The 127,605-nt window shown below is 37.6% G+C and overlaps 17 protein-coding genes and 2 pseudogenes across 19 annotated transcripts; 5 read left to right on the top strand and 14 right to left on the bottom strand.

Moving 5' to 3' along the window:
* Positions 9,106-13,586, top strand: LOC18783613 (TBC1 domain family member 2B). 2 transcript variants are annotated; one of them, XM_020559759.1, is made up of 8 exons: positions 9,106-9,773; positions 10,076-10,754; positions 11,156-11,272; positions 12,074-12,252; positions 12,335-12,428; positions 12,556-12,633; positions 12,781-12,882; positions 13,122-13,586. In XM_020559759.1, exons 2-8 carry the CDS (start codon positions 10,272-10,274, stop codon positions 13,254-13,256), a joined length of 1,188 nt encoding a protein of 395 aa, XP_020415348.1. In that variant the 5' UTR covers positions 9,106-9,773; positions 10,076-10,271; the 3' UTR covers positions 13,257-13,586. The 2 variants fall into 2 exon arrangements, with proteins under 2 accessions (XP_020415348.1, XP_007215493.1); XM_007215431.2 differs by having other exon boundaries at positions 9,106-10,754.
* LOC18783804 (BTB/POZ domain-containing protein At2g04740) lies at positions 13,758-17,073 on the top strand. The gene is made up of 5 exons (XM_007216907.2): positions 13,758-14,469; positions 15,136-15,895; positions 16,163-16,199; positions 16,347-16,480; positions 16,607-17,073. The coding sequence occupies exons 1-5, from the start codon at positions 13,995-13,997 to the stop codon at positions 17,016-17,018; spliced, it is 1,818 nt and encodes a 605-aa protein (XP_007216969.1). The 5' UTR covers positions 13,758-13,994; the 3' UTR covers positions 17,019-17,073.
* LOC18783896 (fimbrin-5) lies at positions 17,357-23,317 on the bottom strand. The gene is given in 17 exon segments (XM_020559758.1): positions 17,357-17,938; positions 18,432-18,523; positions 18,812-18,908; positions 19,019-19,185; positions 19,567-19,766; positions 19,864-19,883; positions 19,885-19,923; positions 19,925-20,021; positions 20,321-20,532; positions 20,847-20,963; positions 21,090-21,158; positions 21,292-21,330; positions 21,419-21,590; positions 21,682-21,914; positions 22,154-22,324; positions 22,457-22,584; positions 22,906-23,317. Coding segments are annotated over 16 exon segments (2,097 nt in total). The 5' UTR covers positions 22,544-22,584; positions 22,906-23,317; the 3' UTR covers positions 17,357-17,653.
* LOC18782576 (fasciclin-like arabinogalactan protein 7) lies at positions 24,172-26,375 on the bottom strand. Of its 2 annotated transcripts, none has more exons than XM_007217201.2 (2): positions 26,063-26,375; positions 24,172-25,212 (listed from the first exon to the last, which is right to left on the bottom strand). In XM_007217201.2, exon 2 carries the CDS (start codon positions 25,157-25,159, stop codon positions 24,395-24,397), a length of 765 nt encoding a protein of 254 aa, XP_007217263.1. In that variant the 5' UTR covers positions 25,160-25,212; positions 26,063-26,375; the 3' UTR covers positions 24,172-24,394. The 2 variants fall into 2 exon arrangements, with proteins under 2 accessions (XP_007217263.1, XP_020415349.1); XM_020559760.1 differs by lacking the exon at positions 26,063-26,375 and adding an exon at positions 25,524-26,016.
* Positions 28,947-32,038, bottom strand: LOC18784204 (rho GDP-dissociation inhibitor 1). The gene is made up of 5 exons (XM_007215860.2): positions 31,161-32,038; positions 30,975-31,041; positions 29,658-29,876; positions 29,445-29,569; positions 28,947-29,291 (listed from the first exon to the last, which is right to left on the bottom strand). The coding sequence occupies exons 1-5, from the start codon at positions 31,359-31,361 to the stop codon at positions 29,217-29,219; spliced, it is 687 nt and encodes a 228-aa protein (XP_007215922.1). The 5' UTR covers positions 31,362-32,038; the 3' UTR covers positions 28,947-29,216.
* LOC18783530 (cytochrome c1) lies at positions 42,862-44,089 on the top strand. Its single transcript, XM_007214987.2, has 2 exons — positions 42,862-43,001; positions 43,160-44,089. Exons 1-2 carry the CDS (start codon positions 42,987-42,989, stop codon positions 43,694-43,696), a joined length of 552 nt encoding a protein of 183 aa, XP_007215049.1. The 5' UTR covers positions 42,862-42,986; the 3' UTR covers positions 43,697-44,089.
* Positions 44,905-46,872, top strand: LOC18782298. Its single transcript, XM_007216824.2, has 4 exons — positions 44,905-45,271; positions 46,032-46,113; positions 46,197-46,355; positions 46,489-46,872. Exons 1-4 carry the CDS (start codon positions 45,083-45,085, stop codon positions 46,554-46,556), a joined length of 498 nt encoding a protein of 165 aa, XP_007216886.1. The 5' UTR covers positions 44,905-45,082; the 3' UTR covers positions 46,557-46,872.
* On the bottom strand, positions 47,138-48,755 carry LOC18781852 (F-box protein At3g07870). The gene has a single exon (XM_020559495.1). It carries the CDS (start codon positions 48,539-48,541, stop codon positions 47,285-47,287), a length of 1,257 nt encoding a protein of 418 aa, XP_020415084.1. The 5' UTR covers positions 48,542-48,755; the 3' UTR covers positions 47,138-47,284.
* LOC18783321 lies at positions 49,816-51,125 on the bottom strand. The gene has a single exon (XM_020559496.1). It carries the CDS (start codon positions 50,751-50,753, stop codon positions 50,343-50,345), a length of 411 nt encoding a protein of 136 aa, XP_020415085.1. The 5' UTR covers positions 50,754-51,125; the 3' UTR covers positions 49,816-50,342.
* On the top strand, positions 56,407-57,183 carry LOC18782729. Its single transcript, XM_007216613.2, has one exon. The coding sequence runs from the start codon at positions 56,593-56,595 to the stop codon at positions 56,947-56,949; it is 357 nt and encodes a 118-aa protein (XP_007216675.1). The 5' UTR covers positions 56,407-56,592; the 3' UTR covers positions 56,950-57,183.
* LOC18784090 (protein GAMETE EXPRESSED 1) lies at positions 60,901-64,182 on the bottom strand. The gene is made up of 6 exons (XM_007216020.2): positions 64,000-64,182; positions 62,712-63,252; positions 62,022-62,609; positions 61,804-61,930; positions 61,377-61,711; positions 60,901-61,270 (listed from the first exon to the last, which is right to left on the bottom strand). Exons 2-6 carry the CDS (start codon positions 63,185-63,187, stop codon positions 61,003-61,005), a joined length of 1,794 nt encoding a protein of 597 aa, XP_007216082.1. The 5' UTR covers positions 63,188-63,252; positions 64,000-64,182; the 3' UTR covers positions 60,901-61,002.
* Positions 65,205-66,750, bottom strand: LOC109948130 (exopolygalacturonase-like). The gene is made up of 3 exons (XM_020560066.1): positions 66,734-66,750; positions 66,113-66,581; positions 65,205-66,005 (listed from the first exon to the last, which is right to left on the bottom strand). The coding sequence occupies exons 1-3, from the start codon at positions 66,748-66,750 to the stop codon at positions 65,205-65,207; spliced, it is 1,287 nt and encodes a 428-aa protein (XP_020415655.1).
* On the bottom strand, positions 68,195-70,162 carry LOC109948128 (exopolygalacturonase-like). The gene is made up of 3 exons (XM_020560065.1): positions 70,159-70,162; positions 69,469-69,878; positions 68,195-69,358 (listed from the first exon to the last, which is right to left on the bottom strand). Exons 1-3 carry the CDS (start codon positions 70,160-70,162, stop codon positions 68,594-68,596), a joined length of 1,179 nt encoding a protein of 392 aa, XP_020415654.1. The 3' UTR covers positions 68,195-68,593.
* Positions 71,031-74,204, bottom strand: LOC109948188 (exopolygalacturonase-like). Its single transcript, XM_020560406.1, has 4 exons — positions 73,804-74,204; positions 73,381-73,692; positions 72,686-73,204; positions 71,031-72,588 (listed from the first exon to the last, which is right to left on the bottom strand). The coding sequence occupies exons 1-4, from the start codon at positions 73,933-73,935 to the stop codon at positions 72,352-72,354; spliced, it is 1,200 nt and encodes a 399-aa protein (XP_020415995.1). The 5' UTR covers positions 73,936-74,204; the 3' UTR covers positions 71,031-72,351.
* Positions 99,043-100,856, bottom strand: LOC109947835 (exopolygalacturonase-like). The gene is made up of 4 exons (XM_020559035.1): positions 100,703-100,856; positions 100,284-100,595; positions 99,586-100,104; positions 99,043-99,469 (listed from the first exon to the last, which is right to left on the bottom strand). Exons 1-4 carry the CDS (start codon positions 100,835-100,837, stop codon positions 99,224-99,226), a joined length of 1,212 nt encoding a protein of 403 aa, XP_020414624.1. The 5' UTR covers positions 100,838-100,856; the 3' UTR covers positions 99,043-99,223.
* On the bottom strand, positions 108,724-109,642 carry LOC109948127 (annotated as a pseudogene).
* Positions 111,198-113,025, bottom strand: LOC18782872 (exopolygalacturonase). The gene is made up of 4 exons (XM_007217405.2): positions 112,872-113,025; positions 112,453-112,764; positions 111,761-112,279; positions 111,198-111,640 (listed from the first exon to the last, which is right to left on the bottom strand). Exons 1-4 carry the CDS (start codon positions 113,004-113,006, stop codon positions 111,386-111,388), a joined length of 1,221 nt encoding a protein of 406 aa, XP_007217467.2. The 5' UTR covers positions 113,007-113,025; the 3' UTR covers positions 111,198-111,385.
* LOC18783308 (polygalacturonase) lies at positions 115,479-122,819 on the bottom strand. Its single transcript, XM_020560064.1, has 2 exons — positions 122,613-122,819; positions 115,479-115,742 (listed from the first exon to the last, which is right to left on the bottom strand). Exons 1-2 carry the CDS (start codon positions 122,817-122,819, stop codon positions 115,479-115,481), a joined length of 471 nt encoding a protein of 156 aa, XP_020415653.1.
* Positions 127,413-127,605, bottom strand: part of LOC18783274 — a 22,196-nt pseudogene continuing 22,003 nt past the window's right edge.

Genomic DNA, 127,605 nt, shown 5'->3' with positions numbered 1-127,605 from the left:
AAGGCGGTGGAGGTGGATACGGTGGAGGTGGCGGATATGGTGGAGGTGGCGGAGGATACGGTGGTGGCGGCGGATACGGTGGAGGTGGAAGTGGCGAGGGTGGCAGTAATTAATGCTAGCAATAGAAAGGAAACCGATGTAATGGGCCAAATAAGGCTAGCTTAATGAACCAAGAATAAAAACCATGTACCTACTTAAACGAGGCCAAGTGCACGTATGGTGAAGTGTAGAGAGGAAAACATGAGTGAGGGTTTGTGAGTTATAACAAAAAATATCCTTAGTCGACGCAATGTATGTAACCCCTTTTATAATATATTATATATATGAAGTATATTTTATCGATGGATTGCGATGCATGTTAATTAAGATTAAAACTTGTGAACCTTTATCCCATGTGTTTGGTAAAAATTATGATGAGTCAGAGTTTGGTGCGCAACCATGTAACATGTAACACTTGAGAGCAACACCATGAGATTGTGCCAAAGACGCAAGATTCATGGGCTAGCTAGGCAGAAATAAAGGACAAAGAACTAACAGTTCATTTTCTATTTTTGTTTTTCAACGGTGCAGTTAGAGCCACTGTGTGCCATGTGATGAGACTAATACGGATGCCTTTCCCATCTTTTTCTTTAGTTCAAGTTTGAATTGCAGTCACCAACTCTCTTATCCATCTCCAATTTTTAAAGGGGTGGGTGCCAATTTGACCCTGTAGTCTTTTCCCACTTTAAAGGGGTTGATAGACAAACATAATTAAAGGGGTTTGTCTACTATTCATGATGTGTTATTATGTCAACGGGTATTAATGCAGTGAAGAAAAAATACTGATTTACAGATTAATAATCTCAAATTCGAATTCTCACGATACGAAACCTTAATCATCTTTCATTATTCACCAAGCATGATGGTGCATATATACCAACAATAGATAGGTTAATTGTTACCAAATTTTGACCAAATATATGGATATTGAAAGGGGGGAAGATTAGACCAAGACAATGAAAACGGTGGACAGATGTCACCCTTTGTCCAATCCTCCAAACTTCTAATATCCAAAGAATTATACATATATAATATAGCACATAGGGTACGTACCTGTTCCCTCAAAGCTTTTATTTATTGCTTGAAAATCTTGTATTTACATTGTTCCCTAAATCAAGCTGGTTTCGTTGACAAGATGGAAACCAAAGAGGAAGAACAAAAGCAAACGAAGATCATTTAAAAGCCCTTAAATCTTCAACTGTTGCAGCAGCAGAAGCAGCAGCAGCTGGAAGACAAAAAGAAGAGCCCCAACGTGTGAAACAAAAAGGGCCTTCCTATCCAACCACCTGGTCCTGGCCCACCTTTGAGAAAAAAAATTGAAAAGTTAAAACCCACGAGCTCCTTTGAAAACAACATCAACGGGAAACGCTCGTCATCTTCTTGGGAACAACTTCTCCATGCCCTCTCTTTCCCATTTGGCCTTTTTATATCTGTCTTTCACTCTCTGTTTCCTCCATGTTTTTGGGTTTTCTCTGAGCAGCAATTGAGGACCAGAAGTTATGAAGATCAAGAAGAAGAAATTGTCATGGTCTCTGACAAATGAGCACTCTCAATTGCAAGAAGAAATTACTTAGTTTCTTTTGGGGTGACATTTATGTATGTCTAGCTTTTTGGTGTGAGTGTTTCCGGTGGAGAATTCACCGGGCAAAAGATTTAGGGGCGTACATGGGAAAGCCAGGCATTTGTTCTTCTTCTTCTTTCATCTTGTTATATTTATATATGCATGCACCTTTTCTTTTTCTTTTTCTGTGTGTTACAAGTGCACCAATGGTGATAATTGATAGAAATGAAATAAGATTTGGCTGGTTTAATTTCCCAGGTCTCTCTCTCTCTCTCTCTCTCTCTCTCTCTCTCTCTCTCTCTCTCTCTCTCAAGTGTCTTCAATTATGAATTAATATATTCTTTTAGCTTATTTTAATTTTGATATATTTAGGTATAGATACATTGCCCTTGAGTCTTATGATTAAAAGTCTAATTTTCCTCGGAGATCTGATTAATATTATGATCATGAACAAACAAAACTGAACCTTGGTGGAATTTTCTTTAGTTTTGTTCAATTAGTTTTCTTAGATAATTAGCTGGTTTTGTGGTTAAGGCATATTGTTGTTGAGCAATATTATAATCATATTAAAATGGTTTTGTTTCTTTTCATAAAATTATTGAGGCTTGGGTAATTACGTGACATAATTATTATTTGAAGGCCAACAACAACCGTTTAAAACAAGTAATTATTTCGTCCTGTTCAACCTAATTTACTCCATATTTTTCTTAAACCAATGGTTGGTAGAGGGGCAAATCAATGGCCAAATTAATTATAAAAAGGCACTTCCGGCAGCAGCATACGTGTATAATGTAATTTTGTTGTTGATGTATTGGTACGTCGTAAAAGTATTTTGTAAATATTTTATCGTTTGTTAGAAAAAGAGCATGTTATACTAATAAATAACGTGATTTTGTCAAATACATAGATATATATATATTCGAATTATGAGTCAGAACTAGATATTCATTTAAGAATCGCACAATTAATAGTTTATATTCACAGTCCGAAAAGATAAAACAATTATATATTTATCTTCTAAATAATAACATGTTATATGCATCATGCATGCATGTCAAATCACTTGGTGTTTTGGTTTATGGTTTTTTTTTCATATTACTTGCAAAAGCTGAAAATGAAACCTTAAGAGTGGCTCCAGCGAAGGAGCCCAGCCCGAGGCAAGGGCAGAAAAAAAAAAAAATTTCGCTCCAGCGTGCAGCCCAGGCCCGGGTTTGGTGTGGGACCCACCAACTCGGGCCAGCCCGAAGGCCAAACCAGCCCCAGGTCCAAAACGCGGGTGCTGACGTCAGCGCTGGCGTCACGCTGACGTCAGCTAGGGCTGTCAAAAATTTTTTACCGTTGGCGCGTGCAATGCACGCACCAACGGTAAAAAAATTTTGAATCAGCGCGCGCTGACGTCAGCGCTGACGCCAGCGCCAACGGTAGGCTGCCACGTGTCGCGCTCAGTGCCTTCCGATCTGCTTCTCCTTTCTAATCCAACGGCTGAGGCTTTTTTGGGTGAAAAAAATATGAAAAAAAATTCTAAAAAATTCTAAAAAATTCTGGTATTTTTTTCTATAAATACCTATCAATACCCTTCACTTTCAACACCAATACTCTTACATTTCATTATACTTCTACTAATATTCACTCTTTTTACACAACATTTTCCTCTTTTTCATCTAGCATTTTGATTTCATATTTTTATGGCTTCTTCTATCGAAACCGGAGGGGCTTGGAGCACAATGGAAGATGTTTCTTTGTGTGAGGCTTGGCTCCAAATTTGTCATTGTCCCGTGTCCGGCAATGAAATGAAATTTTTTCATATGTGGAAAAAAATTCATGCCGAATTTTGTGAAAAAATTCCGGGGTCTACTCGTACGGAGATGGCATTATCCAGTAGGTGGAAAATTCTCAATAAAGAGTTGGGAAAATGGAGAAATGCCCTAGCAAAAGCGATGGACAACTATAGAAGTGGGCAAAATCGTACTAACGAGGTAAGTATTTTATAATTTTTGTGTTATTAAGTTTAATCTCCTAATATATATATTTTGTTAATATTGCTTACATTTTATAATTTTTGTGTTATTAAGTTTAATCTCCTAATATATATATTTTGTTAATATTGCTTACATTTTCAATATGTTGTATATATTTTGTTAATATTGCTTGCATTTTCAATATTTTGTTAATATTGCTTGCATTTTCAATATGTTGTATATATTTTGTTAATATTGCTTGCATTTTCAATATTTTGTTAATATTGCTTGCATTTTCAATATGTTGTTAATATTTCTTGCATTTTCAATATTTTGTCAATATTTTGTTAATATTGCTTGCATTTTCAATATGTTGTTAATATTTCTTGCATTTTCAATATTTTGTTAATATTGCTTGTATTTTTAATATGTTGTTAATATTTCTTGCATATCCAATATATTTTAAATATTTATTGCATTTCCATTTTTTTGTTCAATAGATTATTCAAGCACAAATGTGGTTCGGTGCAACCGGGGGTGGCAAAAAAAGTTTCACCCATCATGAATGTTGGGAGGTGGTGAAATTTTGCAAACGCTTCGTAATTATTCCAACGGGTCCGGAGGTTGTGTTAAACGAGACGCCACTCCGTGATTCAATGACATCGGATTCACCTCTTTATTCATTCGAAATTTGAACCCAAAAATTTATCTGAAATTTGAACTTTGAAATTAATCCGAAATTTGAATCCAAATATCTTATCCGAAAATTTTATCTGATTATGAATAGTCTTGACACGTAGGAATCCGAAAATCTTATCTGAAAATATTACCCAAATTAATTATTTTCATTAAAAAATAGGAGGAAAAAACAAAAAAGTGAATAGTAATTGCCATGGCTAAGGGCAACGGGTGGAGAAACGATTTACTATTTGCAAGGGCAACCACTATTCACGTGAATAGTGCTTGCCCTAGCTCCACCCTTGCCATGGCTAAGGGCAAATGGGTGGAGTTGCTCTAATATCATTGCAAATTTGGACAGGCCTCGGGGAGTGAAAAGCTATTTTGACTTGAAAATTTTGAGGCGTTTCAGATGCATCAATGCTTCTTCTTGTAGGTTGATAAATGGACATCTTTTTTTTGAATGGGATATAGAAAATAAATAAATAATCATACTAAAATAAAACTTGGTAATTGTTTTGATAAACCGTGTCGGAAGGAAAAGCGCTTTCAATATTACACGGCTTGCATTGCGCCCAAGGCCCTTCATTTCTTGGTTAATTATGTATTCTATTTATGCATAATTTAGCTGTGAACAAAACGTTGTGATTTAATTAGACTCAATTATTTCTGTGGTTTAGGACAGTGATTAATCATTATATTATACTATAAGTTTTTTATTTTATTTTAATATTTATAAATATAAGCGATAGTTTAAACTATAATAATTGATATGTATTCTTTTTCTTTTAATATAAAAAGATGAAAGTTTATCACACACATACTACCAAGGTGTTATGATAAGGGTTCGAACTTAAGATCATTAATTTGTAAGTCAATGTCTTTTTTACTGGCTTGTTTATTACTATATATTTCTTTTAGTGTGCGTAATTAAGGTTCCATCTGTGAAATATTTTAATGGCTGTGAGATGGTTTCAATGGAGTCGCTTAATTTGATTGTGGTTTTATGGGGAAGTGAGTGAGTGGAATTAGGAGACTTTGAATCGTCAACGACAAGAATGCCTTGGAAGTTTGTACTTGATTAAGATTGGTTAAACAAACTCCCACTTTTTTCATCTTTGACATTACTAAAAATTTATATGCACGTGATTTGCTCTACAAGGAGATATATATGCACGAGGCTTTCTAAATTAAAACTCAAAGAAAGAGATGACATGAGAGAGCTAGGAATTCAATAAAGAAAATTTTCATTTTGATTTTCATGGGTAAACACAATATAGTGCTTTAAATTTACGAATGTATTTGAGTTTATATATTTGAATATAATAAGTTAACAGATCGAATTGTAGTTTAAGATTATCTCATATAACATAACACGAATACCCTAAAATACGACATATTACCAAGCCCAAATAATGAAAGGCACATGCTCAAATTGGTGGTTATAAATGCCAATTCCATTCCTACAACCTCAAACATTAGCTCGATACCTCACCCACTCTAAACTCTGGTTAAGTTCCGAATGAATTCCTAAGTTCAACCTTATTTGGACTCTAAGAAAGGAAGTTTTTCTTTTGTTTTTTCTTTATTAAAAAAAAATAACATATAATATATTGCTTATAATTGTGTGCCTTATTTCTCTCGTCATGTGACAAGTTATGCGATCAAGGATACGGATGATATATAAAAAAATAAAAATGATCCTCATTACAAATGGCCTAATTCATGTCCCATAACCCCTGTGCCTACAGTTGCATGGGCTTCTTCCGTAACCCATGCTCAAGAGCAGTTGCATTGGCTCGTTCCCAAGTGGAGCAGAGAAGACAGATTGGTGGTTGAAGAAGATGGCAGTGATAATAATAATAATAATAATATATTCAGTATTTATTTGTAATGGTCAAGAGATCTAGTAGCCATAGTCAATCACTAGTTCAGCTTTTATGCCATGAATTACTGACCCTCTTACAGTGAGTGTCGTGAGACCAAATTTTGGAAGTAAACGAAGGGTTCTATTCGTATCTCGTGAAAAGCATAAGCTAGCTTACAAGTGAAATCATGAGCGGTTCAACAACTTCAATTTTTTTGAATTGGCTTGAACACAACCCCCACAAAGTTCTGCTAAGTGCTAACTGATACATAGATATAGGGAATTTTGGAAAAATAATCTTTTTCTCATGTTTTTTTATTCACAATTTAGAAATATAGTCACTAGAAGACCCTCCGAATAATACTCAAACTCCTTAATAGGTTAAAAATCTAAAAGTTGATAAAAAGGAAAACTTCACTAGTTATCAAAATTTCCCCTATATATAATTAAGGTTCATAAAACATTACCGATATATTGAATATATATATATATATATATATGTATATTCAAATGAGGGATTCATCAAATAAACTTATTTGAGGGACACTTTTGTAGGGCTTACTCCGTATTGTATTTCGCTAATTTAAACCGTTTATTTTGTAGATATTCATTTAAAGATCATCTCTACAAAAAAACAAAAAAAAATTGAATCCGATATCATTTTACTACTCAATTGAATTACTGAAATTTTAGTACGTTCTTGAAGTACCGTGTTCATTAATTTTGTAGGATACAATTGGATGTCGAAACGGTTTTTAATTTGTCTAATTTTTTGCAAAAATGATCTATAGATATAGACTTAAAAAATATATTATTTAAATTGTTGAAAAAAAATTATAGTGAATTCTAAAGGATGTTTCTCAAATAAAATTATTTGAAAAATTTCTTAATAGAAGAAGACTTAATATATATATTTGGTAGGGTCGTGGGCTCACGTCGGCTCTGAAAATGGATCAGCTTGATATTTTGTTGTGGGGCTGTCATACACTTGGTCACGAACTGATGTTCCTAATTAAAATTACTATAATAATACCTGGTCAAGGACTCAAGAGGATTGGATCAGTGCTACTTGGCCTTGGATTATTTGAAGAAGAAAAAAAAGGTTATGCGGAGTTGGACAATTTAGCATCTTGCTTTGAAAATTTCACAATTTCCTTTACAGAAAAAGTGGTGGATGGATTGCAAAGTCCAAATCATGTCATTTGTAAAATAAATAAACAAATAAGAACAATTTTAGAGCTGTAACAATGAATGACAGGAGGTTGATTGCTTGCAATCTTTGTCCAAAAGAAAGCAAACCAAAAATGTCAAAAAGTATACAGAAGAATTATTGACATATTTACTTATCATCAAGAATAGGCATTGGAATTATTTTAAACAGAGGGAAAACTTTTCTACAATTTTCTTTACATGAAATTACAACGATACGATACGATGCGGGAATGGTAGAGTTTACATGAATGAATCATTAAAAGTAGAAACTTGTATGCAATCTTTGTTCACAATAAAAGCAAAAGCAGTAGATTTGTTGAGCAAATAAATACATTGGGGCACCGGTGTACAAATGTGGTAGCAATAATCATGGCTTGGTTTGTATGCCCTACATCATTATTGAAATCTGTATATGCAATCGAGTAAGAGTTATATGTAAAATTGCACTAGTTTGGCATTTGAGATGGTGACTTTGCTTAGGCCATACAAGTTCTCATGTTGTGCATACGGTCTTGTCTTTGTTGTAAAGGAAGGAAGTAGGTGATGCCACGTGTAATACATGCAATAATCCAATATCATTGATTGGTTGAACACATAGGGACCACCCCCCTCCCATCTCATTGATTGCTCTTTTTCAGTGGAAATTATTTTGGAATTTTTTTAGATGCTAATCTTGTAGTTAGGTTTTGTATTATATCAGCTTGAAAAGAGGTGGATACATTGTCTTAGTCAACTAACATAACCGACGTATACGTTTCACTCAAAATTCACCAAATAACTCCTCATACAACATTATGATATTCTCCAAATTTTGGACACAATCCGATATCGAACCATTAATGAAGGCTTTGAGTAGACAGTTGAAACCTAATTACAATAACTAATGTAGGAGGATTAATGCAGGTGCCTTGAAGCCTTATTTAAAATATCATTAGAGTAGAGATATTATGTTTGGCAATTTCTACATGGTTTCTTCTAGTTGGTCCTTAGAATGCTAATGTGCTTTATTATTTCAAAAATTTTAAAAGAAAAAAAAAAAAACAAGAGACGACCATCGGTTTTTTCCCTTGTAGGACCCACAAAAAAACCGGCCCAACTTCTTGTATTCGTAACAATGGAGGCCGGCCCAGCACCCAGAGGTCCCAAAACACGTACACATGTCCTGCTACGAATATGCTGAAACTAGTTGCGCTCCAAAGAACAAACATCTAGTGCTTCCGTCGTATTTCATATCCCGTGCAGCCGCATTAGCACACGTGTAAGCCTTCGTACCACGACCACAACGTAAGACTGCCATTTAGCTTACGTGGTGTTGTCTATCTTTGGACATGCTCAGACGATCAGGATCAGATGTGAGACTCTCACACTTGATATCACCCTTCATTTTTGGCGCGCTTAAAGGGAGTGGCTCCAAAAGGTAGGCCCCGCGACTTCCCAGCTCACTATCACTTCGGGTAATTATTTTGCGAGCCATACACAGTTGAATGCCGCTGCAGAAATGCCCTGTCTCTGTCAATTAATTACGGATATGCCCCTTCTTCCCAACTATGTCAAACTAAAAATGCGCTTTTCTTGTCGACTCCTCAACTTTGAAATTTTTTAGCTCTTATTTATCTTAATATTGTTTTTTTTTTTTATAAACTTTTTGTCAAAAGTTAATATATTGATGGCAACGGGGATCTAACGCAATGGACAAGGATCTTGACTTGCAGATTGGCGGTTTGAAGTTCGAACTCTCATGACACCTTGGTAGTATGCGTGTGAGAAATTCTCATCTCTTTGTAATTTATACCACAAAGTAATTATAGAACCAAGTGTCAATTTCAAATTAATGAAGGTGCCTTGGATTAAAAACAAAGTTTAATGAAAGTAACAAATTAAATGGGCAAAGAAAAAAAAGAAGACTTCACGTGTCAATGGCATAGAAAGCAAATTCATCTCCAACCAAAAATAAAAATCACCAATTTCCCCTCAGCTGTAATTCCCTCTCTATGTTTCTCCTTTTATTTTGATTTCCATTTTAACTAAAACTCCCTAAAAACAAAAAAGAAAAAGGGTAACAAAATAACAAAAGAAGAAGAAAAACAGAAAAAAGAAAGACAAAACTCAGTAACACAGTGTGAATGTCTGTCTCTTCTCCGCGTCAGCTGGCGCCTCATCAACGTTCCAAAAATATATTTATAGAAAGAAATTTGAAAGCAAAAGACCCACAAGACAAAACTAATTTCTTTTACAAATTGGACCCCTTCCTACTTCACTATTTTCTCTTCCATACCAGGAAGCACGACTTAAGACCGTCCAATTTTTGTCTGTTGTGTCCTTCAACTCCAAGCTTAAATTACCCCCAAAAAATCCGGACTTTAATGATAAGCCACTTCTTAATCATCCATCCACTAATATTTTTATTCCTAAATTAGAACATTCTTGTGCTCTTGATTTGAATCAAACCCAATCTCAGGTACCCACTTTCTTTCCCCATTTTCTCTTTTGTATTGACATTGCAGGACAAATCTCTTCTGGGTTTTCTTTTTCATTTCCCACTTTCCTTTTTTCTGGGTTTTTTTTGTTTGAAAATATATTTTTTCGACAAAAAAAGCCCACCTGAGAGGGAAAGAGATTATTATTTTTCTTTCTTTTTGGGGTTGTTATTTAGGGTAGAGTATATTAATGGCACAAAAGAGACTTTCATGGCCATCACAACAAATGCTAGATTTTGGTGATATGTTTTTGTGCCTGACTCGTCTTTCATCAAATCTTTAGGGACACAGCTGAAGAAAATAAACACTTTGCAGCCTCTCAGTCCTTGTTCAAAATCCCAAAGCTTTTTCTCAGGCTACAATATAAGACCACTTCATGGTTTTGTAGCAGGTGGGCTTTTCTTGTTTGACAAGGGCCTCTCATCAAAATATCTTATCTTTCTCTTTCTTTTCTTGATCTACCACAATAACCCCAAGAAATGTTTGGAACTCAAAGCCAGAGAGACCTCTCCTTAGAATTCCAATCCCAAATACCAATTTTGAGGCCTAGCATCCATACCAGGAGGGCTAATCTTACAGTAAAGTTCCAAGACCTTTATGGGTTCACAGTAGAAGGGAATGTAGATGATGTTAATGTGTTGAATGAGGTGAGAGAGAAGGTGAGGCAACAAGGACGGGTGTGGTGGTCATTGGAGGCTAACAAAGGTGCAAATTGGTACTTGCAGCCTTCCATATCTGAAGGAATTGCCCTTAAATCTTCGCTAAAATTTTCAGCTTTGGCCAATGCCATTACTTTGAAGAGGCTGATTAGGAAGGGAATTCCACCTGTTCTTCGGCCCAAGGTGTGGTTTTCGTTGTCTGGGGCGGCCAAGAAGAAGTCCACGGTACCTGAGAGCTATTACAACGATTTGATAAAGGCCACTGAGGGCAAGGTCACCCCTGCCACTAGGCAGATTGATCATGTGAGTTCCTTTGCCTCTCTTTTTAGATTGCAATGGTGGTTGTAGCAAATGTTGGATCTTGCCTTTTTCAATCAAGGAATTTGACTTTGTATATGCATGATCTTTCTTAGTATCAACTTCCTTTTGAGAGATTTAGTAATTTGCAGGATGGATGTAGGAAAACATTAGCTATTCTTGAAGATTAGGTATCTATGTGGCTGATCTTGTGATTCATGATGATAATTTGGGAATTTCTAGTTTGCATAATTTGGCTGTCTGCTTATAGAATTCCATTGGGAAAATCTTCCATTACTTTTTGCTCTAATGTTCAGCATTTCCAAGTGCTATAGCTTATAAGTTGTATCTGTATTGCCATTAAATTCCCTCCACTTCTGCAATTCACTCCTTGATTGTATGTGCAGGACCTGCCGCGTACCTTCCCAGGTCACCCATGGTTAGACACCCCAGAGGGTCATGCTGCTCTTCGACGTGTCCTTGTTGGGTATTCTTTCCGTGATTCTGATGTTGGCTACTGTCAGGTAGCTCTCCTGCACCTTCCATAATGCACATGAGCCATTCTTAAAGTTATCTGACTATCATGAGCATAAAAGTGCAAACCATTCTATATGTTACAAGCTGATATTATTAAAAATACTTCTGTTGTTTGTTTCATGGTCCTTACATGAATCTTGTTTGAAATAGCAGCATGTTCAAAATTCTACTTTTTGTAATCATAGTTTGATCCAAGAGAAATGTCTTGTTCAAGCATTTTTATTATAGTAGAATTGTGAGTTTTACAAATGATTTTATTCAGGTTAAGTTCAATCCTCCAGTTTTCTTCCTCCTTATGGCACCCTTTTCGTGTTTACTTTTCCTTTTCACATCCAAATGTTAATTAGTAATATTTTATGTTGTTTTCATTTAATCTATTTAGTAGCCGCACCTCTCTTCTAAAGAGAATTTTCTAAGCATGGTGAATAACAAAAATTGAATCTATTCAAATGGTTTCCCAAATACTACTGTTGCAAATTACAACAGTGCATTTCTGTTGTTTACTCAGCCACCAAAACAGCTTATCTCACCAACTCTTATTCTGTGACCCACTCAAATATGAGTTTTGCTGCTGTCCTGTAAAAAAATTCAGTAGGATTGACTGGAAAAATTTATCGATCACAAAATGCTTGAGGGTTGATCTCCACCTATCTTTGTTGCTTGAGAGAGAATATCTTATTTCATGTACTTTTCTGAAATAGATGTTTTGAAGATCCCACGTTGGTTTCCTTCGTCTTTATGCTGATGTTTACTTACTTATCTGGAATGGTTGGATCTTCTTGTTGCAGGGCTTAAATTATGTTGCAGCATTGTTACTGCTTGTGATGAAAACAGAGGAAGATGCATTTTGGATGCTAGCAGTCCTGTTGGAAAATGTGTTGGTTAATGACTGCTATACAAATAATTTATCAGGATGCCATGTTGAACAAAGAGTTTTCAAGGATTTCCTTGCTAAAAAGTGCCCAAGGTACCTTCTTTATACTTGGCCTGAAGTGTCTTATGTTTTACTTTCCTCTTGTGTATCTTCTGACATTGGAAGAAAAATGCAGGATAGCAATGCATTTGGAAGCAATGGAGTTTGATGTCTCCCTTGTTGCCACTGAGTGGTTTCTCTGCCTCTTTTCCAAAAGCTTGCCTTCAGAGGTTAAAGCAATACCCTCTCTCTCAAAAATAGAAACATGCTGAAATAAGTTGAGGTTGTATCTGTGACTAACACTTTCATGGGGCTCTCCCTTTTTTCCTTTGCCCCATTTTTTTTTTTTCTTAAAAGACTACTCTAAGGGTATGGGATATCCTTTTCTACGAGGGGGCTAAAGTTATTCTTCATGTGGCTTTGGCAATCTTTAAGGTACAACTTTAAATTTTTGGCCGTTTGCATTGTTTGTATTGGACATGCAGATTTACTTGCTCTAGACTGTCGATCATCCAAGTTCAGCTGAAATATTATATAGTAATATCAGAGAAGTTTGTTTGATCTTGTGGTTTGCAATTGCAGATGAAGGAAGAGCAGTTGCTCATAACCCACCATGTTGGTGATGTAATTAGTATTCTGCAGAGAACTACTCATCACCTGTTTGATCCAGAAGAGCTATTGACGGTAACACATTTCTCTGCAGTTGCTTTTTTTTTTTTGGAGAAAAAAGAAAGTTATTATCTTCTTGTCTCAACCTTGTCCTCCATCAATTATGCATTAAAGGGAAACTTGATTAACATGTATGTAAAATTAGCAAAGAAGTCATTAGGCATAGATGAATCGGAAATTTATAATTGATGTAAAAAAGGATTGATGAGGTGTTGAAATGATTTTGCTTCTAATATGGTGTAACACTCGTGCAGGTGGCATTTGATAAGATAGGTTCAATGACAACCAACAATATATCAAAGCAAAGGAAAAAGCAAGAACCAGCAGTGATGAAGGAACTTGATCAGAGATTTAGACGGCTAAATTCCCTAAAGTTGGATGACAAATAACATTTGCAGCATCGCAAGCAGATGAAACTGCAAAAATGCCGGACGATCTAGTGGGGGAGCTTTTCGTTCCTCCCCTAGGGAAGAAACTGAATTTGTTGTGTCTCTTCTCTCCTCTGTGTTTCTGTAAAAGAAACAACCAAGCAAAGGGAGTGTCTGTTGTCCATTAGGATGTTGTAGTAGGTGATCATTGTAAATTTCTAACTGTTATCATATACGTGTGGTTAGATACACTGCAAATTCGGGCATTGTTGCGTTTTAGTGCCCTGTAATTTTTGCTTCAAATGTTGTGTCTACAACTTTCACTCAATGAAATTCAATTTGTTCTAGAAATCTGTTCTACTCGCTAAAGGAAAGTGAAAATCTGTTTTTTAGGCCCTTGGTGCCTCCAAAGAGAAACTATGCCTTCTTCTAAAAGGAAATGCAGAAATGGTAATTTGTGATAGAGAATGAAGTTTATTACATTTTGGATAATTAAAAGTTCACTAGCAAGGACATTTTATTTATTTATTTTTCAATTAAAAAACATGGATATTATTGATATTCCATATCCACTATGCTGTACTGTACTATAAATTAAGCACAACCCAAATCTCCCTCCTTCCCTTCACTTTCAATCCAAACCGTTACACTGAGAAAAATGCTCACTTTCTCGAAACCCATTCATCGCCATAATTCTCACTATGCACCCAAAACCCCAACCCACTAAACCCACAAGACGCAGACACGAAACCCGACCAGATGACCCAAAAGCGGCAACCTTGGACCATCGATCCGGAGCTGGACGGGATCGACCTCGATGCGTCCGACTTCGCCGCCTCCTTGCCCCTCAAAAAGGTTCCAAACGGCGACGTATTCGAGGCCTCACGTGCCGGCGACGTTGACCGCCTCAGCTACCTGTTAGAGTCCGGAGTCAACGTGAACGCACGTGACCAGTGGGACTCGGTGGCTCTCTACTACGCGTGCCTCGCCGGACACCTCGAGGCGGCTCGCATGCTGCTCGAGAATGGCGCGATATGCTCGGAGCACACCTTCGACGGCGATCGCTGCCACTACGCCGCGCTTAATTTGAAGGTGAGGAAGCTCTTGAAGGCGTTCGAGGCCAGGCCGCCGCCTTTGAGCCCCTTGCAGGCCGCCATGAGAGAGACCTTCTTGGGATGTGGGGCTAATAGTGCCTATTTGGAGCAGGCTGATAATACCCAGTTCCAAATTTCAGGTATTTACTTGTTTCTGTTGTTCTGGGTTTTGGAATTGCATGGTTTGAAGTGGTGGTTGTGTGTTGGTGTTTTTGGGGTGTGAGGCTAAATGGGTCGGTTTCAAATTTTGCAATAACCGATTGGTGTTAGTTTTCAAGATAAAAGTTTTTACAGCTGAGGGAGTTGTTGATTTTGGAATGTTAATGGGTATGAGAATTCTAGTGTAGGGATAAAGAAGAAGAATATTTCTTAGTTCATTTCTTGAACAATGTAGTGCGAGGATTGGCTTATGTAAAACATAGTTAGCATATAGCTTGATATGGTCGAACTAGTTGAACAAGAGATACTGAGTGATGACGTCCTATGTGTTCTGATTTGGTAGTGAAGTCACAAGAATACAATTTCCGTTTGTGTCTGTTTTTGGAAATATAGGGATGAAGATGACGTTGGGTGTAACTTTTCTGAAATGTGTTGATTAATGCTATCAAGTTTCATACTTATGTTTAGCTGTCCTCACACCAAGGTAGTGAAGCCACTAGGAAATTCAAGTCAGTCCTGTGCTAGTAGTAGATTTAGCTAAAATTTGTGCCTATTGTGGGCCGTTGTCGTTCAGAACATCTGGATAGTTTTCTTTCAAGAACAATATGTATGTTAAGTGACACTCAACATTTGATATTCCTGAGTAGGTCTTCAATCCAACGATGGAACCAATTCCAACTACTTCACTCCAGATGTGGTATTTTTTGTTCAAGGTAGACCCATCGAAGCTCACAGAGTCATCCTAAGTGCTCGGTCACCATTTTTCAGAACAAAGTTTGTGACTGATTGGAAACAACGCAAAGAAGTAAGATTTGCAAGGGAAAAGTTGTCATATCCTGCCCTATACAGTCTCATCCACTTCTTTTATTCTGACAGACTAGAGGTTGCTGTAGATGATATGGAGGATATTGTGAGGATCTGCAAAGTATGTAAATGTGAATCTTTACAAAGGATTCTTGAGAAAGAACTGATTCACCAAAAATATGCCGAGTACAAAGCATTGAGAGACATAGACAGCTCTAAAAAGCGGTTCATCTTACAAGGCCTGTCTCTTCCTGAAGAAGATCAGCTTCCTGCTGGCTTGCACAATATCCTTCAGATTTCCCTTGCCAATTCCACCCTGGAACCCAACCTAGACAATGGGGTGAACAATTTAACATCTTGTGTTGGTATGATGCAAATCAGTGATTTTGAAAATGATCTTGCGGATGTTTGCGTAAGAGTTGATAAAAAGAATTTCCGATGCCATCAAGTGGTTTTAGCATCAAGGTCGGAATATTTTAAAGCAAGATTATCCCGTATGAAGGACTTTCATGAAGGAAAAAATGATCTACCCGTTGATACTCTTCCAGTTCTTGAGGAACATGATTTGAGCTCTGAAGCATTTGAGAAAATGATAGAGTATATGTAAGTGTTCCTGTTTTTTTAATAAAAAAGAGAAAAAAAATTAGAATGGGAAAGATGAAATAGACTGTTATGAAGAAGATATGTTTTCACTTCCTAAATTTGGTATTTTGGTTGTTTCTAAACATTTATGGTATTCATTTGGTCAGTACAATAACCAGAGATTTTGTGCCTAGTCTGCATTTTTCTTGCAGTTTTGTGTGATCAACTATGTTTTAGGTCTTCTGATTATGTGTTATTAAACTTTTTTCAACTCTTTGGTTGGTTCAGGTACACTGACAGATTGAAGGATATAGAACCTGATCAGGTAGCTTATATATTTATTAGTAGCTTCTAGCATTTCCGACAAAGAAAATCAAATAGCTTGTAATGTTATTTCTATTTCTGGAAAAAGAAGATTCTGTTTTTTTTTTTTTTTTTTTTTGGGGTCTAATACTTGTCATTAACTGAACAGGCTGGGGAAATATTTGATGTCGCATCTAGATATCTATTATTTCCTCTTAAGCGTGCTGTAGCTGATGTACTACTGCCACACCTGGAAAGTGCCTCACCTGCAGAAATGTGCCATTGGTTGATATTGTCAGACATGTATAGTGCTCCTTTAAACCCTACCCCCAATTTCTCTTTCTCTGAAATTCTGGTCAATAGCTATAGTTATTGATATCCTTGAACTCTGGAATTTTACAATGTTTTGATGATGACGTGTGTGTGTAGGTATGGAGTTCTGAAGATAAGGGAATTCTGTCTAGATGCAATAGCTTATAATTTTGAGACATTTGCTGAAACTTGTGAATTCCGAGCAATGCTGTTGACATTGCCTCCACCATCTGGGGATTCATCATTTCGCACCACCATTCCAAGTGCACCGGGAGCTGAGGTTAATACGGACCAGCGCAATCTTCTGGATGACTTACGAGAAAAATGGCTTGAAGCTGAAGCTGCTGAGCTTGACAAGAGAGATGAGAGTGCATTAATTTTTGACAAGCGCCTTGAGATGCTCATGGTTGTTGCAGAACGAGAAAAATCTGATGGTCTTACTAATGATACTCCCAATGGTCCTAGAACATCTTTATTCCCTTGTACTACCGCCCCCATAGCAAGTGAACAAGAAGAGAATGTAGGTTAGCCAATTTTGTTTCTTTTCCACATTATAAAATAAAAATTTATAGATTTGTGCCGAAGTGAATGCTTCAGAATGCCTTTGTTGGGTGTTTTTCTTTTTTGTAACATTTGTCCTCATAGCATATAATTCCATACATTTTTTCTTCAACTTCCATACACTTGCCCGCTGGTGCTATTGATAGTGTAGAAAATAATGAAACAGCAATGTGCCTTATACCCCAGCTACAATGCGCATGTCTCAAGGCCGAAAAAGGAAAATGCATTGTCTTGTAACGTGAAGACCAACTCAGTCCCCAAAAAGAAAAAGCAAGAATAAAACAGGACCAAGATCCAAGCTTTAAGTTGAAAATAGACAAAACTAGTATAAAAAGATGAACAAACAATGCTTTTTCTCCCTTCGCATTATTCAGCAAAAATAATGCAATACCCATTAAAAGAATATACCTAGGTACAATAATCTCTAACAAAAATTTACAAGATCCTTTCCCTTTTTTTTTTTTTTTTATTTACTTCCTGTGGTTTACAAGCCCATTAAAATTGAGCACTTTCCCTTTGCATGAGCAAGAGAACTGATAACAGAAATCAAGTTCCTCTTATTCCAGTTCTCTAGAACAAGAATAAATAAATAAGTATATCCTGTCATTTTCCATCAGAAGGGTCATTTCTTTCATTTTCTAGGGAAGATTGCTCATTTTCGACCTTTGAGGGATTCTCATTCTCTATATGTGGGGAGGTAGCATTATTTGAAGCAGCACCATCCATAGACAACTTGGACACTGTACTAGCCAAACCGGTTTCACCATCAGCGGAAGCTGTAGGGGAGCCATCAGGACTGTTAAGGCTTGATTCTGATTCACTTTCTGGTTGCTGCAGACTCCAGTACATGATGCTTGCAGTCAAAGTAAGCATCATCTTCTGGTTTACCTGCCATACCAAAGCACATGGCAGTACAATTTGGATGTTATATACCTACTAGTCTAATAATACATTGAAGAAGGTAGACTGCAGCTTTGGTTCAATCCAGTTCAACTGAATAATCTGCTCCACTCATAACATTAGTTAGCATTCTTCTTTGCGTTAAAATAGTTTGACCATAAACAGACAAACAAATGAGAAAGATATCAAGCATTTGAACAACACGAAAAAAATTACGGATTTCTGAGAGTACAAATATAGTGAAGGCTTCAATCCCACTCTTTGAAAATGTTAATTTAGAAACAGAAGGCTGCAATACTCCATATCCATAATTTTGGAGTTAGACTATTCCTCAGAACCAGATACTTCTTTTAGTGACAAATAATTAGTGACCTCATTAGATGCCAAAAGGGACAGAGAGTACTTGATGATTTCATATATTTCAGTCAAGATGACAGATGAGTAAGCTATAAATATTTTGGTCCACTACAATATCCCATACCTCTATAATGTCCTCTGGTAACAAGAAAATGGAGCAACCAAGCTTTCGGGCGACACTGATTATATATGTAGCATTCAATTTCTTATCTTCCTCTGCAATATTGAAGATGATGAAGTTAGAAATAATAATAATAATAATAATAATAATAATAATAATAATAATAATAAATGGTAACAAGAAGGCAATGATGAAAAAAGTGAGAAATGTTTCCCACTTTCTGTACAGGATACGTGTCCTTCTCAAATAGTTGATCCCTAAGAAAGCCAAAAACCTACGAGCTTGATATATTGATGTTTTTAGCATGTACAATACTTTCCAAGTCGCCAAGTAATTACATAAGAGAAAACAGCCTTGTTCATGAACAACAAAAAGTGCCATACCAGTTTCCCCCTTTGTGGCAAGACTCCAATTAACCACCCTTGGCTCCACAGCACTAAGAAGCTCGAGGAAGAAAACTCCACTTGAAAGGTTTCTATCCTAAAATTTGAAAGTTCAATAAATAAATAAATAAATAAAACCTTAAAAACTAAAATGCCAATCATCGGATTGAAGCTGTCAGTAAGAAAGGCCATTGTTTATTGAATTACCTTGAAACTGTCCATTTGGGAGGTTCTACCTGCCTTCTTAACTTTTTTGTTTGCCCAATTTAGAATGTCAGCATCAGTAATCTCTTTTCCTGCTTTACCTTGGGAGTGTAATCTCAAGTTTTTCAAGAGTTGAAGCATACTAAACCTCATCAACTGCCATAAATATGCTGGGGATACAGGGGAAGTTAAAGAGTTATCACTAACGTTAAAATGGAGACATATAAACAAAGAGCTTTAAATTCACTTGTCCACCCTAGATATATATCTGAGGTTGTGTATTTAAATTATAGAAGTTTGAATTGAGGAAACGGGTTGGAGACCTCAATTTGTCTTAGCACAACAAAAACAAAAACAAACAAAAAAACTCCAACTCGTAAAACTTAAGAGTCAGAAATCCAATACTATTTGTCTTATATTTTTTCCAAGTCAATTAGAAATCATATAGTTCTAAGAAGGTACCATAACTTTCAAGGTTTTCTTGGATGAAAAAAAATTAATATTGCAGTACTACCAACACAAGATTTTAAAGGAAAACTCTTCAAACTTACCCAGTATGAGCTTCTTATTTCCTTGCACAATATCATTCCCTGCTACATTCACAAGGGAGAAATTTAATTCCTTCCCAATCTCAATAACTTGGTTGCAATTCTCAACTTTTCTAAATGGCATTTTTATCGGTGGCTTTGTTGCCTTTTTCCAGTTGACTGCTCCTGAAGAAATTTTGTCAAGAACTTCTAAAAGAACCCATCTGCATCCACAAGGGATATATATCAATCATGGCTCAACCAGTCACAACATGTATGTGCTTCTAAGGGGTTAGAGGAAAGAGAAATTAAAAATCTCACCCATTTCTGACATCTTCAAAAAAGATTATTGACATAGGTAGCAGTTCCAAGACTGTTAATCCCACAGTCGGAAGCATCTCTCTTCCCGAGAAGTCTCGGCATCATCTGTCATCATCTCAGCAAAGGACATTGTTTTACTGTCAGTAGTCAAGCCATTTCTGCAAGAAAAATTCACACACCATTAACACAGTATATTAATCAGAACCAAAAGGCACTACACACTGTTTAGAACTACTGCAGCATTGCAAACTGAAACATCAGAACCACCAACTGATAGTGAAGGAGAATCAAGAAGCAAAAACAATAGAACACAATATAATTGATCTGCCCTAGAAAGCAACAGGCACTGTTATTCAAAACAAATATAAACACGCAATGTGGTAAATTGGTGATGCGAAAATATGAATGAATATCAAAATCTGCAAGCCTAAAGCACTTGAGAAGTCCTGTTTCTTGCCTGTGGTGGAAAATTTGTGCAACAAACGCAAGATTAAGATTTGGTGAGCCCTCAACAATGTCTTTAGGAGTGAGGTATCTTTTGCAATCCAATTTCTCTGCTTGCTCAAGAATAAGGTTTGCTCTTTCTGTAGGATCCTTCTTATCCAAGGCGGCAGGGCCTGAGTGCTCTGGTGCAAGAGCATTAAGCAGGTAAGCATAAGCCTCTCCATCCTGAAAATGTGTTAATCTTATTACATAATCACGAGGATAAAAAAAAAATCAACAGCATACTTTAAAACAAAAATAAAAAAAGCACGTTGGATACAAGTTTTATGCAGAATATAACTTATTTGTAAGCCAGCAACAAATTCTAGCTGCACAGTGACTCAAATAAGTATGATGTATAATACATATAAAAGCTTTTCCTTCCTAATTGATAATTTAGTGGTCAGTTTAGAGGAGACTGGAAATACAATTTTGACACCATTGCTATTAGGTTTATGCATAAATGCTTATCAGTACTAAACTGGTTAGCTCGCTCTTACCTTTACATCAGAAGAGAAGTTTGTAACTTGTTTTTCATAGCCAGCTTTCTTCAAATGAAAATTCATCCATTTCAGTAGAACCTTCTCAGGTGGTAGACCCAAGAGCTCCTCCACATCCTGTCCACTAACATAATAGCTGAAGTTAGCTTATATGTTCTCATCTAGCAACATAACGAAGTGTACATACAGATTATCCGCCCTTGTTTAATCAAGGATAAATGAATATAAACAAAACTTTGTGACCTTGCTGTCATCCACCAACTCTACAAGTTGTGGAGTTTTCTTCAGATTGAGATCAGCTAACAGTTGAATCTGATAATGCCACCACATGAAAAGACAAGTTATAAGTTTAAGCCTTTATAACCCAAATATCGAATTATTGTGGACTCTGTGATAAAAAATATACCAAAAACAAAAATGATAAAAAAAAATTCATACTGCATACCTTGATTATTTGAGAAATCAAGCCAAGTACTAGGTAGGGCTGCAAATTAAGCAAATGGTGAAAATGTTAAGAAAAAGTTTAGGAAACTGGAAAATTTCCAATGGGTAGCTGGCAGTGCTCAACTTACTCTAGCTTCTACCAAATCCTGTGTGCCAATGTTAACTACAGTGCAGCCAATAGCCTTTGCAGAATTAAGACAAAGGGTATGGTTCTCATTCCTCTCCCATGGATTAAGGGAAGTTTTAGTATTGATAGCTCGCTCATCTATAGTCCCGGGAACAGCTACATTGATAAGCTTACTACATGAAGCAACTAAAATAATTAACAAACTTGAAAATGTCTGTGGACACTATTGAGTAGAAAATTGTTGAGCGGGTCCAGTGCCCCTACCAAAGTAGTACTCCACCTTTTGCCAGATCAAATAAAGAATTTGTACATGGATCTAATGGAAGAAACTTCTTCAAGAATGAATCTTCTGCCAGGTAGCTGTTAATGTGGGCAACATAAGAAGACTTCTCAGATTCATTAATCGCGTGGTGAACAGTTGTTGTGGTTGCCTTGAGAAATGAAGATTTCGAACCACCAGATTTTGCTGTTGCACGGGCTTGCAAATTCAAATATGCCTGCCATTTAGCAAATCCCATTAATTTCTTGTACCAGTCCACCATGACCAACAAATATGAGAACATGATCTATAGTTAAAAGGAAACTGAACTGCCAGTCAGGTCTGCTCATTCACAAGATCTCACTGATTGATTTCTGTTTCAATTTTAACTAAAGCATATTCCATCCACCGACTATGAACAATATAATTGAAATACAGGAGAAATGGAAGACATAACCTCATGCTTCAAAGACTCACCCGAAGATAGGACTCAAAATCAATTTCTTCTCCACTGTCCTTGTTCGACTCCAATAAGATACCTTTAACCTCATCTTCGGTGAACATTTCGGTAAAAGCCTTCAGTTTTGCAAAAACAGGCGGCAAATCTCCCACAATGACGCGACCAGACTGATTCCTTATTGAAAGATACTAAAACCAATGCAACCAATTCCACATGTCACCACAAAATTGCCACTTGATCACATAATTTCTCCAAAGAACATACATAGCCTAGTAATCTAGAATACAAATTGCCACTTGATAGGAAATCAGAAAGCTTACTCTTGATTTCAGGGTCCGAAGCTCGACTTGAGTGAATTGGCTCTGCAGCCATGTATCAGAAACAATAACTCCCTCAAAGCCAGACATCTTCCCTTTTTTTGTTTGTGCCGAAGTCCCAGTGCAAAAAACTTAACACCGATTTCCCAGAAACAAAATCACATATCTCAATTTTCAAATAGCCATAACTTTCGACAAGTTAGCATGGAATTAACAATCTTGCAACAACAGAAGCACAAATTAGATCCATATATGTCAAAATAAAAAGAAACCCAATTGAGGAACCATATCATAGATGCAAACCAACGTGCATGTTAATCAAAAAACGCGTTTTTTTCTTCTTTCAGGATTGACCCAGTTATCGAATCAAATGGTAATGTTGATAAACACATAAAATAATCAAAACCCACGTCGAGAAATGAGTATTCAGGTAGAGAAATGTACGAGAGTACCTTACGGAATCTCAGAAAACAAAGCTGAAATTGAAGGACTTTCTCATTCTTTTTGCGCAAGCTTGGATTTTCTTCAGCGAGAGAGAGAGAGAGAGAGAGAGAGAGAGAGAGAATTATGTTTGTGTTTGATGAAAGAAAGAAGAAAAGAGTGAGAGAAGGAGAGAAAAACGTGCAGGCGATAGGACGCGCGAAGAGCCAGGGAAGGCAATCAGGCAAATGCAAAAGCAGAGGAGGAGAGTCCAAGGTGGCCTATGGCTTGTCCATAATATATGTCCATGAATGTGAATGTCTAATAATATTGAACACAGACACACCCTCCTCCATTCAATTCCCGTGGGAACGTCTGTTTGGCATCAACTCCAAAATGGGGAAACTACAAAAAGGAAAATGTCAATCTTAAACAGGAGATGGAGAAAAAGGTAGCCCACTTTTTCCTTCCTAATATATATATATATATATATATATATATTTTTTTTTGTGTTTCTACTTTTTATAAATAAAAAATAACCACGTTAAGGAAACTATCTTTTTTCTTCTCTATTTTGTTTGCATATATAGTGTATCCAAATCCTTACCCCTGAGCATGATCCCCCCTCTTGTGAAGTAGAGTACCTCAGAATAGTTTAGACCTAGTTTTTGGTATACATGATAATTTATACCATCACCTGTAAGAAAGATGTGATAATTATAAACTTAATGGAGGTCACATGTGAGATTGAGATCTCGGATCTCCATCTTAACTCACCTTCAGGCTCGATCTCAATGATGATACGGTTTTGATATAGTCGAAAACAACTAGTTTTATATGATCTTGACATATTCCAATAGATATCTAGCTAAGGCAATATGATTGAGAGGATGACTGAACACTATTGGCCCAACCAATTGTCATGAAAAAAAATATGAGCTTGTTGATTTTCAGTCTGACTTGAGCTTAACAATTGTTTACGATAATTATTTAACATTTCTAAACAAGAGGAGATATGAAAGTTGGACCTATAAATAGAAAAGGTAGGAACTATGTGCAAGTTCCCTATCAAAAAAGAAAAAAAATATTACAAAATATGCAATTGTTAAAGCAGTTAGAAGTGAGTTGCTTATTAGAATTCACAATCTTCAAATATGCAGTTTCAGCAAGGTTTTAAATTTCCAGGAGCTCCTCACCATATGGGATCCAACTGGAAAGCAAAAGACTTGGAGGCAATTTCTTAGCATGAGTAGAGTTTATTTTCACATATATTTGTATAAGGGAAGGCAACACAAGAATTAAGTTAACATTACAGTACAAACATTTTGCTGTATTAAAAATAGATCAAACAAATTGCCATTTACTCATTTAGACAACAGAACTCAAATTCTCATACACATAAAGATTCAGTAACCACATATGTCCACAAAAAATGGTTTCAAAATCAAAGCAATTGAACAAAATAAGTGAATATAAGCCCTTTTAACATAACTTAAAAGGATTTCAATGGTGAAGTCTGTCTCACAAGAACAAGACCAACCCAGCTGAGACTGCCAAAACAAAGTGACCCCAAATACCCCAGCTGATAATCCTGTAAGAAGAGGATTTTCCTGGTGAAGATCCTGGAGATGATGAGCCATTAGTTCCATCAGCTGTTGGAGCATCTGCAGCTGGTGCAGTTTCGGGAGCCGGTGCAGGAGCTGGGGTTGGAGGTATGTCAGTGCCAAAGATTGCCTCAGGAAGAAGAACCTTGTTAACTTGGTAAATTGCAACCGGATCAGTGGAAAGCACACTGCTGCTCACTTTTGTGTCTGTCCATCCTGAGCTAAGGTGCACGGTGCCTGAAACATCAGTGAAGTTCAAAGTGTACTGTCCACCAGCAAATGTAGGTATGGGGCTTGATTGGCTGAGGTTTTTGAAGTCAGATAAAGAATAGTAATGCGGCAAGGCATGGAATAGGATGAGTGACTTGAGCTGGTCAGCTGTGAGATTGGAAAGAGAAGGCTTCTTAAGAGATGAGAAGGCACTATCTGTTGGTACAAAGATAGTTATGCCTTCCTCAGTCTTGTTGGCTTGGTCTTGAAAGGTCTCAAGCACTTTGGTAGACTCAAGGTAGTTAAGGAAGGTGTGGAATGGGCCAGCCACAGTGAGTAAATCTGTGAGGTTCACGTGTTCCGGTGCAGGTGCTGGGGCTGGAGTAGGGCTTAAGATGGGAGATTTAGAAGTTTGAGCATAAGCTGCTGAAGAACACAGAAGCAGTAGCATGAAAACCACAGGAAGTTCCATTTTGTCCAAAAACTTAATAGTACTTTTTGTATGGTGACAGACTCTCCAAATTCCTGCAAGCAAAAAATTTCCGAGTATGAACTAAATCTCAGTTTGACAAGACATGCACAAAGGTAAAATGCCAATTAAACACTAATACCAAAAGAAATTTCCAGTTAATCACACAGTCAGTGAGTACTGAGTATAAGTTTTTCCAATTAATTCCAAGATCCCAACTTTTCACCTTTCCCAGTGCACCAGAACTATGTTCCCACAAAACCCAGTTAGCAAAATCTTTGTAAGATCAAGAAAATCTCAAAAACACAATAAGCCTCTCCAAGAAAACCCAGATCTTGATCAACAAATTTAAAAAAAGGAAAAATACCCATTATAGTGGTAGAGGCTGTTTAATAAAAGATCTAACGGACTGCACTAAAAGAACAGGGGCGAAAGTACAAGGCACTGCAATACAGGAAACACGAAAAGTAAGAAATGCACATTGATATATAACTTAGAATTTGACCCAATTCCCTGTTTCTGAACTCAGAAGATAAAATTACAAACGGCAAAAAACTATATCAAATTTGCAGTTTCTGTGAGCAATTCATCCTTTCCACTATAACATGTTTGTGTACCTTGAGCTTCTCACCCTCACTAGAGGTTTCTGAGTAAGCCCAAGTCAACAAATCTCTAGATGAACAAGAGAGAGAGTCCACAGTCAAACAATGTACATCAACAAATCAGATCTAGATCAGCTCACTAATGTCTCACATAGCATATAATTACACTTAATATCATGGAATATGAAGTAAAGCAATAAACTTTCACAAGCTCAAAGAAGCAGTCAAAAGTTGTACACAAAATCCTTATGAAAATAAGGTGCAGGCTGAGCAGAGAGAGACTACTAAAACTAAAAACACTGACCTCTCACCAAAAGAGGAACTCAGAGAGAGAATTGGTGGTTGAGGTTGAGATTGAGAATGCAATAGAGACTGAAATGTGGTGAGATTTTATAAAGTAAAGGTGGGTTCTTGTTGGTAAGATAAAAACAAAAGAATGGCAGTGGGGATGGAACCAGCTGGTGCCTGGTGTTGAAGAGATATAAAGAAGGAAGTGGGTGTACTAGAAGGCTGTTTGCAAACTGAGGATGCTTCTTGAAATAAACAAATCCTTTTATTGGAATGACTTTTCAGTTACAAAAGAAAAGAGTGTATGCATCATTATGCAGGGTGGTGGGCTTTCGAAATCACTTCCATCTATTCAGTTTTTTAATGCTTTGGGTTGGAGACTCTAACTTTCACTCTACCTCATCATTAAGATTTTGTCCCTCATTTTCTCATCAAATTATCTTCTCATGCTAGTTTGAAACTGTTGCTATATATTCTGTAATTGTCTCTCAAAAAAATTATTCTGTAATTTTTTTGCTTTTTTTTTCCTCTTTTGCTTGCTGGGAGTTGAAGTTCACTTCTTGTGGCTAACTTTACTGTATCAACCAACTTTTACTGTATCAACTAACTCCAAGGAAAGTAAACAGTAAAACATCTAGAAGGACTGCCTATACTTCCATTGACATCCAAGTATTTGGTAATGCATCCATTTGCCCTCTCTTCTCTTGAGAAGATCGGTTATGCCTTTTTCATTCCTTTTGGCCATCTTCTTAGATTAATGGTTATGATATGCCTCTTTTTGTGCATTGAATGAACTTGATTCAAACTTTTGGTTTGTTGATAGGATACTTGGTCAAAGTGAAAAAGAGATTGTAACTTCTTCACCTTTTCATGGGAAGTTGGGCTAGGTGTTTTTTGTTTTTGTTTTTTTTAGAAACTAATGGGCTATGTTTGATGGGTGAGAAAATAATTCTCAGAAACTTCCAACCGTAGTTATTATTATTATTATTATTTATATATAAATGATAGTTTATATTATAAAGGGAAAATGAGTTTTCTCACACACACTATCAATGTATCATAAAAGTTTAAATTTGAAATTATTGATCTGCAAGTTAATGTCATTTATCACTTTATTAGGATCCATTAGCTCCACCAGTAATTATTTGATGACAAAAAAAAATGAAGATAAGTTTTTTTCATTACACAAAAGGAAAGAAAAGTGAAATAAAATATATGGAAAATTGGAAATCAAAATATCGTGGGGAGAATTGAACAATTGAGAATGGCATAGTGGGGCCCACCATGACATTTGGGCCAACGGGCATTGGCTGTCTGGTTGTCCCCGTGCCAACTGTACCCAATGATTCGGCAAACATGCGTACTCGCTCACGAGAAACTACGCCCGCCGTTAATGCTAGCGACCCGTCGATCGAGACATACGACACCGTTTCTTCGTGTTTTACTCACGCCGACACAGACAGACACCCCACCACACTAAGAATTTTATATGCCCATTTATTTTGGGGATCACATGCCAACTAGAACCATTCAAAAAATAATTGTTATTTATTTTAATTATCCATAATTATAATTATTATGAATAATTATTCAAAATTATTACTAATTATGCTGTAAATTAAGGACAGCATCATTGAACAAGAGAAACTAAACGTTACTCTATTCTTATAATAATTTTTCCAACATTGGGGTGGAGCATTAATCAACTCTTAACTAAATAATTATTTTTTATATATTTTATTTTATTTTATTCACAGCTAGACGGATATTTTTTATTTTCTAAACGTAGACCTCTATAAACTTTGGTAAATTAATTCTGAAGACTTTGAAAAAAATGGCATGTGAAAGTCATTGGTATTTGCGGTCAAATCAAGTTTAGTGTTTTGATTAATTATATAATCAAGAGAGGTGGGATTTGTCTTCTATGTGGGGAAGGTGTGATGCCAATTTTTCTGATTAATCTAACCGATTGGTTGGCTAGGAGTAGTGTTTTGGCACATGATCCTCGTTTGATTAATTAACCAAAGTTATATAAATTAAACTTTATAAAGGATACAAGTGGATCCATCCATTAGCATAAGTCTATGTCATGCAGTTTTGTATGAATGATTTTGTTGTTGGATCCTAATCCCACATTAGTGTTGGGTTAAGTAGCTAATCAAGCATTATATACCCATCGGGTCTCTCTCCCTAAATTTCTTACTACTAAATAGGCCCGTAATGAAATTACGCCACCATAATAAGCTAACTATATCAAATTCACTATAAATATGTATCGTCTTGCGTTAATAGACTGCCCACATATCATGCTAAATATTGGCCAAATTGAATGAAGTAACCTTGATCCATTTGCATATTTCAACTAAATTAAGCATCAAGCTCTCTTTGCCTTTGTTCTTAACAAAAGTTAACCCATGTCCATTTTAGTGGGCATATAAAGGCCAAGTCCAAAAACATGAATGCGGACAAGCATTCATAACCAGAGATGAGTGGAGAAGAGGTGGGAGGATGATGGGTTGTTGTCAGGTGCAGAAAGCAGCTAGGATGGCCAAATCAAGCTGATTTAATGATTCTATTTGTTCTTTTCAATTGTGGGTATATCTTTGAAATCTCATGCACCTTCAATTTGAAAGGGGCACGTTTTGTACCCTTCTGTGTTCATACTAGAAAAATCAACGCTCAGCTCTATCTGAAACTTGAAAGTGGGGCATCTTGCATCAGGGTTCCTTGAATTCAACAACTCATGTTTGAGTGTGAATTTGAAGCACTTGTCACCAACCCAATATTGCAAACTGTGCTGTCTTTAAGCTGTCAATTATGATTAGCATAATTGACTAAACTGTTTAATAATTTTCAAATAGCCTATCATATTTCTTTGGCTTTAGCAGCTAAAGATATCAAAGAAATGAGGACTCCTTCAGACAAATGCAGTGAATCAAGAACAAAATCTAAGCTCACCTTTTATTACAGGCAGTAAACAAAAAATCCCCTCAACAGACTCTCTTTCTTTGCAATCCAATGTTATGAAAATTAACTAACAAACTTGGCATAACCAGGGAAGTAAGTAATGTTTGGATACTCATTAACTGGAAAAATCTTAAGCTAATCGTGGTGCAAGAACATAAGCCGAATGAAAAAGATATGCTGGCGCTCATTGGGAAATTCTCTGTTTATTTAGCCCATTCCTTTCGAATGTCGAAGGTGTAATTGATTTCCAAGTAGCACTTGTTATCATCGTCCAGAAACTGCAGACACAGAGATGGAGATAGAACAGAATGAGATTCTATAGTGGTAACTATATTACTTCATTCAGTTAATTATAGAAAGATTATGTAAATTCGGAAATCTTAAACACTGCAATCCTGGTAAGATTATGTATTTACTTCAACTGGGCTTACCTTTGATCTTGCAGAATATGATCCTCTGGCAAATATGCCAGAAGGCGTGGTCTCTTCTGGCATCAAATGTGTGTAAGGCTCTGGCTGAGGACTGAAAGTTCCAATCATCTCTTTTGTGCTGTCAACTGAAATTAAAATCCTTGTGAACGGAACAATTTGAGTGCATCATGATTCATTTTTCAAGGACAATTAGGATGGATATAGCTTACTTACCCTTGACACCAGTTTTCCACACAGTGTTGGTGTACTTGAGGCCGGATACAATGTTATTGGTAACTTGGAAGGAGAATTTCAGGTTGTGTGGACTGCCTTCTTTCAGCGTAAACCATAAGCCCTTGGGTTTCCCATCTTCCGGAATATCAAGAACAATGTCAGGTCTATCAGGAGAGAGGATTGACAGTTGAATGAACTTCACTTCAGGTTCAAGAGTTTCTGTTGTAAAAGAAGGGAACTCAAGAATTACTATGTGCAAGAAATAAAGAGAAACGATTTAAAACAAAAAAGGAAAGAGATGGATAAGGCATACTTTTAAGAAATTTATACTCTCCATGGAGTGTAAAACATTAGAAACAGAGAGTTGGAATGCAGAAAGCCAAATTCTTATTTCTAAACATACACCCTTACCATCAAACTAGTAAAGAATGCTGCTTTTGTAGGATTCTCTGATCAAAATAACCTCATTAAAATGGCCAACTATACCCGTGAGGTTGGTTGCGAAATGAGAGGGAAGAAAAAAAAGATAAAAAGAAAACAAATAATCGACAAATTCATCTCTAAATTGCACAAGTCTACAAGATTGTAGGCAACAAGTTCTGAAAATGTTGTAGTAAAATGACAGATAGGTGAAGAATCACTAGTTGTCGAAGTTGAACAAGTATGGTTGTTTTACTATGAAGTCATAGATACAGGTCTTATGCTGCAAGCAAGCCCTATGCAGAAGAGAAAGTGGAAGAGATCATCTCTAAGTTCTCACAGACAGCAATACGAATGACAGGTTTTTGAGAAAGTTGGATTCTTTGAATAGTAATGTGATCTGATATTCATGTTATGATCATGGTTCACGACAGCAGTTTTCATTAAAGGGAAAATAATACAAATTTATGGACCCTACATCAAAGAGATTCATAGAACTAAGAGATAAGCACATATAGGCTTATAGCCCAAAAAAAGAACGTCTCCAAGCTGAAAATAAATAAAACATGTGCCAATTCTCACGTGAAAACAAGCATAACACAAGCAAAATTGTACTCAACTAATGATAAATATTAAGATGCAAAGATTCTTAAGATAAGGGTCAAAGGAATCATTATTAAGCAAGAAAAGGACAGGGCATCAAATAAAAGTGCGAGGGAATGGAGTTAGAGGGAAGTTGCACACTTTAATTATTTTCAATTATTTAACCCCTTTGATCATTGGCAATCATCAACAGTGAAAGATTTAAGTCAAAGAGAGTTGCTGATATAAATGAAGATTCTGAAATGCAATTCCAGTAAAATTGCAAAGCTGAGATGATGAAATGAAATCTGATACCTCCAACACTCTCAAAATCCACAGCCCCAAGAAGCTGTTCCTTCCACCTCCTCAAACTCTCATCATCCTGATGCAACAAAAGTCAACCACCAGAGTGGCAACAACAAAAAAGTCAACCGCCAAAAAGAAATTAAATAAGAGAAAAAGATACAATCTTTTACACCCTGAGTTTGAGCAGAAACACACCTTATCCTTCTCAATCTGTTCTTTAAGAGTGCATTGAGGACCCAACTGAATCTTGTTGCTTCCTTCTTCATCTTCCTCCTCCTCAGCTGCAGAGACAGAAGCCTCACTCATCTGTCTGCCAATTCCCTCTACTGCCTCGTTATCAGTATCATCTTGATTTTCTTTCTCTGTTTCTTGATCACTCTTCTTTCCTCCCCCCATGTCCTTGGAACTTGAGATAGCTCCAGCAGCCAAAAGAACATCAACTCATCCACAGTCACAAAGAAACCCAACTAGCTACGACCAATTGCACAAGAACTGGACAAACCCATTATAGCCAAAACAGAATGAAAGCGTCTTCCTTTATGAATTTGGAGAGAAAATAAAAGAAACCCAGTGAAAGAATTGACACAAAATGATAGAAAGTGAAAGAATTTGTGGAATGAAACAAACCCAAGAAAGGCAATAATCGTCCGTGTTTCAGATAACACAAGAAAATAAGAGGCAGAAACAAACAAGACCTTGAAAGCAAAAAAGAGCAGAGAGAAAAAGGCAAAAGGGAAAAACTGGAATTTTTTGTCTCCTAGCTTTCTGTGGTGGGTTGTTGTTGAATGTTGAATTTCTCAAAAGGGAGAGAGGGATGAGGTGGATTTGAGAATGATTTGTCAAACTGAGTGAGAAAAGGTCCTGTGGTGATCCGAAATATAAGTGGGAGAGAAATGGTAAAGAAAGAGAGAGAGACGTCTGAGAGAGAACGTGTAGGCCACTAAGGCGCTCACACATTCTCGCATTACACGATTCAAGGACGGGGGAAGAAGGGGACTTTGAGGTTTTTATGAGTCATCGAGAGACTGTCAGAAGTTGAGAGAGATTTTTAGGGAATGTTAATAAGTGAGAATAGCCTATGTATATTCCTGCACATTATCCCCTTCCTTGCATTGCATGAGAGGTTAGAATGATTGTGGTCCCACATACCACTCAAAGATATGTAGGCCCCACGCATGAATCTGTCTCCTCTTTTAATTTTCTCTTTTAGGTCAAAGGTTGTTAATCCATGTGTTAATAAAATAATATTGCTAAAAGGGTTTGCAAGGTGTTGGGTATAGTTGAACCTAACTTATTTGTACAAAAATAAGTTATGGATGAAGAGGGATTAACCTGATTACATGTAATTGCTTAGGGATTAACTTTATTTGTACTAAAAAGGTTCTTTTAACTTCTTTTTCCAATTTATGTGATGGAAATCTCACATTGGATTTTGTAAAGGTGTCACTTCTTTGATGCAATGATGTAGAGAGTATCTTGATTGCCACTTATGTTGGAAAGCAAAAGTTAGGACAAGTTGTTAAGGCATTGAGCAATGTAGATAAGAATAAGGGAGCTCGTTTGGCAAGCACATTCTTGACAATGTAACCACTTGGGTACTGTGGTAGATTCATGAATTTTTTTAAGGGAGAGGCAATATTTAAAAGGTTAACAGCTCAACAAAAAAAAGAAAAAAAAGACAACCAAATACCCTTAGGGCCCGTTTGATAATCATTTTAGTTTTATTTTTTAGTTTTCATTTTTGTACTAGAGTATAGAGGAAATGAGGATGAGGATGAGATTGAGAGAGAGGATGAGAGGGGAAAATGGGAGAGAGGAGTAACAAAAGTGAAAACAATTTCAAATAGATTTCTGTTTTTAGTTTTAGTTTTCAAACTTACTTTGGAAGCTTTATCAATACAATATTTTCTTGGCACAAAATTTAATCGATATAATTAATACAATTTAGTTTTTATAAAGACTTCGGAATTACATTATATGCAGTGATGATCTTTTATTGCAACATGTTAGGTTTCCTTGTTTTTTTTGTTTTTTTGCCTCGTCCAAGCACAGCAAAAGAAGAAGTTTGCTGAGGCTTTTTGTCAAACTGTTGGAGAGCAGACATCACCAAGGCTTTCTTCGACAAGGAGAGGTGCAGCTGCAAATTTTCGACACCTCCAAAGCATTTTCCAGAAGAAACAAAAACAATGAAGCAAAAAAAGGCTCCCTACAAGGGGTCCACTGGGCCAAGACTCCTTAGAAAGTTGGAAGCAGACCCACCTGACTTCCTCCAAGTAAATGTGGCTGACAAGGAGCTCCTGCTAGTAGTAAACCCAATCTTTAGGTTTATGGGCCTCGTAGTCTCTTTCCTGGAGCTATAGCCCCAAAAGGGAGGCCCTTGCTCTGCCGTGAAAAATGCACAATGGTATTTGAATTTTTTCTTTCTTCTTTTTTTTTTTAAAAACAAAAAAAGAATTTAGCAAAGTTTCGTAATAACCATAATGATCAAAATTAAGCAATCTGACTTCATACTTCTTAGTTGGCACACACACTGACCTACAAATAGAACAAATTTTTGTAACTTTTGTTTTTATGTGATATAAGAAAAAAGTTATATATATATTCACTACTACAAATTCATGAAACACAAAATAGACGATGGTATAACTTAAAACCGTCGTTGTGTTTTAAAAGAAGACAAGTTTACAAAACCGTCGTGATATGTCACCTTTTACACCACTAAAATCAAGTTTGGTTGTCTCAATTTTTAAAACACGACGGTTGTGAATTACAAATGTCGTCTTTTAAAACACGCTAGGCTGCTTAAGAGTGAACAAACATCGTCTTTTAAAACACGCTGGGCTTAGTGAGTTCAGCCTTAACCTCAAAAATTTCAAATTTCCCCCCAAGATCGAAAACATTCCCTCCCTCTACTCTCGCCCTCTCTAAACTCTTTGAAGCACTTGTCTCTCTAAATCTTCTTCATCTCGCTCCCTCCCTCAACTCTCGCCCTTGACCTAGAGTGGCCGCTTAAATTCTGTTGTCGTTGTCACAGAGTTGGCCATCGTCATGCATCGGACGGTGACTTTGAGGACCACGCGACCCGCTAAGAAGACCTCCTAAAGAGACTCCTCCGTCGAAATCAACAACCCAACTTCGTCGTCACATAGCTCTTTCTCTTCATTTGTCTATCGTCTGCTCCACTGCGACTTTACTCAAGGGTTCTTATACGAAAACCCAAGTTTATAATTTCAATCTTTACATTGGGTTATCTCACATTAGCTTCAGAACCTCAACTTCACCACCATGACTGAGGTATCTGCCAGACTCGAGCTAAGCTCAGGTATAATTTTATTTTAGATGCTTGTGTTTGGGTTTTTTTTTCCTTATGTGTTTTTGGTGATTTTTTGTCCAGATTTTACTTATTTGGGTATTGGAAAAAGTAAGATAATATAAATTGGGTGAATTCTGGTAGTAATCTGTTGTTGTCCTATGTTATTTTGGTTTGTCTGGATGCTGGGAAAATGAAGGAAAAGTATGAAATTTGTATATGGCTTTGTTGTTTAATTGGATTTAGATCTGATGGATATTTTTGGGGATTCTTCATATATCTTTTCCTCTATTTCTTCCACTCTCTCTAACTTTCTTTTCCTATTTTTATGTCTTCAAATTTATTTCTGGTGAATGATTTGTAAGTTTTGATGCAAGGGAATTATATGTCAATTTCTTGGATGATATCATTAGCTTCTTTGCGAAATGAAGCAAATTGCTGCGATTTTTGGCTTTGATTTTTGTTTCTTAATATGTCTTTTGGTTTCTGCTTCAGTCTTTCATGTGTTTGATGTTTCTTCAATGAGGAGTTTCAAAGGTAACATCAATTACTGATTTTGCTCGATTTACTTTGCTCCATTTAAATAAACTGAGATTATAAATGTAGTATATAGAGATTATAAATTGAAGTAATTAGAAGGTAGTTGCTCTTGTTTACGTCTAATGTTGAAACAAGAGAGTAAACAATATGTGAGAGGAGGATTAGTAAGAGGTTATCTGCTGGGGCTTGCTACTTGCCAATGAGAAGAAAAATCTATATCATATTCTTGTGTTACTCCAGTTTGTTTTTGTCCTATGGTTGGTATGCCTCGAGTGTGGAATGATGGATTTGCTCTGTATTCCTTGCAACACAGGGAGTCTAAGATTAGTTCAAGGACCCATGTTTCTTTTGAGTGGTAAGGTACGACCCTTTGGTTTTATATGGAAAATATATAAATGGCCAGCATCCATCTTTTGGTTGTTTGCTCAAAATCCTCTTTCTTTTTATTTATTTTTAAACTTCTACAGATCTTCCTGGCAATTGATTTGGCTTTGGACTGCAAAGATACAGATACAGATCTTCGGAATATAATATGTAGGGATGAGTACACGGCATATGATGTATCTTTTTGGTTGTTTGTATATGATTGTTTTTAAGTATAGTGGCAATTCACTCTCGTTTTCACATGAATCACTAATCTGAGTGACAATATCACTAGCAGCTGCTGTTATTTATATCATAACCCAACTATTGGATGACAAAAGACTCTAAAAGGTTAGAAAACTATGGTCCCTATTTATTCTACAGTAACTTTATTTAGGTTATGGTTATAAATTGTTACATATCAAATTCGCACATACACTTTTGAAATTATAACTTGCCTTCAAGATTTCTGTTTTAATAAGATCCTTGATTTCGTTGGTATTGGTTGACATGTGTGTATAAATTTCAATCTAATTTTGGTTTTGCAGTGCAAGAAGGCAAAGCAAACTCATACACACAAGAACAAATTGATCAAATTTGGATCAAATGGGTAGCAATTATTAGCAATCACATGTAGCTCTATTTATAATTATAGTTTAATGCTACAAATATGGTATTTTGTATGGATATAGTAGGAATCAAGATTGGAGCACTCCATTATTTCTAATTATAGGTAGGAAGTATGTATGTAATAGAATAAAATTGGTTGACTATGTAATAACTATTGAATCTTCAAGTTTTATGAAAGAAATAATTTTTGCGTGTATATATTCGTTAATAAAGCATTATAATTGGTTTTGTAGTTAAAATAGTTGTATAGCTTGGGAAACAGAAAACTAAAATGTAATAGGTTGGGAACTTATTAGACGACAGATTTAAAGATAATAAAACGATGGTTTTATTGGAAAAATCGTCGTTTGTACATATAATCAATGACCATTTTTAACATAATACTGTCATATTTATTTTAAGGACCCGCCCCGAATTTTCTCAAAACCCGAGACGAACCCTTTGGAATTCCTGACATCACTCCGATGTCAGACCCAATCACTAAAGACCGAGACTTCCTGCCGAAATTTCGACAGAGTCTCCCCTATAAATTGGACATTTTCCAAAATTTCAACCTGCATAAAAACGCATTTAATATCCACAACTGGCAGCTAGAGCATGAAAAATAGGTGAGAAACCATACCTTGCTCGTCGAATTTGGTGGCCGGAGGAGGGAGATCGACGGCGGCGAAGATCGGACGACGCCGGCCGCTTCTCCTCTATTTTCCGGCGAAACCGCGGCGGCTGGAGGCGGGAGACGGCTGGGGCTGGAAGAGGACGACGCCCCGGTCATTTTGGTACCGGCCCCGTCCACAGCCGTGGCCGGTGGCCGGAGTTGCGAGGAGAGAGAGAGGGAGAGCTGACGGGAGAGAGGGAGAGGTCGCGGGAGAGAGAGAGAGAGAGAGAGAGAGAGAGAAAACCCGATTTTTATAAAAAATCTCATTTTGAAATATTTACGATTGTGCCACTGGGCTTCTTTTGACCATATCTCTCTCGTTACAACTCCGATTCGAGCCCACTACGTGTCTATGAACTCGTCTCAGTACGACCTATCCAAAAATACTAGTCACTGCCCCAAACTCTCTCCGGTTAAAAATATGACCAAAATGCCCTTAAATAATTAAATAATTAAATAAGGGTTAAATTCGGGGTCGGGGTGTTACAATCTACCCCCCTTATAAAAATTTCGTCCTCGAAATTTCCTACCTGTCACTCGAAGGGTTGTGAGCATGGGGCCCGCATCTACAACTCGGGTTCCCAAGTTCTTTCTCCATAACCGTGTTGGCAACCAAGCCAAAAGCTCTAGCTAAGCAAGCAGAGAAAGAGAAGTCTCATTCTCTAACTATGGCGAGCTCACGTGAGAGAGCAAGGAGGAAGAACCCTAATGTTCCACTCCTGTCAATCGCGGCATTCAAGCCTACGCGAATGAAGTACGGTTCCACCCAACTCCACTACTTTTCCCTTTAATTTGCCAACATGATTCTTTGAGAGAAATGTCAGAAAGGATCATTTTTACCGAATTGTAATCATCGTCGATCTCTCTCGACCATGATCCATTTCTGATTCCAATGAAAGATCTCTACTCAAACGTGCTCACGTGAGATGAGACCCCAAAGTACTCTCTCCATCTCCATAGGTAGGATTTCTTAATCCATCTGGGTCTCGTCCTTAGACTTGACCACAGTATTCCTACCACACACGAGCCTCTTTCTGTAAGAGACACTTGTGATTTCGATTATTCTAACGCCACCTTTCAGATCTTGGATCCCTTGATCCAATGTCAAGGAGTTGCTCCTCCTAGAGAAAGGTTGTGCTCTTAGTAGCTTCGACTCGGTGCTCTAGGCACACAGTTGAAAATTAGCAACATGTTCAGGCAATGGAGGATCCCTAGAAGCAGGTTGATCAACTCCATATCCCCCCGCTTATGCGGACACATGAACAACTTTGTCATAGGAACATCCAACTGTACCCTAAGTACAGGTGTTACCCTATGCAAAACCTTCGGCTTCTATTCGCAATCTTCCGGAACTTCTGAAACAACCACTGTCTGTGGTAAAGCTCCAGCCCTTCCTATGCTCCGGCGGCCTATGTATCTTTCCTCTGTGAAATAATTTGACTTTTGTGACGTCCTCAACGTCGCAAATGTACCATTCCGAGATGGAACCCATTTTGATCCCCACAATTTAAGGATGCACATAAAGTGCAGGGTCCACAGGGAATTGAACCTAGAGCTCTGATACCAACTTTAAGGACCCGCCCCGAATTTTCTCAAAACCCGAGACGAACCCTTTGGAATTCCTGACATCACTCCGATGTCAGACCCAATCACTAAAGACCGAGACTTCCTACCGAAATTTTGGCAGAGTCTCCCCTATAAATTGGACATTTCCTAAAATTTCAACCTGCATAAAAACGCATTTAATATCCACAACTGGCAGCTAGAGCATGAAAAATAGGTGAGAAATCATACCTTGCTCGTCGGATTTGGTGGCCGGAGGAGGGAGATCGACGGCGGCGAAGATCGGACGACGCCGGCCTCTTCTCCTTCATTTTCTGGCGAAACCGCGGCGGCTGGAGGCGGGAGACGGCTGGGGCTGGAAGAGGACGACGCCCCGGTCATTTTGGTACCGGCTCCGTCCACAGCCGTGGCCGGTGGCCGGAGTTACGAGGAGAGAGAGAGGGAGAGCTGACGGGAGAGAGGGAGAGGTCGCGGGAGAGAGAGAGAGAGAGAGAGAGAGAGAAAACCAGATTTTTATAAAAAATCCCATTTCGAAATATTTACGATTGTGCCACTGGGCTTCTTTTGACCATATCTCTCTCGTTACAACTCCGATTCGAGCCCACTACGTGTCTATGAACTCGTCTCAGTACGACCTATCCAAAAATACTAATCACTGTCCCAAACTGTCTCTGGTTAAAAATATGACCAAAATGCCCTTAAATAATTAAATAATTAAATAAGGGTTAAATTCGGGGTCGGGGTGTTACATTTATATACAATGAATGGCGTTTTTAACAAAATATCGACGTCTTTACTCATAAATGATGACGGTTTTAAGAAAATACTGTCGTCTTTGCCCATAAATGACGACGATTTTAAGAAAATACTGTCGTCTTTACCCATAAATAACGACGGTTTTTTATAAACTGTCGGCTTTACCCGTAAACAATGACGGTTTTTAATAAAAGACCATCGTCTTTATATCAAAACAACGACGGTAAAAAGCCGTCATAGTTTGATACTCCAAAAGATGGCGGTCAATTTAACGACGGTTTTCAAAGCATCACAACGAAGGTAGATTACCGTAGTCTATTTTGTTTTTTGTAGTAGTGATTTTTTGGTGAAATAGGGGGGAAACCCCCAAAAAAATAACTAAACACCGCGCATGAGTCGAGGCCTAGCAAAACCAAGCAAGTCATCCACCAACAGAGAGCTAACCCAAACAAGAGCCTCATCAAAGAAGCAAATTTCCAGGTCCATATTATAACTCCAATTTGCCAAACAATCCACAACACAATTCTTTTTCCTTTCTCAACAACAAGCTTTAGACCAAAATATAGACTCTAAACATCAGCCTCCAAGATATGACCTTGGCTCAAATTCACTGCAAAACCGGCAATCCAGTCACCTGAGGAGTCCCGAATAACACCTCATGCTCCAATAATATTAGTTGCAGCTCTTCTAGAACCATCCACATTCAGCTTAAGTTGGCCAATTGTAGGAGGTTCCCAAGCCAAAAAAATATGTATTCTGTTAAGTTTCTCGCCAAAGCCATTAGCTGCTTTAACCCAGTCAACAACCGCAGTAAAAATGGTTTTCCTGAGATTAAAAGGCATATCCACTTCAAGATTAAAAATCTTCTTGTTACGACAATTCCATATATACCAACATGTAATGGCAAAAATAACATTCCATTCAATACCATCACGGCCTTTAACCTTAGAGAGAAGATTGCCTAAGAACCAAGGTTTTAGCTCAGAGAGGAAGAAATGAGGAGAAGAGTGTAAATTTAAAACAGAATTATATACCATCATAGCCTTGGGACAGTCCCTAAGAATATGAATAACAGATTCAGTTTTATATTTTAAGTATGTCCTTATTGTAAAAAAAAGTTATATGTGATCCGAAGTTATATAAACTGTGAAAAAGAACACAGTTCATTAAACAAAACTGAAACAAAATTGTGGATAATTAAATGACTAAATAATTTATTTATTTTTTGTATGAATAATGATTTCAATCATTGGTGTATTGCGTAGAAATAAGATGATCTTATATAAACTCTTACTATATAAAATATTATACATAAAAAATAGACTATGCATCAATCCAAAAGTGATGGTAATATTCCTCGTCTCCTTTACAGTAAAAATTAGGGGTAGCTCCATCTCCATGGTAACTCCATGAACATATCCTAGTTGAGAATGAACCAAACAAACCTAACTTTCTTGTGGGATTAATTATATTGACTTGTTGATTTTCCTGTTCCTTTTCTACATTTCATATTTCAATACATGAGAATTGGCTTAAATTCTTAACACCAAGTGCACAAGACCAACTCTATTTTTTTCTTCTTTTGATGATGAGAACATAATATATATAAATACCAAGTGACAGAAACATGTAGAACAACCCCAATTTTCTCCTTTTACCTTGAACTCTTCGGGACTGCGTGCCCCATGAGTCTATGTCCGTGTAATTTCTTTTTCCTCATAAAAAAAACACCCCCATTTTTCTCTAGATTTGTCCACAAGTTGCAGAGGCTGGTGGATCCAAAGCAATTTGGATTGCAGTGCAAAGAATAAAATTGCGTATTCAAAATCACTGCTGCTATTTATATATGAACAAAATTAAGCATTCAGATCCAAATCGAAAGCTTTTCATGACCCCCAACCTGTCACATATTCATTATTCATGATTTATCACATGGACCCCCCGAATTGGGGTTGAACCCTAAAGTAGTACCAAATCATGTCCAATGCTGACAGAGAGCCACATCCCACCACGTAGTCGGCAAAGTGTTTGCCACGTGTCGTGACCTCATTGGCACTAGGATACAGTAGAGGTACTGGGAATTTTTTGCGGGCTCCGCTTTGGTGGGCCACCCCACCGCCCAAACTGAAAAACCTACCTAAAGGCTAAAAAGTCATCCGTCCATACATGACAGCTTGGAAAAGTTGGAGGAGGGAGGAGGGAGGAGGGAGGAGGGAGGAGGGTACCCTTTTTTGTGTAGGGCTCTTTGCCCTAACAAGGATCTCAAACTCATGAAAGTCTGAATGAAACGGCACGTAGGACTTTGTTAACGGTAGGATATTCAATCATGGTTGCAAATGTTTACAAAGCAAATCCCAAAGCCATGATCGCCTGCCAGCGTACGGAGTTTCAATTGCATGGATCACGGGGTAGATTTGTTCTTGGATTTTTAACTCGAAAGAATATTTTTACTGTCCCACTTGGTTTTTGAGTCAAATGACACAAAGAATGTCATGAATATTAGTGAAAACTTTAGCATGGATGAATAGAGATCACATTTATAACCTCCATATACAATGAATAAAAATTTTACTTGTACACGTGAATGTTCATGTTAGTCATTCACGTGTGTGTAAAACTTTTGATATATCGTATTAAGAATTTTAGTATGTTAAAATTGGGGTTTTATACTAAATTGAATGTTAGTTCGTTAAATAGTGGAGGCACCTAAATGTTGTAAGACAAATTGAGCTGATTACGTATAGGAGCATCATGTATGACTGTGTTCCAATTCAGCCAAGGAGGCTAGGGAAAGTTAGGTCACAATTGGTCTTGAGAGTTCAAAATTTGTCGCCTAATAATTGGGGTCCACCAGCTAGCTTCGGGTCACACTTGGTGTAGAGGAGGGACAAGGTGATGGAACATATCAGGATGTGATCCACGTCAGAATTTTATTCAATTCTGAGAAGCAAATTGTGGCCATTGGTTGTTAGGGTCCCATAATCTAACGCCGGCCTAACGTTTTGTATCTTTTAGTGACTTGGACGTTGATGTTACGCAATAAGCATGATTCTTCACAATTTGTCTACTTGTTAAATTCTAGGTTTTGGGAGGGAGGGAGGGAGGCATTCAATTGGGAGCTAGGTTCCCTCTAATTGCTTTGTGGGAAGAGATGGTAGGTTGCTTTGGTAATTCGATGATTGATCCCTGATGTATATAGTTATGCTTGTTTAATCTTTTATTACTCTCGATATTGTTATGTTATAAAAAGAAAGTTGAGGTTGCTTTGGTAGTTTGATGACTGATTCTTGGTGTATAGTTATGCTCGTCTAATCTTTTATTATCTACGATACTGTTATTTTTAAATTTTAGAGAAGAGACTTAAGACTGATGCATAAAATAGTTATAAAAAAAGAGGTAAATATGCCTAATAATAACTACAATGTCTTGGCATGCAATGCAAGGGTGTATATAGTCAATAATTCAAGGGAAAAAAGGGTTCATTTTCTTGCAAGAATTTAATTGAAATAGGAAGCAAAATGCCAAATAATATTTACCCTACCCCTATACGCTGAAGTAGATCGAATAGTAACATGCATGGTAGAAATTGACATAGGAACAGAAAAAGGGCAATGATGATGAGAGGCAAAACCAGTTGTAATTAAGTAATTAGTAATTACTTAATTAAGATTTGAAGATGCATATGAGTGGACAGGATGGTAATGTAACCCTGCAAGCCCGACTGCACAAAGCACAGGAGCACACATAACCAAAAGAAGAATGATGGCTTGCATGGAAAAATAATATGGCCTCCTCCATTATTTGATACCCCTCCAATCCAAAGATTACAAATTTTCAACTAGCCATTAATTAATTTAGACATTTTCTTTAAACCTAAGATCGATCCAAAAACTTTTTGTGTAACATTATTACCCAATCCCTTGAATGTAGAGAGAGAGAGAGAGAGAGAGAGAGAGAGAGAGATGAGGTGTCAAATCCCAAGATTCCCCAAGTTCCACCACCCCATGGGCCCTCTGTCTCATGCATCGACCTAAGGCAGTGAGAGAAGGCCTCTAGGCCTCTATATAAACCAATCCCAATTGATCATATTTTTTCATTGCAACCATTGACTTCTGTTCTTTTCATTTCTTACTCTTAAGTTTGCCTATCTTTGATCAGTCTTCTTGTTTTTTACTTCAATTTCTTCCTCACCTTTTCAATTCCCATGGCCACTGCTCAGGTATTAACTCACCTTTCATTTCTAGAGTTTACATAGATTTGTGCTTATGATCAATTCAAGCTCTCTCTTGCAAATGTAATAACTAATTGAGATTTTGATCCTTTAATTAAGTGTTAATTAACATTAGAGAGTACTATAAATATATAATAATCTTGCAGGTTGTATCAGCAAAGACAGCCCTCCCTGTGGAGGACACAACTCATGAGGAACCAATTAAGGCACAAGAAGTAGTGACAGAAGTAGCAGCATGCGCAGCTGAGGCAGAGGCTGTTGCAGAAGAGCCAAAGGAGGCAGAGACTGTTGTGGCTTCTGGTGAAGTTCCTAAGGCTGAGGCTGCAGAAGCTGATGAAACCACCCCAGTTGAGGTTGAGACAAAGGAGGTGAAGGTGGTGGAGGAGGCGAAGGAAGATGTTGTGGCCAAAGAAGAAGCAGAAGAACCAACAGTAGAGAAGACTGCTGAGCCAGAACTTGTAGAGGAGACTAAGGAGAAATTGAATATTGACGACTCTGCTGAGGCTCCTTCTGCCGAACCAATTGCCCCGGAGCCGGTATCGGAACCAGCGGCTGAAGATCCTAAAGAAGAGGTAGTGGTTAAGGAAGAAGAGAAGCCTGAAGCTGTTGAGGAAGAGAAGCCAGCTGCTGATGCTGCCGAGGAGAAAGTTGTCAAGGAAGAGCCGGTGGAGAAGGCTGAGTAAATTTAAGTTGTATTAATTAGTGGGTATGTGGGGTTTGCTTGCATGTGAAGTGATCGATGTCTTTAGAATTTAGTGGTCTAAGAACTTAAATAAGGAGTAATTAGGGAAAACGAGGTGTATGGAACGAGAAATTATTGATTGGTACGGATACACCATGTCAGCGATGTATTTTCCACTCACATGTAACCATGCTAGCTTGCCATATATATGGTAGACATGCATGTTAGATCTTAGATTTTCATATATGCATTGGGGTTTGGTTGAGTTTCCAAGTTAAAAGCTAAGACCCTTTTGAATTCTATTGTGGTGCATGTATGTATGTTTGATAGAAGATCATCATGGGGATGAATGTGTTGCATTTGAGTAATAAGATCTTTACTTGGTTGATGATAATTGTGTCACGTCCAATTTCTACTCAAACAATTTTTTTTGTATATTCTTCCTAATATTTTTTCTCATCTCCTTTTCCTTTCCAGCAAATTTAAAGGTGCATCATGTGGTAGCACATCACGCCGAGAAGTGATTAAACTTTTTGAATTATTATTTATTATTTATTGTGAATTCTGGTACATGGAGAATGAGATAGTGTACATGTAAACATTAGTTATTAAAAAATATATAACTTCTGATAGCCCATGAAGTACCCTCCAAAAAAAAAAAAAAAAAAAAAAAAACCATATCCATCATTCATGTGAGCTTCATTAAGTCTTAAATCAGTCTCATTTTGTATCGAGAGAAAAAAATTAGTCTCGCTGCGCATACAAATTCATCTCACACAGAACCTTAAAATAATGATATTAGCACTTATCTTTTAACTATATAGACTCTAAATTGAATATTTTATAATATTTTCGTACTCGCATAACGACTGCAAGATTTTGAAAAAACAAGTGTTAAAATTACTGGCCTATAATTATGCCCAAAACCAAGAAGACTAATGTGACATGTAGTTCAAATGTGAAAGCGATCATGCAAAGCATATGGAAATGGAGTAGTCAGTGTAAATAATACATACGACACATTTTATCTACCATTATACACACACATCAAGTTCAACAGTTCAATTTCAATATCATTAACTATAGAAAAGCTTCCAATATAAATTATAAAGCTAGATGGTCCAGAAAAGGAAAAGCAAATCTAAACAACGTGAAGGACTCTCCCAACTTTTTTTTTTCTTGGGCATGGCCTTCACAACATTTGTCTTTTATATAAAATTCTTGGACATAATTGATCAGAAAATAGACTTCCACCAAGACCAAGGCCCAGTGGACAGATTTTATTTATATTTTTAATTTTTCCATATTTGTGTTGTCCACTTGTAGCTTCGTCTTCCAACCGCTCTAAGCCACTAACGGTTGGCTCAGGTGCTTTTTCAAAGCATCCATGGCTTCACTGCTCATGAAACCTACAGTAACCAAAGGAAGAGATGAGGTGTATGTTGCAGCAGTGCCTCTAAGAGCCACAAAAGGGCCTGCTCAGCTTCTTGCCTCTTCTGCTCACTCTCTCAATCTCTGGGATTTGCAGCATTTCATGGTTATTGTTAAACCCTCCTCACCTCCATCTCATTCTCAGGTTCTTCTTATCCCTCCAATTCTCTAGATAAGGTAGCTAGCTAGCTAGTTCGCTAATTCTTTTGGATTTTCTTGCCCGATTTTCCTTGGTTGGCTTTAATTTACTATATTTATTTGTGTTTTGCTTTGTTGGCGGCTGGGATTGGATTGGATTATATGGTAGAATTGGATTACATTGGATTGGAAATGATAACACTAATCCAATGATGTGATTGATACTACGCATGATTATGTGGTTAGATTAATTGAAATGTTCTATTACATGGCTTAGTAGGATTAGTCATACTCCAATCCAACTTAATCCCAACATTTTGGCAGGATTCATAATCCTACTACATTTGGCTTTAGTAAGATTAGACATAATCCAATCCGTGTTGCTTTTAGGCAACCAAACATTTGAATAAAATTATGAATCCTATCCAACTACATAATTCAACTTACCAAAAAGGGCCTAAGGTTTTCTATCGGGAGCATTTTTGCTCACCACTTTAACCCAAGGTGTACTCTCATCACCCTTTGCAACATTTGACACGTGTCCATGAGCATAACCATAGTTCCATAAATACAAAGTAAAAAGTTAATTATGGTTAGGCCCATAGACACGTGTCAAGTGTTAAAAAAAAATCCAACCATGATCGTTGTTTTCTTGCAAATTGAACAATTATATCAGATGTATGTTTCCTTCAATTTGCCATATGTGCCATTCTGTTTCCTTCAATACGAAAGTTTGAACTCCAATTCCATTGAGTCTCTTTTTGCAGGCCTTGGTTTTTGATTTTCAACCAAAAGATCCTGAAAACATATTTGCAGCCCTTGCAGTTCTCTCTGGAAAAGCAATACCAGGTGACCCTACAAATGTTTGAATATATACAGTTGTTATTTTGTTTCTTGGTGTTCATATGGTATTTGTTCTTTCTAAATGTTAGGAGTTGTTCTTATGAGGAAGTTGTCAAAACTCCCCAGAAGCAAATGCTGGTTTGTTGGGTCTCCCAAAGCAGGTGCCATAGATATGGCACTTGAATTCAACAAAGTCTGGGACACTAATTTGAGGGTTGGCCATCACGATTGTCGAGATTATACCAATGGTAACAATTTATCTGCCTACTGAAACATACAGTTTCTTTTGCAAAATCAGCTACAGAGCCACACTACAATTCGTTGAACAATAAGTGTTTGCTCTGTTTCAGCATGTTTGATAATATTTGTTTGTTTTTGAAGGCTTGGTCCAGTACCTAACAGGTGAAGGGTACATCCTGGAGCGTTTGAGAAGTAGTGTGCGAGATTAGCTCCTCAGTGTAGGTCACACAATGCAAGCATCCGCCCTCGATTTCGAAAGAGATAGGACCTAAGCAAGCATGCTAGCCAATTTGACCAAAAGCAATGTTCTCCGGTCTGCATGTATAATTTGTACTCAAAGTTTTGGTTTTTTTTCATTAAAAAAAGAAACAAAGGAAATACTTAATTCTGTTGAACAGTGGACGAATGTGCATTTTCTCGCCACAATTGGGTCAACAAACCTTTCCTCATTACTGTATCAAACTACCAATTCGAAAGGTTTGCTATTTGGGATCCCTCTGTAATCTCATGACACTTGGAGTGGTATGATAAAAGTGTTAAGGACTCTAGACGTATTTAACTTCTTGAAAGAGACGTATGGGCCCAATGATCTTAAAAAAGGACAGAAAGAAAATGCAAATTGAACTTTTTCACCAAAGAAAAAAAATGCAAAAGTAATTCAAAGATGGTACAATTATTAATGTATGGCAGGGCAGTAGCTGTAAGCAATATGAATCTGATGTTGATTTCATTTCATTGTTTAGAAAGGCTGTTTGATAAGTGTGGATTGATCAAAGATGGTTTTGAAGAATTTTAAGAAATCAACTTGAGGAAACATTTCAATTTCCTGAATCAAATCGATATGCAAACACTGCAACAATAACAAAGATGATCTGTTTCAATCAGCAGACTTACAGGGAAAGAGAAGCATAAACTAAAAGTCATGGATTTGAACCCTTCACATATTAACAAGGGTATGAATTTGGTTAAGTCTGCCCAGATGAACAACAGTTTGAAACCATTTTGGCATCCCCTGAAACACAAGATCTTGAAAATTTCCACCATTTGGGTCATAGAGAACTAGAGCTCTGCTTTTGTACTCCAACAAGATCTGGCCACTCCCCAAAACACACAAAACCCTCACATATCTTCCTCTGATAGCAATCTTTGAAATCTTCCATGATCTATCGACATCTTGTTTCAATGCCTTTGGCACATGGCTTGCTATGCTCAGCTCTTTGACCCAAGCTTCCTTCACACCATACTCCTTCATAACCCACATCTCCAATTTCCCAAAGCTGCAATAGAAAACTGCAGCAAGGCAGCCTCTTACAACCAGCAGATGATAATCCCACCTATTTAAGCCATCAGCCTCAGGTTTTGGGACCTCCCTGAATTGCTCATCTCCCAAGTCAAAAGAGATGAGCTTTCGTCCCGGGTGGTATCTTCTTCTCCAAGTAACCCAGTGAAGCCTTCCATTGACCAAGACCTGTGCAGGCCAGTGATGAAGGTAGTGAGATGTTTTGCCTATACTTCTCCAATTGGAGCTTCCCAGAGTGAGAACTTGAACTTCTGATTGTGGACGATAGACTCGAAATCGATGCCATGAGCCCCTATTTGCATTCCTATAATAAACTATCTTAACCACCTTATATTCCTTAGTAATTGGATGGAACCCAAATCCATAAATCACTTCTTGATTAGGAAATTGAATTGACTTGGGCAGCTCTCTATAATCCCTAGTGAATGGATTGTATATGTAAAGTGCATCATTGTATAAAGAATCAGACAAGCATAGCAAACCATTACATGAGCCTACCACATCAAACTCAGGCATTAAACCACAGAAAGGTGTGTGGATTTTTTTCACTATTTGTGCCTCTTTGCCACAATGATCAAAAGGGTAGGCTACAAAACAAAGATGGTTTCTGATGGGATAATCACAGTGAAAGATTAGGCATAGATAACTGTTCTCATCAGCTGTGTTGGAGTTATGAAAATGATCAAGAGATTCAAGATTATGTTGGTCTTGAGCTAAATTGCGCCACGCTCGGCATACATACCTGAATTGCACAAGAGATGAAAAGGGCAGCCTTGAAATTATGTCGGCGACAATTTCATATGGTAAATTCTCCATGCCAAGTACTGGTTGATCTTCTCTTTGGCTGCTCCTCCTCCTCCTCTTGCTCATCTGCAGTACAGAATCTGAGTCCATGGTTTAAGATGAGCTGTATTCTAAGGGAAGAGATAGGGTCATATAAGAGTAGAGAAAGTAGAAGATTATTATACTTTGTTTTTAGATGTATTTGATGGGATGGATTAAGTATTCAAAGGGACGGCAACTACAAGGGAATAGTGGTATATAAGATCCAAAATTGAATAATGCACTTGGAGAAAAGTTGGGTTTATCTTTGGGAAGAAAAAGTGATGGTCCTGGCAATCCCCACCATTCAATTTCAAGTGCAAAGTCATGATTTACTGCAAAAAAAATGCAAATTTATTGAATATAGCGCCATGCCAATGGATCCATGGCCCTACTGATGCTGACTCAGGAACAAGAAAGTCTTCTATGACAACCAAACAGAGCCTCTTTACCACTACTTTGGCTATTGGTGTAGTAGAATTAAAAACAAGCAAATACCTTTCCTCTCTCTCTCTCTCTCTCTCTCTCTCTCTCTCTCTCTCTCTCTATATATATATATATATTAAAACATACAGTTATAAAGTTAACAACGTATCTGGCAGGAGTTGGTTTAATCTGGTGGAGTTTCGGCCTTTAGGCCTATTTTAAAGAGTACTTAGGGTGCTCGCAATTCAAACTCATTACATCTAAAGTCTCTCTCTGTTAACAAAAAGGGAGAAAAAAAAAAGAGAAGAAAAGAAAGGAACCATACTTACTTTGTGGTCCACTTCCACAACTTTTAATAGAGAGAGGCCCAATACATCAGCCCTCCAACCAAAACAGCCCAGGAAACAAAGAAACAAACCCGAAAAGTAACAGAGCAGACCAATCAAGCAATCTTAAGAATCTTAAGACACCAATGCATGGTTAAAAGAAGGATCCTTGGTTAAGCTCTTTTGTTTTACTTGATGTCCAACCAGCTTAAAATTGAATCAACTCCATAACCAGCTTAAAATATACGTATTTATATTCACTTGTATGTGAAGATGAAGCTGGCGAGCATAAATTTTATGATCACTAATCATTGAAATTTTGAAAGGCTACAACACAACTACTCCAATTCCTTGGTGGGGTGGGTGCAACAGCACCAGCTACAACATTGCCACCGCATATTGGGTTTAATTCGTTCATTTTTATCAACTGAAAAATAAAAAGGGAAAACAGAGAACATGCTTCCCCTCTGTCCTCCAAAGCTTCTTAGCTCAAATCTTTCTGGAAAAATCATTGGAAATGCTTGAAGTTATAATGAATGTAAATCCTACCGTATGCGATGTCTTACAATATTTAGGGGTTCAAATCCAATCCACTGGACAAAACAAAATGTATTGAAATTAATACCTGATATCAGAATGCTGTTTATGTTTTTCATGTTTACAGAAAAAATTCTACAGAGAACAACAAATATGAATACAATCTCTAGGATACATGTTGACACCTACAAAAACTCCAAAAGCAAAAAAGAAAAATCAACGACAATTAACAAACCTACAATCAATCCTATACCAATTTGTAACAAAGCCCAACAACCCAAATGTATCTTCTAGCTAAAAAAGAAAGAAAAAAAAAGAATTCATCCTCCTCAAATCAAGCACCACAATTTGCCAAAATGCTGTGACAAAAAAATTGTGCGCATCCGATGAATTTTATGAGAACTGTGCAGCAAGCAATGAATTTGATATATCTTCCACAATGTACCCAGTAGCAGCCAAAACCCCTCTGCATATTAGCTGAAAATCCAACATAAAAAGGCTCTTCTAAAGCTGCAATCTTTGGAAGCTCGCCTCCAAGAACCAACCAAACAATGAACCGAATGGGAACCAGAAATTGAAAACTCTCAGAAAAGGCCGAACAATACCGAAAAGCCGAGGACGATCAGCCAAACTATGTGAACCAAAAGCAGCGCTTGGGCAGAATGGGGGGCAGAGCCCCCACTACCCACCTCACAAAACCCTAATTTCGCCACCTTGACCCCAGCGCATTGGGCATCTTGGCAGCCACACCAGTATGTCACGCCGTCGACGCCGCAGACCGGGTCGGGTCGGAAGCAATTGACGGGGCATAAAGATGGTGACCGGATTGACCCGGCACAGGCATCGGCAGGTTCGGACTCGGAGGGCAATCGGATGATGGTGGATTCGGTTTGGAGTTCAGATCGGACGGTGGGGAAGGAGCAGAGGACGATGAAGAACGCGAAGAGGATTAGGGTAAAGAAGGAAATTAGGGATTTGGGGAATTGGGTATCCATGATCGAATGAAAGATGAGATCTTTGAGAAAAGAAAAAGCAGCCCAAGTAGCCAACCCTCTCCTGAAGCTCTGAACCTTCCCCCAAATTCAAGAAAGCCTGGAGCTTTTTCCCCAAATTCGAAGTTGCGCTTTGGGGGTTTTCTCAAATTTGAGTTCACGACTGGAATCGAATATGAAATTGCTTTGATTCGGGGAGAGTATAATTGGAGAAAAAATAGGGCAAAATTGAGGAAGCCCTAATTTTGAGGTTGAAGAGGAAAGAAGGGGAAGGAAATTAGACACCTGGTTGACGCGTGCTTTTCATTCTCTAGAAGGATGTGGAAGCGTCAAAAGGTAGTTTGGATTTTGGGCAGTGAACGTTGGAATAGGGCCAAGCTGCCAGCCTTTTGCCTTCTTCTTGTTCATCTGCTTTGGTCTTTGTGTTATTTTTAGTCTATTTTTTATAAAAAAATTTAAATAGTTAAAAACAAGTTAATTTAAGTTATTTTTAGTTGAAAACAAGAAAATTTAATTTAAACTTTGTTTTCATGGTTGCCGACCTTGGACTTTACAGAATACTATTCAATATTTTTGCTTTTCTATGTTATTTTCATACCTTTTTAATGCGGATTTGCTTCTACTCTTCCTAATCCATATTGGATTTTCTAAGTTGTTTCAGATTTTATTTCCAATTTTTTTGTTTTTGAGTCTTTTCTTACCTTTTTCAACGAATTTACTTCTACTTTTATCATCTTCCTAATTAATATTGGATTTCCAAAGTTGTTCTAGATTCTATTTGCAAGTTTGTTATTTTCTATGAGAATAATGTTAGAGTGACTAGGTTTAGGTTAAGGAGACCACCATATAGTATAAAATTTTTATTATTTATATTTGTTGAAATTTTCGTAATTTATTGTTTTAATTCCTACACAAAAGCATTTTTAATAGATCTTTTAAAAAAAGAAAAAAAAAACTTGATGACCATGTATATTGTGTCCTTCATACAGTACACCTTGATTAAATTGGTGAACGAAAATATGTCCCATATTATTTTATAAGAGTCCGGTTTTGGACACCCTCTTAGTTTTGATGTGGCTTCACCTTCCCCTAAAATTATGTCATGCTTAATCATTAATTATTTCTTACTCACTCGGTCGAGTTAGCTAGTGAAATGAAAAAGTATTTCCCTTCAATAAATAACATTTTAATTAGAAAAGTACTAGTTGTCTGTATATTTTTTTTATAAAAAAAAAAAAGAAAAAAAAAGTAGGCTTGTTATCAAACATGGTGTAATGTAAAGTGCTCAAAAAAGAAAGAAATTAATTACTTTTTTTACCCAAAAATAAATAAATAAATAAATAAATATATCAAATTAGCTAATTATCTTTCTTTTTTTCCTTTGCAATTACTCCTTGTTTTAAGAGTCCCATTTTGGTTTTGACCCCAAACCCATATCACACACAAGAAGGAAACATGAAAAGAAAAAAAAAGGAAAAAAATTTATTGTTCCCACAGTAATAAGGAAAGTAAAATAATTTTCCTGGTCAAAGGCAATTTCCTACTTGGTTTTTGTATCAGAAACAGAAACAAATCACCACCAAATTGGTGTATATATAGAAGCATATCAAATTAAAACCATGAACATAATTTTATTTGTGAAGCAGGGCTTTGTCTAATTAAATTAATTCAAGAAAGCATTATGAAGCTGGGCAGGCCAATCATCCCTTACAATATTAAAAATAATAATAAATCTCCTCTGCTTCTTCTTGGCAATGGCAGCAATGGGCTTCATCACTTCAGCCCTGCTGAGATTGAGGTGTCTCAAATTCTGCTTGAGATGGCTACACTCATCTATGAATGTTCCAATCAGAATATGAAGCATGGGAAGAGTCAAGACCAAGCTGAACTGTCGATGGTTCATGATCATGGCCGCCGTCACCATCGGACGGCTGATGTTGATGTAATCAATACTAATCGAGTTGTATTTGATATCATTCCTGATCTCAACGTGCCTCTTTCTCTAGAGGAGGAAGAATCGGCTGCGGTGGAACAAGGGAAGACTCTAAATTAGATTTTTTTTGAGTAAATTTAGGTTTTACTCATAAAAAAACTTTCACTTTTGGAAAAAGCCAAAGCTTTTTCAAAAAAGACAGAAAAACCTCTCAACTTTCAAATCAAAGACATGCAAATGTAAAGGATTCCTTAGGAAATCAAAAAATAAATAAGGGCAATTTTGTCTATTTTGGCTTCTTTTAAAAAATTTCTCTCTCCTTTGGGCTTTTCCAAAGTCTCCCATTTTTTTTTTTGAAATTAGAGTAGATTGATGGGCTACTAATGTCCTTTTATGTTGTTGTTTGGATTATGTGTTCATGAATTAATAGAGTAAATGTTGTTTCATATCTACTATCTCCACTTTTTAATCTTCCTCAGATATATATGATTTTTGAAATAAAAACGATAGATTCCATTTATAATTTAGACATATGTGATTTTGAACGTTCAACATAAGTATACAATTAAGAGAAGCAAAAAATCGGTGTATGCATCAATTACTAAAAATTTGGCTAGCAAGAAAAGAGATTGTAACAACAAATTTGTAATATTTGACCCTAGTTTTGAGAGTACGTCTATAGATAGTTTCATGGTTTGAATTGTTTAATGATCCTTTCCTATTAGGGACATAAAACTGTCTTTTAATGTTGTCTAAATAGATGGTGATTTGTGAAGTATCGTGTTATAATATAAGTGGATAAGAAGATCGATATATATGTCATGAATTTAAGGAATAGAAATAATGAATAGATACATATGATATACCATAAATAGCATGATAACATCATGTAACGGTGTAACTAACACACATAAAAACCACTCATCCCGAACATCATTCGGACCTTCTCACGTTCCTTATCATCCTTGTCCCTCCAAACATTTGCTCCCTAAATCTTGTTTCCGAAACTTTCGTGAAGTCCTCTCTTGTTGGTTCTTCACTTTTAGTGATTTAACAACATTGACTTGAAGACTAATAAAAAAAACACACCAAGAGCTGTTGAAAGAGACATGTTCTAAATACTCTACATGGTTTTGATATTTTTATTTCTGAATGGTATGCCCAAAGCATGTGTTAAAAACAAACAAGAAGTGACCACCATTATAATTGCTTTTTGAACACAAACAAACAAGGAGTGGCCTTTATTTACTTAAAAGCAGAAAGTGACTAGATATTTCAAAGGGTTTTAATTTTTAGTTTTTCTGGCTTGATTTTCTTTTTAAAATAAGGGATTCTCTTCAATTCATGGCTTTGAATTTGTATATACTGGATGTGCTTGGGACCTTACCATCATTAATTAAAAGACGGCATAGCTTGACCCATTAGCCATTAGATGGGTTGCCCACTAATGTAATTTATGTATTTCTAAGGGTCCTCTATGAATTGTTTTTCAACGATTTAAATAATCTATTTTTTAAGGTCTATATTTATATATCATTTTTGTAAAAAACTAGACAAATCGGAAACTATTTTAACATCTAATTGTGTCCTACAAAATCAATAAACATGGTGCTTCAAGAAAGTACTAAAATTTCAATAATTCAATTGAGTGGTCAAATGATATCAGATTGAGTGATTTTTTGTGGGGATAATCTTTGAATGAATATCTACAAAATAGACGATTTGGATGAGTGAAATACAATACGAAAATGGACCTTATAAGGATGTCCCTTAACTAAGTTTATTTGAAGAATTCTTCGATAGAAGCTCTATATATATACATATATATAACTTAGATATATAGATAAATTAAGAAGGCAAAAGGGGTGGGGATATGTTAAAATTTTGATTTAACTCTATAAATCCCATAAACATAGTTTGTTGAATGTGCATGCAAAGTGCGTTGTTTGAGTACTTGCCGACCACCAAGAATAATTAATTGGATTAATCCACATTATATTTAAATGCAAAAACAAAAATAAAAAAATATTGTACAATGTTGGAAAGATTTTTTCTCCAGAGTTTTGACAAAACGTAGGTCAAAAGTGGAACTATGAGTAAGGACTTGTTCTAGACCTACTTTGCGCGTTTAACCCAACACCAAAACTTGAAAAAGATTTGATGAAAGATCGATAGCCATCAATTAGGAGACCAACTTCTTAGATATGTACGTAGGAATTAGTAGGCAATATTCCATACCTTTTCTTTAATGGCACTTGACTTTGACCTTCATATACTCATCCCTGATCAGCTCCAAACTCCATTACGACTAGGTATTTTTAATTATATACTTTAGAATAATTGGAGATAATAATGTGGTATGCTTCCGCACTAGTGATTCTAGTGTGTTCCTACAAGTTAAATAGAGATTGAAGATAATATATACAATGGGAAATTCATTTGAGAAAAAACATAGAGTATTACAAGTAGGGAAATGTTCTATTATTACGATAGTAAATTCTTAAATATTCTCAATGTGACATAAATAAAGTATCGTTATTATTATATCTATATGATCGAAATTTACCAACCAATCAGTTAATTATTTCCCGGTCATTTTATCATTTTTCATGACTAAATTTACCAAACAACAAATTTATTTACTTTTTCATTTGTTGGTTGTGAAACTAATTTGAGTATATGGAGGTTCATGAACTTCCTCATGTTATATATTTTAATTAGTAATATGGACCTAATTAATCACTTTTTCAGTCAACCACTAGTGGATTAATAATTTTGTTCTTTTCCTAGAGGATGCTAGCTCCAAAGATAAAAAGAATATGTGGGAAAACACCGTCTGGTTTTGATTCTTTCACGAAGGTGTATAAATCGAACTGTGGGCAGTAGCTTAGCTAAAAGACAAAATGGCATGTGTGACACTAATGGTCATGCCCACGATCTAAAGGGCGAGATATGATTAATTCTTGTCTAAACGTGTCGTTGTGATTTATAATCTATTATAATTAACGTAAGTATTTGTTTTTAATTAACAACGGATAACGTATAAATTAGTATCGATATTCAATGAATCTTTTATGTACATTGATCGAACGATTGAGATCACAACATATTGAATGATTGACATGATATTAGGGTCTTTGTAACACCAAAAATATGCTATAGTATTTGATTCTCTCCCTACATAGTCCAAGTCCGGGGACCCAACTGATAGCTAGGAGACTTCCTTAATTATGCATCATTCATCGTGATAAATATGTGTTTTGCATCCAAAGGAATATAGGGTTGAAGTTGAGTTGTTATCAAATGGTTGAAATTCTCTCATCATGAAATGATTGGTACCCGTGATCTGATTTGATACGATCTGTAACTCACTTTTGTGTCTCGAGCCTGTTACACATTTATGGGACCCCCCCCTCATTTTGTACCAAATGAACTGTAAAGCTAGGTTAAAATTAAAAATAAAAAAGAAAAAAAGAAAAAAGAAATCCTCCTTCTGTGTGTGCTAAAAATATATGTGTGCTAAATCAGCCCAAACATGATGGCTTTAAATTAAAATTTTATTGTGTACATAATTAGGCAGGTTTGCTGGAATGTTGGCCTTGATATTACATTACGGTACCCCACAAATATATATTATAAATATAGGTAAAATAAATGAATAAATAAATAAATATATGTGAATGTGAATGAAGAACCTTATAAAAAGCACTCACTCACTACATAAACCTTTGTGATAAACACTAGCACTAGCAACTCCACCACCAGCATGCCATTATAAAAAGCCACATAGAAAAGGTTTGGCCTCCAAGAACCCTTTCCTTCACTTCACACCCAAATTCACAACCAAATTCATTCATTCATTCATTCTCAGATTCGAGCAGAGCAAGAACTCCGGTGGTGACTCGAAAGATGTGGCGTGGGCTGGCAACAATGAGGCAAAATCTCCAGAACATAAGGAAGAGCCCCAGAGTAGCAGATGAGAGCATGGTGATTGGAGGTGGGAACCTAGCAGAACTGCCAATTTTTGCAGGACATGGTCATCAACATCAAATGGATAGGAGATCTTCATCGCGCGTACGTTGGATTAAGGGGTTTTCGGTGTTGTACAGTGTTGTGCTTGTGCCATTTTCTGCGCTCTCTTGCTTTTCTCAACCTGATCATGTTCTTGGTGCTGATGGGGTCTGGGCATCTGGTGAATTTGCCCAGATAACAGAGATGAATCACCTCATGGTAAGTGACAGCATGCGCTATGCCATCTTGATGTAAAAAAATAAAAAAGAAGAAGAAGAAAATCAATTTAAGTTAATTATAACAATTGTAGCAGATCTTGTTTTTGCAGCAGTGTACTAATTTGCATGGATGGCAGTAGAGATAGCCAACTTTTAGATGGTGATCCATGTAAAAATGTTTCCCATAATTTTATCAATGATATGTTGGTGAAGTAATACTACATGTATTATATATATCATGTATGAATTGAGATTTAATTTCTTTTCATTATTTTATCTTTTTTTTATTGTCTAAAAATTGTGGAATTGCATTCATAATTTAGTAAAAAAAAAAGCCACTAACCACAAAGGGCCGTTACAATAACGAAGCGATCTAACATCAAAATTAAGACAATTTATTGCCTCCACTAACGATCACTTACGATTGAATAAACTCGGACATACGCATTCCAACTAAGATTGTTTGAATATTTTATTTAATAAATTAAAGAAAGTGATGATAAAGGCACTTTGTTGTCTGCAGTACTCTTGTACTGGTAATTGCTTAGTGTGGAGGAGGAAAGGACAACTTTTGGCATATAAACAAACATTCTGTTCACTCATTTTTGTAAAAGTCCAAGGTTTTTTTTTTTTTTTTTCTTTCTACTTCTGTTAAGTGGTTGGCTAACATCACATGGTATTAGAACTCTGGTTATGGAGGTGGAGTTTGAGATCAAATTCTCAACACTGCTTCTTTGGTAAATTTGCAAGGTGTATATTATTGTGTAGCATCTTCTCAAAATAAATTGAAATAGGAAACGGAAAACTGCAAAGAAAAAGAAAGAGCAAAATGAGTTATGGAAAATTTTGTATACATGAAAATAAAAGAAAAAGGAAGAATACTTATTATAAAAAAAGAACAAAAGGGATCAATGCTTTACATACAAAACAAACCAAACAACTAGGCGGAAAAGCAACATGATCCTTCGGCCAACCCATCAATTTTTGGTCCAACTTATGGGAATAAATTCCATCGTTTACCTTCATGAACCCATACCTACCTACTGCTATCCACAAAACCTTGTTTTTTTTGTCCCCTTCTACTGGGAGATTTATCAAATAAAATTATTTGAGGGACACCCTTTAGGGTCCCTTATAAATTTTCTTTCAATGATTCAAATAATCCATTTTTTAAGTCTACATTCATAGATCATCCTTGCAAAAAATTAGAAAAATCAGAAACCGTTTCGACATCCAATTGTGTCATACAAAATCAATGAACACGGTGCTTCAAGAAAGTACTAAAATTTCAATAATTCAATTGAGTGGTTAAATGATAATGGATTCAAGTGATTTTTTTTTATGGAGATGATTTTTAAATGAATTTTGGATTAGTGAAATACAATACAGAGTGAGCCCTACATAGGTCTCCCTCAATTGAAACTTACTATATATATAATATTTATTTTATTTATATTTATATATTTTAAAGAGTTGAATGAAATAAATACAAGGTTATGAGGATTTAGTAATGATGAGGGGAGCATATAAAATTGGGTTGAAGTTACCAAATTAGAGAGGAAAAGAGAGGAAAAGAGAGTAAGAATGTGGCTTGGTTTTTGTCCATAAAATTAAGTGGGAAACAAGGATAAAGTCAACTGCTCCCAACTTCTGCACGTAATTTGCTAGTCTTTATGGGAAGTGGGAACTTATGTGTACTAGTAGTGCATTGGCGGTCACCGCCATCCCTACAATTTAGTATAACTTAAATCATTTGTTTTAAGATTTTTTTATTTTCCTTTCTCTGATCATTCCATTTTATTCACAGCCACACAAAAAACATGCAGCCACTCTCATTTTATTTTAATGTGTATGTGTATTTATCTATATATATAAAGCATAAGGCAGAGAATGGTGAAACATTCAAAACACCAGAAAATACCTTTGGATAATGCAAACATTAAGAATTGAAATTATTAATTAAATGAGGATAATATGATAAATTCACACTTTTTATATTAAAAAAATAAACATAAAAAGAATAATCAGATAATGGATCCTATTTTTATGGACCACAACTACCCATTATCTTTTTTAATTCTAAAATAAATTTAAAGTTTTAAAAAAAAAGCCTCTCGCAGGTGCGGAAGCGCGTGCAGATAGGCTAGTATATGTGATGGCCGGATGATGTCTTCTTGTCAGATATATTTGTTGTGGAAATTTTAATATGAGCAATTCATTTTACTAATGTTTCAGATTTGAGTTTTTCTATTTAAATCCCGCACTTTTCTTTGTTTATCATATATTCTAAGTTTATCTCAATTTTTAATTTAAATTTTCACAATTTTTAAGAAAACCCCACTATCTTCCCAAACTACCCCTACATATACATCCAGCAGAAAAATAAATAAATAAAAAACTCCTCAACCTCATATTACTTAAAGAGATAAAAACAATGTTGTCAAATGTGTAGCAATATTTTATTATTTAAGGTTTGTTTGTGAAGAGAAGATGATAGTGTAGTAAGTTTCTTGGATTGAAAGAGAAGAGTAATTTGGCAATAGGGTGTAGAGGAGTTTGTTTGTTTTTCTAAAACTTAATATGAAGAGTGGTGAGGTGTGTGTATAGATGTACATGTTAAGTATTAAGTTGGACGACCTTTTTTGTCTTTTTACATATTGGGGTGAACAAAGAAAAGTACGTATGATAGTTATACTGCGTATGATAGTCATACTGCGTTATTAATTCATGTATTATTACATAAGTGAATTGATATATCACATTACAACACAACCATCATCACGAAAATCTTGTAGTGTTGATGGTGAAATCTGGTTGAAGTATATATGCTTGGTATAGGTCTAGCTAGGTGATCACTAACTAGAAAATCTTGTCGAACACAACAATGTCTAGTTGGAGTGATACTTTTGGTATCGGCGAATGACCCTTCGATGCTTAAAACAATACAACGATTACATAGGCATGACATTTTTGTTTTGTCAATCGATCTACATGTTTAAAAAGAGAGAGCATGTAGAGGAACCAAAGTTAATGCTGAAGGTAACTATCAAAGAAAGATACGATTGTTAATAATCACCAAATAGAAAAGAAAAAGAAAAATTAACATGCAATGCAACAAAAGTACTTTCCAATGCTCTTTAAAGTTATCTTATCTTTTGCTTAATGAACACGATTTTGAGGTGCTAAGAGCTCCAATCATCTCACAACTTGTTCACACTTTTTATGCACACTGAAAACGACACGAGAATAAAGTAGATTATCAAGGAATGATGGAAATAATTGAGTCTCGACAGTGACTAATTTAGCTACTTGCGCTTGATGGAAAATACAATAAGGCAAGCCAGTTTTTTCTTTTTGCTTGTAATCAAATTTTTTACTTTTCCCGGTGGCATCAAAGATTGTGATGTTGTTGCCTTGTTGACATTTTGTTCACAAAAGGTTTCTGAATTGTACAAGCACCTGCCGACACTTAGATTAGTTGGTTTTGGCTCTGATTTAATCATTGTTACTGTATCTCAGTATCAGTATGTGATATGATTCGACTTCAAATCCTCCATATGAGCAGCCAAATCTAATTTAAAAACCAATACTTTAATTACTAAAAGTGGTGGAAGATTCTGGTGTTAATTGTTGAAGAACATAAAGTACCACATTGGAAACTTGACTAAATGAAATACAATATATAATGAATGATACCACTACTAATATCACGCATTTTATGATCAAAGCCCACATTTATTAGACTTAGTTCGGTGGTTGAGTTAGGGACAATATCGGTGTCGATTTGTTTGGTCCAAGCAACAAGTGCTTTGCCCAACATTCCACTATACATGTAGTTGTGTGTGAACTCAGATTTCTGCTTATGTTTTGCGTACTGAGCTAAAAGATTGTTGGCTGGCTATACTGTGCTTCCATGATTTTCAGATCCTTGGCAACTTTCTCAATAGATTAGTTGGATCACATAATTTTTGTAACCACTTTAAAAATCTTGCTGTAACTTCAGATATTATTGATGATGGATGATGATTTACATACACAATTACAAAGGATTAGGACAAATGTATCAGTCCTGAATGATAGAGCAATTACATCAAAAACAGACAGTTGATCGAGGAGAGCGACTGCGGAGATTATATCTTCCAGTACACGAAGTGATTGCATATAAATTATCTCCAACTTCTTCTTGCAGATGGTTGGGATCCTTCAAGTTCTCAATGCCATCTGGTACATCTTTGTCAACAAATGTAGACCAATCGGATTCATCATCTGATTCCCATTCCAACTCTGCGTTTTTTCGTAAGCTCATAACCTCCTCTGTTAGAACTTGTAGCATATCGTGGTTCAGCCTTCCATAGTCCCTGAAAATTTCAAACACATACATGTTAAATGCAAATCATAAAAGCAAAAACAGAAAGAAAAAAAAAAAAACTAATTTAAATCTTTACTGAGTTCTTTTTCACTTACTTGTATCTGATATAAGCAACTATTATCCGAACTGCGGCATACAGCGCAAAGAAGTTCCTCAATATATTGACCCACCGAGTCTGTTGCTCTATTCCATTTGTTGTAAATCTCAGGACTGCAAGTTCAAGCAGGAATATAATCGATAGACCAATGTAGAGCTCACATCTCACAGTGGAAGTTTGCTTTGTGCTGGTGGACATGTAGAGGACAAACATTGACATAGCATAAACAAAGAAAGCTTTCATTGACCGCGATTCGAGCAACAAGGCATTGTGCAAGGCGAATAGCCTGTCCAAAGCAACAAACATGGTTGCCTGCTTCTGCTCAAAAGCTTCCTGTACATACATAAAAGGGAGTGTTTTTATGAGGATCATAAAGTTATTACAAAGACTGAATTAGCTAGAATGCAGCATAAAGAAATAGTTACCTGAGCTGACAATATGGATTTTGAATTTTCGACTAGGTGGTCATGTGCTTTTTGAATCTGGTCCTGTCGTTGAAGAAGCTCTTCTTGTTGTTCACGGCCAAATGTAGCAAACTGTTGCAAAATAACCCTGCATTTTTAAAACAGAGAGTTAATAACATACAGCTTGATAGATGTTTTGAAATTATTTTTACTAACATGGCAATTGCAATGTGTCTTACCTGCTCTCTTCTAGAGCTTGGGATTGAAACTTAGTTAGTGACTCAAGGCCATCAAGAGCTTCAGATTGCCCATGTAGAAGTTCCTTTTGCTTTTCCAAGGAAATCTCTGCTACATTCCCAATATCATCAGCCTTGCTTTGCAGCTTGCTCATCTTTGTAGACATGGCTTCTCCAACTATGCCTATCTTCTTCTCTATTTCAACAGTCTCATCCTGTAAGCTGTGTATTCCTTTACCTAGAACATGATAAGACTCATGAACCATTGCCATCCCCTCTTCCAATTTTTCCTTCATTTTGTCCTGCCCCATCTGCAATTCTAACTGAGAGGCTGCAATTTTCTCAGATTGCTCAAACATCACCTCTGACTGCTTCATTATGCCACCAATTTGATCACTCACAGTCTTGGAAGTCTGAGCCACTTCTTGTGTTTGTTCGTCGATTGAATTCAAAGACTCGTGGATATATTTTGAGCCCTCCAGCAATTTCTCTGATTTCTCTGCTATGGTTTCTAATTTCTCCTCTGCATAATCAGATGACTTTACCAATTCATTCACCAACTTCTCTGTTTGACGCCGGAATATATCAGACCTGCAAAAAGAAAAGAAAACACACAACCGCAATTCAAGTTAAGATTAATATTCTTCATGTTTTGACACTTACTGGGTTAAAGAGAAAAAAATTATACTCAACTGTAACTGATGGCAAATGGAGTTGGTTTCCAGATAGAATTCGCGATACGCATGAATTGCATTGTTGTCCAATTTTTCAAGGCAAGCTTTCATGGGAGAGCCTGCAGGGCATCTAGGAAAAGGGGGTCTGCCAGAGTCCTTTTGAAAGCAATTGCTAAGATCCCAAGCAAATCTCTTCCTCTTGTCATTGTCGTCGGCGGCAATCTCAGAACATGCTGCAAATATTCCTTGGTAAGCATCATGCCAACAAGATTTAGAGCCAACCAGTTTTCTTCTAGCGTTGTTGAGGCGCTCAATCCCCCTTTCATCATTGAGAGCATCCATGGAGAATTCAGCAGCAACATCACCAGATATTTGCAGATTTTGTCCAGGGTTATGGCCGGCCTGGCCAGAAGAAGAAGACCAAAACCATGACATACAAGACCTTGACAGAGTTAAGAAGATCAACAGGAAAAGAAGAGACTTAGGTTGGCCCATTTGAATTTCTTTCCTAGCAAAAGATGTTCTTCAACTTTCTCAGTCAATCACCAATGTTCAGTAACCTGCATTACAATTCCAAATAAGACATTCAGTACCAGAGAATAACATAACCTCTATGGCGCTTGCTAGAAATAGAAACCAATCGAGAGATTTCAATAAAATTGGCAGAGTTGGGAAAAAAGAAAAATCAATGAATTCCTTATTTAGAGTGCATTAAAAGAAAGCAAGAAAAGAATAAAACCAATGCAGATAAACAAAGGTACCCATAAATTTATTTCTCATAATTGCGTCAAGAATTTTGTTTATATGATCAGAACAGTACAGGGTATGATGATTTTCAAGTAATTAATCTGCACCCATCAGAATGCAATTAGACCACATATTCAGTCCAATAAAAATTACATCCACCACATAGCCCAGAAAAAAAAAAATCATCTTGGCTTTCAATGCACCAGATATTTACTTATGTATACTAATTAATCCAGGCCTCCTTGATTAACTTTTTTTTCTTCCTTCAATTGACATCCTATTTGTATATTCCTCTGCCTTTTCAGGTTTTTACAAGAACAATGCACATGCCCTCCCAAGTAGATAAATAATTATAAGAAAAAAGAAAAGAATAAAGATTAAAACTTTTCACCTTCTCACACAGCTATAATTAAAAAGGAAAAATTAAAAGTCTCTGGTAAAAGTTCACATAGCTTTCAATATAATCATATGAACACAAACAAGAACATTAACAGAGAAAATGAAATTAAGAAGAAACACAAAGACAGAACCTTAAAGAGAGAGAGAGAGAGAGGCCTTACTTGGAGAATGCTAAGAGGAGTCGCTGTGGTTTTGCGATGAAGTGCTCTGTTTGTGTGTTTGTTTTGGACTGTTGGGTTGTTCATGCAATAAGGTGGTGACTTTGAGAGAAAGAAACGGCCTCCACGCGTATTTATAAGAGGGAGACGATGCTGTCGTTTTGGAAACGAAACATGAACAAAACAAAAGGAAAAAGGCCAAAAGAACAACCAAAACATCCAATAGGCAATTGCCACGTAGTTCTAGATAGGCACTTCATATTCCCTTGGGAAAACATTGTACCGTTGGCCCATTTGAACTAGGAAGTCCACCGACCCAAGACAAAAGATTTGCCTTCCAATTAATTAAGAATTTTTCCTATGCGTACAAGGGCTTCTCAATAGGCCCTAAAATTTGATCCACATATCCAAAGTCCGCACAATACTATTTATAAAAAATAAAAATAAAGAAAAACCATTACAAATAATCTGACATAATTTTTGTTTTAATTTATTTAAAACTTAAAAATGTATTTTCTTTTTAAAACTTCAAACATAATCCTTTAGGCATTTCATGACCAAAAATGGGGGAGAATGATGTGTGTATGTTAAACTAGTTTTGTTTTTAATGGTAATTTTTTTTTTTTTTTTTTCCCAAAGTTAAGAAGAGAGAGGAAGGATTTCTCACACACACACACACACACAAAAACAGGGTATCATGGAGGTTCGAAACTAAGACTACTAGTCTGCAAGGCAAGATCCTTTTCAACTCGGCTACAACCCGTTGACTTTTTCATGGTACTTTGACCGTATGTTTTTATCTTATACTTTGCACTTCATACCACACGTGGTTCATTGGTATATTAGTGTTTATGAGCTTTCCGTTTGAAGTTTTTCATCGAAGCTTCATTGGATATTGAGTCTGATTTATCAGTTGACTTGACTAGTTTTTCTTTCCAATGAGGTTTTTGTACTAAAGGGGGAGATTGTTAATGTAATATTTTTAATTGGGATTTGGTTGGTTTAGATTGAGGCATGAATCTGGGTTAATAACGAGGGTCATGAAGAAGATGGAACTTATTGCAATGCATAAAATAAAGATCGATCAATCTCAATTTGAACTTAGAACACTTTCCATTATGTACCTAAAAGGGCAAAACCTAATAATAATTCAGAGCAAAACTTTTTGAACTATACTATTCCCAAAACAAAACATAAACACAGGCAATCTATCTAGAGAGAACATTAGCACGATTTCTTCTACTTCTCAGACTAAAAGGATTGGTAGCACAAGCAAGAGGATTTGCCACTCTAGTAAACTGAGGCTTCACATAAGCACATAGAGAGGTAAGAGGCCCTTTGTCTCCACTGTAAGTGATATCAATATCTTCCAACCCTACATTCTGGCATGGTAATTTTCTACTGCACATAAGCTGTACAGCAACTGGTGTGGCAGAAGTGCCCTTAATGTTGACGAAGGTGATGCGGCTGATCTGGACTGTAGATGGAGCCTTCTGTGCACACTGGCTATATGGGCAATACTGTTGGTCAATGAAGATAGGGTTTCCTACATTGACCATGGCAATATCTTGAAAGTGAATATGTGTGGCAGTGCCAAATGCAGGGGAGCCAGGCCACGTTTTGATTCTCAGACCATTTTGTGTGTTAGTCAGGGTGCAGTTCTTGACTATGACTCCGGCCACGGGGTCTTCGCTTTGGTATTTTCCTAGACTTCCGATGCTTATACCGTGGCCTGGTCCACAAATAACGTTGGTCACGATGATTCGCTGGCTTCCGTCACCAAGAGAGATGCAATCATCCCCAGTGCCGATGGTTGTGTGGTCGATGGTGATACCATATGAGTGCCCGATATGAATTCCATCCGTGTTTGCGCTGTCTTCAGGCGCTGTGATGGTGACATGTTGGAATGTGACATTGCGACATCCAAAAACATTGATGTGGAAGTGTTTGCTGTCAAGAGAAGTTATGTCATGAATCATGGCATTTGTGACGAAATCCAACCTCAGATTCTGCATTAGGCAAACAGAACAAGCATTAGAATTTAGCAACATATATTTATAAACTGCAATGGTATCGAAGATATAAATAACAGCAAGGATTGATCGAAAGAACTTACAATAGCATCAGTAGCTTTGCAGTATTTGTTTTTGTGGCAATTGTTTTGGCCATCAAAACTTCCACCGCCATATAAGGTGAGCCTGTCCACGTATTGAAAACCAACCCAAGTATCCTGCTTTGTGAGATATTTACTGTCCAATGGAGCCTTGAGGTTGCCTTGAACTTGAACCTCAATAGGAGCCTTGCAAGGACCTTGCAAAATTGCTCCTCTCAAATTATATGTCCCCTTTGGAATAACAACTTTAGTTGGCCAAGTTGATGCACAAGCATCTCTCCAAGCATTGGCCAAAGCCTGGGTAATGTCAGAGTTTGGCTTTCCTCCATATGCTGCACTTGTCACATCGAAGACACTGGATTGTACTTTAGCTACAGAAGCTAACAATAAGAACACAAATATCCAATCGCCAGCTGCATAAACCAGACCAAAAAATAAAAAAATAAAAAAATTATACCACCTTTCAGAAAATCTGTGTCATGTGTGTGCTGTGCCTACTCATTCATCTTATTGAAAACTTTGACATAAAACTTTGATTTCTTTGTCAAACGAAGTGTATGGGAATTCTCAGATATATTCAGATATGCTCATATGTATATTCTTCTCCAATAAGAACTCACCAACATTCTTTGCATTGACATATTGGTGAAAAAGAAAAAAGAATATAAGGCTAGGCAGACATACCCATTAGCTTAGAGCGAGACGAGATGTGCTTCCTTGAGAATGCCAAGTAGATGCCTATCTGAATTGCTCTGTAACTGTGGACTGTTGGGTTCGTGTGAGGTGGTAATTTGAGAGAAACAAACTGCTGCTACTTATAAGAGATTCTTTTTTGTTTGTTTCTCTTATCTTAACTTTTTCGAATCAGGAATGCTATGGCATTATGAAAAGGGTAAGATAAGAGCAACAACGAAACAAAAAACCCCCTTAATTTGAATATTTCTTTTTCAGAAAAACAAAAAAAGGGTAAGCATTATATCTTTTCTCGCAAGAAATCTATTTAATGGGAAGCTAGAATTTAGGGTTCCGCGACTAAATAGATTTCTTGCGAGAAGGCTTGTAGTTTCAAGCCGGTCCACTTTTTAATGCCTTACCATTTTAATAACAAAATTATTCCATTATTTGGATAACAAGATCATTGTCGTGTTTTAACTTTTATTTTAAAGGTATGCAAGCTCTACTCCATCATCCTTGTGATTTGGGCATCCATTAACAATCATTGGAACAACGAAAAAACCTACTATGAATAAAAAAAAAAGAAAGTTTGATGAATTAGCAAATCAACCACAGTGCTAACAAAACAACAAAAATAATGTAGAATTGTAATCATATTACTCGAACTAATTGAAACTTTGTGTGCTTTTAAATTGGAAATAGAAAAAGAAAGAGAGATTATACATGTTATTGGCTGACAATGACACAAGTTTCGGATGTCACTTCTAGAGAGTGACATGTGAATTACATATTTTAGTTTTCAAGAAAAAAATTATTTCAATTTAAATCCTTAATGGGGCACAAATCTATAGTTAGAGAGAACAAATGAACTAGTAATAAGAAAGAAAGATACTTTTTAATTGTGCAAGCCAATAATAACTATCATGAAATCAAACACAACATAGACCGTAGACACAAGGAAATATGAAAAAATAAATAAATATAATTAGAATTGTTAACACATGTTTTGGGTTCTACCAAGCAAGCAAAGCATCATTAGTGAATAAAAGATAGTGTAATTTCTCTTTTCAAGATCTTGTTCGCTCTTGTAAACTTGAAAATCAAACACCGGGTTTATAACTTGGGGAGCAGTTTTGCTCATCACTTTAACTCAAGGTGTATGCTCACCACTTGACATGTGTCCATAAGCATAACCATTGTTATATAAATCAAAGTAAAAAGTTAATCATGATTATGTCTATAGACACATGTCAAGTATTAAGAATAGTGGTGAGCATACACCTTGAGTTAAAGTGGTGAGCAAAAATATTTCCTATAACTTGTACTATGACCAAACACCAGTAAACCAAGCAGCTATTTCAAACCGTGAAATATGGAATTCAGACTTAAGTTTGGCTAGTAATGTTTCTCTTCTTATCAAGCAAAACAATAAATTTGGAGAAGCTAATCAAAGAAATCAGACTTAAATTGAAGTGGAGATAACTTTTTAGACCAAAAAGAAAAAAGCAGAAGAACCAATTTTATAGATTGGAGAGATGAGCGGTGATGGTGAATGAATCGTCAAACAGTTCTTAGTAGGGCATGCATTTTTATCACATACATACATAAAATAAATCAGCCTCAATCTGAACTTGAACAAAAAAAATATGCATAAAAATAAAATTTTAAATTTGAACAACAATTTATACACCTAAAATGGCAAACCTAATAATAAGAGCCAAACTTTTTGAACTATACAATTCCCAAAAAAAAAAGAAACAAAAAGAAACAAAATCAATCTATCTAGAGAGAAGATGACTTGTTCTACTTCTAAGACTTAAAAGGATTGGTAGCACAAGCAAGAGGATTTGCCACTCGAGTAAACTGGGGCTTCACATAAGCACATTGAGAGGTAAGAGACCCTTTGTCTCCACTGTAAGTGATATCAATATCTTCCAACCCTACATTCTGGCATGGTAATTTTCTACTGCACATAAGCTGTACAGCAATTGGTGTGGCAGAAGTGCCCTTAATGTTGGCGAAGGTGACGCTACTGATCTGGACTGTAGATGGAGCTATCTGTGCACACTGGCTATATGGGCAATACTGTTGGTCAATGAAGATAGGGTTTCCAACATTGACCATGGCAATATCTTGAAAGTGAATATGTGTGGCAATGCCAAATGCAGGGGAGCCAGGCCATGTTTTGATTCTCAGACCATTTTGTGTGTTAGTCAGGGTGCAGTTCTTGACTAGTACTCCGGCCACGGGGTCTTCGCTTTGGTATTTTCCTAGACTTCCGATGCTTATGCCGTGGCCCGGTCCACAAGTAACGTTAGTCATGATGATTCGCTGGCTTCCGTCACCTAGAGAAATGCAATCATCCCCTGTGCCGATGGTTGTGTGATCGATGGTGATCCCGAATGAGCGCCCAATATGAATTCCATCCGTGTTGATGCTGTCTTCAGGCGCTGTGATGGTGACATATTGGAATGTGACATTGCGACATCCCAAAACATTGATGTGGAAGTTTTTGCTGTCAAGTGAAGTTATGTCCCGGATCATGGAATTGGTGACAAAATCGAGCCTCAGGTTCTGCATTAGCCAAACAGACGGCAACATTAGAATTTAGCAACATGTATTCATAGATTATAACTTAATATCCAAGAAATAAATAACAGCAAGGATTGATCTAATGAACTTACAACAGCTTGAGTAGTTTTGCAGTATTTGTTTTTGTAGCAATTGTTTTGGCCGTCAAAAGTTCCACCGCCATATAAGGTGAGCCTGTCAACGTATTGAAAACCAACCCAACTATCCTGCTTTGTGAGATATTTGCTGTCCAATGGAGCCTTGAAGTTGCCTTGGACTTGAACATCAATAGGAGCCTTGCAAGGACCTTGCAAAATTGCTCCTCTCGTATAGTATGTTCCCTGTGGAATAACAACTTTAGCTGGCCATGTCGATGCACAAGCATCTCTCCAAGCATTGGCCAAGGCCTGGGTAATGTCAGAGTTTGGCTTTCCTCCGTATGCTGCACTTGTCACATCGAATACACTGGATTGGACTTTAGCTGTAGAAACTAACAAGAAGAACACAAATATCCAATGGCCAGCTGCATAACCAGAAAAAAGAAACCTGATAATAGTTAGTAACAGAGAGTAAAATTAACCTGTGCAAACAGAAAGGTGCAGGGGATTTCATTGAAAATTGGCAGAGTTGGAAAAGAATTTTTTTTAAAAAGAAATCATCGATTCAAACCAAACTATGACAGTAACTTTAACCCAAAAAAACATCTAGAACAATTTCATGTCAAATTTCACATAAGACTTTGATTTCTTTGCATTGACATATCGGTGAAAACGAAAAAAGAATACAAGTTTAGGCACACATACCCATTAGCTTAGAGCGAGACGAGATTGTGCTTCCTTGAGAATGCGAAGTAGATGCCTATCTGAATTGCTGTGAGCAATTCTCTGTAACTGTGGATTATTTTGGGTTCGTGTGAGGTGGTGATTCGAGAGAAACAAACTCCTGATACTTATAAGGGAGAGGCCCTTCTTTTCCTTTTTGGAATCAGGAGTGCTATGACATTATGAAAGGGTAAGAGCAACAAGGGATAAAAAACACCCTTCTGAATAAGGGAACATGCAAAAGGGTAAGGGCCCATTTCGGTAAAGACATCAACGATGTGAGTCTTGGCGATGAAAAACATCTTTGCACTTTTTATCTTTCTAATATCACTTGAGGGAATGAAATTTCTAGAAGACTTTTGGGAGCTAACAAAACAACCAGTGATTTCAGATAGAAATAACCAGTGGTTTGGTTATACTAACTATAACTACAGAAATTCTTTTTCCGTTTTCATTTTCTGAAAACGAAAACAAAAAAAGGGTAAGTATTATTTCTTCTCTCGCAAGAAAAGGGTGTTCTCTTTTCTTCTACTTTCTATTTTTCTTAGGAACTTGCTACTTATTCCTCTTTTGAAAATGTTTGAAAAAGAGGGTAAAAAGTGCGCATGCTTGCCTATTTCAAAATCTAGAAACTAGTAATCCCACTGGACGAACATGAAAGTGCAATCAGATTATGAACTTCGATTTGATAGATATCAAATTTCTCTTTATTCCCCTAGTTTTAAACAACCATAGTTTCCTGGAGAAAAAAATGAAGAAGAAGATGACATGCCATATAGTACATGAATTTTCAACTGTTTTAACTTACTATGAAAAAAAATAAGGCAAAAAGTCACTTTTGGTCCTGTGGTTTCAATTTGAATATTTTTGTCCTTGTGGTTTCAATTTCAAGTAATTCAAGGACAACTCTCAATTTTTGTTAAATTTTTTAAACTTCCATTACTTGCGAGGGGGGCAATTCGGTCAAATTATTAAAAAAATCATTCCTTTTTAAAATAACAAATACAAAATGGAAAAAATAATAATAAATAACACAAATTCATTCCTTTTTAAATTTGGTGCCTCCCCCTCTCTCTCCCATGCCCTCCCCCTCCCACCATAACCACCATCTAACAAGCCACTACCCAACATCACCCACCCAGCAACCAACCCTTACCACCCTCCCAACACAAAACTTCTCAAGACACCCCACCTATCTCTTTGTCTCTCTGTCTCGAGTCCAGCCCAAAAAATTGAATGCAAGCAAAAGACCACATTGCTCATAATTTATTACAATATGGCCAATAGATCTGCCAAAAAAAAAAAATCATAGCTCCAGCCCAGCCCACCCACCAAGAACTACTCCTATTTCAATTTTATTCTCACTTATTATGGCTTATTTGATGGTATTTTTGAGGAGCAGAACTTGAAGTTGGGAAGGGTAAAATCTATGGCTATCGCCAATTTATTAAAAATCGATTGATGAACAAAGCTGTATATTGGAGAATATCTAGTTTTAGGTTGTGGTGGTGGTGGAGAGATGATTAGTGGGCTATGGTGGGGAGAGGTGGAGGGCCCAATCGGAGAGAGATAGAGGGCTGAAGGGGGTTGGTGCGTTGGTGTTGGGTTGTCGGTAGGGATGGGGTTGGGGGTGTGTCACGGCTAGGGGTAGGGGTGGGGCTGGGTATAGGATGCTATCAGGTGGTGGAGAAATGAAGAGGGAGAGATACAGCAGAGAGGGACGAAGGCTTCTAGGGAGGGGAGAAGAAGATATTTATTTATTTATTAATTTTTCCATTTTGTATTGTTTATTTTTAAAAGAATTAATTTTTTAATAACTTGTTTACTAGATTACCCCTGCACCAATAACAGAAGTTAAAAGAATTTGATAGAAATTGAGGATTGTCTTTAAATTGCTTCAAATTGAAATAACATTTAATAAAATGTTCAAATTGAAACCACATGGACCTTAGTGATAAAAACGACAAACTATAGGGACCAAAAAATGACGTTTTGTCAAAAAATAAAATAGAACAAAAAATAATTACAAGGAGGTTAGAACATAAAAGCTCTACCCCCTCACCCCACCCGTATCACGTCACTTGAGCAAGACTCATGGGTAATTTATTCAACAACAAAAGTGTACTGATATTTTCCACCTCTGGAGAAACATCAGCATGGTTTGTACTTGTTAGATCAAGCAGAGGTTGCACAAGCAAGAGGCTTTGTCACGCGAGTAATCGTGGGCTTGACATTAGTACATTTAGAGGTAAGAGGGCCTTGGTTTCCAGTGTACTTTAAATCAATGTCACTTAGTTCCACTTTCTCACATGGTAGGCCTTTGCTGCATACAAGCTTGACAGCAAGTGGAGTGGTAGATGTGCCCTTGATGTTTTTGAAGCTAACATTGCTGATCTTAACTTTGGATGGAACCTGCATAGAACAATTAATATTACCATTATTAATTAAAGATTAAGTAGATGACTTAACTAACAAGGAACATATGATGTTAACAAATTGTTATATATACCTTTAGTGTGCACTGGTTCCATGGGCAGTACTCTTGGTCTATGAGGATAGGGTTACCAACATTAACCATGATAATATCCTCAAAGTGAATATCTGAGGCAGTACCAGCTGATGGGGAAGCAGGCCATGTTTTGATTCTCACACCATTCTGTGTATCAGTCAAGGTGCAGTTCTTGATTGTGATCCCAGACACAGGTTCTTCCTTCTGGTACCTTCCAAGGCTCCCGATGCTTATGCCATGGCCTGGTCCGCAAGTAACGTTGGTCACGTTGAGATTTTTGGTACCGTCACCAATTGAGATACAATCATCCCCAGTTTTGATGGTTGAGTCAATGATGCTGATCCCAGTGGAACGTCCAATGTGGATTCCATCTGTGTTAATGCTCTCTTTAGGTGCTGAGACGGTGAAATGGTGGAATGCAACATTGGTGCACCCCAAAACATTGACGTGGAAATTTTTGCTATCTTTTGTAGTTATGTACTCAATTCTGGAATTGGTGATGAAGTTGAGCCTCAAATTCTGCACATATATATTGAGAAAACAATCAAACGCATATGAGTAATTTTTTTTTCTTTCTAGATTTATGTTTATCAGGAAAATATTGATATTGTCAGACTGTGAATTTGGATCACGCATCAAGTCAAGAATTGATCAATGACCAAGATTTGAAACAGGGTAGGATCAGATTATCTTACAATGGCAATAGATTTGCAATTTTTGTTTTTGTGGCAATCATTTTCTTTCCAAGAAATTGCTCCTTGGCCATCAAAAGTTCCACCACCTGATATGGTGAGCCGGTCAATGTGGTCGAAACTAATCCAAGTATCCTTCTTTGGGAGTTGGTTGCCATCTGCTGGAGCCTGCAATATTCCTTGGAGCTGGAACGCGATAGGAGCCTTGCAAGGACCTTTAAAAGTTGTTCCTAAAAACTTGAATGTTCCTTTTGGAACAACAAGTTTACTTGGTGATGTTGAAGCACATGCATCTGTCCAAGCCTTGCTCAAAGCCTAATTCAAAACATTAAACAAAAATTAAGACATACTAAATGATTTAGTTTAGCAAACAATTATAGAAATAAATTCGAATCTGAACTGAATATGGAAATTAATGTGTGTTACCTGGGTAATATCAGAGTTTGGCTTTCCACCATATTTTGCACTTGTCACATCAAACACTGTTTGGGCTTTAGCTGTGGATGCTAACAACAAGAACACAAATACTGGCAAGACATTTTTCAGTTTCAATCCCATCTTCACTCTTTTTATTTTTATTTTTTTCACTTTTTTTTCACTTTATGTTTTTTTTTTGGGAAGTTGATGAAATTCCATTTTATTTCAGGCCAATTTATAGTCTGATCGGAAAGCTAAGCACCGTCAAATTATACGAGAGGCCATTAAGAAGCTAAACACCGTCAACCATTTTATCATATAATTAGTAATTAATTAATCAGCTCAGCCATGAATTACCTACAAGCCAGGGCACGCTGTTTTCTAATATTGCCGTCTACCCCAAGACACCACAAAATAACGCTTGGCTCAGTTTCCAGTTTGGACAAAAGATTTTTGCTTCCAAGGATATGTCAGATTAGAAAGAAAAGATTTAAGACATGGATCACTTATAATCCAATTTGATGCAAAGATTAACAAAAAATTGTTTCCGAACACACCAATCAATTCTTGACCATAATTTGTAACAAAGCAGTCGTGACATGAGAATTACCTCCCCAACTAATCAAACTATTGAAAAATCTTTTTATATCCAGAAGAAATTAAAATGATTAAAGAATATATATTTAATTTTTTTTTCTTCTTAACTAGTAGAGCCATAAATTATATTTCTCTTATTTTCACTAGATTATTACTAACTTCATATATCACAAAAATGACTTCTCTTTTGCTTTTCTCTTAAGTTAGAAAACTACCCATTCTTGCACCCAGAAAGATTATTATCATATCCTCATATCTCCAATATATATATAAAGCTTTTTTTTTTTCAGAAGGGTTTTGAACTTGTCCTCATGCTTCCTCTCCAAGTAAGTCAAGCTGTTTCCTCCATCAAGAAAACCCTAGCAACCATGAAGGCGCCCACCAACAGGCGGACCTCCGCCAGCTTTACCACGGGCACACCAAGTTGTTTAAACTTGATGGCATGGCTTGTGGCAACCCTCGAAATCGCGGGTTTTGTATTGGCTCTAGTAATAGTTCTAAACTTGTCTTCTCATCATGACATAGAATTCCATATAAACTCTCTCTCGGTCTCTCCCTTCATAATCTACTCCTCTTCTGTAACTGCAAATTGGTCCATCACTTTACTTGCTAAAACCATTACAAGGACAAGAGCATTTACTTCGATGCCATGCAAGTCTCGGTTTTCTATCAGGAGTTTCTCACCATGACAAACGTTGTTTTCAACGAAACTGCAGGCCCCAAGAATGAGTCATCAGTTCATGCAAGCCTTGTCGCATCTTCGGTGTTCGTCAAGGATCACGTGGGGGCTGCCATGGTTGAGGATTTGAGGGGAGGAATTGTGGGTTTTGGCGTGGCGATGCAGGGTGTTGTTAGGGTTGGTGGAGGACTGCATTGGGAGAGAAGGCTATTGAGGGTTGATTGTGATTATGTCAAGGTTGAGATTTCGAATAATAGAATAGAAGGAGCCTTGTTTGGTGGATCAAGTATATGTGATGTACGAGGATTATTAAGTTAAGTTTTATGTACTCCATTTTCGTTTCAACCCAAGTTATATATAGTCCGGTTGGAAAGCTTACCACCACTAACATATCAAACCAAATTCATACCTACTTTTGTCCAAGGCATCTAGAAGCTTTTTTTGTTTGAAAAGGCATCAATTAGTTGCAAGCAATGTTTTCGTGCAACTTCTACTGTATATTATTTAGCTGTTAGTTTGTCTGTTTTTTTCCTAACTCATCTCTTTTTTTCTCGAAGTATGGTGAGATTCATTGATATATTTGTGAAAGTTGTAGACACGTTTATGTGAGAAAGTTGATAAAAATTTGAAAAATTGTCTGGTTGTATAAAGTAATGAAGTTTTGTTATGTCGCCCTATAGTTTTTTTATTTTTAGAAATGGATTTCATTTATAGAACCGAAATAGCATACATAGAACGACACGATATGATATCATAGTCCTTTGCACAGCCACAAGATAGTGAGAGCATTTGACAGAGAACACACCAAAGCTCCAGAAAGAAAGAGAGAACCCACAAAGCACACCAGCTCTATCCACCTCCAATAACAAATGACGCTGGAAATAGAGAAGTCTACAGGAAGCAACACAAGAAAAGACAAAGTACAATGAACAGCTTCAGACTCAACACATTATTTTGTCGAGTGCAAGGGGATTGGCACATTGTTTTGTCCTAATCCACATCTACAAAGAAGAAAGAATGATTAAATATGGCGCGCATAAAAAATGCAGATGACAGTAGATAACATATGTTCAAGGCAAAAATTTAAGTTTTTTCAAAGTGTATTTAAACTCAACACATTACTTGAATTAATAATCCTTCTTCTTCTCTTTGTTTGAAGTTTTTTACTTCTATTCTTGCACAAAAAATAAAAAGCATAAGACTGAATCACCCCTCTCTCTTCCCCTTCCTAGCACACCACTGGTGGAGGTGGTCATTCATACAGAAACAATTAAATAAAGAGGCTAATTGAGTAAATTTGGTTAAACAAATATCCAAAGAAGATTCATATTACAATAACATTCCTTTTTAATCAAATAAAACTTTCTTTCTCTTTCCTATGATTATTTTCATCTAATACCTACTAATTTATTCATCTCTTTTGAGATGTAACAAAAAAATGTACTGAGATATTTTCCACCTCTTAGATGAAAACACCAAGTACAATCAGCACAAAATCGAAGAGCACACAACCAATGTATCTCTGAAGAAACTCAGCAACATGGTTTGTGCTTGTTAGACCAAGCAGCAGCACCGCCGGTAGAGCAAGCAAGAGGCTGTGCCATGCGATTAATTGTCGGCTTGACATTAGAACACACAGAGGTAATAGGACCTTTGTCTCCAGTGTACTTGAGATCAATGTCACTCAATTCCACATTCTCACATGGTAGGTGAAATTGGTACTTAGGTGACGAGGGTTAACTTTTACGACACCTAAACAAAAGGCAACAATCTTCACACACTTTAGACCTTGACCAAGTACACTTATGACTAGTCAACTGCTAGGCATGAACAACCACAATCAAGAATACACACAGAGCATGCCACAATGTACCTGCAACCCTAGAAGATTACTAGTGACAACCTAGGCACTCAGAAGGACCCGTCAATCTAGGCATCCACTGTGCTAGCAACAACTATGGTGAAAGTGTGTGAAATCATCATAATCAAGTAAACACCAAATACCAGATAATGATGACTAGTCAACTATAAGGACACAAACCCAGAATTCATACAATGACTGGTCAACCACTAAAAACACAAACCCAGAATTCATACAATGACTAGTCAACCACAATTCATACGATGACTAGTCAACCACCAAGAACACAAACCCAGAAAAATTACAGAGATGCAATCAGAAATTGTTCACCCAGAAACCCACCATTGGGAAAAACTGGGGTTCATCAATCGACCAGGCAATCCACTAAGTAGAAAAAGATTCTTACAAAGGAACACAAGCAAGCTCAAGAAAAACCTAGATCTATTTAGGAAGATGAGCTATACCTCCTTTGTGCAATCTTCTTCTCCAACTTAGCAAAGCTTGAAGCTCAGTTCTTCATGGCAATGACAGCTCCTTCTCCAGCTCATTCATCCCATGGCACCAGCTTGTAAGCTCCAACTCAGACAGAAACCAAAATTTGGATTCGAAGGAGAATGACCAATTTCTTCAAGAAACCATACTCTTGAAGAAATCAATCTTGAATCTGACCTAGATATATATGAGAGAGTGTTTGATCTAGCAAGATGATGTTTTCATATTTCAAATGCAGTTTTTGAAAAGGAACATTTTGGAAAACTCAAAGATGAAAAATATGAAGGTTACACTTGAGGAAAAAGAGAAAGTTTACAGAGAAACTTTCCAAAACTTGCCTACAAAAGTGACGGCTGCCAAATGAGGAATTCTTTGGCTTTTACCAAAAATTCCTAGGTCAGAATAGACACATGACAGCTGAGAAATTCATAGAAAAGGACAAAAAAAAATGGTTAAGCCCCAGTTGGAAATAGTGAGCTGGAAATCCTAATTGAAGGAAAGATGACTAGTCATACGAAGGAAAGATGACTAGTCATACGAAGGAAAGATGACTAGTCATAATCTTCAGAAATTTAGTGAATGCAATGTAGTGTAATGCAAAATTTACCTTTGTCAAACGCATTGTTTTCCATCAGAATGTAGGCAGATAAGAACACCTAGAGAAGTAATTCTTAATCTAAACTTAGAGCTTGGGAAACTACAATGATTTTCCTGTTACAAAATTGTCAAGGGAAGCCAAAAGAAAAAACTCAAAATGCATACATTAACAATCTCCCTCTTTTTGGCTTTCCTTGACAACACACTCTCTAAATACACTCAACCCAAAACTAAACCTATGGAGATGATGAAATGAAGTACCTGCAAAACAACAACCAAACTCCCAGGCACAAGACAAGCATATTATATCACAGAAATTTGAAGCAATATGCAATATATGCAATATGGGGTTGAGAGTGTTCTCCCCCTTGTTGATAAGGAAAGAGCAAAAAGGCAAATATAGAGAAACAGTAATCAAGTGAATTAAACACAAGTCACATAATCAGATTTGAACAATATGCACATGACACGGTTTGATTACAAAGCAAAACAACATTTGCTCAAAACAATACAAGACAACTCCCCCTATCAAGTTGCACAGACTACCCAAGCAAAAAGATCCGCACAATGAGATTACAAAAATATACCACCCAACCTGTCCAAAAATACTCCCCCTGAGTATCATATAACATAAAGGAATTAACCTTTGATGTACTAATCCAGCAAACTGTCCATAAATAGCCAACAAACACAAAAGTGCATCAGACTAAAAAGAATAAGAAATGGAGCACAAGTTGCAAGGAATCATACCTAAAGCAATTAAAATCAAGTGGCTGAATTTAATTTCAATGCACATAATAAAGAAGACATTCCAAGATGAAAATAACGTACAAAACCTTTGACACAAAGAAAGATGTGAAATTAACCAAAGAATGCATGTCACCAAGGAAAAACAACAATCACACCCAAGCAAATCTAAAGTAAGCTAGGGTAATGCATAAGCCACTCCTCTTCAAAACAAGAATGGACTTTCCTCCTATAGCCAAAGTCTAAGTGCTGAGAACTAAAGCTCTAAATAATAAAGGAAATCCATAACCGAGATCAATCCTAAGAAGAAGTAAGCAGTTCACTACATAACAAAGTGTTCCAAGGACAAGTAAATAACAAGCTCCCTTTAATGGAAAAATCACAAAGTGCAATAGACCTATAAATTCAAAACAGGAGATTGCAGCCAAGACAATCATCATTCGAGTTGCATAAAGCAACAACATCAACAGAAGTCTACTCAAAAGTGACTTAAGGAAACCACAATAAAGACAACCATGTCACATATGGTAACATGGGTCAAATCCAAGAAGGACTAAATACCTTAAGACCAAACTGATACCAGTGACTAATGGTATATATGACTAGTCATATGGGCTCAGAAAACAAACACCAACATTACTTAAACAAGAAAACTCACAGAATTCTCAATTGTGTGACCAAACCCATGACATGTCAATGAAGATGCTTCGCTAAAGCAAAGTATGGATTATCACAGCCAAAGAGATACAAGAAAGACTACCAAGTAGTCAATGACTCCAAAGTATGGTCACAAATGCATACAATAAGACTCAAAACAGTCCAAACCACATTAAAAGAAAAGTGCTCGAATGCATAAAGTGTAGAGTCCCCTTAAGCACAACAAATAACACAACAAAAATGCAACCAATAATGAATCAGTGAGACACAAAGAATGCTAGATTGGATGACTAGTCATGCGAGGTAGAAATGATTTCCAGAAAGCTAGCATGAAACACATTGACCCAAAGCATAGCATACAAAGAGATATCAAAGCATAATAAGCCATATTGAGATGGAAGCAACTAGAATTTGGATTAGAAAAACGTCATGCAATAGAATAACATGCATCTCCATAACATGTGCTTAGGTTATTTGGAAAAACACAAGTGGGAAATAGTTGAACTACAAAGATTAACATGCCAAAGCAATGTATGCACTCAATTCCCAAAATCAATGAGATACATAAGTTAGAACCTCTCATAAAGCATAGAGTAAGGAGTTTGGGAAAAAGGAGGCCTAATTCAATATGAGCTTCAATAATGATTTCCAAGAGTTGCATGAGACTTTCCAAGCATCAAATCTAATATAAGTTCTAGAAATCAAGGCATAAACCCTACCAAGAAATGTGATCCAAAAGTTGACATTTATCAATATTTTAGAAAGGCATAGCACACTTGCTTGTACAATTTTGCTTTTCTATTTGTGGGTGTACAATGCTCTTCCAAGCGCTTTTACCTTTAAAAAAAAAATAAGTATAGCACACTTGCTTGTCCGAAAATGCTTTTTCTATATTTGTGGACAATGCATTTCCAAGGCTTTTACCCAACAATTTATTTGCATTTCGATTTCCAAATGGATCAAAAGATCAAGGTAGAGAGACAACTGGAAGTGATCTTAGACACTTTATAGATAGCTCAAAGCATATCATGCAACACAAGTATATTCAATAAAAAAGCTCAAAATTGTAGACAAGAATGGGGAAAACTCTTTCACATCTACAACATCATGAAAAGACTCCCACTCATAAGAATCATGCATTTTGAGAGAAGAGAGCTTATATGCAAATTTTTTTTTTAACACTAACAAAATGGAAATTCAGATTGTAAGCACATGAAATTGAAAACACAAGTTAATCCATTTTGGACAACCCAATAGATCTTTGAAGGAAATCAATACCTTCAAGTATCTAGCGGTTGAGAGTTAAAAAACAGCTAGTTGCTTCTCAATATGCGCAAATTTCAAGACATTATTTTCACCAAGATCTCTTATGTAAGAAAATACCTTAAGTCAATTAGTCAAACATCTACAAGATCTCACACATCATGAAGTTTGAAGGAATATGAGATCCAAAGTACTGTGAGAGATGAATGATGTGCACAAGGTGAAATTATGAGACCAAAATAAAGAAAATAACAAGTAAAATGCATATACATGACAATGTATCTAGACTCCATGAAGCACGCATAAACAAGAGAATGGTCTAGATACATAACACGAATAAACTAGTCACTAACATGAAGAAGAACATGGTCTTTCTTCTTGACCCAAACTTGCTTCAGTTTTGAAACTTTATGAGGTAAAGAGATCAACTTAGGAATTTTGACAACTTTATAAAGAAGATCATTCACTTGAGTTTGAAGTGAGTCATCATTTACTTTCTTGAAATCAACAAAAGACTTTTTCTCAAAATTTCTAAGCTCAAAACACTTTGGTCTTATGTGTCCTAATGTGCCACAATGATGGCAAGTAGGAAAGAACCTTTTTGGTTTTGGGAAACCAAATTTTGTAAGTGAAGAAGGTTTATCCCTTTTACAAAGAATAGATTTTGCAAGCTCACATGTTTTAAGAGATGAAACATGGTTCTTAAAGCCATTTGCATTGGTTGCTCTAGACACATTCCTTAGAGCATTACACCTAGGTCGAATGTGACCTTTCACACCACAATGGTGACAAGTAGGAATGAATCTTTGAGTCCTAGTTGGCTCTAAAACATCAAACCTTGTATTTGACTCCTTGACAAATGTGGTCAAAGGAGGAGGAACACATAAACTAGAACAACCATAACCAAAACCAGTTTTGTCTCCATGAACCTTACTCATATTTAACATTTTATTCACTTTTTTAGCCCCTATGGTAAGCTTGATCACCGTGTCATTTGTCTCATTTATCTGAGTCAACAAATTCTTGTTGGAGGCTTGGAAAATCAAGTTGTTTTCCTTGAGCACATTCACTTGGTTTGAAATGTCATTTTTAATGACAATCAATGAATCCCTTTCACTCTCAAAGGTCTCAACATTTTCACTCAATTCATTATTTGCTTCTTTAAAAGTGCAATTAAGAATTTCCAGGTTCTTTACCTTCCCTTCTAGTAAGAGATTTCTTTCCTTAAACTTGGAATTTTCAGTAAAAAAGACATCATACTTTTCACACATACCCAAGTATGACTGGTCATCCTGTTCCTTGTATGACTGGTCATCATGTTCCCTGTATGACTAGTCATCCTGTCTATCATCTCCAGACACAGATTCATTTCCTGAATTAGATTTTCATTCCTTAACTACATGAACTCTAGCAAGGCTAGAGTTATGAACAGAACCAACAAGGGCAAAATTATTTGCCTCTTCATAAGATGAAGTGATATAGTTATTAGAATCATCACTATCATTATCACTCCATTGTGCACTAATTGACTCTTCTCTCCCATTAGACTCTGTTATGTGGTTATTTGCACATTCCATATCAATGTGACCAGTACCACCATATAGATAGCACTTTATAAGACCCTTCAAACTTTTGTTCTCTCTAAAGCCATAAGAGTCCAAAAAATTCATCTCCTCAAAAACATTGTCTTGAGACACACATGTAGACGAGGAAGATTCTGACAATTCCTAGTGACTTTGGTTTTATCTTTGACAACCATTCTATAATTCTTAACAAACAAGGCAAGCTCATCATGAATGCAAGGAGCAATTTGATCTATTTTTATTTTTGCACACCTAATACCAATTAGCACCCAAAAGATCTCTCTATTTATGTTAATAGCTGGTACTCTGATACCACACTACTACAAAAAGTGAAAAAGACGACCAGAAAACAACGACGGTCTAAGTGAAAACCGTCGTGGTTTTTAAAAAGACGACGGTTCTAAAAACACCGTCGTGTAATACAACCTTAGACAACTAAAAAATGGAGATTCAAATGGCTGTTCAAAAACAACGACGTACCTAATTAAACAACCGACGTCTATTTGAAACAGATTTCCGCAGTGTAAAATCAATGCCAACAAAGAATGGCAAAAGTTATGAATCGACCGACATAGAAAGTAAAGACGACGATTTCAATAAAAACCGCCGTTTTTACTCATAAAATAACACGACGAGGTTTTCGTATAAGACGCCGTATAATTACAAACAAATCCACGGCTTTAAAATACAAAATATCGCCGTATTAAATTAATGTACAACGACGGAAAATATAAATATATCGACGTCATTCTCGTATAGTTCTACGACGTTATCTTTAAATCGTACAATAAAATTTAACGTCGTATTTATTCATTTTATACGTCGTACCTTTAATTTAAACCGTCGTCTTAATAAGAATTTTTGTTAACAATTTTTTTCTTTGATTTTCTTATCCTACATCGGTAGATCTACTTAATGACAAGAATTGAAATAACCACGACGGTTTATATAGAAAACCGCCGACATAATCAGATTTGTCTGAGATCCCAAGGGTTAGGAAATCTTACCAGATGGAACTCTGTTCCACATCATAATCTTAACAGATGACATAGATTTGCAATCAGAGAGACAATTTTTTGGAAGTTGATGATGTGTGCGCGTTTGTGTATCTACAAATATTATACCTAACGTCGTTGCAAATTTGCAATCAGAGAGACAATTTTCAACGACGGTTATATTATACCTAATGACGTTTAAAAAACAAATCAACGTCGCTCAACAAATATATTACGTCGTCTTAGTCTTACTTAAGACGACGAAAAACGACGACAGTAATACAAAAACAGTCGTTGTTTTTATATTCTTATTTTATTTAAATCTGTCATCCAAAAAAGAAACTTTACATATTCCAGAACATTAATTTCCTTCATTTTAAATTTCCTCCGGAAAAAAAAAACTCTATTTATAACGCACTGTAATTGAAAAATAAACTGAAAGGTCACGGAAAAAAAAATTCTATTCATAATTTAAAAATTTAAATCCACGTCGGTTATATTAAACCTAACGACGTTAAATGAAAAGATTCCACGTCGCAAAATAAATATTGCGTCGTGTTAGTTAAAAACGACGGCATAACAAAAACCCGTCGTTGTTTCAAACTGAATTAATTTAAAATTTCTTCGGGAAAGCAAAATCTATTTATAATTTCCTCGGGTTGGTAATATTGCGTCGTGTTAGTTTACAAATTATAGAACATTAATTTCCCTTATTTTAAATTTCCACGTCGGTTGTAGTACACTTAACGACGTTTAACAAAATAATCTACGTCGGTAATTATAAATCTACCGCCATCTTACCTTAATATAGACGATGAGAAAAGACGACGGTAGAACAGAAAACCGCCGTTGTTTCAGTTTCTTTAACAGTTTGGTCCTTTATCTTTCTGCAGGACTTGTATAGTTCAAAGCATTGACAATGTCTTCATCATATCTCCCAGCAACTACTGATTCGATTGCTCATGCTTTAGAGGTCATCTGAAGCCATTTCTATTCATTATCGCATTCTTGAAACCCATCTTCTTCTTCTGAAGCTCTACGGATAAAGGAAGAGGCTATCACAAATCTGACGGATCTTCTTAGCTAAGAAAATCAAGCAGATTTCCCTGAGAAGCGAACTTTCCTTCGACAGCGAGTGGAGGCCAGGCTTGCATCTCTTTTGATGGAAAGCAAGGAGTATTCAGAAGCACTAAGTGTCCTATCAGGCTTGATCAAGGAAGTGAGAAGGCTAGTTGACAAGCTTCTTCTTGTGGACATATATTTGATGCGAGTAAGCTCAATTTCTCTTTGAGAAAGACATCCAAATTATTGTCTTTGAGACGTGAGAGACAGTGTCTCTGAGAGAGGAAGAACTTGGAACCCTAAATGTAAACCGAAAATGAATGAAAGCGACAAATTTATAGAATAAATTTTTAAAACCAACGGCGGTCCTTACAAAAAAACCGCCGTTTATATTGTAAAATCAACGTCGGTATGACTGACGTATATTACAAAAATCCACGTCGGTACATTAATAAAAACGACATGTTAAATAATCTACCATGACGCGAGTTATTACTTATGTACTTTAATTTTTGAGTTTACTACGACGGTACCTACAACACTACTGTCGTATTTATTTACCACGTCCGAAGTTAAATGTACCGTCGTATTTTGTAATTTATACGTCGTAGTTATATATAACCGCCGTATTATTTTTTTGAAATGGTTTTATATGTAAGCAACTTTTCGTCTACCTGACTTACACATGCGCTGTTTCCAAACCCGATTAAAAATTTCAATCTTCCAGAGAAAACTTTTAGACTTTTTTCCTTGTCAGAGCACTGTCAGAGTATCTCATCGTCTTCCTCTCGTCTTCTTCGTCGTCTCTGAACTTAAACATAATCTTCCTCTTGCTTTCATTGCACGCAAAAGGTAAGCTTTCATTTTCACTATTTTGGTTGCTGTTTTGCATGCTCATACGTTTTTTGTTTGAAAAATCTTTTTACCTTTTTTCTGGCCAAAATCATTTTACTTCTTTCCAAGTTCGATAACATATACAGACAAAGAGGGAAAGTTTCCAACTTTGAAGACAACTACCTCAACTAAATAAGACGACGGTAGCTTCTTATTTACGTGGTTAAATATGTAGACCACGACGGTTCGTCAGTCGTTCTAGCGTCGTCTGAAAATTGACAAAGTTGTTTTTAAAATTATAGTCTTTTTTTTTATTTGCTTGTTTAATTGCAGGTTTGATTTCTCTGAACAATGGTTTTTGTTTTTCCCTAATTTGATAAAATATAAAGAAAAAGAAAGTAGGGTTGGTATCTAATATAGACGACAGTATCTTATTGTTTTACGTCGTGTGAATGTTAATACCACGACGTCATATTAAAATACCGTCGTCTATATAAGATTCCAAAACTTTCTTTCTTGGCCTTGTATTTTATCAAATTAGAAAACAAAAACCATGGTTCAGAAAAATCAAATATGCAATCAAACATTCACAGAGAAAGAAAGAAGGGTTTTGGATCCTTATATAGACGACGGTATATTACTATTGATGTCGTGTGAACATCAATACCACGACGTTATATAAATATTTCGTCGTTTATAGTTAATTATCACGTCGTCTGGTAAATATCGACGTAATAAGTTATTATTACGTCTTATTTTATATTATTTCATCGTTGTTTAATTACCTTGGTTTTAAACATTTATTACGTCTGAGATTATTTCATTGCGTCGTTTAAAATCATATCATACGTCGTATTTTATTAATAACCGTCGTTTGTGTTCTTAATCTTTTCCTGAAATATTTTCACTTGCAGTTTTGTCTGTAAAAATAGTTTCTCACCAAGACCAAAGTAAGGACTCTGGCTCCAAGAAAAATGGAGGTAAGGAGCTTGGAATGGTAACTCCTGAAGAGAAGTCTTCGAAGAAGATGAAGTCTTCGAAGAAGATGAAGTTTGCTTCATCATCTGCTGAGACAGAACCAACCAGCACGACAACAATCTCTGATGATTCAAAGTCTGGTCGAGGTATGAGCACAATGCCTCGTGTTGTGAAGAGAAAACTTCAGAAACTCAGGCCAATTGTTGAGTACAATAAAAGGGGGAAAGGAATTGGCCAAGCACATAGTGAGATGCAGTCCTACATTGGTGTGTTGGCACGCTCCAGAGTTCCACTTGTGGACATGAAATGGGCTCAAATCCCCAAGGATATAAAGGAGCAGATTTGGGAAGCAGTTGACATTGCTTGTGTGGTAGGTCAAGGGGGCAAGAACTCTGTGTTAGCTTCTGCTGCCAAGAAATGGAAGGATTTCAAGTCTACACTAACGAGGCATTATATCCTTCCATACACCAATGACAGGGAGAGATTAAGCCAACCCCCTGAAACATATAAATTCATAGAGAAAGCACAATGGGATGCCTTTGTAGCTTCAAGGTTATCCAAAGATTTTGAGTCTGTGCATTCTCAACATGCACAGATTAGGGAGAAACTTGAGTACAATCATCGATTGTCTCGAAAAGGATATGCTGGTTTGGAGGATCAATTGGAGGAAACCATGCCTGGGGTAGAAATTGATCGATCTACCTTATGGAAGAGAGCTAGACAGGATAAACATGGTAACATCCCGGATCCAAAGGTGGCAGAGAAAGCAAAATTAATTGTAAGCCTACTCACTCTGTTTTAAATTTTTATTAAACTGTGAATAATTCTTATTACGTCTTATGTTATATTTTGCGTCGTGTGAATGATATTACCACGTCGAAATTTTTTAAAAAACGTCGTTAAAGGTCTGAATCGGGAATCACTACTCTGTTTTCTGTAATTATAGCATAAGACGTCGGTGGTTTATTCATTTCATCGTTTTAAAAAACTAACCACGTCGGTATAACTACCGTCGTGATAAATTATAATAACGTCGATTTATATGTTACTGCGTCGTCTGAAATTATATAATACGTCGTTTGTATATAAATAACCGTCGTGTGTTTTTTGTTCTTACTTTTTTATATATCTTTGTTTTAGGATGAATTACAAAAACAAGTCTCGGAAGGCAAAGTCACTGTATCTGGCAGCAATGATGTGCTGACCATGGCTTTGGGCCCCGAGCATCCAGGCAGAGTGAGAGGGGTAGGTGCTGGGATTTCCCCAAGGCAATATTTCAATTTACCCAAACCACAGAGGATGAGCTTTGACGACCGTTTAAAGGACAGTTTAAGAGTTCTCCTTCAAGAAGAGAATAAAAAGATGGAAGCTAAGGCAAGGGAAGAGGCTTTAAGGATGGAGGCTAGAACCAAGCAATTGGTAGAGGCTGAGAGGGAGCATTTCCTGAGTCAGCTTTCCCAATTAATTCCCAATTTTGATCCAAGCATGCTTAAACCAAGAATTAGCCAAAGTCCCAAAAATCCAATGTCTGACAAAGCAAGCTGCTCTGGAGGTGATGTGAGATCCCTACATTTTGAGGATGATACTGCCAAAAATGGGAAACATCAGGAAGAAAAGGTAACATATCTGAACTTTGAATTCTCTGTTTTTTTAAAAACTATTAGACGTCGTTATTATTAATAAACCGTCGTTTGAAATACATACCACGACGATTTTAAAAATAAACCGTCGTTTGTATTTCAATACCACGTCGTATTTAGTTTACTTGTTTTACACGCCATTAAACGTCGTTATTTTTAAAACTTTGTGGTTTTTAGACGACGGGGTTAGTCATTCCTGACGTAATAGATGAAGAGAAGAAAGAAGAAAAAGAAGATGAAAAGGAGAAAGAAGATGAAGAAAAGCATGACGACCAGGTATGTTCACATAACTTTGCCTCTTTTATTTGTTTTTCAAAATTTCAGACGTCGATATTTTTCTTTAAACCGTCGTTTGTTTACAATTTAGACGGCGGAATTTTTTTTAAGACGTAATAAATTATTCACCACGACGGTTTTTTCACCGTCGTTTAAATTCTTTTCAGACGACGTTTTATTCCTTAAACCGTCGTTTTTATTGAATTACCACGTCATTTTTTTTATTTTTTTAAACAGGTTTTTGAAGTTGTTGATTATTCAAATATGGAGGCGCCATCTTCTTTAAAATCCCTTTGTCGTTATGTGGAAACGACACTCGTGCCTCAGGATAAGACCCTGAACTTTACAATTGATAAGGAGGTGTTTGGTCTAGAACGCGATACCTTCCTCCTGCCTGAAGATATTACACAATTTGCAGGCATGGAAGAAATAGGAGCTACGGTCATTACTGTATATATGAGGTTTGTCATTCTAAAATAACCACGTCGTTAGTATGTACCGTCGTTATTGCGTCGTCTTAACTAACTAACCACGTCGTTAGTATGTACCGTCGTGATAAATATATTATAACGTCATTGTTTATTTCAGTACGTCGTATGAAATTTTATAATACGTCGTTTTGTTATACGTAACCGTCGTGTGTTTTTTTGTGCTGACTTGTTTATATTATTTTATATATTTAGGTACTTACACGATGTTTTGAAACAAGCAAATATGTGCAGCATGGTAGGCTTTATCGACCCTGCTACAGTTAGTGCCAACTCTGGCACAATAGCTGACAGATCACGACTGGTAGCAGCTCGACTTCAGAGGACTGACGGTGAACAGATTTTCATGATGCCTTACAATCCAGGGTTAGTCTCCTTAACAGGATTTTGTTTTTATGATTTTCAATAAATGACAGCGTATAAACTAACCACGTCGGTGTTTTATTTTATTGAGTCGTTTGAAACTACTAACCACGTCGGTAGTTATTTATCGTCGTGATAAATATATAATGTCGTCGATTGCTACTTTATTTCGTCGTGTGAAATATTATAATACGTCGTTTTTGTAAATAACCGTTGTTTTTATATTAATTTTGTGCAGCCGTCATTGGATCTTGCTGATTGTGAGAGCAAAGAGGGAAACCGTCTATTTTCTGGATCCTCTGCCAGGAAATCGTGTGGTCGATGAAGAGGCCAAAAACATCGTGAACAGTGTTATAAAAATTTATAATTCTCACATAGCCAGATCAGGCCGTAAGGCAGTAATTTGGAAAACTCTGTCAGGCACACCAAAGCAACCCAGCAGTGTCGAATGCGGGTATTATGTGATGCGCTTCATGAGGGACATCATCATGGATCCTTCCTTGGCATTTGAGAAGAAGGTAAGAAGAAATTACCTTCATACATTTTACGTCGTTTTTTGTATTATCAACGACGGTCATGTAAAATTACCGTCGTTGAATAAATATACTACGTCGGTTATGAAAAATATCGTCGTCTGTGATTGAATTTCTTTTTATTTATAAACCCTAATAGTCATTGTTTATGCAGTATGCCAAGGGAAAACAGGAAGCGCCATACCCCCAAGAAGCAATTGATGAAGTCCGGAATGAATGGGCAGAGTTTGTTTGCCTTCACCTGGAATAGGGGAATTATTGAACACTTGATATTTATGTATAATGTACAAATTTTGGCTATAATATATAATGTAAAAATTTGTTGAGGTTTTCTTAAATTAAAAAAAAAACAAACATACAAATTGCGTAACCGACGTGTAATACATTTCCAACGACCTAATAAAGTCAAAAACCGTCGTTTTTTGTTGTTTCGTTTTAAACAAATCCGACGTAAAAGGATATTTAGACGACGTTCTTTGAACAATTGAGTCGTTTATGGTTTACAACGTCTTCAATTTCTTAAGGGTTCAGGGTAGTACTTTGTAACGACAGTGGTTAAGTCGTGGAATATATATTTTACGTCGGATAGTTAAATATCCGCCATGGTTTCTCATTTAAATGACATCATTTTAACAACTTAGTCGTCTATTAAAATTTACAACGTCTACAATTTATTAACACCGACGTGGTTTGTTGTTGTGATAAGAATATTTTATTATTTTTATATCAAAATATTCAAAATAAATTTAAAATAAATCAGAAAAATGCAAAGTCAACTCCTATGAAGTCATTGATATATTTTCTTCCCGCTAAACCTTGAAAAAATTCATTTTGAATAACAAAAATTTAAAATGACCATCCAAAACAAAATTGTTTTGATGAGTCATAAAATCACTTCTAGTTTTATGGTTTAGGGTTTAGAGTCTAGGGTTTAGAGATTAGGGTTGTTATTTATTGGGGTTTATTTTTAAAGTATAATTTTTGGGTAGTCTAGGGTATATATTAGGCTGTAAAACCATAAACCCTTTTATAAACTTAATTTTTAAAATTATATAATTTAGTTTTAAGGGTTTAGGGTATTAATTTTTAACGACGGTGGTTGAGTCGTGGAATACATATGTTACGTCGTGCAGTAAAATATCCGACATGGTTTATACTTTAAACGACGTCAATTTAATATGTAAGTCGTCTATTATAATTTACAACGTTTTCAATTTCTTAATCCCGCCGTGGTTTTTCAGTCGTCTTTATATCAAAATATTCAAAATAAATTTAAAATTAATCCGAAAAATGAAGCGTCAAAATAAACGGCGTTACGTTCAGTGTTTCCGTCGTGGAATATTACATTTACGTCGGTTCTTGTAGAACTTTCGCCATGGTTTTTCTTTCGACGTTTTAAAGAGTGCGCTCTCTAAAAATTTTCGCGCGCCCTAAATTTTTTAGATTTGCTCTTATTCTTATACTTCTAACCCTGAACCCTAAAATTTTCAGATTTCGCGCAACATAACATTTCGCTCTCTCACTTCTGCTCTAATTAAAAGTTGCACTCTCCAGGCTCCGTCGAATCTGTGAGCTCGTCCAACCTGTAAGTACAAACCCTATCTTCCCCTTGTAAATTCATTGAATGATATTAGGTTGTTTTGTTAAAGGGTTTTAGGTATATGCTTTGCGATCTGTTAATAATGTGCTTATAGGTATGGGTTCATGGATTTTCTGTTTAATGGGTTCATGGATTACATTATCTGTTATGTTGAATTGGGAATGGATTTAATTTTGTCGGATCTTTTAATCACCCTATGTTATGTTGAATTGGGAATGGATTTATTGTTTTCATGCTTGGTTTCATGTATATGTTGGTTTCTTGCTTGGTTTCATATATATGTTGTGTTCTTAATGGGTTTTGGGTTCTTGAAAATAAACTGAGACACGACGCCTTTTTAGGCATACGACGACGATTACACGATTGTATTACTTATATTAGACGACGTCTGTTGAAAATCCGTTGTCTATATATGCCAAATACGTCTGTTTTTGTTTAAAACCCGTCGTCTCTGTTGTGTATTACTTGCTATTAGATCTTTGTATAATCTGCTATAGTGATGGTTATTGCCTGTATTTTCACTTTATTATAGATAATAGGTTATAGTGTCGGAGATGGATAAGTCATGGATGCACTCGGATAGAAGATTGAAGGCATATGAGTTTGGGGTGGAAGCATTTTTGAACTTTGCTGTAGAAAATCTTCTAACTACAACACATATCCGTTGTCCATGTGTTAAATGTGTTAATTTGAAGTTGTTTGGGGTTGGAATTATAAGGGATCACTTATACTTTAATGGAATTGACCAAAGCTATAAGAATTGGACATTTCACGGAGAACCTTGGGAAGCAACTACTAATGCTAGTAGAAATGTTGAAGAAGATGATGGCCATAGTAGGTACAGTTTTGTGTCTGAAGAAATTGATATGGATGATAATGATTTTGGTGATTTTGGTTCCGATCCGTATGAGTTTGCCAATGTGATTGGGGATGGAGATCAACCAGTGTACCCTGGTTGTAGAAAGTACACGAAGTTATCGGCATTAGTGAAGTTGTATAATTTGAAGGCAAAACATGGGATGAGTGATGTCTGTTTTACAGAATTATTGATACTTCAAGGCGATTTGCTTCCAGAAGGAAATACAATACCAACCTCCATGTATGAGGCTAAAAAGACTTTGTGTGCATTGGGGCTGAGTTATGAGAAAATGCACGCATGCCCCAATGATTGCATCTTGTATAGGAAGGAGTATGAGGATTCAACTAATTGTCCTACTTGTGGTATCTCAAGGTGGAAGGAAGGCAAAGATTCAATCTTGAAAGAGGGTGTGCCAGCGAAGGTGGTGTGGTATTTTCCTCCAATTCCAAGGTTTAAAAGGATGTTTCAATCACATGAGACAGCTAAGAGTTTGACTTGGCATGCTGCTAGAAAATCAATTGACGGTCAGATGTCTCATCCGGCGGATTCCCCGTCTTGGAAACTTCTTGATGATAAATGGCCTGAGTTTGGTAATGAGCCGAGAAACTTGAGATTGGCTCTTTCATCTGATGGATTCAATCCCCACAGTTCTCTAAGTAGCAGATATAGTTGTTGGCCGGTTATCTTAGTTACATATAATCTCCCTCCATGGCTGTGCATGAAACGAAAGTTCATGATGTTAACCTTATTGATTTCCGGTCCTAAACAACCCAGAAATGATATAGACGTCTACTTGGAGCCTTTGATTGATGATTTAAAATCTTTGTGGGATGGGATTAGAGGAGTGTATGATGCATATAATGGAGAATACTTTACACTCAGAGCTGCATTAATATGGACAATTAATGATTTCCCCGCCTATGAAAACTTATCTGGTTGTGTTGTTAAAGGATATAAAGCTTGTCCAATATGCAGCGATGATACACCTAGTCACAGGTTGAAAAATGGCCACAAAATTTGTTACATTGGGCATAGAAAATGGTTACCAATCAATCATCCATATAGGAGGCAACGTGCAGCTTTTAATGGGAAACCTGAATATGGCATACCTCCCGAGCCATTAACCGGAGAAGAAGTGCTGCATATGGTTGAAAATGGTGACAGAGTTTGTTGGAAGAAGAAATCAATATTCTTTGATCTCGAGTATTGGAAATACCTTCCTGTGAGGCATGCCCTAGATGTTATGCACATTGAGAAGAATGTTTGTGATAGTATCATTGGTACATTGCTGGAGATCCCTGGAAAAAATAAAGATGGGATTGCTGCTCGATTAGATTTATTGAACATAGGGGTCAAAACTGATTTGCAACCCGAGTATGGAGAAAGACGTACTCGTTTGCCTCCTGGGCCTTGGAATTTGTCCAGAGCAGAGAAGAGAGAGGTTTGCAATTCTTTCTATGGTATGAAGGTCCCTGAAGGTTATTCTTCAAATATTAAAAATCTTGTATCTTTACAAGATTCAAGTCTTCTTTGCCTTAAATCACATGATTGTCATACCTTAATGCAACAATTGCTCTCTGTGGCAATTCGTTCTGTTTTGGAGAAGCCTGCAAGGTATGCAATAACTCGTTTGTGCTTCTTCTTCAATGCTATATGTGCAAAGACTGTTGATGTTTCCAAGCTAGATAAGTTGGAAGAAGATCTAGTAGTTACTCTGTGTTTGCTTGAGAAGTACTTTCCCCCTTCATTCTTTGATATCATGGTTCATCTAGTAGTACATCTTGTCAGAGAAGTTCGTCTATGTGGGCCAGTATATTTTAGGTGGATGTATCCGTTTGAAAAATATATGAAAGTGCTGAAGGGGTATGTTCAGAATCGTACTCGTCCCGAAGGTTGCATTGCTGAGCGGTATATAGCTGAAGAAGCGGTAGAGTTTTGTACTCAGCATTTATCTGATGTTAGTACAGTTGGAGTGCCTTCAAGCCAAAAGATGGGACTTTCAAAGCCATTATCAAGTTGCACAGTGAGCGTAGTTGATCAGGACCTGTTGAATCAAGCACATCTATATGTCTTGGAGAATACGGAGGAAGTCCTACCTTATATCGAGTACGTATGAGTTTTATTCTTTAAGTTTCCATTTTAAATTATTTCTTATGTTTATCTTCTATATTTGGGACCGTAATGCTTGAATTTTTCGTGTCATGTAGGCAACATATGATCCACATCAAGACTGCTTATCCAAAATTTAGAAAGAGAACAAAGTGGCTGCAGGATAAGCACAATAGCACTTTCATTCAATGGCTACGCTTCAAGGTATATGTTGTTGAATAACATATTTCTCTTTTAATTTTCTTCTTATTTCTATGTTAGATTGAATTAAGATATGATTAATTTGCAGGTTCAAAGTGAACTTGAGGAAGACAATCATGGCGTATCAGAAAATTTAAGGTGGCTAGCAGCTGGTCCAAACATGTCAGTGCCATTATATAGGAGCTATCTTATTAAAGGTATTAAATTCAATATCAAGGCACAAGATGATGTGCGGACAACTCAAAATAGTGGAGTTTATTTACTTGCACATACCATGCAAGTTGCTAGTGCCAAGGATAAAAACCCAATTCTCTCAAATATGGGTTTCTATGGTGTCATTCAAGAAATTTGGGACCTTGACTACCAAAAGTTTACAATCCCAGTCTTTAGGTGTGATTGGATAGATAGTTCTGGTCTTGTAGTTGACGAACTTGGATTTACCCTTGTAGATTTGAGTAAAATTGGACATAGGAATGACCAATTTGTTTTGGCTTCTCAAGTCAAACAAATATTTTTTGTTGACGACCCGATGCATCGTGGTTGGTCGGTAGTGTTATCAATGCCTAGTAGAGAATATAATGATGTTATTGGTGATGAAGTATTAGGTGATGTGATAATTGAGTGTGAGCCATTTACTAGAAGGATGCCAAATGTTGACACATTTGATGAACTGGTGGGTGAGTTAGGTGGTCAAAATATTCGAGATGGGTGTGAAGATATATGGATTGAATGATGCTTATGTAATTGGCAGTGTATGACATTAATTTTGTAATATATTGTAATGTGATTTCTTCACTTTCTACGTTCAAATAAAACACGACGTTATTGTGAACCAGTTATTCAGCATATTTACCGACGTCTTAAAGCAACGTAATAATGAAGAACCACGACGCTATTGTGAAGAATTATTCAGGATATCACGTCGGGGAAGGATTAAGAACCGCCACGTAATTCAAAATAACACGACTCCAATCCCATAATACCGACGTCTAAAAAACGAGATATATAATCTGAACGTTAAAAAATACGACGTCATCATATCACGTCGGGGAAGGATTATTGTCGTGATAATGATATTTAACGGCGTCTTGTTTTAATTTTCGTCGTTGTATGTCTATCTTGCGGCCTTGTTCTGTTAATATGTGTCATATTTTTCCTTTTTAATGACGGTTTTTTTAGAGAGTTGGTCGTCTATTCTCATCCTCGACTGCTTTTTTAGATCTTTTTGCAGTACAAAGACGTCGTTTTGTATTTGTTGATGACGTTGTATATTTTAACAACGACGGTGATTTAGCGTCGTGGTTTATGAGGGAAAAGATGACGGTGGATTCCACGACCATTGAAAAACCGAATACACGACGGTGATTTACCGTCGTCTTTTTTCTTTTTTGTAGTAGTGCCAATTGAAATTGGTACTTAGGTGACAAGGGTTAACTTTTACGACACTTAAACAAAACGCAACAATCTTCACACACTTCAGACCTTGACCAAGTACACTTATGACTAGTCAACTGCTAGGCATGAACAACCACAATCAAGAATACACACAGAGCATGCCACAATGTACCTGCAACCCTAGAAGATTACTAGTGACAACCTAGGCACTCAGAAGGACCCGTCAATCTAGGCATCCCCTGTGCTAGCAACAACTATGGTGAAAGTGTGTGAAATCATCATAATCAAGTAAACACCAAACAACAGATAATGATGACTAGTCAACTATAAGGACACAAACCCAGAGTTCATACAATGAATAGTCAACCACTAAGAACACAAACTCAGAATTCATACAATGACTAGTCAACCACAATTCATACGATGACTAGTCAACCACCAAGAACACAACCCAGAATTCTTACGATGACTAGTCAACCACCAAGAACAGAAACCCAGAAAAATTACAGAGATGCAATCAGAAATTGTTCACCCAGAAACCCACCATTGGGAAAAACTAGGGGTCATCAACCGACCATGCAATCCACTAAGTAGAAAAAGATTCTTACAAAGGAACACAAGCAAGCTCAAGAAAAACCTAGATCTATTTAGGAAGATGAGCTATGCCTCCTTTGTGCAATCTTCTTCTCTAACTTAGCAAAGCTTGAAGCTCAGTTCTTCATGGCAATGACAGCTCATTCTCCAGCTCATTCATCCAATGGCACCAGCTTGCAAGTTCCAACTCAGACAGAAACCAAAATTTGGATTCAAAGGAGAATGACCAATTTCTTCAAGAAACCATACTCTTGAAGAAATCAATCTTGAATCTGACCTAGATATATATGAGAGAGTGTTTGATCTTGCAAGATGAGGTTTTCGTATTTCAAATGCAGTTTTCAAAAAGGAACATTTTGGAAAACTCAAAGATGAAAAATATGAAGGTTACACTTGAGGAAGAAGAGAAAGTTTACAGAGAAACTTTCCAAAACTTGCCTACAAAAATGACGGCTGCCAAATGAGGAATTCTTTGGCTTTTACCAAAAATTCTCAGGTCAGAATAGACACATGGCAGCTGAGAAATTCGTAGAAAAATGGTTAAGCCCCAGCTGGAAACAGTGAGCTGGAAATCCTAATTGAAACAAAGGTTGACTAGTCATACGAAGGAAAGATGACTAGTCATAATCTTCAGAAATTTAGTGAATGCAATGTAGTGTAATGCAGAATTTACCTTTGTTAAACGCATTGTTTTCCATCAGAATGTAGGCAGATAAGAACACCTAGAGAAGTAATTCTTAATCTAAACTTAGAGCTTGGGAAACTACAATGATTGTCCTATTACAAAATTGTCTAGGGAAGCCAAAAGAAAAAACTCAAAATGCATACATTAACAGCAGGCATTCACAGCAACTGGGTCGGTACATGTGCCCTTGATGTTCTTGAAGCTAACATTGCTGATCTTAACTTTGGAAGGAACCTACAAAAAACCATTCATGAATTGATCAATTTAAATCCTTTTAAAGATTAAGTAAATGATGACTTGATTAACAAGGAACATATATATGATGTTAATAAATTGTTATAGATAGATACCCCTTCTTTGCATTCGATCCATGGGCAGTACTCTTGGCACAATCATTTTTGGATTAAGCGATTGATCCTTGGCCATCAAAAGTGCCACCTCCTGAGACTGTTAACCCATCAATATTTTGGGAAACGACCCAACCATCTTGTGACTTGAGCTTTTCTGGCTCTGCAAGAGCCTGCAGGGTTCCTTCAACTCGAACGCTAGCCAGCGATTTGCTGGGCCCTTGAAACTTCACTGGACCAGCCATGTAGTTTCCTTTTGCTATCACAACCGTGTTCGGAGCTGTGGGTGCGCATGCTTCTTTCCAAGCACTATTAATAGCCTAAAATCGATAGCATACTCAAAAAGTTACTAAGATGTTAAGATAGATGCTCGCATTCACAACAGACAACATATACAATGTACTAAATATCTGGGAAGAGAAATAATTAAATAAAGAGGCTAATTGAGTAAATTTGGTTAAACAAATATCCAAAGAAGATTCATATTGCAAGGGGATTGGCACATTTTTTTGTCGTAATCCACAACTACAAAGAAGCAAGAATGATTAATATGGCTCGCATAAAAAATGCAGATTATAGTAGATAAGCAAATTTTTAAGTTTTTTTAAGATTATAAACTGTCGAATCCCCCCTGAACTATCACGCTTGTCGAATCTCCATCTTGAATTAATTTTTCAGCCAATTTAGTCATTGTATTAAATTTATTCGTCAATTTCACCCAGGCCGTTAGCTTTTTCACAATTCCATCCAAATGTCTGTCAAATATAAGGGTCAATTTGAAATTTTACAAGGTATAGCATTAAGAAAACGGGCAAAGTACTGAAATGGTCTTCAAACTTATACCTGATTTACATTTTGGTCCTTCAACTAAATTATTTGTTCAAATGGTCCCTCACCTCTACATTATTCGCTCCAGTGGTCCTACTGTCTAATTTTCTTTTAGATTTAACCTAATTTTAGGGTAAATAATGACCAATTTTCCCTCATATTTAACAGAAATATTGACAGAATGTAAAAGTAGGAACAATGGAGCGAATAATATAGAGTTGATGGACTAGTTTCAGCTTTTTTTTTATTTATAAATTCTAGTTTCCCCCATTCCCCCTAACCCGCAAAACCCAGAATCAACACCCTCTCCCCCGATTTTTTCTCCCTCATTCTGATTTCTTCGGACCCCATATCCCAACCACCAACCACCACCCACAGATATATCCCCTGACCTCCCCCGTCCTCCCAACCCCCACTTGCAGAAACCATAATTCCCTCTCCTCCCGATTTATTTCACCCACATTCAAGCACTTTGAAGAACCAGAGAAAAAAAATAAAATTTTAATTTAACAGTGAAGTATATGCCTAACATGGTACTTTTTTCATAGAGATTTGATGGAAATTGTCAAAAGCTAACGGCAAGGGAGAAGTGGGAGAAGAAATTTAATATAAAGGCTAAATTGGCTGAAAAATTAATTTAGGGTGGAGATTTCGACAAGCGTGATAGTTCAAAGGGGTATTTAGCAGTTTACCCTTTTTCTAATGTGTGTTTAAACTCAACACATTACTTGAATTAATAATCCTCATTCTTCTTTTTTGTTTGAAGTTTTTACTTCTATTCTTGCATAAAAAATAAAAATCATAGGATTGAATCACCCCTCCCTTTTCCCCTTCCTAGCACACTACTGGTCGAGATGGTCATTCATACAGAAACAATTAAATAAAGAGGCTAATTGAGAAAATTTGGTTAAACAAATATCCAAAGAAGATTCATATTCCAAAAACATTATTTTTTAATCAAATAAAACTTTCTTTCTCTTTCCCATGATTATTTTCATCTAATTCCTACTAATTTATTCATCTCTTTTAAGATGTAACAAAAAATTGTACTGAGATATTTTCCCCCTCTTAGATAAAAACACCAAGTACAATTAGCACAAAATCGAAGAGCACACAACCAATGCATCTCTGAAGAAACATCAGCAGCATGGTTTGTTCTTGTTAGATCAAGCAGCAGCAGCGCCGGTAGCGCAAGCAAGAGGCTGTGCCACGCGATTAATTGTCGGCTTGACATTAGAACACACAGAGGTAATAGGACCTTTGTCTCCAGTGTACTTGAGATCAATGTCACTCAATTCCACATTCTCACATGGCAGGCCTGGGCTGCATGCAAGCTTCACAGCAACTGGGTCAGTACATGTGCCCTTGATGTTCTTGAAGCTAACATTGCTGATCTTAACTTTGGAAGGAACCTACACAAAACCATTCATTAATTGATTAGTTTAAATCTTTTTAAAGATTAAATAAATGATGACTTGATTAACAAGGAACATATATATGATGTTAATAAATTGTTATAGATAGATACCCCTTTTTTGCATTCGTTCCATGGGCAGTACTCTTGGTCAATGAGGATAGGGTTACCAACATTAACCATGGTAATATCCTCAAAGTGAATATCCGAGGCAGTGCTATCTTTTGGGGAAGCAGGCCATGTTTTGATCCTCACACCATTCGTTGTATTAGTCAAGGTGCATTTCTTAATATAGATGCCGGACACAGGTTCTTCCTCTGGGTACCTTCCAAGGCTCCCGATGGCTATGCCGTGGCCTGGCCCGCAAGTAACGTTGGTCACGGTGAGGTCCTTGGTACCATCACCGATCGAAATACAATCATCCCCAGTTCCGATGGTTGTGTCAGTGATGTTGATCCCAGTTGAACGACCGATGTGAATTCCATCTGTGTTCATGCTTTCCTTAGGTGCTGAGACGGTAAATCCATTGATTTCAACCTTCTCGCACTTCTGAAGATTGACGTGGAAATTTTTGCTATCCTTCGAAGTTACGTCCAAAATTTTGGAATTGGTGAGTACGTGGAACCTCAAATTCTGCATATATTAAGAAAACCAATCAGACCCAAATATGTTTATATTGTCAGGCTGTGAATCTGGATCACGTATCATCAAGTCAAGAATTGATCAATGAGCAAGATTTCGCAAACGTTCCTATGCGACACAGGTAGATTTTCAGGTATATAAAACAACATGGTCGGATTAAATCATCTTACAATGTGTTTAGATTTGCATTTTCTATTTTTGTTGCAATCATTGTTTTTCCAAGACTGTGCTCCTTGGCCATCAAAAGTTCCACCACCTGACAAGGTGAGCCCGTCGACGTGGTCAAAACCAATCCAAGTGTCGTCCTTCGGGAGCTGGCTGCCATCTACTGGAGCCTGCAATGTTCCTTGGAGCTGAAACTCAATAGCAGCCTTGCAAGGACCTTTAAAAGTTGTTCCTACAAACTTGAATATTCCCTTTGGAACAACAATTTTACTTGGTGTTGTTGATGCACATGCGTCTGTCCAAGCCTTCTCTAAAGCCTAATTAACATTACGCAAATTTAAAACTGTTAATGATTTAGTTTGGCAAACAATTGTAGAAACAAATTCTAATCAGAACCGAATATGAATACAAATGTTTTTGTTACCTGGGTAATATCAGAGCCTGGCTTTCCACCATATTTTGCACTTGTCACATCTAAGGCAGCAGATTGAGCTTTAGCTGTGGATGCTAACAACAAGAACACAAACATTGGCAAGACATTTTTCAGTTTCAAACCCATCTTGAGACTTTGTTATTTCCTTTTTGTTTGGAGTATGATGAAACTCCATTGCTTTCAGCCCAATTTATACTCCCATCGGAAAGCTCAACACCGTTAATATTTATTTGGCCAATTAAGAAGTTGAATGTAGGTCAACCATCCTATAATTAGTAATTAATTAAGCTGCTCAGCTTTAGAACATGAATTACCTACAATGGCTCTTCGCTCAGTTTCCAATTTGGGCAAAAGATTTTTTCTTCCAAGACTATGTCAGATTAGAAAGAAAAGATTTATGACATGGATGACTTATAAACCAAAAGTACTAAACCTGTTATAATCCAATTTGGTGCGAAGATTAACAAAAAAAATACTTACACAAAATTGATTTTTCATAAACCAAAAATTGTTTCCGAACGCACTAATCAAACTAATAAATTCTTGACCATAATTTGTAACAAAGCAGTTGTGACAAGAGAAATAACTATTGGATATTCGTTTTGTATTCACATTGAAAAGTTAAGGGACCTGGCCTGGGTTTATAAGGAGTGAGTGAGGGCCTTATCTAAGGCACGCTTTACCAATAGTTGAGACCCAATCGGGAGACGTTTTGTCTTATATTCCTACTAATGTAATTTCTATTACAGATGGACAAATATTCATATCCGTCAATTTATTTAATGATGGAATCAGATCGCAGCACAAATTATGTTTCCAGGGTAGGATTCGCAGCTCAAATTAAAGCTATGACGTCATATCTCTTAACCGTTGGATCAAACTAACCAATTTGATCCAATGGCTAACTAATTTAATCTAACAGCGAAGAGATCATCTAAGGGCCTTAGATATAAGGCCCTCACTATAGAATTCGTATGTAGCATGTAACAACCCGATCCTAAATCAATTTTTAATTATTAATTTATTCAAATAAAAGACAATTTTACCCTTAAAATATTTTAATGGTTTAAAAGTTGACTTTTTGTTCGGGATGGAATCTGGGGATTTCAATTATACTTTTACGTAGAGCACGTCGAGATGAGTCCGTAGACACGTAGTGGACTCAAATCTGAGTTGTAACGAAGAAGTTACGATGAAAAATATAGTGGCAAAATCATACATTTTTTGAAAAAAGGTATTTTAAAAATCTGATATCACGCTCTCTCTCTCTCTCTCTCTCTCTCTCTCTCTCTCTCTCTCTCCTCTCTGTTTTCGTGCGACAGAACAACCACCCCCCGTCTTGGATTTTTCTTCCCAGTCGGTGGCATCAAGAGCCACCACTTGGGGCGGTACTTGTCCCAAAAGGACCGCAAGATCTTCCTCTTCTAGCCCCGCCCCAGCCCAGCCGCCCCAGCCGTCGGTTTTGGCCGGAAAAAACCAGAAAACTGACCGGTTTCTGTGAGAATTTTCTGACGCTCTTTTGAACGTTTCCGGCTACCATTTCCGTCGATCCAAGTATGCTTTCTCAACCTCTCGAGGTGTTCTAGCTGTTGGTTGTGTTGGTTAGGAGAAATTTCTGTGTTTTGAGACGTAAATAAAGTTTGGTCGAATTTCGGCCTCCGATTCGGGCCACTTCCGTCGACTTTTTGGGGTAGGTCCAAGATCAAAAGTTGCTCCACTCTATGTGCTGATTATGTAGGTATAAGTCTTGACCGACGGTTTGGAGATTTTCCGATTGCTGAATCGCTTTGGACAACCACGCGCTGCCGGCGCGTGTGGCGGCCCGTGGATCACTTTTTGGCCTGTCCTTGAGTCCTAAAATAATCATCATGTCGTCCTGAGCATGACGGTATGCTCGGATATGATTTTGGTTATCGGTTGGTCGTCGATCGGATATCGCATATTGGGCGTAATCTTGGTTCGATATGTTCGGACCGTGGGATCGACTTTATTTTTGAATATGTTGATCTAGGCACTTCTAGGATCGTATAGAAATTTGCGGATCGAGAATCGGAGTCTTGAATACTCCGATTCAATAATTCAAAGTTTAGATAAAGGATAACCGTCCGATCGTGAGCGATCCGACCGTTCGATTCGGACCAAACTAGCATGACAGGTTTAGTAAACCTTGTTGAAGCCGTAGGAACTCTTGGTTCGAAAATGGGAGGTCATGGGCCCTGCAGGCCCGGTTGACCCAATTTATAAAGTTTGAGCCTCAATTGACCGTGAGTCTTCTGAGGTAGTTTCACCCTTCGAGAAGTACATTGTTTTAAAAGTGGAATTTTGACTATTTTGATTTTAAGGGTCATGGTTGTTTTGAATATGGATATATATGTTTGAGAAGTTTTCGATGCATATTATGATGAAGTATTTGGACAAAATATATTAATATGAATTTGGGGAACGTTATTGACTGGTTATGTGAATTGTGTGTATATATATACACACACACATAGTGGTTTGAAAAGATAAGTTATGGACACAAGTTCTCAACAGTATGGAGTGTAAATTCTAAGGTAGTTGAGTACTGATTTTTGGGAAGTTAAGAAAAGATTTGAAATATGGATTTGTGGAGTATGAGAAATTTTAGGATGAGTTTTGGTATAAGGTTTTCAAACCCACCCGAGGGTACCCCCCAGTTGCCTTGAAACAACTTTGTTATTTTTGATAATGCCCCACAAGTTTCAGGGACACTTGAACCGTGTGGTGCGAGGATTGCGGCTCAGGTTGACTTTGTGTTTGCGAGGCTTGAGAGGATTTGTCACATTATGTGACACAAGGAATTGACGGTACATTATTGGAATTGACGGAAAATTATAGTAATTGACGGTATATTAAAGGAATTGACGGAATATGAATGGGAGTACGCCTAGGTGGAGAATATTTGGGTTTTTAAGAGGTTTAAACAAAAAATGAGGATTTTCTCTTGGTATTTTTGGGTAAAAGTTTTAATAACTGCTTTTCTGATTTTATGAGGCAAGTAATGAATGGTTTTGTTCTTCATTCGTGTACATGAGTTTTCTGTGAGCTTTGAAGGAAGAATTAAAAGCGTTTTATGAGTTTGTTTGTTATTACATATGATTTACGTGAGAAAAATATAAATTGATTCATGGATTTGAGGAAATTCTTTGTGTAGCCTAATTATGTGTAAATATAATAAGTGAAAGAACTACGTGTGGCTTGATCCCTTGGTAAGGGTATGTAGGCAACCTAGAGTTACTAGGTGCAGCCACAAGATAAAGTGATTGAAAGGTTGTTCAGTAAGTTATTTTGAAATTTGATAACATATTCATGTTGTTCTAAAAGTTGGGATCAGTTACAGATAGCAGAATGATTTATTCGGTATAAAGAGGCCCGATGCCATAAAAATTTGATGATTGGTTGCATGAATTCTATTATTGTGCATGCTGAATGTTTGGGATTATAAAATCATGTTTTATACAGGTAAAATTTTTGGGAAACGAGCAATTTACAAGGGAGACTGCCGAATTTTCTGCAAAAGTCAAACTTGAAAAGATTGTGAATAGGGTTATCTACTGTAGACGTCCCTGAACTTGGCCTCCAGTTGCAATTGAGTCCGTGAACTTTTTTTTGAGGCAATTACATCCGTTAACTAGATAAATAGTTTCAATTGGGTTATACCGTCCAACTCTGTTAATTTATCTGTCAAAGTGAGAGGGTAAAAGCGTCCTTTCGGGTTCTTCATCCATCATTGACCCCAACTCCACCTTCTTTATCCATCATCAACCCTAACAACCCCACCTCCATCTTCACAAGTTTACAATACAAATCCATATCGAAGAGTTTGTGATTGGTAGAAACCACATAGGATTTACTTGGCTCTATTAACAACAACAAACAACAAACAAAAGGAGAAATTTTTGAAAGCTTTCAAGACATGAACATCTCAAAAGAATTAGGGGAAAATTGGAGAAATAGAATCACAACGGAGCTGGCCATCCTGAGCTCGGTGGGTTCTGGGTTTTGCGGGTTGGGAGATGGGGGGTGGGTTGCAGGTTGGGTTGGGATCTGAGTTTTGAGGGGGTGGGCTAAGGAGGAGGGGGAATGGGTTGCAGGAGAGAGGGAGAGACTGGACAAACACAAACAGTTATCCCCAATCCTGTGTAGAGAGTCCATTCAGGTATACCTCCACCTTTACATTATCGCTGAAAAACAATAATCAAGCTTTCTCTTTCAATTCGATGACACAGTGGAAGTGGAGTGAAGTAAGAACTCCAGCGAACATTACAAGAATCCATATTTACAAACAGAACCAACAAAACACAACAAAAGAAACAGAGACACTGAAAGAGGTAAACTAGTTATAATATCTAAAAGCAAAACCAGGAAAACTGGCAGTGAACACAAAAAGAGCAACATAAATTCAACAACCCATTATTGCAAACTTATCCAAACACACAAAAAGAGTATAAATTCAAAGACCCATTTAGTGCATGCAGCTGAATTTGTACCTTTGAAGCGAAATTCAGCCAATTGGAACTTCAAATGTATAGTTTTTAAGTAAACCCGAGAACTTTACGAGTGTGTGAAGCTTGTGAATTGTGTTTTGTTGGTGTTTGTGATTAGATCATGATTTTCTTATGGGTTTTAGGTGTTTCGTTTTTCTAGTCATGTTTGGGAATTTTTTTTCCATCTGATTTTGTTTTTGGATTGTGGTTATGTTCAATCCATTCTCGAAAGGACGTTTTTATCCCTCATTTTAACAGACAAATTGATAGAGTTCAATGGCAGGACCACAGTGGGAACTATTTATCGAGTTAACGGATGTAATTGCCGCAAAAAAAAGGTTCATGGATCCAATTGCAACTAGGGGCCAAGTTCAGTGATGTCTATAGTAGATAACCCATTGTGAATATTAGTTAGAAGGGCAATTTGGTTAAGTGTGCTCGGCACCGGCCAGGTGTCGAACACGCACAGGGTTTGATTCAGATTCCAAAGTGGAATTTGGGTCGGGTCCTGTCATAGTGAGGCACGGTTTTTCGGTGGAACTGATTGGGAGATAGAGAATGCTATTGAGGGTTGATTGTGGTTATGTCAAGTTTGAGGTTTCGAATAATGGAACAGAAGGAGCCTTGTTTGGTGCATCAAGTAAATCGTGATGTTGAGAATGATTAAAGGTGAGTTAAGTTTTATGTACTCCATTTTCGTTTCAACCCAATTTATATATTGTCCGGTTGGGAGCCACTAAAATTATCAAACCAAATTACTATATACTTTTGTCCAAGGCAAGCTTTTTTGTTTCTTTTCCCCTCTAACTATAGGTTTTTCCGTTGAAAGAGCCATCAATTTGTTGCAAACAATGTTTTCGTGCAACTTCTACCGTGTATATTATTTAGCTGGTGAGACTCATTAATATTTGTAAAAATGGTAGACATCTTCCATGTGAGAAAGTTGATACAAATTTGAAAAATAGTATGGTTGTATATATTCGCATGACTTGTGGACCTGCATTTACTTTTCTTATACGCCAAGAATTCCTATATTAGATGTAATTGATTTACTTTAATTCATGATTTCTTACTGTAAATAGAATTAGGAGTTATTACGTTCCTAATAACATGGAGAAGAATAAACAGAAAATGTATATATATATATGTTGTACTATAAATATGGCCTCTTACAAGGAGAAGAATAAACAGAAAATTCCCACAAACAATATGTTCTCATAGGTTCTCATATTTAGCATGGTATAGTTGACCCCGAAGCTTCCGCACATATTGGAATCAAGTTGGATGGCTCCAACTACCCCATTTGGTCCGAAGTTGTCGAGATGTATGTCGATGGCAAAGACAAGTTGGGACACCTACTCAGACCCTCGCTTGATTAGCACCTTTATTTGATTTCTGACGGCGATTGCCACGATCTACTTTGATGGCACGTACACCCCTTAGGTGTACGACCTTAAACGACAGAGTCAACAGTTGTGACAAGCATGTGGCTCGATTGAAACTTATTACAACGACATTCTCCAAGAAGACTGTGTTTATATCTTCTTGGATGGCTTGGATGACCGACTTGATAAGGCCCGAAGTGATGTCCTTCAGATGGCTTCGTTTCCCACCGTGGAGTGGGCATATGCTTATGTCTGACGCGAAGATCTCTTACAAGTTGTGATGATGGGTACTCAGGTGCCGACTGCGGCTGGTTTGGCGGCCAAGGGAACTCACCAACTAGTCGGCCACACCTCGGCGACCGGTCAGCCCGGCCAGATGCCTTCCTCTATCGTTGTGCCGCTTCAGATACAGTCCTATATCACGGCTGTTGGCTCGCCTTCACGCCCGACTACACAACCTCCTCGACCATGGGCTTTGACCAACGTGAGTGGATGCACTCATTGTGGCAACCCAAAACACACTCGGAAAACCTGTTTTAAATCTCATAGTTATTTCGATTCTTGACACACTCGCCTAACCCACATTTGCAAAGAAGAAAGAATGATTAATTGGCGCATAAAAAATGCAAATTATGGTAAAGGTCTATTTAAATTTAACTGTTTACTCAAATAATCTTTCTTCTTTTAAAGTTTTTTACTTCGATTCTTGCATATAAAACATAAAAATATATGAACCATCCAACCCCTTCCTGGCTAGCACGCCACTGGTCGAGGTGGTCATTCATAAAGAAATAAATAAATAAAGAGACTAATTGAGTAAATTTGGCTCGAAAAAAATTTCCATAGCTTCATATTCCAACCACTTTCTTTTCCAATCAAGTAAAACTTTTTTTAACATCTCTCTACTAATATATTGCTTTCCCATGAATAACAATAGTACATAATCTAAATCCATAACATCTGTATACAGAACATAACATCTATACTGTTGCATAAGTGTAGTCCACCACTACCCACCATTCTAATTAAGCATGAAGGGGCGTTCTGCAGATTATTTTCTTTTCCTACTAATTTCTTTTAATCATCACCTTAAAGCAGTACCAAATTAAACTGCAGTCTTTCCACAAGCAGGTGGAAAAATTTGGCTTGTCATAGTGGGCTTGACGTTAGTACACATAGATGTGGCAGCACCATTTTTCCCATTGTATGTCAAATGGATGTCACTAATTTATACATTCTGGCATGGAATGCCTTTGCTGCAAGCAAGCTTCATAACAACAAGATCAGCAGAAGTGCTCTAATGTTCTTAAAGCTCACATTGTTTATCTTAATTTTCGACGGGATTTTCGCTTGGCATTGGCCATTTGGACAGTATTCTTAGTCTATAAGAAGTAGGGGTGGGCATCGGGATCGGAAAACCGGAATACCGAACCGGATCGGATGAAAAAAAGGGGAAATATGGGTAAAAGGATGGTACCCAACAACCTGAGTTTCCAAAAACCTGGCCCAACACCGTGAAAAGGAGGACCAAAACTATAAACCCTAGGTGTAGCCACCCACGCCAAATCTTTGGACAACGGTCGTCTTCTCATGAATGTAAGGCTTGAGATTGCGGATTGGGCGACGAAGGAGGCGTGAAGAAAGCCACCTCCACCATGACCGCTGACCCCAATGAAGCAGCTTGCACCATAGTCGTTGACTTGGAGACTGTTGGCACAATAGCAGTAGCAAACCCGCTGAAACCACCATACTAACACAACCACAAGAAATGCCAACCCACTGAGGAGAAAGTGAACGACAAAACCAACACCCAGGATATGAGAGAGACAACAACGAGGCTAGAACCCCAGAATCAAAGAGAGGGGTGACGGTAGCGACTCGACGTGGAAGAGAAACGGCAGCGACTCGACGTGGAAGAAAAGTGACTAGGCCTTGTCAAGTCGAGGAGGGCGACGACGGCTGAACGTGGATGAAAACGAGCGTTGTTAGGCCAATGAGGGGATGACAGTTGAACGTGAAAAACCCACGCCCTAATATTTTACACACGTGCTCTCCTCGCTTGCAGGTAATTTAATTTGAGATTTTTGGATACTCTTTTTCAGGTGTTCGAAAATCTCTGTCAACCGTCTATGTGGATTCCATCTGTGTTTAGACTTTCACCAGGGGTGGTGATGATCACATGTTGAAGTGTCACATTTTTACAGTTTAAGACGTTTATGTGAAACAGCTTGCTGTTCAAAGATGTTATGTCTTGAAAGTGTGAATTGGTGAGCCCTGTGAATCTTATGTTCTGCATTCAAGGAACCCAATTGAGCAAATTCTATTTGTTAGCCTCCGTTTCTAGCTCACAAGATTGATAAAAAAAACGTGCACTTCAAATTTAAAAAAACTTAATATAGGCAGTGAGTTGCATTTTCCAGTTTTGGCACAATCATTTTTGGATTAAGCGATTGATCCTTGGCCATCAAAAGTGCCACCTCCTGAGACTGTTAACCCATCAATATTTTGGAAAACAACCCAACCATCTTGTGACTTGAGCTTTTCTGGCTCTGCAAGAGCCTGCAGGGGTCCTTCAACTCGAACGCTAGCCAGCGATTTGCTTGAAACTTCACTGGACCAGCCATGTAATTTCCTTTTGCTATCACAACCGTGTTCGGAGCTGTGGATGCTCATGCTTCTTTCCAAGCACTATTAATAGCCTTAAATCGATAGCATACTCAAAAAGTTACTAAGATGTTAAATATCTGGGAAGAGAAATAATTAAATAAAGAGGCTAATTGAGTAAATTTGGTTAAACAAATATCCAAAGAAGATTCATATTGCAAGGGGATTGGCACATTTTTTTTGTCCTAATCCACAACTACAAAGAAGAAAGAATGATTAATATGGCTTGCATAAAAAATACAAATGATAGTAGATAACAAATGTTCAAGGCAAATTTTTAAGTTTTTTTAAGGGTATAAACTGTCGAATCCCCCTTGAACTATCACCCTTGTCAAATCTCCATTCTGAATTAATTTTTCAACCAATTTAGTCATTGTATTAAATTTATTCGCCAATTTCACCCATGCCGTTAGCTTTTTCATACTTCCATCCAAATGCCCATCAAATATAAGGGTAAATTTGAAAATTTACAAAGTATAGTATTAAGAAAAATGGTAAATTACTAAAATGGTCCTCAAACTTATAACTGATTTACATTTTGGTCCTTCAACTAAATTATTCGTTCAAATGGTCCCTCAACTCTATATTATTAGCTCCAATGGTCCTACTGTCTAATTTTCTGTTAGATTTAACCTAATTTTAGGGTAAATAATGACCAATTTTCCCTCATATTTAACAGAAATATTGACAGAATGTAACGGTAGGAATAATGGAGCGAATAATATAGAGTTGATGGACCATTTGAACGAATAATTTAATTGAGGGACCAAAATACAAATCGAGTATAAGTTTGAGGACCATTTGAGTAATTTACCCAAAGAATAAGGAAAATGTAATAACAAAATCAAATAGAGAAAAAGAAAACCTCCCACCAATTTCTTCTCCCCCATTTCCCAACCACTCTACAGACCACTCCCCTCTCCTCCCACCCCACACTTGTAGAAACCAGAACCCCCTTCCCCCCCTCCCCTGATTGTGTTGAAATAATTAAAAGTTCCAATTACTTCTTTCAATATAGTAATTAAAAGTCGAAATAATTTTTTTATTAAAATGGAGTTTTTAATTGAGTGGAGAATTCACGGTTGGAACCACCTTGGGTGTTGTCAATTTTGTGTGGTTCATAAAGTTTAAAGCTTGACAAGGATTGGGTTTGGCTGGTTCTTGGAGTTCTTTTCTAGTTTCAGCTTTTTTTTTATAAATTCTAGTTTCCCCCATTCCCCCAAACCCGCAAAACCCAGAATCAGCACCCCCTCCCCCGCTTTCTTCTCCCTCGTTATGATTTCTTCTGCCACAATATCCCAACAACCAACCACCACCCACAGATATATCCCATGTCCTCCCCCGTCCTCCCAACCCCCACTTGCAGAAACCAAAATCCCTTCTCCCCCACTCCCCCCGATTTATTTCTCCCACATTCAAGCACTTTGAAGAACCAGAGAAAAAAAATCAATTTTTAATTCAACAGTGAAGTATATGCCTAACATAGTACTTTTTTCACAAAGATTTGGATGGAAATTGTCAAAAGCTAACGGCAAGGGTGAAATTGGAGAAGAAATTTAATATAAAGGCTCAATTGGCTGAAAAATTAATTTAGGGTGGAGATTCGACAAGCGTGATAATTCAAGGGGGTATTCGGCAGTTTACACTTTTTTTAATGTGTATTTAAACTCAATACATTACTTGAATTAATAATCCTTATTCTTCTTTTTTCTTTGAAGTTTTTACTTCTATTCTTGCATAAAATATAAAAATCATAGGATTGAATCACCCCTCCCTCTTCCCCTTCCTAGCACACTACTGGTCGAGGTGGTCATTCATACAGAAACAATTAAATAAAGAGGCTAATTTAGAAAATTTGGTTAAACAAATATCCAAAGAAGATTCATATTCCAATAACATTCTTTTTTAATCAAATGAAACTTTCTTTCTCTTTCCCATGATTATTTTCATCTAGTTCCTACTAATTTATTCATCTCTTTTAAGATGTAACAAAAATTGTACTGAGATATTTTCCCCCTCTTAGATGAAAACACCAAGTACACTTAGCACAAAATCGAAGAGCACACAACCAATGTATCTCTGAAGAAACATCAGCAGCATGGTTTGTGCTTGTTAGATCAAGCAGAAGCAGGAGCAGCAGCGCTGGTAGCGCAAGCAAGAGGCTGTGCCACGCGAGTAATTGTCGGCTTGACATTAGAACACACAGAGGTAATAGGACCTTTGTCTCCAGTGTACTTGAGATCAATGTCACTCAATTCCACATTCTCACATGGCAGGCCTGGGCTGCATGCAAGCTTCACAGCAACTGGGTCGGTACATGTGCCCTTGATGTTCTTGAAGCTAACATTGCTGATCTTAACTTTGGAAGGAACCTACACAAAACCATTCATTAATTAATTGATTAATTTAAATCCTTTTAAAGATTAAGTAAATGATGACTTGATTAACAAGGAACATATATATGGTGTTAGTAAATTGTTATAGATAGATACCCCTTTTTTGCATTCGTTCCATGGGCAGTACTCTTGGTCAATGAGGATAGGGTTACCAACATTAACCATGGTAATATCCTCAAAGTGAATATCCGAGGCAGTGCTATCTTTTGGGGAAGCAGGCCATGTTTTGATCCTCACACCATTCGTTGTATCAGTCAAGGTGCATTTCTTAATATTGATGCCGGACACGGGTTCTTCCTCTGGGTACCTTCCAAGGCTCCCGATGGCTATGCCGTGGCCTGGCCCGCAAGTAACGTTGGTCACGGTGAGGTCCTTGGTACCGTCACCGATCGAAATACAATCATCCCCAGTTCCGATGGTTGTGGCAGTGATGTTGATCCCAGTTGAACGACCGATGTGAATTCCATCTGTGTTCATGCTTTCCTTAGGTGCTGAGACGGTAAATCCGTTGAATTCAACTTTCTCGCACTTCAAAAGATTGACGTGGAAATTTTTGCTATCTTTTGAAGTTACGTCCAAAATTTTGGAATTGGTGAGTAAGTGGAACCTCAAATTCTGCATATATTAAGAAAACAAATGAAATATGTTTATATTGTCAGGCTGTGAATCTGGATCACGTATCATCAAGTCAAGAATTGATCAATGAGCATGATTTCGCAAATGCTCCTATGTGACACAAGAAGATTTTCAAGTATATAAAACAACATGGTAGGATTAAATCATCTTACAATGTGTTTAGATTTGCATTGTCTATTTTTGTTGCAATCATTGTTTTTCCAAGACTGTGCTCCTTGGCCATCAAAAGTTCCACCACCTGACAAGGTGAGCCCGTCGACGTTGTCGAAACCAATCCAAGTGTCGTCCTTCGGGAGCTGGCTGCCATCTACTGGAGCCTGCAATGTTCCTTGGAGCTGAAACTCAATAGCAGCCTTGCAAGGACCTTTAAAAGTTGTTCCTACAAACTTGAATGTTCCCTTTGGAACAACAATTTTACTTGGTGCTGTTGATGCACATGCATCTGTCCAAGCCTTCTCTAAAGCCTAATTAACATTACGCAAATTTAAAACTGTTAACGATTTTGTTTGGCAAACAATTGTAGAAACAAATTCTAATCAGAACCGAATATGAATACAAATGTTTTTGTTACCTGGGTAATATCAGAGTCTGGCTTTCCACCATATTTTTCACTTGTCACATCTAAGGCAGCAGATTGAGCTTTAGCTGTGGATGCTAACAACAAGAACACAAACATTGGCAAGACATTTTTCAGTTTCAAACCCATCTTGAGACTTTGTTATTTCCTTTTTGTTTGGAGTATGATGAAACTCCATTGCTTTCAGCCCAATTTATACTCCCATCGGAAAGCTCAACACCGTTAATATTTATTTGGCCAATTAAGAAGTTGAATGTAGGTCAACCATCCAATAATTAGTAATTAATTAAGCTGCTCAGCTTTAGAACATGAATTACCTACAATGGCTCTTCGCTCAGTTTCCAATTTGGGCAAAAGATTTTTTCTTCCAAGACTATGTCAGATTAGAAAGAGAAGATTTATGACATGGGTGACTCATAAACCAAAAGTACTAAACCTGTTATCATCCAATTGGGTGCAAAGATTAACAAAAAAAATACACACACAAAATTCGTTTTTCATAAACCAAAAATTGTTTCCGAACGCACTAATCAAACTAATAAATTCTTGACCATAATTTGTAACAAAGCAGTCGTGACAAGAGAAATAACTATTGGAAATTCGTTTTATATTCACATTGAAAAGTTAAGGGGCCATGCTGGGTTTATAAGGAGTGAGTGAGGGCCTTATCTAAGGCATGCTTTACCAATAGTTGAGACCCAATCGGGAGATGTTTCGTTTTACATTCCTACTAATGTAATTTCTATTACAGATGGACAAATATTCATATCCGTCATTTATTTAATGATGGAATCAGATCGCAGCTCAAGTTATGTTTCCAGGGTAGGATTCGCAGCTCAAATTAAAGCTATGAGGTCATATCTCTTAACCGTTGGATCAAACTAACCAATTTGATTCAATGGCTAACCAATTTAATCTAACAGTTAAGAGATCATCTAAGGGCCTTAGAAGAAGGCCCTCACTATAGAATTCTTATGTAGCATGTAACAACCCGATCCCAAATTAATTTTTAATTATTAATTTATTCAAATAGAAGATAATTTTACCCCTGAAATATTTTAATGATTTAAAGTTGACTTTTTGTTTGGGAGGGAATCTGGGGATTTCAATTATACTTTTGCGTAGAGCATGTCGAGATGAGTCCGTAGACACGTAGTGGACTCAAATCTGAGTTGTAACAAAGAAGTTACGATGAAAAATATAGTGGCAAAATCATACATTTTTCGAAAAAGGGTATTTTAAAAATCTGATATCACACACACACACACACACACACACACACACACACTCTCTCTCTCTCTCTCTCTCTCTCTCTCTCTTTCTCTCTCTCCTCTCTGTTTTCGTGATACAGAACAACCACCCCCCCCCCCCTCTTGGATTTTTCTTCCCAGCCAGTGGCATCTAGAGCCACCACTTGGGGCGGTACTGGTCCCAAAAGGACCGCAACATCTTCCTCTTCCAGCCCCGCCCCAGCCCAGCCTCCGGTTTTGGCCGAAAAAAACCAGAAAACTGGGAGGTTTTTATGAGAATTTTCTGACGCTCGTTTGAACGTTTCCGGCCACCATTTCCGTCGATCCAGGTATGCTTTCTCAACCTCTCGAGGTGTTCTAGCTGCTGGTTGTATTGGTTACGAGAAATTTCTGCGTTTTGAGACGTAAATAAGTGATGGAAGTTTGGCCGGATTTTGGCCTCCGATTCGGGCCGCTTCCGTCGACTTTTTGGGGGTAGGTCCATGATCAAAAGTTGCTCCACTCTATGTGCAGATCATGTAGGTATAAGTCTTGACCGGCGGTTTGGAGATTTTCCGATTGCCGGAATCACTTTGGACACCCACGCGCTGCCGGTGAGTGTGGCCGCGCGTGGACTAGTTTTTGGCCGGTCCTTGAGTCCTAAAATAATCCTATAATTAGTAATTAATTAAGCTGCTCCGCTTTAGAACATGAATTACCTACAATGGCTCTTCACTCAGTTTCCAATTTGGACAAAAACTTTTTTCTTCCAAGACTATGTTAGATTAGAAAGAGAGGATTTATGACATGGGTGACTCATAGACCAAAAGTACTAAACCTGTTATCATCCAATTTGGTGCAAAGATTAACAAAAATACACACACAAAATTTATTTTTCATAAACCAAAAATTGTTTCCTAAAGCACTAATCAAACTAATAAATTCTTGACCATAATTTGTAACAAAGCAGTCGTGACAAGAGAAATAACTATTGAAAATTCGTTTTATATTCACATTGAAAAGTTAAGGGACCTAGCCTGGGTTTATAAGGAGTGAGTGAGGGCCTTATCTAAGGCATGCTTTACCAGGGGTGGTGATGATCACATGTTGAAGTGTCACATTTTTGCAATTTATGACGTTTATGTGAAACAGCTTGCTGTTCAAGGATGTTACGTCTTGAATGTGTGAATTGGTGAGCCCTGTGAATCTTATGTTCTGCATTCAAGGAACCCAATTGAGCAAACTCTATTTGTTAGCCTCCGTTTCTAGCACACAAGATTGATAAATAAATAAAAACGTGCACTTCAAATTTAAAAAAACTTAATATTGGCAGTGAGTTGCATTTTCCAGTTTTGGCATAATCATTTTTGGATTAAGCTATTGATCCTTGGCCATCAAAAGTGCCACCTCCTGAGACTGTTAACCCATCAATATTTTGGAAAACGACCCAACCATCTTGTGACTTGAGCTTTTCTGGCTCTGCAAGAGCCTGCAGGGTTCCTTTAACTCGAACGCTAACTGGCCCTTTGCAGGGCCCTTGAAACGTCACTGGACCAGCCAGGTAGTTTCCTTTTGCTATCACAACCATGTTCGGAGTTGTGGATGCGCATGCTTCTTTCCAAGCAATATTTATAGCCTAAAATCGATAGCATACTCAAAAAGTTACTAAGATGTCAAGATATACGCTCGCATTCACAAACAACATTTACAATGTACTAAATATTTGGGAAGAGAAATAATTAAATAAAGAGGCTAATTTAGTAAATTTGGTTAAACAAATATCCAAAGAAGATTCATATTGCAAGGTTATGGGCACATTGTTTTGTCCCAATCCACATCTACAAAGAAGAAAGAATCATTAATATGTCGTGCATAAAAAATGTAGATGATAGTAGATAACAAATGTTCAGGGCAAATTTTTAACTTTTTTTAAGGGTAAACTTTCGAATCCCCCCTGAATTATTATGCTTGTCGAAATCTCCACCCTGAATTAATTTTTCAGCCAATTTAGCCCTTGTATTAAATTTATTCGCCAATTTCACCCCTGCTGTTAGCTTTTTTACAATTCCATCCAAATGCCCGTCAAATATAAGGGTAAATTTGACATTTTATAGGGTATTGTATTAAGAAGGGTGTACTAGTGATTTGCCCCTTGAACTTGTACCTTGGTTTTAATTGACCCACTATCCTTTTTTTTTTTTTTACAAAATTAAGGATATGAACTTTTTCACCAATTTCCCCCTACCGTCTAAATCATCAACATTTCATCTAATTTTCAGTTAAAATATTAAAAATAAATTAATTTTTTTAGAAAAAAATTAAAGAAAAAGGAACAAAAACAAAAACCTATCCTACCAACAGATTCCCTATCCCCTCTCTCTTTTTCTTCCCCAACCTGACTACCCATTTCCCACCTGCAACTCACCCCTTCCCCACCTGCAACTCACCCCCAAGACTAATTCGCAACCCATCCCCCTTCCCCACCGTCGCTGCCTTCCCTTTCACAACACACCCCCAAACCCACGACCACCCTTTTATCCATCGCAGTCTCCATCTCTCTCTCAACAACTCACCTTCCCACAACCACCACCCCACAACCATCACACACTCTCTCTCTCTCTTCCCCCAAACTCATGGATTTGTATTGTGATAATAAAGCTGCAATTGCAATTGCGCATAACCCTATGCAACATGATCGTACAAAGCACGTGGAGGTTGATCGACATTTTGTTAAAGAGAAATGGGATGCGGAAATTATTTCTTTTCCGTTTATATCATCCGAGTATCAACTAGCAGATGTTCTTACGAAAACTATGTCTACTATGGTCTTTCTCAACTCGCTTGACAAGTTGGGCATACGTGACATCTTTGCTCCAACTTGAGAGGGAGTGTTAGCGAGATCCTAGCTTAATTAGGATATTTATTTTCCAGTTTATTAGGATTATATTTCTTTCCTTTTTGTACAGATATTGTGTAATTAGGTCTTTATCTTGTTTTCTAGTTTGACCCTACTAGGGTTACATCCTTATACTATAAATACCTTCTTTTGGAGAATGAAATACAACCTGAAAAATATTCTACCCATATTGTTTGATTGGACCCACAGCTCAAATTAAAGCCACGAGGTCATATCTCTTAACCGTTATATCAAACTAACCAATTTGATCCAACGGCTAACCAATTTGATCCAACAGCTAACCAATTTGATCCAACAGCTAAGCGATCATATAAGGGCCTTAGATATAAGGCCCTCACTATTGAATTCTTATTTAGCAAGGCATGGTTTTTGGGTGGAACAGAGAGAGAGAGAGAGAGAGAGAGAGAGAGAGAGAGAGAGAGAGAGAGAGAGAGAGAGAGAATGCTATTGAGGGTTGATTGTGGTTATGTCAAGTTTGAGATTTCGAATAATGGAACAGAAGGAGCCTTGTTTGGTGGATCAAATAAATGGTGATGTTGAGAATGATTAAAAGTGGGTTAAGTTTTATGTACTCCATTTTCGTTTCGACCCAATTTATATATTGTCCGGTTGGAAGCTTACAACCGCACCACTAACATTATCAAACCAAATTACTATCTACTTTTGTCCAAGGCAAGCTTTTTTGTTTCTTTTCCCCTCTAACTATAAGCTTTTTCGTTGAAAGAGCCATCAATTAGTTGCAAACGATGTTTTTGTGCAACTTCTATCTGTATATTGTGTAGCTAATGAGACTCATTAATATTTGTAAAAGTTGTAGACATCTTCCATGTGAGAAAGTTGATACAAATTTGAAAAATAGTATGGTTGTATATATTTGCATGACTTGTGGACCTGCATTTATTTTTCTTACACGCCAAAAATTTCTATATTAAATGTAATTGATTTACTTTAATTCATGATTTCCTACTGTAAATTGAATTAGGGGTTATTACGTTCCTTAACCTACAAAGGATATATATTGTACTATAAATATGGCCTCTTATATGGAGAAGAATACACAGAAAATTCCCACAAACAATATTCTCTCATAGGTTCTCATATTTTAGTATGGTATACCCGACCTTGACTATTACCTATGAAGCTTCCGCACATATTGGAATCAAGTTGGATGGCTCCAACTACCCCTTTTGGTCCCAAGTTGTCAAGATGTATGTTGCCGGCAAAGACAAGTTGGGACACCTACTTAGACCAACCCAAGTTTCAACCGCTGGCGTACCCAAAACGCAGTTGTGAAAGACTGGCTAATCAATTCTTTGGACCCTCGCTTGATTAGCACCTTTATTTGATTTCCTACGGCAAAAGCAATATGGGATGCGATTGCCATGATCTACTTTGATGGCACGTACACCCCTCAAGTGTACAACCTTAAACGGCAAAGCCAACGATTGCGACAAGCAGGTGGCTCGATTGAAACTTATTACAATAATCTCCAAGGCTTATGGCAAGACATACACTTCCGTCGTCCGAGTAGGATGTAGTGTGACTCTGATATCCAACAGTACAACGACATTCTCTAGGAAGACTGTGTTCATAGGCTCGTTTGGGAGTTGTTTTGGAGCAACGAAAAGTGCTTCTATCTTTTAAAAATGGTGTTTGGCAAAAATTGCAAAAGTGCTTTGGGTGAGATACAAAAGCACTTGGAGTGGTTTTGGAAGAAGCACTTGAGAGGTGCTTCTTCTTAAAAGCGCTGCAGCACAAAAACACAAGAAGCACTTGGCTCCCTTCAATGAAACTTTTAAAATGCCGAAAATACCTTTATTTAATTTTTTTTAAATGCCAAAATACCCTTTCTTTCTTTTTTTTCCTCTCTCTTTCTTGCTAGAGAATGGAGATGAGTTCTGAATTCTTGTATGCCCCTTGCTTATATAATATTGTCTGCTCGATTTTATTGAAAACAAACATTATTATATGTAGCACCAAACTTGATTAAAAAAGCATTAACATAAGAATCAATCCTGGCTTTGGAGATAAATGAATTTGCCCACCTGCTTCTCGTCGGGGAGTCATCAGCCCTCGGAGGCAGACCCGTTGATCAAGACATAATAAAAACAAAATCAGCAGAGGCTTATTATGAAGTCAAGTCTATGGCAGCAAAGACCCCTTTACCAGAAAAGAAAATGAGCACAACCACTTTCAAATTCTCCAGTGCAATGATCAAGCAAGGCCTCTCACAAATCCAAAAAACTTGCCCTGAAGCCTACCCTTTTGATTTGTTGGCTGCAGTGTTTTGGACAAGCATTGCGCGCTCAAAACCCCCAAAAGAGTGCCACCAAGCACTCCCTCTCAATTTGTATCGACTTTAGAAAGAAGCTGTGTTCTGGGTTGCACTATGGCAATGCATTACATTTTTCAATGCTTTCACTAATAGAATGGTCCAATTTCAACATTCTGGTGCGGATGGTGTCAAGGTGGTTTGGGATAATTTTAGATGTCGTTTGTCGCATGGATAGTGATATCATAAGTCCACAAGACTCACAATTTAGGAGAGTTCCAGATAAATCAAAGCTCTTTTATTGTGTCAGCCAAACACTTAACAAAATATCAAAAGTTCTTTTATGTAGTGTAAAGCACTTTTAAATGTGACATCCAAACGACAAATTGCTTCTTTGTAGAAGTGCTTATGTCCTAAGCGCTACTGGCATAAGCGCTTCGGGAAGAAGCACTCCCAAACCCTAAAAGAACTGGAGAATTCTCGACAGGGAACAAATGGAAAGATGACCGAGATGCTCGACAGGGGCACTCAAAGAAAGGAAAAGGACAATACGGTCACAATGACCACCGAGCGCCCTTACCGAATTACGACCACGGTCAGGAAGTATTCACCCTGCTGAATACCACCTACGAGGCCGTTTTGATGAACGAAAATGAGATAATACCCAAGCCGAACCGTCGAAAGCCCAATCGACAGGACAATCGGGATACCGGCAAATTCTGCCGATACCACCAGCACAACAGTCATGACACTGAAGAGTGCATAAGCCTGAGGAAAATTGTCAGGACCCGATCCAAATTCCACTTTGGAATCCGAGCCAGACCCTGTGCGTGTCCGACACCTGGCGAATGTCGGGCACAAATGACCTATTTGCCCTTCTATACAAAACATGATAAAAATAACAAGGTTGACTTCTACCGAAAAACCGGCAGAGTTTCCCTTGTATCTGGCTCAATACCAAAATCTTTACACCTGTCAAAACAAGTATATATATATAACCAACTGCCAGCATACATATATATACACATGCCAAGAGATCAAAGCTCAGTCTAGGGCAAAACATCAGAGCGACTACTAAGAATTTACAAAAGAGTTAATCTTTGTACAAAATACAAATCCTACATCAAAGAAAGGCACGGAAGATGGGAAGTGGCCCGGTGGTGGATTCCTGTGCACGTCTACTGCCTGGGGGCGCAAAACAACAAGAAGGGTGAGTGGACCCAAAAACAAAGTTTAGAAAATACCATATGAACATACTAACCCCACTGAAAAAACAGTTATACAAACTAGCTTATTTTCTTTATTTCTGAAATCAATGCATGTATATAACTATACATTTGAAAATAGTTGAAAACTATCACCTAGGTGTACACCTATTTCCGTCAAATCCTTATATCCGTCAATTCCTTGCATCACCATGGGTGACACATACTCGCAGGTCTCAGTGACACGAGGTCAGTCTGAGCCGCAACTCGCAGGATTCAGGAGACCGCAATCAACCTTTATCCGCATTACTCGCTCCACACGAGGTCGAGTACCAAGGAACTCGTGGGGCAACTGTCAAGCATGCTGACTAAACCGAAGGCAACAAATATAATCCGAAGGCAACATGTGATAACTGGGTACAAGGTGGTTTAAGAAAATATAAAGTTTCTGAAGAAAATCTTATGAATAATTAACTTTCTGTAACCTTTAAAATTCTGCTGCCATTTATCTGATAATTAACGAGAATATCTTTTCCTATATTCTTAAAAGGAAACTTCATTCGGCAGCATGTAACATAAAATATTTAACAACATAAAACAGCTTATAACTGAAACTGAACTGCTTAACTGAAACTGAACTGATTAAATTCATTTATAAAAACAAAGAGTCCACTCACTGATAGTCTGAGCTCGCTGGACCTCTTGAAGGTCCCTCCTGCGGGTCAACTGGTGCCCGGGTGCCTGATTCAATGACCATAATATTCTATTAATACAATATAGTATTAAATTAAAAACCCTACCCCCGGCTCCTAAAAGTACGTGCGTCAATTTAAAGTGATCCCTATGCCCATAACAGCTTTCCTTCCACGTGGGATCGTTTAGCGGTATCTTGTGACTCAAAAAGTGCTAAAGTCCAAAAAGTCAATCCGGAACCCCACGGGTATAATATGATCCGGATGCCGCTAGAAGGTCCAATATATTTAGGACACATGTCCCGAAGGTATTGGTGTCAATCGGACGGTCGGATTGATCACAATCCTGTAATTTCTAAACCCTAGCCCTAGGGTTCGCGTTTTCGGAGTATCCGGGTCTCCGATTCACAATCCGTCGAATCCTACACGTTTCTAAAATTATCTAGAGTAACATATCTAAAATTGATTACGATCCAACGGCTCAACAGTATTAAACCCGGCAGAGTTACTCCACCACCCTCGCCCACGCGCCCCAGCACGCGCGGGCAGATTCGGGTGTCTAAAGCGATACCGAGTGGCCGAAAAATCTCGGAACCAAGACTCCAAACTCCTATCCTAGGTAAAACACCCCATTTGGCGTCACTTTTGTTCTTGGACCTACCCCAAAAAGTGGCCGGAAATGGCCGAACACGGAGGCCGAAAGTCGGCCGAATTTCAATTTGAAAATCGAGTGATCTACAGCAAAAATTGATCGAAACCCAGCCAACCAGCAGTTAGAACACGAAAAATAGCTAGAAATCGATACCTCGCACGACTGATTTGGTGGCCGGATGAGGGAGAAACTGAGGTTGGAAAATCTGCCAAAACTGCTGCGTTTTCCAGCAGTTTCCGGATGCTCCAGACAGCAGCAGGGGCGGCGGACGGGCTGGGGTTGATGGCGGGAGCTGGCCGGTGCTGCTGGGTCGGGGTGGCGTGAGGTGGCGTTGGGGTGGCTTGGAAGGTGGCTGCCCGACAGGTTTTCTAGAACTATCGGGAGGGAGAGAGAGAGAGAGGGAAAGAGAAAGAGAAGTTGAGGTTTTTATAAAAATTCTGATTTTCTTATTTACAATTTTGCCCTTCGTGATATTTTAATCGTATTTTCTTCGTTACAACTCCGATTCGAGCTTACTTCGTGTCTATGAACTCGTATCGTCGTGCTCTACACAACGGTGTATGTGGAATTGTCAAATTCCTTTTCGGTCAAAAAGTCAACGTTGAGTTCATAAGTGAGTCAAAGGGCAAAATTGTCTTTCTGCATAATAAATTACTAATTACATGTGAATTTTAGGTTTGGGTCTTTACAAAAATCGTCGAACATCTAATTCGTGAAGGGAAGCTGGATCAGTACATCGCCAGACTATGGCAAGCACCGGTGCCGAACGGGAATCGACAGATCAACATGATCATCACCATCAGTAGAGGTCCCACACTGGCGGGTATGTCCAATTGATCGGTAAAACAATATAAACGGGCTGCGCACTACCCTCAAGTCTTCGGCATAGAGGCTGATCGACACCGCAAGGTTCCAAAGGTAGGGTGGGAACCCATCACATTTTGTGAAGAGGAAGAAGGGATCATTTACCCCCATGATGACCCAATGATCATTCGAGTTGAAATCGCTGACTACGATGTGGGACGGGTACTGATCGACACTGGAGTTCGGTAAATGTAATTTTCGCCGATGCTTTCAGAGGAATGGGAGTAGCCGATAGCCAGGTCAATCGGCAGATAACACCACTACTTAGTTTCTCCAGGGATCTGGTCCAGCCAGTCGGCAGTGTCAGTCTACCCATCGCCTTCGGTGTTGCCCCTTGGAAAACAATGACATATGACCAATTTCTTATCGTCAACTACCCAACGGCATATAACGTCATAGTCGGACGAACGACGCTTACCAGAATCAAGGCACACATGTCCCCCCATATGTTGTTGATGAAATTCCCAACGTACAACGGCATAGGCGCTGTCAGAGGAGATCAACTCAGTGCACGAACATGCTATGCGACGGCACTAAGGTCAGTAGCCACTAAACCTCCCAAGGAGACCATGTTTGTCTTGGGGGCACTGAACGGTAACGGGCCCATTTACGACCCCAGGGACGAAACCCCAACACCACAGGCACAACCCGCCGAACACTTCCACCCTTCTGTTCCCATATGGATTCTGCATGTCGACGGCTCGGCAAATGAACAAGGTTGTGGAGCTGGTCTGGTGTTAACTACTCCAGACAGAGCCAAGGTCGAATATGCCCTCCGATATAACTTCAGAACCTCCAACAACGAAGCTGAATATCAAGCTCTCTTGGCCGGCCTTCGGCTAGACAAGATCATGAGTGCAAAACAAATCAACATCCATAGTGACTCCCAGCTCATAGTGAATCACATAACGGCAGACTTCGCAGCTAGGGATGCCTCCATGACAGCCTACCTATCAACCACACACTGACTCCTCAAAGCATTTCAGGCTTATGAGATTCGGCAAATCCCCAGGATGAAAAACAGTCATGCCGATGCACTGGCATGACTAGCTTCGACAATCAATAACAAGGTTGGCAGAAAGGTGCCGGTGGAGATCCTATCTCAAGCTAGTACGACAACTTCGGAGGTATGTACCGTACGGTACGAAAACAAGTGGATGTCTCTCATCTACGGTCTCCTAACAAACGGTACACTGCCCTCCGACAAGTCACAGGCCCAAAAGCTGCAGTACCGATCGGCAAGATACACAGTTATCAACGACGTCCTTTACAAACGCACCTATATTACACTGTATCTGAAACACATCATCACCGAAAAAATGGGACTACGTCCTTCTTGAAATCCACGGGGGCGTATGTGGCAACCATTCTGGATCTCGATCGCTCGCACATAAGGCCTTTCGACAATGGTATTATTGGCCGACTATGCACCAGGACGCAAACACACTAGTAAAGAGGTGCGACAAATGTCAACGCTTCTGCAACATACCTCACATCCCTGCCGTGCCTTTAACACCGATCGTAAGCCCGTGGCCTTTCGCCCAATGGAGACTGGACTTGATCGGTCCAATGCCGCAAGGCAAAAGCCAGGTCAAGTATGTCGTGGTTGCTGTGGACTATTTCACCAAATAGGTGGAGGTCGAAGCTCTGGCAGCCATAACGGCAGCTAGGATGGAAGACTTCATCTGGACTCACATTTGCTGCCAATTCGATGTCCCCTATGCAATCATCACCGATAATGGCAGGCAGTTTGACTCGAAACTCTTTAGGGAATTCTACACTCGCCTCAAGATCAATTTGTTCTTCGCTTCGCCAACTCACCCCCAGTCGAACGATCAGGTCGAAGCAATAAACAAAATCATTAAGAAACTGCTAAAACGGCAGCTCGACAAAGCCAAGGGAACTTGGCCAAGGAAACTTCTGGAAGCACTATGGGCCATTCGGACATCCTACCGAACGTTAACCAGAGAAACCCCTTTTTCTCTCGCCTTCGGCTCTAAAGCCGTGGTCCCCGTGGAGATCGGCAAGCCCTCTACCGAAAGGCAAGCTTCACTCCGAAGACAAACGAGGAAGCCCTCGCACTAAGCCTCGACTTAATCGAAGAACGTCGAGCGCAAGCCAACCTTCGGAATGAAGCATACAAACAGCACGTCTCTCAGTATTACGACTTAAGGCTCAGAACCTGCTCTTTCTGAATTGGGGACTGGGTCATGCAAAAAGTCTTTCTGGCAACCAAGAATCCTACGGAAGGGACACTCGGACCTTCCTGGGAGGGACCTTATGAGATTATCGGCATCCTTCGATCGAGAACCTATCGGCTAAGAGACTCCAACGGCAAAACCCTCGGTCATCCTATGAACGTAGATCATTTGAAATACTATTTTAAATGAAGTCACCTAGCCTACGGTAGGGCGAAATTGTAATACAATGAACCTGTATTCATGCCTTCGGCAACGGTTAATGAAAAAACCTTCGGCTTATACATATTCACAACCTTCGGTGTGTTTATTTATTTTTCGTTAATTAAAAAGATACGGTAGAGACTATCGGTCATGTATTACCCTACGCTTATAAATTAAGCATTTACTTAGCCTACGGCAGCAGATAAGCTGGAGTTCGGTACTACCGATCCTACCTGCACTTGCCAATTGCAAGTAGATCCTTTATTAGCCTTCGTCAATGAAAAACACTTAAGTCTCCTTACCGTTGGAAAGTTACTTGGCAGTCAATCTTTCATTTAGCCCACAGCAATTAAGATGATTAAACTCTAAAATCTACCGACAGTGTGATCACTTGGTCGTTAGACAAGTTATTAAACAAAATTAAAAGATGCCCTCGGCATCAACGTGTTCAGAAGAGCTGCCTTATGGCAGATACAAAATATATAAAGAAAGCTATGAGGCTAAAGCTCAAGCGGTAGCCTCCTCATTCGCAACGTCGGTAGTAGCGGGGACCCCGACAGCACAGGCTTCTTCCGGAGCGTCCTCCCCCTCATAGTCCTCGATCATCTCTTGGTAATACCTTCAGGAAGGGGAGGAGGATCGGCAATAAAGTTCAAGTTCAGCTTCTGCCCGGGGTTGTACCGTTTGAATCTGTAGAGCAGATCAGCCATCTCCGAGCCCACTTCCCTGTCTAGCATGACGGTGAACTCTTCTGATGAATGGTAACCTCTCACAGCAACATGGAACCCTCCCGAACAACAGCTTCAATTTATGCCACCTTAGAATGCTCGAAATCCTCCAAGGCCACCTACACCGCCTCCTTAGCCGCCTCGGCATCCCTTGCCGCCATCATCGCAGCCCCAAGAGCCACTCTCATCTCTCCCAGTTTGGCCTCAGAAGCCTGAACTTGCCGTTTGGTAGCCTGCTTATCCTTCAGCATGTGAGCGTGGTCCTGGAGAGCCTTGCCTGCCTCGGCTACTTTGGCACAGCCATCGTCGTATGCTTTCTTGGCACACTCGGCAGCGACGATGGCCCGCTTCATGCACAGTCACATGTCCATCGACGCCTGGAAAGCAAAGCAAAAGGTCAGCACAATAAGAAGCCAACAGTGGCACAGTGGGAAATAAAAACAAGACAAAAACTTACGGAGGCCTGGAGACGGAAGGCTCGACCGGCTTCTTCCCGAAGGAGTTTCTTCGGTAGCTCCTCTATCTCCGACAACTCCATTTGCAAACCAAGGATCACATGATTCGCAAATTGGAGTGTCTTCGATTGGCATGTGAGGGTGACCGGATCGGCAGGATTGTCATCGTCCTCAACAGCCAAGACAGCCCTCTGCTCCTCCATCTGCCGACCGCGCTTTGGCACTAGCTCTGCCTCAAGGTCTACCATAAACGGCCTTTTTCTGGCTGCCTAGAAAGCAGCGGCCTCGGTGGTTAGCACTCTTCTCGATGCCAAATTAGCCTCGGCTGCACCGCTGGGCTCCGACCCGACGTTGAGCTGCCGAAGACGGTCGGCAAGGGTCTAATCCTCTAGATCAACCTCAGCCGACGGAACTGGCACTGCCTCCACATGCCGAATCTTTTCTTCCGTTCAATGCCCATCATGAGGCGCCTCTTTGAGGACTCATTCATCCTCTTGGCTTTGGCGGCTCTTCTGGCATCCGTCACTGCACAAGAAGGAGATCGGTAAGGCATTGATATAATATGAATGAGAACGCAAAAACAAGTCCACTTACTCTCAACATGGCTGGCAAGTTTGGCTTCGATAAGGTTCTCGGTGAACAAAAACTTGGGGTACACCCTCCCAATGGTAGGGACTTTCAACCTAACTCTATCAACCTGCTGAATCTCTGATTACGTGGGGCTCGGTTGCTTTTGTTTGCCTACAAAAACAGAAACAAAATAAGGTTTAAATCATAAAGAAAGCAATTGGCCACCTACCAATCGGTAATCTGACCTACCGACAATTTGGAAGGTCGTAGGGATGTGGAAACGGACGGGCTGTCCCGATGGAGACACCCAATCGCCGGACAAAAGCACCCCCGATTCCTCCACGACTTCTGAGAAGTAGGCATAGCACTGACAAAGTGCCCCTTTCAGAAGCCTTCAAGCAGTTGGCCTGAACCCAGCCTTCGTGATCAGCACTGAGATATTTTCCCCTTCTTAGATGAAAACACCAAGTACACTTAGCACAAAATCGAAGAGCACAACACCAATGTATCTCTGAAGAAACATCAGCAGCATGGTTTGTGCTTGTTAGATCAAGCAGGAGCAGGAGCAGCACTGATAGTAGCGCAAGCAAGAGGTTGTGCCACGCGAGTAATTGTCGGCTTGACATTAGAACACACAAAGGTAATAGGACCTTTGTCTCCAGTGTACTTGAGATCAATGTCACATAATTCCACATTCTCACATGGCAGGCCTGGGCTGCATGCAAGCTTCACAGCAACTGGG

This window comes from Prunus persica, chromosome G3 (assembly GCF_000346465.2).
Source record: "Prunus persica cultivar Lovell chromosome G3, Prunus_persica_NCBIv2, whole genome shotgun sequence".
Lineage (NCBI taxonomy): Eukaryota > Viridiplantae > Streptophyta > Magnoliopsida > Rosales > Rosaceae > Prunus > Prunus persica.
Note: the sequence above shows the minus strand (reverse complement) of the source record. Positions and strands in the feature narration are given on the sequence as shown.

Bases quoted from the DNA above. Each gene is read 5' to 3' on its own strand.
- LOC18783613 (XM_020559759.1), top strand. From the start codon at position 10,272: ATGTTTGGAACTCAAAGCCAGAGAGACCTCTCCTTAGAATTCCAATCC. The intron at 12,253-12,334 runs GTACCTTCTTTA...AGAAAAATGCAG, and splicing joins CTTGCTAAAAAGTGCCCAAG to GATAGCAATGCATTTGGAAG. The intron at 12,883-13,121 runs GTAACACATTTC...ACACTCGTGCAG, and splicing joins ATCCAGAAGAGCTATTGACG to GTGGCATTTGATAAGATAGG.
- LOC18783804 (XM_007216907.2), top strand. From the start codon at position 13,995: ATGACCCAAAAGCGGCAACCTTGGACCATCGATCCGGAGCTGGACGGG. The intron at 15,896-16,162 runs GTAAGTGTTCCT...TGGTTGGTTCAG, and splicing joins GAGAAAATGATAGAGTATAT to GTACACTGACAGATTGAAGG. The intron at 16,481-16,606 runs GTATAGTGCTCC...GTGTGTGTGTAG, and splicing joins TGGTTGATATTGTCAGACAT to GTATGGAGTTCTGAAGATAA.
- LOC18784204 (XM_007215860.2), bottom strand. From the start codon at position 31,361: ATGGGGGGAGGAAAGAAGAGTGATCAAGAAACAGAGAAAGAAAATCAA. The intron at 31,042-31,160 runs GTGTGTTTCTGC...TTGTTGCATCAG, and splicing joins AACAGATTGAGAAGGATAAG to GATGATGAGAGTTTGAGGAG. The intron at 29,570-29,657 runs GTAAGTAAGCTA...TTTTAATTTCAG, and splicing joins GTGGAAAACTGGTGTCAAGG to TTGACAGCACAAAAGAGATG.
- LOC18782298 (XM_007216824.2), top strand. From the start codon at position 45,083: ATGGCTTCACTGCTCATGAAACCTACAGTAACCAAAGGAAGAGATGAG. The intron at 45,272-46,031 runs GTTCTTCTTATC...CTCTTTTTGCAG, and splicing joins CACCTCCATCTCATTCTCAG to GCCTTGGTTTTTGATTTTCA. The intron at 46,356-46,488 runs GTAACAATTTAT...TTGTTTTTGAAG, and splicing joins TTGTCGAGATTATACCAATG to GCTTGGTCCAGTACCTAACA.
- LOC18781852 (XM_020559495.1), bottom strand. From the start codon at position 48,541: ATGGACTCAGATTCTGTACTGCAGATGAGCAAGAGGAGGAGGAGGAGC.
- LOC18783321 (XM_020559496.1), bottom strand. From the start codon at position 50,753: ATGGATACCCAATTCCCCAAATCCCTAATTTCCTTCTTTACCCTAATC.
- LOC18782729 (XM_007216613.2), top strand. From the start codon at position 56,593: ATGTGGCGTGGGCTGGCAACAATGAGGCAAAATCTCCAGAACATAAGG.
- LOC18784090 (XM_007216020.2), bottom strand. From the start codon at position 63,187: ATGGGCCAACCTAAGTCTCTTCTTTTCCTGTTGATCTTCTTAACTCTG. The intron at 61,931-62,021 runs GTAAGACACATT...TTAAAAATGCAG, and splicing joins CAAGCTCTAGAAGAGAGCAG to GGTTATTTTGCAACAGTTTG. The intron at 61,712-61,803 runs GTAACTATTTCT...ATGTATGTACAG, and splicing joins AATCCATATTGTCAGCTCAG to GAAGCTTTTGAGCAGAAGCA.
- LOC109948130 (XM_020560066.1), bottom strand. The intron at 66,006-66,112 runs GTAAGTTCTTTC...TGCCTAATGCAG, and splicing joins GCAAAGCTACTGATGCTATT to AATCTGAGGTTGGATTTCGT.
- LOC109948128 (XM_020560065.1), bottom strand. The intron at 69,359-69,468 runs GTAAGTTCATTA...TGGCTAATGCAG, and splicing joins GCAAAACTACTCAAGCTGTT to AACCTGAGGCTCGATTTTGT.
- LOC109948188 (XM_020560406.1), bottom strand. From the start codon at position 73,935: ATGGGATTGAAACTGAAAAATGTCTTGCCAGTATTTGTGTTCTTGTTG. The intron at 73,693-73,803 runs GTAACACACATT...GTTTTGAATTAG, and splicing joins CAAACTCTGATATTACCCAG to GCTTTGAGCAAGGCTTGGAC. The intron at 73,205-73,380 runs GTAAGATAATCT...ATATATGTGCAG, and splicing joins ATTGCAAATCTATTGCCATT to AATTTGAGGCTCAACTTCAT.
- LOC109947835 (XM_020559035.1), bottom strand. From the start codon at position 100,837: ATGGGTTTGAAACTGAAAAATGTCTTGCCAATGTTTGTGTTCTTGTTG. The intron at 100,596-100,702 runs GTAACAAAAACA...AATGTTAATTAG, and splicing joins CAGGCTCTGATATTACCCAG to GCTTTAGAGAAGGCTTGGAC. The intron at 100,105-100,283 runs GTAAGATGATTT...TAATATATGCAG, and splicing joins AATGCAAATCTAAACACATT to AATTTGAGGTTCCACGTACT.
- LOC18782872 (XM_007217405.2), bottom strand. From the start codon at position 113,006: ATGGGTTTGAAACTGAAAAATGTCTTGCCAATGTTTGTGTTCTTGTTG. The intron at 112,765-112,871 runs GTAACAAAAACA...AATGTTAATTAG, and splicing joins CAGACTCTGATATTACCCAG to GCTTTAGAGAAGGCTTGGAC. The intron at 111,641-111,760 runs GTATCTATCTAT...GGTTTTGTGTAG, and splicing joins GGAACGAATGCAAAAAAGGG to GTTCCTTCCAAAGTTAAGAT.
- LOC18783308 (XM_020560064.1), bottom strand. From the start codon at position 122,819: ATGGGGGTAAATGATCCCTTCTTCCTCTTCACAAAATGTGATGGGTTC. The intron at 115,743-122,612 runs GTTCGGCACCGG...TATCGATTTTAG, and splicing joins ATGTTGATCTGTCGATTCCC to GCTATAAATATTGCTTGGAA.